The sequence below is a fragment of the Diceros bicornis genome, chromosome 28 (genome assembly GCF_020826845.1).
Source record: "Diceros bicornis minor isolate mBicDic1 chromosome 28, mDicBic1.mat.cur, whole genome shotgun sequence".
NCBI lineage: Eukaryota > Metazoa > Chordata > Mammalia > Perissodactyla > Rhinocerotidae > Diceros > Diceros bicornis.
The window spans coordinates 23,016,899-23,161,077 of record NC_080767.1 but is presented as its reverse complement, the minus strand read 5'-3'; the positions used below and the strand labels follow the sequence as shown (position 1 = coordinate 23,161,077).

The window sequence follows — 144,179 nt, the reverse complement described above, 5'->3', positions numbered from 1 at the left end:
CTCAAATTCTAGTCCCTTTACTCTCCCTCCAATACTCTTTCCACTGGACCATAAGGCCATTTGCAATTCATTTACAAATCTCCTCTTGCCATCTATCCACTCACACCCATTCAGATACACTCTCCTCCAACCACAAGAGAAAGCTAAATCCCTACAAACACGTCATGTTCTCTGCTATCTTGTGCTTTTACAGGTGCCATTCCTTCTACCTTAGGGACACTTTTATTCTTTGCCCATCTTGAAAACTCCTATTCATCCTTTGAGACTCGTCTTCTTTTTAACATGAGAAGTCCACCCTCTGTCCTGGTTCCCAAGCTGTGTTAGGGCAGCCCTCTTCTTTTCTTTTGTAATTCCTTAAAAAGTTTACCCTAGCATTTATTACTCAGAGTTGGAATGTATTTTTTAGTTGTAGACATTATTCTAAGTACTTCACAAATATTGATACATTTAATCCTCATAAGAACCCCTGTGAGGCTGTTAAAATTAATTTGTCTCATCTGTTTTCCAGGCCATTTGTTTGTTCCAAAAATAATTTTTGAGCACCCACTATGGCCATGCTTCAGACACATATTTGTGAACAAGGTGACTTTTCCCCTGTCCTCAAGAAGCTTGTGGTCTAGTAGGAGAGGCAGGCAAGAAAGCAGCTGATTATAACACAATATAGGAAGTTTTTAATAGGAAGGGGCCCTGAGAGCACATGGAAGGGGCACCAACCCAGCTTGGGAGGTGGTGTCAAAGACAGTTTCCTGGGGGATGTGGCATCTAGGCTTGGACTTGAAGAATAAGTTAGTTGGATGGAGAGAAGGCAGAAAATGTTCTAGGGTGGAGAGAAGTGCATGATCAAAAGACAGAAGGAGAAGAACACAGGTAGGAAAAGTTGGGGAAGTGGGATTCAGAGATTAGTGTCAGAAGAGCTGTCAAAGACAGACTGGAGAAGTAGGGGCGATCAGCAATGCAATGCTCTTCAGGCCATGTTACTCAGTTGGCTAGTATCGTAGACCAAGAACTCTTTGAGGAAAGGATTCCATCTGATTTGCTACTATGTTCTTCATACCCAATGCAATGTCTCACACAGAGTAAATACAGTACTTAACGAGTATTTGTCAAATGTTTGCATGAATGAACAAACAAGGAATAAAGAGCAGAATGCTTTGGAGAAATGCCTTTGCATTTATTATTTTCTAGGATTTCTGTTATTTCAGAGGGACAATTTCATTTCATCCCCAAGTACAGTAAGTACAACCTATTTGAGGTGTACAATTTATAGGACTTTTTTTCTGAAGAGTTCCCCAAATATTTTTAGTTTCATGGAGCCAGACTGGGGCCATGTGTTTGGCATTTTATAGATGGGAGGGAAAAAAAGGCAGATTCCAGAGAAGCATCGAGCTGAGCCCAAGTGATAAGAGAAATGACTAGAGAAGGAACAACATTAAAAGAAACTTTTGAAAATACTCACAAGTACATAAATCATCCTGCAGCCATGCTGTCCTGATTAGAAACCCAAAACAGAGAAAACTTATTTTCCTCTGTGCTAATATTTCATCATAACTGAAAACCCCTGGGAGCCTGGAGTTTGTGGATCTTTGAATTGGGAGCTGGAAGGACTGATCTCAGAGCATTACCTTACAGCCAGTTCTCAGGGAAAACCATAGCACGGACTGTGGGCTTCCAGACCCTTGTGGAGATCTCTCATTCCAACACAGGGTTTCTAGGAGGACATAGGGCTCCCTTAGGGGGTTAGCAGACAAAAGAAAGAAATAGTTAAAGGATAAAGTCATACCAGGCATGATGCCAGACCCCAAGTAGCCCTGGGGGTCGCTGGCTTAGGACCAAGCTGTCAGAGGTCCATCAATCAGTCATTTATACAGGACCCGCTGTGCCTATGACAGTACTTAGTCAACTGAGACCACAGTCCCTGCTCAACACTTGTTGGCATGGTGGGTAGAAAGAGAGGCTCTATAGATACATAGGTGTAGATTCCAGTGCTCGTCTTACCACTATTCATTGCTTACCAAGCTAAACCTCCAAATTCTTACCGGGAAGAAAACAAACAAACAAAAAAAAAAACAGAAAAATGTTGTTGTAAGAACTAAATGAAACCATTTATTTAGAGCCTGGTTCCTGGCACACAACATAACTTTGTTAAATGTTAGTGGCTTTCCTTACAGTCACTCACTGTCAACATAAGGGTCCTTTAGAATCCCCTTATTACTCAATTCAGAGGACCCAAAATCTTTGCAAATGCATATAAATTAGCCCTACTACTTGTCACCAATTGAACAAGGATTTAATAAACACTTGACATTTGGGAATTGCTCACCTTTGTGAGGGCAAGGAGGAATATCTGCTCCTGTTGAACGCATCATACTCACCTGGAAACGTCTTTGATGACCACATCCCTCACTGCTTGCAAAAGCTTTTAGTATTTTTGAGTTTAAACTTTGAAAACTCAGAATCCTAGTGTCTAGAAGATAGGTTTGGGGTCAGTCAGGCCTGAATAAAAATCTCAGTTCTGCCAATGACCAGTTATTTGGTTCTGGAAGTGTTATTTAATCTCTGAGATTCAATTTCCTTAGCCATAAATGAGAATAATATCTATACTTTATAAAGTTTAAATATTAAATGGCATCATATACATGAAATTGTCCAACACAGGAGGTGCTCATTGACTTCATCCACTCATTCATTCAACAAATATGTATCAAGCACCTACCATGTGCCAGGAGGTCCTCTAGGGACTGAGGGTGCAGTGGTGAACTAAGCAATGCTCCTATCCTCATGGAGCCTTTACTTGGGTAGAGAAGGCAGGCAATAAAAAAATCAACAAATAGATTTCTCTCAGCTGGAACAAGTGCTATGAAGAGAAAGAAGCAGAGTAATAGTGATAAGAGTGGTGGTGCTAGAAATATACACTAGATTATTTTCTCCTTTGCTCACACAGTTCTTTTTTTGTATCCCAAACTCTCCCACCCTCGACTAGGGGCCCCCAGGAAGGATGACTAACAGGTTATAGTCCACTGAACTTAGTCATCTGGCATCCTTTAAATAAAGTTGTGGACATCAATAGAAGAGTCCCTGGTCAACAGGATGGACAGTTTGGGTGTCGCTTTGGAGACCCTTGGAGACTCACAGCTATGCTGTCTCTGAGCTTGTCGTAGTTGACACTACAGAAGCAATCCTTGGGGGATAAGACTCCCCCCAAAGGAGGCAATCCTTAATAATGCCATCTTTGTTGCTGCAGAACATCGGTGACCTTGTTCTGAGCTGGGTCCAAGTCGAGGGGAAAGAAGAGAATGGCCAGCTGTGAAAAGATCAATTTGTTTCCAATCCACTCCTTCTTACCGTCAGAGAGGCTGGCACCCCATACTGGCCGGGTCTGTCAGGGACAGACGCCAAGTAGGGCACAGACTGAAGAAACACCCCCTGTTCCCACTGAAGCAGGAGCATTCAGCCTTCTGAGCAGAGTCTGCGGCGTTAGCCATCACCCAGCTGTATTGCTTCGGGCAGACACAGGTTGGGGTAGCTGAGAGGGATGCCTCAAGTCTAACTCGAAACTATAACTATTCAAATCCTCCTCTTATTTACATTTGAAAATACCCAGTGTTAGCTGGACCCGGAAGAGCCTGTGCTCCCATATACCATAGGTGGGAATGTAAATTGGTGTGACCTCTTCAGAGACCCATTTGGCAATAGCTAAGGAAATTGAAAGCTTTGTTGCAGTCAGTCCACTTCTAGGAATTTATCCCTCAAATAAATTCTCAAAAATGCCCCAAGATGAATGTGCGAGGATGTTTACTGCAGCATTGTTTGTACCAGGAAAAGTCTGGAATCCACTGAATATTATGTTGTAGCTAAAAAGAATGAGGCACATGTAGATTTATGTGGAAAGAGGTCCAAAAGAAAAAGGAGTAAAGCAATATGCAATATTGTATGTATGGTAAAATCTATTTGTTATATGTAAAGTTAATCTTCCCAACAATGTATACGTCCTGTTGTACCTCTGCTTACACTTCCGTCTAGTCCCACCCCAATTGCAAAATTTGATAACAGTGACATTGCAAAAGGACTCATGTAGGGCACTATGGCTGTGCAAGATGCTAGGAATGAACGGATACCATAGCTAGATGTAAGTGTAAGAGGCCTTGCAATCCTCTATTAACTCTACTCTGGAGATCTGTTTTCCTGGGCCAGGGTGAGGTAGCATCAATAGCCAGATGAGTTGTGAGTTGCTTATATGGTTTATGATTTTTCCTGAGCTCCCTTTAAATGGGCAACTAAGACCATATTCTTAGTATTTTCAGTTTCTTCATAATGGATGACCCATTTCCTTCTTCCAGAAAATAGCACAAAGAACAAATGTGAAGGAATCTAGAAGCTCTCTAAGAGAAGAAACAGTTCATATTTGCACAATGAGACTTTGCTCCCTTCCAGCTCTAAAATTTTCCAGTTGCAAATATTACCAAATTCACAATGAGCACCAAATGTTGAAGAAAAAATTAGTAATTCTGTCTATCCTGCCACTAATTAGCTGTGGAATTTTGATAGAGATTCCTGTTCTCACTGGGCCTCAGCTCTCCCCATGGTCCTTGTGATATGGACTATACATACTTGGACCAGCTCAGGGATGGCAAATACAGAGCAACAATGTCACTTCTCTCCCTGCTTCCCCCAATAGGCATGACTAATCAATCGCAGCATTCTTTCCTATAGATCCCGGATGAGTCCTCTGAATCCTTCTTGATAAAGAACTCTAAGTAATCACTAACAATTAATCCAAGTTTGATACAAAGGATAACACTTAATTCCCTTCTCCAGACTAGATGATCTCTGCAGTTTATTCCAGATTTAATATTCTGTTTCCATAATTCAAGGATTCATTTGAATCTTGGCTAGTTCATGAAATCAACCTAGATTGCTGAAACACAAGTTAGTTTTTTCAGCTTCTGAGTCGTAGAATCTGGTCCATACACCTTCATATAAACTTGACTTGTGGCCACTTTGTGTTGTTATCTCATTATCATTGCCTGTACAACAATGCTGCCTTTCTGGGGAGACTTAATTTAATTATAGAAAAGATATCTCATATAGCAATTTTCAAACTGCACTATACTGTGCACCCAGAGGTACCTAAGGGTTTTCTAAGGGCTCCAGTTGGCAGATAATTTTAAAGCAATTTTCAGATTTTCAAGTTCCACTTGCACTCTTTCTCAAGAATCCTAGGATCAGGAGTCTCCCTTTCATAAATGCCTTTCTCCCACTTTACAAAAGGAAGCCATCCCTCTCATTCATCTTGAGTTGCCTTGAGGTGTAAAAATATCTGGAGACCAAACAAAGATACAATTCAAAATTCTGTTGTAACTATTGAGAAAGTGAATGACTAATGATCTAGAAACAAATCATTTTGCAAGTCATATGACTTCCAGTGCTTTGGTTAAAACAAAACTGAAGGGGAACTTAACTAAAATGTCAGTTGAGAAATCATTAAAAATACTTTTTTGATGAATATCTCTATGTGATTTTTGGCATACCACCTGTAGGAGGTTATAACACTGTTATAACAAAAGTTTCTCTTTTCTTATCTATTTGTTTCTGTGAATAGGTTTCTCAGTGCTTACAACCAAAAAATGAAAACTAGGAATAGAATTTATATAGTGCCATCTCCTGCTAGCAATATTGAATATTCCTCAGCAGACATATGATCTAATTGAAAAAAATTTCTTCTCATTCAGAAAAGCATTTCTAATAGAACTTTATGTTTCATATCATAAATATTTATCAAAATTTTAATACATGTATAGTGGATTGATCAATTGAGTACTTCTGACAATTATGATAATTCAATCCAGAAGAAATGTTTTTGCTAGAACCTTATACTTACAGAACATTAGAATAATTTTAATATCAATTTTTATACCTGTTTTATACATGTTTTGTTTCAGAGGAATATGATAACATGATCAATGACAGACTTTCAAGTATGAAAATATACTACTAAGAATAAACTGTGGAGGAAGTGGAAGGAGAATACACACGTAAGGAGAAAAAAAGAACTACGTAAGTTTTCAACTGTTAAGAAAGATCTTGTTTATATGTTTCTTATATATATATATATATATAAGACATTTCTTTATACATATATACTTAATGGGTAGATGGTAGTATCAAATTAATATGGAATTTAGATTTCATTAAATCTATTTAAAATAGTGATAAGATAGTTTTATTTTTAAATGAATATATTTTCAATATACTTGAAGTTATATCCCTGGCAACTATTTAAATGTACAATAAACACATTTTTCAACTTAAAAATGTATATAGCTTTCTGAGATGATTTCAGAGGGTACAAAAGCAAACTCTTGAAGACTACCATATTTACCACAGTAAATTCTCTTTGATAATTATAATAGGGCAGATCAAAAGGTAGGTGTTCAAGGGGATCTGATTTCTGATGAACTAACCTGTGCAAAGGTGAGAATGACACATCTGCTAAGTGTAAATGTTCCCCGTCAAGTTGGACTGAGATTGGACAAGATCTGGGCCTCTTTGTCAACCCCAGTCCAGTGTTCCTACCCCTAGACCCATGCTACCCTTTGTAACTGGATGTCCTAACTTTCATTAGGAAATCGAAAGATTTTTAAATTCTGAGTCTTCGTTGAGAGGTTAAAAATATATCTATCTAATTACAGTATATAATGCTGGTGCCTTGGAGTCAATGCCTTATCTGGTGAACATGAGCAAAGCAATAAATATTTGTGTAATGTCTTAGGATGTCCTTTCCTTCTTTGGTTGATTCTGGATGCTCTCCTTTCTGGGCAGATTGCTGAGCTGGGGTGAAGGCAAGACAAGCTGGTGGTAGGAGGAAAAATCATGTCATCTACCTACAATCGCTTCAACTTTAAGTGGGGTTTACTTACTCACTGACTCATTCAGTAAGCTTTACCTAAACACCCACTCTGTGCCAAGTTCTGGGTTAAGATCTGGGACTTCCAAGGCCAAGAAGACACAGGTTCTGCCCTTGAAGAGCCCACAGTTTACTAAGGGAAAGATAAACTCATGAACAAATAATTAATATACTCTGCAGTAAGTGTTATATTTGAAGAACTATCAAGGTGCTAGGGATCAGAGAAGATGGGGTGATCAATTTTGCAAGAGGTGGTGATATTTGAGTGGGGTCTTAATTAAGAAGTGAGAAGTAAGGGCAGTCCTAGCAGAAGGCACAGCGCACACTTTGACATGGAAGCCTATATGACCATGGCATTTGAAGAATGGAAAGTATATTGTGGCTAAAGCAGAGGGTAGAATCATCATTTAGGAGGTGGGGACAGGAGATAAATCTCAAGAAGCAAGTTGGAGATAGGTCCCAAAGGGTCTTGAAAGCCTTGCTGAGGCATTGGGAGTTTCAACTTGATCTTTTGAGAAATGGAAAGGAGCATGACTAGATCAGAATTTTAGGGTGATAATTCTGGATGGCCACGGTTTAGAAGACGTGAAAAATGTCTAGCCCAGCCTTAGATACAAAGAGATTCTCCAAAAAACCTTGGTTGACCTCTCAACTCCCTTTTCTCCCTTGAATCTGGGACGTGCCAGCAGGGCTCTGAATCCATGCAGCCAGGAAATGTTTTACACTGAGAAGAAGAGGAAATGAACCAAGAATAGTGTAAGACCTATTCATTTGTTTTATCAATATTTATCAGATTCCTATTCCCTTACATTTTCTTCTACACACTTTTTTCTCTGCAACAAAATTTTCAAGTAGGAACCATGACCCCTACTTACTAATGTGGACACTGAGTCACAGATGGGTTAAGTAACTTGTCTGGGGTCACATAGCGGTAAAAATTAGACTATTTACAAACCCAGGCAGTCTGGCTTACATGCATTTAACCACTGTATCATCTCTCTGTATAGTATCATGATTACTATGTCACCGTTATGGACTGTGAGAATAAAAACGCACCCAACCACTGGGAAGGGTGTCTCTAGAGATGAAATTGGCCTACTCTTTGCTCCATTTCAAGTGAGGGGAGTTATACATAGATGTGCTCACAGGCCAAGTCTGGAGATGGATGGAGCATGGGCACTGTGTCCTGCTGAGGCCAGGCTCACAAAGGAGTCCTCTTACCACCACTGCCTCTATTCCTGAGCTGGAACTACTAGGTCCAAACAGTGGTCATCCTCACTCTTCCTTTAATCCCATTTCAGTGAATGGCACTACCATCCTTTGAGTCCCTCATCCAGGATGCTTCTTCTCTCTACTTCAATCCCCACATCTGACCAATCGCCAAACCCTGGCAAGATTGTCTTTAGTATCACTAAAATCTTCCCACTTCCCTCCATCCCCTCAGCTCCCACCCTGATCCAAACACCATCCTCTCTTGCTTAAATGACTATAACAGACCCTCCCTAGTCTTCCTGACTCCAATTTGTCGTCTTCTTCATTTTGCTTCACACTGCAGCCAGAATGATATTTCTAAAGCATGACTCTATCCTTGCCCCTGCCTTGTTGACACCTTGGAATGGCCTCCCATCACATACCTATAGGAGAAGAGTTTGAAATCCTTCATATGGCTCTCACCAGCCCTACCCTCAGCACTTCTTCTGTCCCCCTACTCTCACTCCACTAACATTCCTAGAACGCGGTATGTTGTTTCTCATCTTCACCTGCTGGTAGGGGCAGATCCCTCTGCCTATCTCCTACTTCCTGCCTTCCTACCCTCTCCTCCATAACTCTAACTCATATTCAAGATTCTGTTCGGGTGTAACCTTCTCTTGCAAGCCTTTCCCCCACTCCTACTCACCTCGATCCTCTCCTTGCTCTGTGATGGCACTTATCACTTAGGATTACAATCATCACTTTACTTGTCTGTCTCCTCTTCTGGGCTATAAGCCTCTTAATGGCAAGCCCCCTGGCTCATCTAAATTCTTCACTGCCCAGAACAATACAAAACACACAGCAAGCGAACAGTAAATACATACTAAATAAATGAATAAATATCCTCATTATTGTCTTCACCTCATATTGGACGCTATACGTTCTCACAATAGATGCTGTGCGTTTGCAAACAGGGTGATTATAAAAGTTAAATGAACTTGAACATTGTCATTAACTCATTAGGGCCACCCCCAGCCTCCCTCTCCTTCATCATCACGGCTTCATCATCTCCATCGGACCACATTCCCTTCAGCAGGGGAACCAACTCATCCAGCTCATTGGAAACAGGGGCTAACAAACAATCCCTCTGCAGCTTTAAAGTTCTGAACGGCCTTTCTGATGGTGGAGGAGAACATGATGGATTTTTCACTCCTGTTTTTCCAAAAACAGAAATGAATCCACTTCCAGCTCTTCTAACATTTCCTTTTGGGGGGAAATTTTCTAAGACGGTGGGCCCCAGACTACTGAGTGGAAACCACTTCCTCACTCCCGTCTCCTTCTCCCTAACACACACACACACACACACACACACACACACACACACACACACTATTAGCAGCTGATGTTTGAAGACTTTCCGAAATTAGGGATTGACCCAAGGAAGGATTGTGTTTCTTAAACTGTTTCATCAAGGGAAAGAGACATTGGGCTTGCTAAAGGTCAAGAAAGAAGATGAAGAGGGGAAGAACACAGGGTGGTCCAGATGCCCAAGCCCTTCCGACCCTGTGACACACAGCTGTTTGGAAGAAGTTTTGCAAATCTTATCCTAAAATATATCATGACGTCACCGAACATTCTTTCTATCATGATGAAGCACAGAACAATACACGTCCCATGGGAAATGCCTATGGCAGAAGCCCAAGGTATTTAATGCTCTGACTCCTTGGTTACACCACCACTGAGCTTTCCTAGTATTTTTTTTTTTTAATATAAAAGGAGCCTTGGATGGAGATTGCATTACTTGGGTAGGGAAAAGAAGAATTTGAAGGATTTCAATAAAACTTATTTTGCTTCTACCATTTTCAGAAATTGTTATGCCATGCTTGTGGAACATGCAGAGCTAGATAAAGACATAAATTGTTAAGCCCTCCAGGAGATTAACATCTAGGAACCTCCATTTACTCCTTTTTAATATGGAATTAGTAACATCTGCCAACAGTCAATTGGAGAAGATTGCATGAAGTAGAATTTATAAAACGATTATCTCAGTGCCTGGCACATGTAGGCTCATAATAAATTTTACTCACCTTATTTTATAATCTCATGAGAGATGCACATATGGGAGCAATTATTTAGAATCCAAGCAAAGTGAAGAATCAAGGAATAGAGATATAAGTAAAATATAGAGAGGCATTCCGAGCTAAATATTGAGGAATGATTTACAGAGCAGGTGGCATTTGGTTTGAGCATTAGAAGATGAAATGGCGTTTTAGAGGAGAAGGATGTTTTCCCAGAAGTCTTTGTAACTGAAGCACATCATTTGAGTATGTAAAGAAACATTTCTTGGCTCAGCTAGTTACTATTGTGTCATTTGTTAACATTATCGAATCTTTTCCATGTGGCCCTGCTTCCTATCCAAAAATAGATTACTAACAAGAAACTGAGGTTCTAGTTCCCAGAACATCCTTCTAATTTGTCTCTTCCATGAATGCTAATGGCTAGAGCGTGTTAAGTCTCTGTATAGTGACGATACAGTGACTCAATCTTCTTCTCTAGAGAATGGAAATAGCCATCAGTTCCCCAGGGATGGAGGGAGAAAGGATATCATTTTATTGGGGAGTCCTTGGGAAAATAGAGAGTGGTACTCAAGTGGGTAGAGAATCAGTGACCTCTCTGGCACTCATCATTGCTATGAGAGACTAGAATGAGTACCAGAAATTGTTTGTGGGCTACAGCTACAGGGCCATGACTAGAGGAAGTACCTAGCTCGGTGATATGCACATGGATGTGCTGGTAGTGCCTAAATCACTATAGACGATCAGCAAGTTTTCATCGGGGCCAGCTACGGCAGTTCCATTGTGTGCCATGAAACTTCCTATTCCCAAGTGGACTGTCATCTCTGGAAGGTCAGAAAGTTGAATAAATGCACACTCCTTAGGTGAACACACAGCATTCATCATGTTCTAGTCCAGCCATATCTCCCTTTCATGGATCCTGTGTCCATCCCTCCTGAACTGCTCACTCTTCCTGAATGCTCTTCAATGACTTCTTGCCTTTGCACATGCTGTGTCTTCTACCAGAACATCATTCCCCAACTGCTTTGCTTTGAGGATGTTTCAAAACTTTTGGTGTACAGATCAATCAGCTAATCCTCCCTCCAACCTGGGTTAGATGCTCCTTTCTAGCATATCCCTGCCAGTCAAAGGACTCATGCTCCTGGATTGTAACAGTCCTGTTCCTTGTTTCTTTCACACCTGACTCTGAGCTCCTCAAGCGCGGAGACTGGATGTTTGGGCCCCTGCTGCCTAGCATTGTATGTAGTATGCTCAAATGAATTCTTGTGTAATAAATGCACCAATGAACTAATTACAATATGGGTAGATTCAAATGGAACAGACATAATAGGGCCCTGACTGATCTTTCTTCCCAAAGAGTTCTATTTTCACCCTTTCATCAAGAGTTCATTTGATCTATTTCAACAAATTGGTTGACCTGCTCCAACCCCCAGGGGAGTATTGCTCACCATCATGTCCCTGGCCCATCATTGTTACCAGGAGAGAGGTCCATATGTAGAAAGAATGAGTCATCAACTGAAAAGTGAGATCTGAGGGGCACAGCCAAATCTGTTACCTACCAAAATTTCTCCCATATCCCTGACCATTGTTTCCAGATTTAAGACCAAGTTCAGAGATCTCCACTGTCCCAGGGACTGTCTACCTATTCATAAAACTCCTTCCCTCACCTTCCCAAGATACCTAGATAAACTATATTTCCTAGCTTTCCTTGCAGTTAAGTGTGGTCATGTGATTAGATTCTAGCCAGTGGAATGTCACTAGTGTTTCTGATCCCCAGTCCTACCCATGAAATCCCCCTTGCTCTTTCTGCTTCTGCTGGCTTACTGCAGGTAAGCACAGTCTCCATGGAAGCCAAGATGGTAAAACCATAAGATGGAAAGATTCTGGTATCACTACTTGAAGGAGAGCCAAACCCCAGCAGGGCTTTACGTGAGCTAGATGTAAACTTACATTTTGTTAAGCCACTGAAGTTGTGAAGGGTTACATCAACTGATGTTACTCCAATAAATATACTCTCTATCTGCACATATGTCACCCCTGAGCCTGTGACACTGTTCATTAGATAAATGTAAGAGCAAGGATTCTGAGAGGATGGGCCATAGGGATAGCAGGTAACACCTGAAGCTTGGGACGGAAGCAGCAGCAGCATGGTCAGGTGAGAAATGCATGCCCAGGTGAGAGACGGGAGGCACTAGGAACTAACTTCTCTTGTTTCACCTGGTTGCTAAAGAGTAATGCCAAGAGGAGTTCTAGATACTTCCATCACTCCCCAGTGACTGGGAGGTCTTGGATTAGCCATACTTTCTGCCAAAGATTAGCTCTCTTCTCATTAGTGAGAGGCATCTAGCTTAGTGGTTAAGACCCAAGCCTTGAAGGAAGTGAGACGTGGCACGGAATCCTGGCTTTGCCACTTAGTAGCTCTTTCCCTTAGGGGAGCCAGCTTCATTCACCCTCTATTACAGTCATGTGTCACTCAACGATGGGGATACATTCTGAGAAATATGTTGTGAGGTGATTTCGTCGTTGTGCGAACATCATAGAGTGTACTTACACAAACATAGATGGTATAGCCTACTAGACACCTAGGCTATATGGTACTAATCTTATGGGACCACCATCATATATGTGGTCCATCATTGTCCAAAATGCGGTTATGCATCGCATGACTGTATATCTGCTCTCGAGTAGAGATGCTAATCTACACATCACTGTTTCAGAATTACATGAGATAATACTTGTTAAACATATAACACAGTACTTGGAATATTATAACCACTCAATTAAAACCACTCAATAATAGTAAGTACCCATTCTTACTCTTTCATATGAAATACAAACACCTTCAAGATTTCTATCATTTATACCTTTCTTTTAAAAAAGTCACTAAATACTTACCACGTGTCATGATAAGCACAGGAAATACACAGGCAGAAATATCCAGTCCCTGCCCTCAAAAGTGGATACCAATATCCTTTTGGCTTTTTTCCATTTATCAGCTTTCTTTCTTTTGATAGATAGAACTGCAAAGGAACCCCTCTCTCTGCCTGTCTTGGGATGAGTTTGGGTCCTGGAAGGTGAAAGGCGAGCCCAGGGAGCACCAGGCAACTGTGGGTCTCTCAGAGCCAGAGCTGCTGTCGATGTAATCCAATCTGGCCACAGAGAATGTGACTAATGGAAATCCCATCTGCTGAGAGGTTTCCCTGTGTTCCCAGGAGGGACCAGAGCAGGATATGAGGCGGCCGCGATGGCGAGGTGAGGGGTCTGCACGGAAATGGTGAGATCCCCCACATGTAATGTGTCTCACCGCAGGCAGGCCGGCGTGGGTCTCCCCCAGCATGACATCATCCTGGAGCTCACTCAGACTCTCACACATTGCTCCCTCCATGCAGCAAGGGGAGTTGGAGTGTGCTGGTGTGTGTGAGCACGTATGTGTGGGGTGTGCATTGCGTGTGTGTGCATGCATGTGTGTGTGGTACTGGAGGGTATAAACCAGGATTTCCCAATCTCAGCACTGTTAACATATTTGTGCTGGATAATTCCTTGCTATGGGTTGCTATCCTGTGCATTGTAGGTTATTCAACAGCATCCCTGGCCTCTATCCACTAATTGCCGGTAGCACTCCGTCCCAAGCTGTGATAGCAAAAAACGTCTTCAGTCTTTTCTAAATGCCGCCTGGGGGGCAAAATCACCGCTAGTTGAGAACCACTGGCATAAACCAAAGGGTGAAACAAATCAGACCCCTTCTTATTAAAGGCAGGGAAAAGTAGTCAGGGCGAAAATAAAATATAGTAAATCTCCAACTCCTTATCTACTCTTAAAAGTAAAAGCTGGGGAGGTTGCTTTGTTTGATAGTTCAGATGATGTTTGTTCAAAAAGAGAAAAATCTAGAAGTAATGATAATTATCAAGTATTTAGCACTTTCTATGTCCTTAACGTGGTGCTACGCACTTTATCTCACTGACTCCTTGCAACAGTGCTGGATGTAGGTGTTCTTATTTCCATTTCATAGATGAAGACACTGAGGTTCAGGGAGGTGAACAGTCTTGCCCAGGAGTGTGCAGCTCGTGCATAACTGAGCTGGGATTTGAACCTAGGTCTGCGTGATTTAAAGTCCAAACTCAGAGACATTGGGTTATCTTCGTCCATTATTTTGGAGACGGTATGCAACATCATAAAAATGTCAAAGTCTATGATTTAAGCCAGTGAGTATTTAACAAAAACTTCTACATTCAGCATGAGGCTAGACAGAAGGTAGGTAGATTTCAGTGAAAGATTCAGAATTTCCATTTCCTTACTTACATGAGACTAACCCATATTTATAAATTAACATGAGACAGTACATAATTAACCCTTAAATTGGCGGTACATGTTAAAGGCATATAAAGTAAATAGGGTGCTGAAGAGAAAGAATACATTTTAACGACTGGGTTTCTAATCTGTCTCTGAATGGGATGGTCCATATACCATGAGGCTCCTCAGTGACGAATTGGAGTTGAAAGTGTGTACTTGGCATTGGATGGATCTGGGTTCTAATTCCAGCTCTGACACCTACCAGCTGTGTGGCTTTGGCCAAAGCACTTTACAACTGGGAGCCTTGGCTAACTCGTCATCAAAATGGGGATTAGAATACTCACCTTTCAGGACTGAACTAAAACTACGTAGTGGGAACCAATGTAGAGCATCTCACACTCACTTGGCTATTCTTTCATCACTCTCATCACTCTTGGTAATTATATGCTTATTTGTGTATTTATGTTTTTAACGGTTGTCTCATCCACGAGTCTGAAAGCTCTGTGACAGCGAGGACTGTGCCTCTTTTACTCAGTGCCTCTCCAGCACCTGACCTGGTACTTGGTACATAGTAGATAATCATTTAAAATACGCTGAGTGAGTAGAAAATGTTAATGTGCTCTTTCTCCTTGCATTTTCTTTTAAGATAATGAGTTTCCTGACACTGGAAGTATTCAAGCAATGGAAAAATTAGCCTCTCTATCCCTCCATGTCCTTAGAACCTCTTATGGTGACTCTCAGTACAACACATATCACACCATTTCGCAATTACCTGTTTCTGCACCTGTCTCCTCCATTGGCTACAAACTCCTTCAGAGATGGATGGATCACCTTTTAATCCCTGTGACATGGTCCCATTACCTGTGCCCAAGGTGTGATACATGTCCGTGTCCAATAAATAAAATTTGTAAAATAAAGACGGATGCCTTAAAGGGTATCCATTGACCAAATTAGTACTCAAACAACATTCCCACTCTGATATCTTCCAACTCATCAATTCTAGGCTTCAGCAACTCCAAATGCTGCCAACTTTGCTCACATAACATCCAACAATCAGGAACAAAAGATGGGGGCTGTTATTTTTTTGTTCCAGACATACATAGACAATCCATAATCCTGTATTGAATTAAATCGGCCATTTTTGTGAGGAAAAATTGTGAGCCAATTTTCATATCCAAGTTTGTGCTTCAAAGATGATTCAATTCAACAATTCATCAAACAAATACCTATAGAGTGCTTACAGTATGCCAGCCACTATTCAAGGTGCTGCTTAAATCCTGTGGGGTCGTTTAAGACCTAGAGAATGATTTTGACGCTGGGTATTCTTCTCAATTACCCCAAGGAAACCAGATGTTCCTACTGGATTGTTTGGGTTAGACAGAAAAAAGGGGCTCAGGAGTCTTGGAGACAAACTCTTCATCTTCTAGTCTCAGCACCTTTGGAGAAGGGACCATCTGATACACAAAGGAAATAGTTAATTAAGCCACAGATGCTTCCTAGCTAGACAATAGCCTCCAGAGCAGAATGCTTAGGCATTAGAAAATTTGGCACACCTGTAGGTCTCATCTCTCCAATCATCATGAAACTTCCATGAAAACAGGAAAAGCTATCACTTCATTTGTGATTGTTCTGCATGGGAAGAAAGAAGGAAACTAGCATTTCCTGTGGCTGGCCATAGCTGCTAGTTTTATGTCTGTAGCCCGGTAGTAGATACAATACTCTACAATATTGGAGGATGAGAAACATCTCATTTCTTTATTTCTCTTCAGTTCTCTCAACCATGCCATTCTGCTCTAAGTCTTCACCCAAGTAACTGGTAACTCATAAAATTAAATAAATAAATAAAAATAACTACCTAACTGGTAAAATTCAATCTGAACTGTGGTGGAGAGTTGTTCCTCTTGCCTACTGATTTATTCAGTGGTCCAGGAGTCTTACATGGCCCAGAACATCTGGGAATCAGTTACAGGCCCCATTTCTCTCAGGCCACGGCAGATATCCTCATTGTTCAAGCCTGCACCCCTAGAAGTGAATGGCTCTGTGCTTTCCGTACCCAATTATGGTGCTGGGATCTTAGCAAGGCCTAAGTTCATAGTTGAACTAATATGTAAGTGTTATTTGCGTAGGTCAAAAGTATTCAAATAGCAGCAAACTCATATAAATCACCTATCAGATTAACTGTGCAAACAAGATTACAACTTGCTAAAGAGCCAAAGTACTTCTACCTCCTTTAAAAGCATTCATATATTACTAGTTTCTGCTCATTAGACCAGGCTCCCAGAAGATATCTCATTGGCAGTACTATACTAGCTTAGACGAGCTACTGGAGGAATATACTTCCAAGTGAGCTCCCCTCAGCTGCTCTTCTACAAAACAGCTGTCTCACTGATTCATCCTAGCCCCCATCCCCTCCTGTCCGTGGGGATTATCAAGGCTTCATCATAATTTCCTTATAAAGTATTTCCACGGGGGAAATCTTCTATCATCTGCCTCAAACGATGAGTCATGTATCTATAGTCACTGAAGAGCACTCCTCACATACCATTCATCTGCAAGTCGAGTCTAATCCTGGGCTGGGTAGGTGTTCCAGAGAATTTAGAGAGCCTTTGAACGTCTCCTACAGAGGCTGTTCTCTGAAACAGTGTCTGAAATATTTGCTTGGCATCTCACGAAGGGGCTCCTTCGGTCCCCAGATACCACAGCTCCCTCCAATGAGATCACTGAGCGAAATGGAAACCAGAGCCAAGCTGAAGAGAACACAGGGCTTGCGATTTGTGCACAGGAGCACGAGGGAGTAGGGAGTCTGGCATGTGTCCGTATGTCCGTTTGCTCATCTTAGTCACCTTTTTATGTCTTTTCTATCTAAATAGGAGCAGCTCGATTTGTGTGAAGCATTTTTTAAGCAATAAACTCCTCTGGGTTTTGTGGGTCTTACAGAAATCTAGGTACGTTGCTTCCTCCGTGTGAAACATTGCTCCAAGAATAAGCAGAGCTGGATTTTAGTCCTAGCTGATGATAATTCACAGTGTGTGGGCAAAGAAGGTAACTGCTCTAGGCCTCCTTTTCTTATCTCTCACTTGAGCATGAGAATCTCTTAGCTCTGTCAATTTGACAAAGTGTGCTGCAGACGAATCTTCTGAGTTATGGATGAGCAGCTACGCAGATAAGCCTGACACTTATGAGGGTCAGGCTGACTCTGGAATGATAAGGATGTAAAGTTTAAGTCCAGTTTAACTCCTCTCTCTGGGTGAAATCACTCAACACTGCAAAGCTCCCACATCAAGAGGCCACTTCAAAACTGTCAGGCTGATGGTGGAGGTTGGAGCTCCCTCCAACTCCTCTTTCCTTCCCTGTCTTCCAGCCAATGCCTAAAAAGTCATATTAAAGGAGCTACAACAAGAAGATATTAGAAAATCTAATGAGATGGAATTACCATTTTTAAGGCCACGTTATGCACAAGGCAGAGACATTATCCCATTTAGTCCTTGTATTAGTTTCCTATGGCTGCTGTAACAAATTATCACAAATTTAGTGGCTTTAAACAACAGAAATTTGGGGCGGGCCTGGTGGCGTAGTGGTTGAGTTCACGATCTCCTCTTCGGCAGCCTAGGGTTAGCAGGTTTGGATTCCAGGCGCGGACCTACACACAGCTCATCAAGCCATGCTGTGGCAGCATCCCACATACAAAATAAAAGAAGATTGGCATGGATTTTAGCTCAGGGACAATCTCCCTCAAGAAAAAAGAGGAAGATTGACAATGGATGTTAGCTCAGAGCCAATATTCCTCATCAACAAAAAAAAGAAAAAGAAAAAGAAAAAGCAACAACAGAAATTTATTCTCTTACAGTTCTAGAGGGCAGAGTCTGAAATGAGTTTTCTTGGGCTAAAATCAAGTTGTCCAAAGGGCTAGTTCCTTCTGGAGGCTCCAGGGGAGAATCTGTTCCTCGCCTCTTTCAACTTCTGGTGGCTGCCAGCATTCCTTGGCTTGTGGCCACATCAGTTTGGTCTCTTTTCCCTGGTCACACTGCCTTCTCCTCTCCTGTACTCAAATCTCCCTCTACCTGCCTTTTATAAGATCACTAGTGATTGCATCCAGGAGGATCTTCTCACGTCACAATCCTTAATCACATCTGCTATGTCCCTTCTGCCATATAAGATAATAATCACAGGTTCTGGGGAATTAGGACATGGCTGTCTTGGGGTGCCATTATTCAGCCTACTGCAGTCCTGTCAACTGTATGAAATGAGGTCTCTCACTCTCATTTTACAAAGATACAGGTGCGGCTCACAGGAGTGAAGGAATTTTAAACACTTCACACACTAATAAATGGCAGAGCTGGGATTAAACTCAAGTCTGTCTAGTTTGAAAACATGGGCTTCTTCTGTTGTACGATTGTACTCCATAAGACTGATAAAATCATATTCTTTATAGATGGTTTCCACAGTGGAAGCAAAGAGCCCAAGATTTTCACCTTCCATCAAACCATGCATTGGCTATGTGACTTTAAGCAATTCTCTTGAGCTTTCTTCACCTCAGTTTCTCCAACTGTAATATGGGGATAGTCTAGGTGTGAGAAATGAAATAATGTCACTGCTTTGTAATGTTATAAGCAAATATAAGTGGGCCTATTTGCCACCACTCCTCCTATTGGAAGGCCGTAGGGTAGGGAAGGGGGAGAGATAAGACTGCCAGGTCAGGACAAGGGCCAGCCCAGGAGGAAAGCAATTCCCATACCTCTGTGATACCAGCCCATCAACCTCTAGGCCCTGATGAGGGAACTTCCAGCTCTGAGGCAAGTGATACCCTCCAGCTGACTCCAAATAGCGGAGAAGCCTGCTATTGAATGGATAAGCAAATGCAGTTCTACTTTTAAAAGGAAGTTAATACTATTTCTCCCAGCTAAATAATCTCTCAGACCAACAGTAAATATCCCTTCAGGAACATACTCATCTGAATGAGCTCATTCATGTACGTGCATGTGTGTGTGTGTGTGTGTATGTGTGTGTGTGTGTGTTGCATGTACATAGCAAGATGGAGGGGAAATCTATGAAGAATGTTTGACGTTTGAATAAACAGAGTAACCAGTACACTCAGTTTGGTCAATGTGGGAATCTCAAGGCCTGTCACAAAAGGAACTATATACTTTTATATGCTTATACATTTTTTAATTAACCCTTTTTATTTTAGTGAGCACATTTCTGGAACATAGCTCTGTGGTTATATTTTTTATCATTTAAAGATAAGAAAATAAAGGTCCAGAGTAGAATAAGTGACTTGCCTATAATAGCCAATCCCCAATGGCCACCACTTTGAGATTACTTAGAATGTGGCAAGCATAAACATTTGACTAAGTGCATTTCCTTCAATCCTGAGAATAACTCCAAGAAGTATTGGTTGTTCTTGCACCCATTTTACAAATGAGGGACATATAACAGAGAATTTAAGTAATCTTCCCAAGGTCCTACTCCTTGTTATTAGTACTTAGTGGTTGAATTAGGATGGGAACCAAATCCATGCCAGATACTTCCACAATTCCAGCATTAGCACAGACACACGTGGACTTTTCACTGTCCCCTGCTGCCATAGTCCCCAAAGAAACACAACCAAAGCCCTTCTTGCCTCATTAGATCTTTATTCACACAACCCCATCATCACTCACAGCAGTCCATCTGAGTCCAAGAATGTCATCTTTGCCTTTGGGTAATTGTTAAGTTAAATACATAGGGTAGCACCCCTGATTATAGGAAGTTGGGCTGGAGTCTACAACCTGGATTTGGATCCTCTTGCTGCCATTTGTGACTCACGTGTCTTAGACAATTTACTTAGTCTCTCTGTACCTCACAATCCCCATCTGAAAATTGCAAATAATGATAGTATCTACCCAACGGGCTCGTTGTAAAGATCACAGAACTTAATACATGCAAACTACTCAAATAGTGTCTACATCACAGGAACTACTCAATAAATGTAAGCCGCTGTTATTAGTCATTGCCCACAAAATAAATCTAAGAAAAACCAAGGAGAGAAATCAGGAAAAGGGACAAATCACACTTTCTCACATGTATCTAACTCCGCTGTGGCAAATCAGTGAAAGAAATTCAATCTGCATTGGCTTCAAAGCTGTGTATTCCCTCTGTGACCTGCATTAAGCCCAAGATGGTTTGACTCACTTGTATTCATCGCTGCAGCCTGGGCTCAGACCAGTAAACGTGACCAAAACCACCTCCCAGCCCTCTGTAGGGAATACACAACTCCAGACCTTCTAACTTAGCGCTGGCTAATGCTGGTCTTGTGAACTCTCTCTCTTCCCGCTTTGGCCTCCAGCTAACAAGCAATCTTTAGAAAGTGCTAGCAGACAAGACAGTGCCAGGTGGCTTAAACTCCATTCTCTCCCCTGCTAAGTCCTGCAGAGCCCAGAAATACTTTAGATAGAAGCTAGGACTCCTGCTTTCATAAGCAGAATACAGCTATGCAAAGTGTGACCTTTCTACTGGAATTCTGGGGAAAAGAAATCATCATTCATCATCAAAAAAAAAATCTGCATAGACCATCAAGTTTACTGAGCACTTTCCCTTCCCCTCTCTTACTTGGTCTTCTCACCAACTCTGGTTGTAGTACTTGAGGTAGGGATTTTTATCCATCTCACTAAAGAAAAATCTGAGTTTCAGAGAAAGGGTATGCTTTTCTCAAGGTAATTCACCTTGTCAATGGTCAAGCTGATTAAACCCAAAACTACTTGTGCCCATCTTATGCCTTTTCCACATTTTCCATCATTCAGGCAATCAATTGGTCAATGTGTCATTTCATGGAAACATTAATTGACTTCCTAGTGCTTTGGGATGGAAAGCACAGTTCTTGTCCTCAAGGAGCTCTCACAGTCCCACTGGGGAAATGGATGAGTAAACCTATGATAACAATAAAGTCTCTATCTAATAAATCATTTCAAGAAAGTTTTATTGTTTACCTCTAAAATCTACCATAGATTATATGCCATTTTAAAAACCATGATATACAGGAATGATATTCAAAATAATTAACAAGTGGCATGTTCATAGGCATAGGCACCAACCATAAATAGATGCTGGCTATAAACAGATCTGTTAACAAGAAGATGAAAAGCTACGATGCCTACTCTTAAAGTGTTCATGGTCTAATGGGGCAAGTCTGAAACGTGCTAAAAATGAAAAATGGAAGTCTAGACGAGCGCAGAGGAGGGGCCCCTGTCTCTGAATGTAAGGTCATGGAAACTTTCTTAGAAGTATTAGGAAGAAAATTTTGAAAAATAATTTAGGAATTTGCCTCATGGATAAAGTGGGAGGAGGGTTATTCTAGGGACAGGGAATTGAATGTGCAAAGGCTCAGAGGACTTTAAATTATATCTTTGAATTTTTTACTTGAAATTTTTAAGTTGATAGGATCCTTAGGGATTGCTCATTTGGTAACCAGGACACTGAGAGCCAGAGAAGGGAAAGATTTGCCCAAAGTCACACAGTAAGTTGATACAGCTTCAGAATTGGAACCCACTCTGACCCAAAGCTCTTTCCACTCAGCCATGCTGACCAGACCATCTATATATTGGTTAATTATGCAGCTCATCTGCCCTATTCCATCAAGCAGTGAAGCTCTCCTCTATCTTGCCACTCATTCAATGATCAATGACATCTTTGAGCTGTTTGTCCTTTGTTGTCTAAGGAAAAATGAGAAGAGATGGAGAAGAAGAACACTGAACAAAGACTTGCAGACAGCAAGTTGGGGAACCTTGACTCTAAACAAATGCGTCTAATTGAATGACTAGCTGATTGTGTTGAAGAGATTTCTGGCAAATATAGAGTCACATGGGACTTGTGGATGAGAGTTAGCATACTACATGAATCCCAAGAAGAAGGGAGGAGGTTGGGAGCAGTGAAGGAGTGCTTAAGCACCGCTGGGAAGCAAGGGGTCCTGTGGGAAGTGGATGCCAGACTTCTCAAAGAAATGGACACTTAGCTTCCTCAGATAGTGCCAGTTCTGGCCAATATTCCACTCATTGGATGACTATCTGGGAAAAACAATGTATTACTTTTAACAGACCTTCAAGGAAATGAGAATGATCTCACCTGAAGCAAACCCCCATGCTCCTTCTGGCCTCCAAACCACAGCCTCTACCAGCAGCCTGTGAATGAAGATTGCAAGCAAGCAACAACAGCAACAGCCTTTGGCCGAGAACTCTGTGCAGAGGTGATGTTTACAAGCATTTACTCTGCCATCTCACGTAGAAAAAAGTGCTTACAGTACTGAGAAGAACACAACCATAAGAGATCAGATGCCAAGAGGTGCAGCCTCTGCCAAACAGGAAGATGCATGGCTGTTAATTCCATAAGCATCTTCTGCTGTAATGTCTAGTGTGGTTTGGTTGCTCGGTTCCGACTGTGATAACCCTCTGTATGGAAGGCAGCCATAGTGGCCTTGGGTAAGTCGTTTTTCCTCTCTGGGCCCCCTTTCCTCATCTGTGCGATGGATGTGTTAGACACAACAATCTAGTTTCCCTTTGACAATCTATGGGTAAAAAAGGAAGAATTCAGTTATAAAGCACAGCATGTCAAATATCCACTTGTCCCTCTGTTACTTCATTCATTCAATCAACATTTACTGAGCTTCTACAATACTCAAGGCTCCGAGCTGGGCACAGAAAAAGCAGGTGTGGTCACTGTCTTCTGGATCCTAGAGTGTAGGAGGGAAAAACAGACATACATATACATCGTTACATCACGTGGAGACAATGAATGCCCTAACAGAGTTACGAAATGCTGTGGTGCATGGAAGCATTTCTTGTAGAAGAATTCGAGGAAACTCCATGGTGAAGTTAGATCAGAATTGGATGATACATGGACATGAGGAGGCAGAGGTGAGGATTCTAGATAGAGTACAGCATTAGCAAAGGTTCAGGTATTGGAGAGCACAGCGTCCAGAAGGTCCAGGGATGGATAGAAATAAGTCCCTGTCTGGGCCCCCCACACACAAAAGCCAAGGTGTGGCTTAAGATGCCACATAGGTTTTGGAGAAAACTCTTTACAAGTGGCTGCTTCTAAAGATATATAAATAAAGCTAGTCATCTCTTCTCTATTATCAGAATATACTTCTATGACAGTTAATGCTTAGTAATATTCTTGTTTATTTGTTCCACTGGCCTGTTTCCTGCCTTGAGGGCCAACCTGGTCCTATTTGGCTTTGTTTCCCTGTGACTGGCTAAGCCATTTGTAGTAGGCCCTAATCAATAATTGTGAAATACTACCAGGGTAGCAGGGGTGAGTTTGGGACATTCCCAAAAGAAACTACATTAATCACCCAGTTTTCCAGCATGCTGTCTTGTCTCATTTAAATACACCCATAATTACAAATATATATATATTATATGCAAATGTAGTCTATATGCCATATGACATGTATTCTATTCTATTCTAATATTTTATTCCCTAACCCAGGAGATAAACTCAGTAGACTTTGCAAAGCCAAGAGGCATGGAAGCATTTACTACCGATTGAAAGACACAGCTCGTGCTACTGCAATATACTTTGGCTAAAACACAGAATTTAAAACTTCCAAAACAACCGACACTTGAATCAGCCAAAATGGTTCAAAAGTTCAAATGAGCTGTTTTATGACACGACGATTTATGGGCTTTCTTGCTGTCTAGGAGGGTCACTTAAGCAGAGAATCCTAGAATTCTGGAGCCAGAGGGACCCTAGAGATGAACTTATCTTGTCCCACTTGTCTTCAGATGAGGAAACTGAGGCCCAGAGCAATAATAATAAGTGTGGGGATGATATTATTCAATATTGAAAATAGGTGGATAATTGAAACCTCCATTATTAGTCGTTAATAAAAAAAAAAATCAAGGGTCTCTGAATTAGCTTGATGGAACAAAGAAACATATCTTCCACATACAAATATGGCAGTGATTTTTATACAAGCGGGGTTATAATCTAACAGGGCATAAAACATCATTTAAATATCATCTTACAATGTTCGTGGGCAGTAATGTGTAACAGAAAGAATTATGGAGCCCAGTGTAGTAATCTAAATACTTCCATGGGGTATTCCCTTAGAGGAGTTACAATGCTTCTCTGAACCTCAGTCTCTTCGTCCATAAAAAGAGAACACTGGCAGGCCAGCCCCGTGGCTTAGCGGTTAAGTGCGTGAACTCCGCTACTGGCAGCCCGGGTTCGGATCCCGGGCGCGCACCGACGCACAGCTTCTCTGGCCATGCTGAGGCCATGTCCCACATACAGCAACTAGAAGGATGTGCAACTATGACATACAACTATCTACTGGGGCTTTGGGGAAAAAAAAAAAAAGAAGGAGGAGGATTGGCAATAGATGTTAGCTCAGAGCCGTCTTCCTCAGCAAAAAAAAAAAAAAGAGGAGGATTAGCATGGATGTTAGCTCAGGGCTGATCTTCCTCACAAAAAAAAAAAAAGAGAGAACACTAGATCCACGGCATATGGTGGTTGGGAGGATGTAATGAAATCATGTCCATAAAGTACTTCATACAGCACCTAATATAGACTCAACAAAGGGGGGTCCAACAGCAGCTACAGATTACATGATACTCATTTCCCTCCACTATGACAAAACTATGTGCTGCCACAAGTTCAACTGTGGGTACATGCCCCCGCTTCTTCCCCACTCCCTGAAATGCTTGTGTGTGCCCTGAGGGTACTCAATGCATGCTAACCACCAAACGAATGGATGACTCAGAGCTTGGAAAGAATCCACAGCAGGCTGGAGAGCAAAGACACAGTTTATGTCTCAAAGATTAAGTTGTTACCTTTTTTTGTCTTGTGATGGACACCTTCCAGCACTGAGAAGAAACCTCAGAGACCTTTTCCCAGGAGATGCAGCTTAGAAGACAGGACCATGCACAGGGCATGAACAATATCAAGAAGCTGCTCCCCGCAGGGCACTGGGGCTGGGGACAATGCCGCCTCCAGGCAGCTGGGCATGGCTGGCTCCCACAGAAGAGAGGCTGGACTGATCTGTGCTCCCAGGGCAGCCCCCACCTGCTGAGAACTAATCCTGGGTTATCTCTCTGCTAGCCCAGAGAAATCCAAAACGCCCCAGGCTTTTGCAGGGCTTCATCTCCTCTTTCCAGGAACTCTTTGCTTTCTCCGAGGTGCCACTGAGCTGCCTAGAGCCCAGGCGAGCCCCGGTGGCATTTCCAGCCTGCCTGCCGGAGTAGCAGAGCCAGACCTGCCGATCCTGCTCCGTCTAGCTCCTTGGGCTTCTGTTTCACAATTAGAAAATCCGTTTGGGGAGCAAAGCAAAAATCGCACTTCACTAACAGCTGCTCTGTGTCGGGGGCGGGAGGCGAGGGAAGCGGGAATTCCTCCTTTTGCCATAAATTGTATGCAAATTGGCTCCTTTCTTGGCAGCGAGCGGGGACTGAGTGCGTCTTTCATGAGCTAACCCTGTTCCGCTGGGCGGGCTGTTCCTTTAACTCGCCAACTGAAAAAGTGGGAAAGGATGTCTGGAGGCGAGGCGTCCCATTACAGAGGAAGGAGCTCTCTATATAAGCCAGCCAAAGCTGGCTGCACTGGCCACAGACTGCCTACTGTCACACGCTCTCCCGCGCGCAGACACACACACCCGCTGCTCCTCCGCACAAAGACGGCGCGGGCTCCGGGTGACACGGGGGCGGAGCACGTGGGGGCCCCGCTGCTGCTCACATCCAGGTACTTATTCCATGGAGCTGGTTCACTCAAGGATCTAGGTCTTTCCCAACTCCGGAAAGGTAAGTCTGTTTCCTTCCCTGGTCACCAAAGATCGTTATAATATACCGTTTGCATTCCTGGTACCAAATGGATTGTGATTTCGTTATAATACAACTTTTGCTTTGTCCTGGCCGCGGGCAAAATGGGATATTTGTTATGATCGGATGCACCTTGACTGTTTTCTACTTGCCCCCCTTCCAGTCTGGTAGATTTTTGTCTGTTTGTTTTAGTTCAATGAATAGTCACACATGGAAGGAACTTTTGGTAAAGTTTTGATCTCTGCCGCTCTTCAGAGGAAAAGTAAGAATTTTCTCTTAACTCCCTGCCTGGCTATTTCACCTGTGATGATTTTTGTTTGAGGATTAGGGAAGTAGAGTTTGAAAGTGGAGTTTATTCATGGTCTTACTCTGGGATGGGTTAGGAGGAGACTGATAGAGGATTGTAGAGAGAACAATAAAATTTTCTATCTAAACAGCCTGTACCTTACAGTTTACAAAGAGTTTTGTATCTATCCCCTCATTCCACAGCATTCACCCCGTGGTCAGATGTGGAAAGGGAGGCGGGCTGGGGCACAGCAGAGAGAAGGTGACTCCTAGGGACAGATGAAAGACTAGAGACTACAAGATGGGAGTAGTGGACACCAGCTTCCCTTCTGAAAGGCAGGGCACTCCCTGTGAATACCTCTTGATTCACTGATCCTTGGGCTGGGTACATGTGCATGTTTGAGGTGCTTAGAGCCGGTGGCATCCCATGTCTTTCTAGAATCACCTCTCCCCCTCACCTCTCATTGCAGAAAACCCTGAGACACAATTTCCCCCAGGGGTGGGAAGCTCTACCTGGCACGCTGTGGAAAGAGCACAGGCGTTCCTCCGTCCCATCAGTGTTGTAGGGGGATTAAGAACTGATGTTTTGAAGCCGGGGGTCACTTTGGTATCCCCTCCACCATGACCAAAGATGTAACCCTGATGAAAGTATGTAAGCTCTTTGAGCTTCAGTTTCCACTTCTCTAAAATGGGGACAATGACTTCTGTTGTCATTATGAGGAGGAAATGAGGTATGAAGTATTTGGAAGAGCCAGTGCTCAGTAACTGAAAGTTTGGATAATCAATGCCGTTGCCAAAAACTGCCATCACCTTGAAAGTTAAAAGACACATTTAGCCAATCTTGGATTGTTTCTTGCGTGCTCCCCACCCTCTAACATCCTCCCCTTCTTTTTATCTCACCTCACCCCATCTAAGGGTGTCTCACTAGGCTGGCAGGTCAGAGACCTAGCTGTATTTTGCAATCAGGAGGTTGTGTTGGCACAAGTTGGTAAAAAAGGGAGCAGCCTGGGGCTGGATAGAAATGTTGGTTCTGATTCCAGAATGTGCAAGGGTATGAGTTTGGGTATTTACAGACGGCCATAAAGTACGATGCTGCAGGGGACTCTTTGGAAATGCTTTCCGTCCAGAGGGAGAGCGGGACAGGGAGCCCCACTTGAAGAATGAATGCCTCTTTTTCATGTTTTGGTGGACCTTTTTTCCCTTTTTTATGGAGGTTTCCCATATGTGCTTTAGAAATAAAAACCTGCTGCCCACCTCAGCCAGCTTCCTGCCTTGTCCTACGATATGGCAAGCCCAACTCAGGACTAGGGTGAGGTTTGTTCACGGCTAAAGAAATCCGTGGAAAGTTTGTGGCATCATGTGCATTTAGCCCACCGCAGTTGATGTGAGTGAGTGTGCTCTGACCCTGTGCGTTTCAAGGAAGTGGTTGGTGTTTAGGGAAAGGAAAATGTGCTCAAGATAATACTCTCTGGTTTGCTGGAGCAGTGTGAATTGGATAAGGATTGAAAGAGGTGTTACCAAGCTCTACCTTCCTTAAAGTTTTTTTTTCTATGCTTTGTTTGAAAAACTTATCTTCCCTATCTTATCTTCCACTAACTGCCCCCTCCCCGCCCCAAAAGTTACTGACCTTCCAGCCCTCAGCCTTGTCGTCCATATAGAGAGGATGACCATCTTTATCTCACAGGGCTCTTGTGACATTTAAATGAGATCATAGATGGCAAACTCATGGCACAGTACCAAGCACATAGTAACGGCTCACTAAATGGAGGCTGTTCTTGGTTTTCCTGCTTATCAATTCACAAGGACTTGGTCAAGATGAATGTTCTAAGACAATGGTTTTCAAACTTATTATTAGCAGTGGAAATATCCATTAAATGAAATTGAAGGCAAAGCCCCAACATACGACAGGTAAATGGGAGCTGCTTTGGTTAAAGTGGGAGTGGAGGATCCAACACTCACCCCATTGCCCTCAGCCTCTGGGACATTAACACAGAATCCTGAATGACACGAAACACAGTGAAGAATCGTGAAGCCAGGTGCTGTGTGTTCAGGCTATGATTTTGCACTTCAACAGGGAATTTTGTCCCTCTGAGTCCCCATTTGTAACAGGACTCAGAGCAATTCCTCAATTAGCACAGTAGACAAGAATATATGCGGGAAGCTTAAAATGCTTAACAAAGGCTGATTGCTTTAGTTAATTTTAATGATAACAATAACCAAAACACATGGGGAGCCCACTCTAATCTATAGGCCCTTTGTGTACATCATCAAACTAAATATCCACAACATATCTCTCAGAAACAGATGGTACCTACTGGACAAAGAGATGGCTAGAAGAGCAGAGAGTGTGAGTAACTTTTGCGGAGTCCGAGAACTCAGAGTGATGGAACGTGTTGTCAGATGCAGGTCCCCATGATCCCCAAGTAAGACGCAAGTCCCGCCACGTTTCTTCTGAATGCTGCTGCTTCTTGCACAGCCTTCAGAAAGAAAACACTTCTTTCTGACTAAATCTGCCCTTCCAGCCAGACTGTGGCCACCCATAAATACAGCGGTAGCCTGATCATATAACCAGAATGGAATTTGGAAAGGGAATTCAAGCTGACAGAATGAAAAACATGTCCCCCTTAATCCTACCCTTTCTAACGCTCACAATGAACTAAGAACACCTATTCTCTCCTCCCCCTAGATTTCTATAGACAGCCAGCCGTGTTTTCTTATAGGGAAAAATATCCAGCTGGCCCAAGCATAAGTCCCTCCATACTGAAGTCACTTCACTTGGAAAAGTAGAAAGTAGGTAACAAATATTTAGTTGACTCTAAATATACAATCCCTTTGTGATGAGAAAACACTCAAAATAGTTCATGTTGAGGGATAACTACGTATCACATATAGGATAGGAGGGTTTGCCTATGGTTTCTCATCTAAATCTCACTTTACCACTGCAAGTTATGAATTACTAGCTCCGTTTTATGGACAGCGAAATCAAAGCCAAAGGAAGTGAAGTGACTCATCTGAGGGCTTTCCATAAGTGAGGAGCAGATTGGTTTTGAACCCAAACTTTCTGACTAAACCCTACTATTCTTTACACTATGCTGCATTGCCTCCTGAAGTCAGGCTGGGCAGACCTCATAGAGAACCTTGAACGAGGACTTTCAGTGATTGGCCAAGATGGTAGAGAAGCCCCAGACTGGCATTGGCATCTATTGATTTTACAGAATAGCCCTGCATACATCATTTTTCATGGTGTTCAGAAAAGGTCAGCTCATGGTAGTGCAACTCTCTGCCTGGAAATAGGAAAGTTCAAATTTCAGCCCCGAGAGAGAAGGATGACACTAGAGGTAGCAGTCAGGTCGTTACTGCTGATGTTCATCCCAGAAAAGTAGGCACACATTTCACTGTGCTCTCCAGGTGGGAGCTCTGACTGGGAAGGCAGGGCTGTACCTGGACTTGCACCCTCTCTGAGAGCCAGGTGAACTAAGCACCTGGTTTTAAAAGGTCTGATTGGGAGATAAAGTCAAATTGGTGTGCCCAGCCTCAGAGCAGTGAATCCCAGGACGATCAGGAAATGGTTGGAGGCTCTGAGTCACAAATTCCCCTGAAGCCTTAGAGATGAGGGTTATAATTTAATCACCTCTCACTTTGAGTAGATCACAGGGAATCCCCTTGAATCTAATCCCAGGCCAGTCTGAACACCTTCAACATGTGGGAAACACTAGATGAAGGTTCCCTTCCAAGGAGGAAAACCCTCTCAAACTCCTGCAAACTCCGGGCAATAATTCCATCCAGCACAGAAGACAATGGTGGCCTTACCTACCATAAAGGGACTGTACACACCATGTGACTTCTTGGTAGAGGAGAAAAGTCTATGGGCCTACCTGATTCTAACCCCAGGACCAGACTTTTTTTTCAGTTATGCCCTTATGAGTAGAAATCCTTTCTCTCTTTCTTTCTTCCTTGTCTCATGTTTCTGGCCTCTGTTTAAGTTTAGCAACAACCTAGTTCAATACTATCATTGCTCCCTTTGAACCTCCATCATGGAATAAAAGCAAAATGGCCCCACTGAAAGCAGATCATGCATGAAAATTTCCTTCCTTGTGTATTTTTAGTCTATTCGTGAGTGGAAATGAAAAAAATCATTTCATGCAAGTATTATTCCCATTTTTCAGGTAAGAAAAGAGGTTAGAGACAGCAGGCCACTTGCTAGAGGAATATTTACTTTTTTTTTTTTTTTTGAGGAAGATTATCCCTGAGCTAACATCTGTTGCCAATCCTCCCCTTTTTTGCTGAGGAAGACTGGCCCTGGGCTAACATCTGTACCCATCTTCCTCTACATTATATGGGATGCCACCACAGCATGGCTTGATAAGCGGTGCATGGGTCTGCGTCCAGGATCCGAACCTGCGAACCCCAGGCCACCGAATCAGAGTGCGCAAACTTAACCGCTACACCACCAAGTTGGCCCCAGAATATTTACATTTTTAAAGGGTAGAGAGGGCAATGCTTAACACAGAGAATTAGCATTGGTGGACGTTAGACAAAGGGATACTTCAGAGGAGTAGGAGGGTTCAAATTTAATCACCCAAGAATGTGTTCAGGCGTAAAACCATACTTGGTAGGCAGAAAAAAAGATGGCAGAGACCGAATATTGAGTGCAAGTCAGTATATTTTTGTTCAAAACTCTAAGCCTACAGCTTCAGCATAGGGAAGCTCTGGCTAATAGCAGTGGACCAGGAAACCTTGCTAGGCATGCAGTGCAACATGAACACATGTCACATCACTGCAGAAGTGACACACCACAGCCAGAACAAGAGAGCCCATAGCAACACTGGACTCCCTGCCAGCCAGAGACCCTCAGGAACATTGCATCCAGGGAGGCAAGTTATAAAAGTTACAAGCTACAAAACAATAACAACAACAATCATAATAATGACGACGATGATGATAATAATACAGCATGTGAATATATCCAGACAAGGAAGCCGTGATTTTCCACCTAGGGAAGAGACAGTCTGGGAGAGGCAAATATCTAAGGAGAATTGATGCCACAGAGGGATCCCAATTGAGGGAAGTTCAGGAAGTCAAACCAGCTCATGTTGGGCAGATGCACTTGTAGAGCTGCCCCAAGGGAAGCAGCCTGCTCTCTGAGGTACTTATGCCCCGGGTCCTGGGATGGCCACAGAGGTAGTTCAATGCAGGGATGTCACAGAAGAGTGCTCTAACTTATAGGTAGGTTGTTAAAAAAAAAAAAAAAACTCCCTACACCCCATAGAATGTTGAAACCAAAAGGGCTCATGGGTAAGTGCTAAGCCAGGGGCTTCGAGACTGAATTTAAAAGGCTCCTCTGAGGTGATTTGGAGGATGCCATGGAGAGATGGGGAGGCCAAGCAGGGGCTCCACTCCACATTATTTCACCCAAAGCCCCTCCACTTTTATCTGTTTTGTACATTGAGCTTCCTCACAAAATGCCATTTGATGAAAGAGTTCTGTGGCGAAAAAAAAAATGTTTTTGTATATTGCTGGCCTAGTTTAACTCCCCTCATTTGAAAGATGGTGAAACTGAGACACAGAGAAGGGAAAAGTCTTCCTAAGATCTCATGCCAGTTGGCAGCGGGGTCAGGACTGAGTCCTAGGTCTTCAGACTCTTGCTCTTGGAAGCCAGGGACAATATAAAAAGCATCAGAGTTAATACATTCTTTAAAAAGGAAAAATTAGCAGTCTTATTCTCTGGACAGCTGTAGCTCACATAGACTGAGCCAAGGAGTCCTCTGTATTAGTTGTCTATTGCTGCCTAACAAATTACCACAAAACTTAGTAGCTTAAAACAACACACATTTATTATCTTACAGTTTCTGTAAGTCAGGAATCCAAGCACAGTTTAGCTGGATGTTCCACCTCATGGTTTCTCATGAGGCTACAATCAGAGGGTTGGCCAGGACTGGGGTCTCATCTGAAGGCTCAAGTGGGGAATGATTAGCTTCCAAGATCACTTGTGTGGTTGCTGGGTGGATTCAGTTCCTGCTGGCTGTTGGCTCGAGGACATCCTCTGTTCCTAGCCACAAGAGTTTCTCCAACATAGCCATTTGCTTCATCAGAACCAGCAAGAGAGGGAGAGGGAGCCAGCAAGCAAGATAGACATCACAATCTTGGGTAGCCTAATTGTGGAAGTGACATTCTATCACCTTAGCCATATTCTATTGATTAGAAGCAAGCCACTAGGCCATCCCACACTCAAGGAGATGGAATTATACAAGGATCTGAAGAGCAAGAGGCAGCGTCCTTGGGGCCCATCTTAGAATTGGCCTTCCACTGCCTCCAACACTCCAATGTCACTAATTTCTGACTACTTCTTATCAATGATAAGTTCACCCAACCCACTTGCACTTCTGTTGATAAGCAATCAATAATTATGGCAACCACTGGGGTGTACTGTGTCTTATTTAATATTCCCATTCATCTACAAGGTGGAGCCATGTGTTTTGCATTAGATGTCATAGTTCATTGGGGAGCCATGGTTCCTCTTGAATATCACCCCAGGGCAAAATCTTTCAACGACTTCGAATGTATTTCATTCAAAGGCAAGATATTCAAAGTGACCACAACTGAAACTCATCCATTGTCTCCCTCCCCTACCTATTTCTTTATCAGCAGATATAATGAAGACTAAAACCTAGGATTAATTCCTTCACTGTTTCCACCTCTTCCCTTACTACCTCGCCATATACTAAATCTTGTGGACTCTACTGTCTTGACAAGTAAGTCAGTTCACTGCCTTCTCACCTTTTCCATCATCACCCTACTTCAGGCCATTGCATCTCACAGATGGACCACTGCAACAGTTTTTTTCCCCATTGGCTCCCATCTCACCAGCCTTCGCTTTCAATCTATTCCTCAACCCTGGCTTGTGTAACATTTCAAGCCCTAAAGATTTCCAAATGGTTTTCTTCTGACCACAGAAACAATTCAAATCCCCAGCCTGGCATTCAGTTTTTTCTATGATCCAGCTCTTGGTCTCCAAACAGACCTTGTACTTCAGTAGTAATTCATGCTCTTCATGTCAAACATTTCATGCTTTTAATGCCCTGGAAAATGCCATTCCCTCTTTCCTCAAATGTCCTTCTTTATGTTTTTCACTTACTCATTCTCCTTTCAAAATTCAGTTCAGGAACTATCTCCTCCGGGTAGACAAGATGCCCCTTTATTGTCATCCCATTTCACCCCATCTTTTTCTCTATCATCACTGTATCATTCTGGAATTGCCTGTCTGCTCAGAGGTCAACTCCACCTACCAATGAAGTTCTTGAAAGGAGAATATGTATCTGGTTTATCTGTAATCAAGCACAACTGGAATAAAATTAACCTTCAACAACAGACAGGAGTCCTTGCTGTATCCCAGATTTGGACTCCCCTTTCCTCACCAGAGTTTATTCAGAAAGCCCAGAAGTTGAAGTTGTTTTCATGCTTTGCCCTTTAGGCTCTCAATTGTGCAGAGTGATGTCATAACATAGGACAGGAGGAAGCCAGCCCAGCCCTGGGATGGGAAACTGTCTCAGGACACAGACCTCGAGGAATGTCTTTACTTTCAGAGGTGGCCCCCCAGGATCAAAGCACTCACTGCCTGGGATTTTGAAAAACCAGTACCAAGGACAGAGGATGCCTGTCTGGGGATTTAAGGCTGAGTCACAAGAGATAGCGGAAAATCTGGAGGTTATAACCAGGATCAGTCTACAACTAGTGGGAGGAAGGAAAGGGCTCATGGAAGGAACGGAGACAAAGAGCTCTCTATCTTAGAACATTGAGAAATTCACAGCCTAGGGGAAGGATTGGAAAGTAGTTAAGAGTATGACTTCAGTATCAGAAAGCTCTTGGTTCAAGTGCTTGCTATGTGATTTTGGCCAAGTTACTTAATTTCTCTAAGCCTCATTTTCCTCATCTGTATTAAAGGCAAAATAGCATATACTTCATAAGGTTCTTGTGATGATTAAATGACATAGTTCAATTGCATTGCTTGGCACACTAGACACTGACACTCAATATCAATGTTGTATTGTCATTATTGTTGTTACTTGTGGTTAAAATACTTCTTAGTAATAAGACTCCACTAGAGAAGCAGCTCCCAAAAGTGTGTCCTGTGGAACAGCATTCTCATAAGATGCACCTAAAAAAGCATTCTGTGGCCAAATGAGCTTGGGGAACACTTGACATTGCATGCTGTTCTTAGAAAATCATAGCTCGCATGGTCATTCAGTACATAGTTCTAAGGGCTGGAGATACAGTAGAAGGCAAAACATGCAAAGTCCTTTTATTCATGGAGCTTACATTAGGATGGAAGAAGGCAGACAATAAAAAGGAATCAAATAAACTTCTAGTACAATTTCAGGTAGATATTTGCTAAGAAGAAATATAAAACACAATAAAGGAAGAGACCATGACTGGTGGTGCGAGGGGTCCTGTTTTAGATAGAGTGGGACATGGAGATGATGTTTGAGCAGAGATCTGAAAGAAATGAGGAAATGAGCCTGTAGACAGTGGCTAGGAGTTAGGATTTTATTCTGAGTGTGAAGCCAATGGGAGATTTGGGGTAGAAGAGTGCATGATCTGAGATATCTTGTAGCACAGGATTTATCAAATCTATTCAGTTTTTTTAACCCAGGATCCCCAAACTTATTTGACCACAAAATACCCTTTTCCACAGGTCATCTACCTAAAAACATCTTAGATTATAGTCTGGTAAATTCTGCACTGGAGCACAAGGCTTTGTAGATTTTAAAAGCACTGTAAATTTGCTCTCACTCATCCAGACCTAGGGTAAAAAGCCAAACAAGCCACTTGGGCTGAAAAAGGCAAGCCCACAGTGGGCAAACCTAGCTCTAGAAGTAGAGACGGGCAGGATGTCACCCTGATTAGCAACTCTTTTTGGCTAAAATGATCAATGAGCACAGCCAAGCTTTAACAGACTCTGGAACCCCATCTCAGGCCAAAGGAAACTTGCCAGCATCTGCCCAGAAGCTAATAAGCATTTGCAAAGAGTGCACCTTGGCTTAAGCATTCTCCAAAGGGGAAGTGTATAAAACTTGAAGTCCAGCCAGAGACTCTGGGAGAAAGACAGAGGTCAAATATTTCAGTGCTTACACGTGGATAGCCACCAGACTGCTGCTGAAGATCTAGGAAATGGAAGGTGAAGGTGTCTGCCTGGGCTCTGATCTCTCTCTTTATCAAGCAGTGCTAATTTAAGTTTTCACCTTATATGAAAGGCAAGAGGTTGCCCGATGAGTCACCCCAGTGTAGTAGCTGAGAGCACACATTTTAGAGTAACAAGTTAGGGTCCAAAAGCTGACTCTCCCTCTTAAGCCAGCCACTGAAACTCCCTGGGTCTCAATGTAACTTCCAAATAAGCATAATAATACCTATCTCACCAGGGTGTCATGACAAATGACAAGATAAATGATAGCATGTATGAGAAAAGCATCTATCATTTAAGACTTGGCATAAATCAGGTATATGGTAGGCTCTCAACAAAATGTTGGTTTCCTTCCTGTCCAGTTCAATCTGCGTGTGGTTTTATAATAGTAGTTGTCATTTATTTACTAACTACTATATTCCAGCAAGGGTCAGCAAACTCCCAGGTGGCAGCCTATGTTTGTAAATAAATTTTTATTGGAACACAGCCATGCTCATTCATTTATGTTACGTCTATGGCTACTTTCTCTACAATAGAAGAATCGAGTAGTTGCAACAGAGACCATCTGACTGCAAAGCCTAAAATATATACTATCTGGTCACTTAAGAAAAAGTTTAAGGACTCCTGCCAGTCAGTGTGCTAAATTTATATATATAAATATATATAAATAATATATAATAAATAATATATATATATATAAATATATAATTTCCAATCACCACAACCTAGCAAGGTAGATATACTTATATGTATAAAGAGATTGAAGCAGAAATAAAGGTTCATCTAGGAAGTTCTCCTCCAAAAACATAATGCCAAACTCTATATCCGAAGGAAGCTTGGAAGAATGATAGAAGATTTTTATGATTCATCTTGATTTGAGGAATGACTAACTACCTCTGACTTTTAACTTTCTCGGGCTAAATTTCTTGACTTTCCTGACATATGCTGAATTAAATTATCCTGTCCAGAAGGGATTTTCCCCTTTTCTTTCTTTGTTTTTTTTTTTTTGTTTTTTCATATAAGTCCATTATTTCAAAAATAAAAGTTTTAATTTCTAGACTCTCTGAAAAGCTATCATGCTTTGACTAATTTCTTGGAAGGCATACTTTTTTTTTTTTTTTTTAGTCAGTACCTAGCTTGAGGTCCAATTTTCCATAAAGGAGAGATTTTTAAGCTCCCCTGTCTGCTACTTCTCACTTTATCTTCCTCTCACCTACTCACTTTCTCTCCAGGCCAGACTCAAGGAGAGTAAGCTATTTCAAGGGGCTTTAAAGATTTGCCCAAGACATAGATATTAGAGCGCATTTGGCTTTGTGCCTCCCCTCAAGTTCAAAACTGTAAATAAAATCATCATGTGCATCCCAATTCCCCAACACCATCCTTCCAAAAGGTTCCATTTTGGAAATCCAATAACTCTGTGTACATCAATGATATTGGAGTCCCCTCTAATATTTATTGCATAAACATTCTTTAAACTGAACAATGAGCCTTGCCTCAAGAGATAATTTGGTATAGCAGAAAGAGCATAGGGTTTGGAATTATAAGACTGGGTTTTTAATTCTGAGTTAAATAATTACTGACTGGGAAACTTGTTTAAGTTCTCAAGCCTTCAGTTCTCTTAACAGTAAATACAAACAATGCTTCCTAACTCATGAGGTTGGTGTCACAATTAAATGGCATCTGTAAAGCGCCAGGCACAGGATAAATGTTAAACTCTTAGTCTAAACTGCTAGAGAGCCTTCATCCTGGAGCTTCATACTTATCACAGATAAGTCATAGGTATATCATTACTCCCATCTAAGGGAAATGAAAAGAGAAAAAGTCTAGGATTTGTTCCAAATTTGCACTTCCCCCATTGTGTGCCATCAAACCCAACCCTGTGACATACTTCAAACACAAAATAATCAAGTGAGTTTGGGAAACACTCTATACACTCTGCCCTTCTTGGAGATTTCCAATGAACGCGAGGGCATTAAAGGCCCCGGAAAATCTTGAGGTAAAGAAAGCTGTGTCATTGGCTCAGTTTAAAATAGCATTCTCCGAACACGTTAAATTAGAGATTCTTTTTCCCTTGCATTAATATCTGTCCACATGTTGTAGATTACACTTTAGAAAACACCGCTTAAAGTGACACAGCCAAATTAAACCCGAGTCGAGGTTAGAAGTATCTCTGTGTTTCGGGCTCACGTGCAACTTCCCCTGCTCTCTCTGTAAGTCATTAAGGTCTTTCGTTGCCAATAGCTATTCTGGACTCTGACCACTGGGTCCTTTTGAAGTTAGTCCTTTTAACTTAGTCATGCAAAAACCACCCTTTGACATCATTAAAGGATGGCAGCAATGCTGATGGTTAGGAACGGGATCTCTGACTCATGAGCCAGTTTACCTGAATTAAGTTCCTCCCCCCCTTTCTAGTTGAGTGGTCTTGAGCTGTGTGAGCCTCAGTTTTCTCATCCATAAACTGAGGAAAATACAGGTAGCTATCTCAGGGATATTGGAGAGGATTTAATAAGATAATCCACATGAGACACACAAAGCAGTTCCTGGCACAGACGTATTCAATCCATGTTAGTTATTATTGTAGCGTTTAAATGGCCCCATTTTGAGAAGGACAAAGTAAGCAATGAAAGTATATTTGCCTTGCCTGGGATCACACCAATTAATCACTGGAGTAGTCTTCGTTTGCCCTGAGAGTCTGGTTTCCTTCTTCCAGTCTTAGAGGCATATTTTCATTTCAGGAGTCAACTTCTATCAAAGCGTATCAAACTTTATTGAACTTGATTACTACAGGCTTTTATAATCGTCAGTGACTCCCTCTGACACAAGCCTCGGTCAAGCAGCATTCCATTCATTTGAGTATCAGCACACCGGGCTGGAAAAGATTGCCAAAGCTATCCAGTCTCGCTATGCCAAATATTTGGCACACATATCAACACTCTCCCACTTCTGTACCCATGGAAGACATTGCTAATCCATCACAGCACCTTTTCCCCTTGAGTCCAAACATGGCCACATAATCTTTTTCAAAGCAGCTCCAGGCAGCCCTATCAGCTAATTGAAGTTGACACGTAAACTGAAACTTAACTGCCATCCCAAACCCATTCAACCTCTTAGCCAATACTTGCATGACCTCTACAATATTATTGTCTTTTTTTTTTTTTAAATATGTTCAGTGTCATGTCTCCCTAATAGGGGAGAACATGAGGGAAGAGGAGAGACAGGACAATAGATACTGACATTTGTTATAGGCAAGTTAGTAGCATTTATTATTAATATGCCAGGCATTTATAACTCTATTGTCCCACTCGCTGTCTCCAACAACCCTGGAAAGATCTCCATTTAACAGTTAAAGAAGCCACAGTTCATAAAAGTTATAGGACTTCGTCCAAGGCTCCCCAGTAGGTAAGCAGAATTTGATCTCAGGTCTACCTGACTCTAGAGTCTATGTTCTCTTTTCTCCCATCACAGTGCCTCCCTAAGAGTTTTCAAAGTCTTTCAAGGCTATGTCTCTGGCATTGAGGGGCTGACAGTTTCACAATGGCCACCATGTCACAGAGCCTTTTCAGAAAATCTCTTATTTAGGGTTGAGTTATGAGTCCATCTATAACCTGTCCTTCCTAGATAAATCTCTTTAATTTTTTAACCTGGGCTCAAGAGCTCAAGAACCCACTTTCCAATACTTGTGAAAGAGTCAACTAGATTTCTTAAAATTCTGGATGAAGGCCAAAATAGAGGAGGTCGTGGTTCCATTGGGAAATGAGTTCAAATCTATTTTTGAAACAATTTTCCAGAACCTTACAGGAATCTATATTGTTGCCACTTGGTCAGACCCACTTTTTATTTTCTTTTCAGTCCAGGCAAGAAATAGAAGCGAGAAAGCAAGTGCTCTGCAGAATTTTTATTTCAAAAATTGAAACCAGACCACACCAGGGCAGTTTGTGGTCTGAATGCATCAGTGGATCTAGTCATACTTCATCTGAGCTTTTCTTAGGTATACTAAACCACACATATGAATCTCATTATTGTGTCTGGATGGAAATATTTTGTAGATTAAGGTTTGTGGGCTTAATTTGGTTGGTAATGAAACTTCTGTTTGGGGGAGGGGAGAGAGGAAGCCATGAAGAGTCACCAATGCTTAAGCCAATCAACTAAAAAAAGAAACACTCAGTATTTGGAGGTTTTTGTGCTTAATATTGGCCATTTGACTTGGGTCTAAAATGAAATCCAAAATTAAGTTTGGCAGAAATATTGACAAATCAGCAATGGACCGTATATAACCAGAACCAGAGAAACTCTAGAATTGGAGCCACACACTCTTGCTTATTTTACAGGAGAGTGGATGTGACTTGCCCAGGGTCACACAACAAGTGGCTGAAAGAACTGTAACACAGAGCTCATATTCTAGCTCTTCAATCTATTGCATTTTCTACTATGTGGCCCCATGAGAGCCTCAAATCTTAAGAAGCTTAAAAATAAGTAATAAAAAGTCGAAATACAAAAAGAGAGAGTGACCTAACTTTAAAAAACAACAAATACTGCAATGAAATTGGAAGTATTGCTGACTAATAACCCAAGATACTCTTTAACACCTAAACCAGAGTTTCACATTAAGTATATCCCAGGCCTGGTCAAGTCAACCTCATGCCAAAGGTCCAGTTGAGTTTACTTTGGTCATACAGAAAGCTTTTCTCAAAGCAGACGTACTGGGCTCTCAAGAACCATTGGGTTGTTGACTAGAATCTCATGGGAAGAGGCACGGTCTATATTGGCCACTTTTATAACCCCTGTGCTTAGTGTGGTGTCTGGCACATAGTACATACTCACTGAATAGCTAAATGAATAAAAACTAAATCCAGGAGTGCAGCTATGGTGGATTCCTTGATACATCTTACCTTAGAAAAGATCACCAGAGAACTAATTATATTAGGGTCATCAGGAAAATATCAGTATTTGTTCATTCATTAATTTCACAAATACGAGCACCTGCTGTATGTAAGTTCAAATCAAGAAATATAGTCAGCTTTATTTTATTCAAATATAAATATATTGTGCATTTACTGTGTTCTAGACACAGTGCTTGGTGTTGGGTATTAAGAGATGAATAACTCAAATATAGTTCCTGCCCTTATGGAGCATACAGTTTACATATAGTCTAACTGTATGCTTTCTAACTATGTAAGGACTAACCGTATGCACACTGTTTACAGTCTAACATAAATACAAGATACAATTTGCTTATTGCTCTAAAAGAAGAAGATATACATACATAATAAAGCCACTCAGAATCATTTTTAGAATAACATATCATAGGAATAATATCAGATCAAGTACTCAGAGAATTCAGAAGAGGGAAAAGTTACTTGAGAAAACTTCTAATAATAGATTATTTTGGGGGGCTTTATCTTGAAGGACAGATAGATTTGTCCACTCAGAGATGGCAAGAGGGCTTTCAAGGAGCCTTCAAGTCATCTGGAATCCTCTCCCAATGACTGTGATATGACAACTCCAGGGTCTCTGTCAGCATGCTTCATGTGTACAGCACCCACAACATGTCTGGCACCTTAGGGCCCTCATTCCAGGACATTAATAGTGTTCTCTTTTGAGCCAGGTGTTTGAAAGTCATACAGATAGAGCTTAGGTCTGGTCTTGAACCATAACTCCCTTCCTTGGCCCTCTAGCACAAAGGGCTGTACAAAATGGTGGTTCAGAGCACCTACTTTGGACTCAGATGGACCTGTATTCAAATCCTGACCCCACTACTTAGTAGATATCTGAACTTGCACAAGCTACTTAATTAATCTATGCTTCCGTTTCCTCATCTGCAAAACAAGAATAAAGATATTACCTCATATCATTTTATGAGAATTTGAAATTGGAGATTTAAACTACTTAGCAGAGGCTCTAGCAAAATAAGCACTCAATGAATGATAGTTAATGATATTTTTATTACTTTTATTATCACTGTTATGATTTCAACCTCTTCTTGATCTTCCAGTGCCTCTTCAATTAATATTTGGTGATTCTAAGCCTTCCTCCTCCAGGAAGCCCTCCATGAACTTTCAAGCTCAGAATGACACTTCTTTCCTCAATTCCTTCATTCAGACCAGCACTGCTACTGAATTTTCCTTGTGTGTGTTCTTCTAGCTTATAAGATTTCTGGAAACAGAGAATAGGTCCTAACTCTGCCTAGTCTCCCCAGCACCCGGCATACGTGCAGCACATAGTAAGTAGATGGCAAGTAGCTCTTAAAAGAATCTTAACATTTCTACTCTTGCTATTGGCTTAGGAGTGCGCACCATGTTCTCAATCTGCAGTGACACTTAAGAGTATCACAAATATTAAATCTGGAATACATAGGTTTAAAATTGATTGCATCTTGTCATCTTTTGGGAGGAAATTGTAAGCTTTATGATTATAGAGAACATGCTTATCTTCTTCATTGTTGTATCCCTCATGCCTAACTCAGGGCTTGGCACATGGTAGGTATTTAATAAATATGTACTGAAAAGATGGATAGTTGGATAGATGAGTGGACGGATGGATGGGTGAATGGATGGATGGATGGATGGATGGATGGATGGATGGATGGATGGATGGGTGGATGGATGGATGGACGGAAAATTGAAGAAACCAGACAGGACCAATAAATCTGGAAATCTCTTAACACAAATGCTCTCCAAGATCCCATTGCTGATATTTCACCCTGGGGAATATTACAATGACCTCAGATGAAGAATTACTAGAATCCTTTCATATACATTTATTTTTGAAGGCCTCCAGTGGCCTGGGGGAGAAATGAACCTCAATCAAATTCATTGACCGCAAGGTCGGAATCTCTGGGTTTTAATATTAGCCGATGACCCTCTCTGGGTGTTTCAGTTCAGTAATTCTCTTTTATGTCATGTACTACCTCTGCTTAATCGGATGTGGCTGCCTGGAGTGACGTACTCAAAACAATTCTGAAGTGGGTCTCCACAGACTTGTGTAGGCATTGATTAGCAATGTCTGCCACGTACACCAGAAGGAAGTGTGTGGGTGCCAGAGATTTGCCACCCCTGGACTCAATGATCTTCTAAAGTTGCTTCTAAGCCCTGCTCAAGTCTGATTTTGATTTTAAAATCCGATGTTTGTCTGTGTCTATGGAAAGTGCTGAAAAACTGAGCCAAACGTTTCCCATCAGGAGCAATGTCTTGAAAACTAAGCCACAGGCAGCCTGTTCTGGAGAAAGCCCTGGCTGAGCAACATGCACAGCCATCCCAGTAGCAGCGCTGTCTCTTGGCCAGGGGACTGATCTCCCAGAAAAGGACTCCACCCTAGGCTCATGAACTTGCTTTTCCTGCTACTGAATTAGGATAGATAGGCTAGGAGGAAAACCAGGGCTGGAGCCACAGCGTCCTCACTCGCCTAAGGATTTCAGAGAATCACTGACTCCTGACACACTGAAACACTAAGAATTATACACTTCCATTGCAAAAGCAACAGGGGGCAAGAGGGAGCTCCCCCAGATTCCCTTATGAATCCCTCATCCTTCAGAGACTAGCATTCCACTAACTGTCTTTTTCAAACAAAAGTCACAAATCATCACAAAATAACAATGCACACCAGTTACTAAGATCTCTCTCCTGTTCAGCCCTGTCCTAAGTGTTGTGCATGCATTATCTCATTTAATCTTGTTTTTTCTCATTTGCAGTTGAAGGAACTTTGTTGTGGGGTTGATAACAGTGTTGTCATTTTACAAACAAGAAAGTTGAGGTGCAGAGAGGCAGTGTTGCATATCTGAGGTCATGGCTACCAGATGGAGCCATATGAAGTTGCCACTATTGAACTCTTTTTGACCTACGGAAATGGCAATTCCATGTGATTCAAACTAATAGCAAGTGGCAGAGCCAGGATCCATAGTATCTGATTCTAGAGCAGATATCTCCAACACTGCACAGACTCTTCTGGGAGATTTGTCAGTTTTAGCATTTACCACTCTTCCCTGTAAGTCTCTCTTTACATGTCTGTGTCCTTTACTAGACTGTGAACTCATGGAGAGAAAGAACTATCTGTGATTGGTATCTGAAACACCTCACGACCTCTTGGGTTCTCCCGTAGCCTGGTCTTAGCACTCTAGCACTCACTCAACTCATCTCTGTTGAATGCAAGAACGAATGATTTTAAAAATGAATTAATTCTCAAGACTCTAGGATGATTGCTGGCTCCACTAGCATCCTAACTGGGCACCAGTTAAGCCACTGTGCTACCTAAATGGATAAGTGCTTTTCAGTGCTGGAATCTAAACACCTAGGTCTTGGAGGGGCTTTGGTCTGGCAGTCAGAGTTTTCTCAATTCTTTTAAGATACAGGTTGTGCTGGACTCACTCAAGTGTAAGGATCAGATGTCCTCAGAAAAAATCCACACTTAGGGCTGTTTCCTGGCTCCTCTCTCCTCCTGACACATTCCAAAAAGGAATTTATGGATGTTGGGAAGAACAAGGGGTGAGGAATTTCTAGAACCTTTAAGAACACCCATGTAAGCAACTCCATGCTTAACTGGCTGTGTACAATAAAATTCTCTTGCCTGTAAGCAAGAAGAAAAAATTTGGTGTGAGCTGCCTCATGTGTTGCCAAAATGATGTGGAAAGAAATTCATCTGCATTTCTAAACAGTAGGAATCCTCCTTGTTCCCCAAACCTATGATATTTCATGTACATGCCTAAATCAACAAGATAAATATATTCTCTGAGATACTAAAAATGAAGTCATAGTAACTAATTCTGAAATATATTCTAGCCAGTTGGAAGTATCATCTTTATCTAAAAATGAAATTGTTTATTCTCCAGCTGTGACCAAGGAAAAAATCCAAAGATTGTTGATTTCTTCAACTAGCAATGGTCTTTGTCCTGGGGTGAGGTGCCTAAAAATAACCGTTAGTTTATTCCATGCTGCTTCCAAAAGATTAGCTACCAAACAACTCTACTGGGGGAAAAAAAAGGAAGATTTGATGACAAGAGGCAGCTTAAAGTATAAAATTATTAACCAAAAAGCCCTTGGGACGTGGTTGCCATGATACTGACTGTGGTTTCCCCACCTATCAAGTGAAGTGTTACCTCAGAGTCATGTTCTGAATAAAAATCCATAATGCCAAATCTGGAGAATCATCCTACACTGGCAACATCTAATACCAAAGAAATAGAAACCAGAGATAATTTTTATCCTTCATCGATAATGAAGTTCTAACATTTTAACACCCTCCCCTGCCAAAAAAATTAAAAAAGCATTCAAAGTCATTGTTTTTTTATCTTTTTTTATTTTTTATAGGGGATAGTCACCATAAATGTGCCAGGTATTTGGAGACCAATGGACTAAATACAGAAGCCTTTGTTCTGCCTACTCATCTTAACAGATGACACTGTGAGCGATTAGGCACCTAGACTTAGGGAAATACAGCATTGCATCCTGGGCTCAGTAGTACCAGCTCTTCACGTTGATTTTCAACGCTCTCCTTAGCATGGTTCGATGAACTCTGCGTGGTCTCTCCTTTTCACTCCCCTGCATACAAGTCTTTACATCCCAGTAGAACTAGACCTTCAGTATTCCCTACATGTTACCTACCTTTGTCGATGTCAGGCAGCCACAAAGGGAAGCTGCTATTATTCACTTTATTCTTTTATTCTCCTCATCACCAATGCGTTCCAACTCCATTGCCTTTTCTCATGTTGTTCTCTCTTTCTAGACTTCTGTAGGCTTCAAATTCCACCCACCTTCTCAGTTGGATCCATCCACTTTTTAGAATCCCACCCATCCCTCAGGTCCATTTCAGATTGCCACCTCTTTTGTGGTGTCTTTCTTGAGCACCTCAATAGAATGTCACCTCCCTCCACTTTGAATATTAATAGACCTAGTTTGACCAATTTCTTTTGTTACCTATTACATCATTAATATAGTCATAATGTATTTCCCTGATGATCCCATCCCTTCTGGATACAAAGTTTCCTCTCTGATCTACTGTCTATTTGATCGGTGTTATTTTTATTGCTTCTATTATCATTAGCTACCATATGTTAAGCTCCTACTATGTGTCAGGCACTGTGCTGGTAGCTTAATATACATTTTTTCGCTTCATCCCATCCTCCCACAACACTATGAAATGGACATATGTATAGTCATGTAGGAGATGAGGCAAGAGAGTCTCAGAGGGGGAAAGTGAATGGCTACAGGCAGCAGCTACCAAGCGGAAGAGGTGGATTCTAGCACAGGTCTATTTCTCTCCAAAGAATAGGCTATTTCTGCCACGCCCAGCTGCTTCATCAACACAATTGTTTAGACTGCTGAGGGAAATGGACTGAGTCCCTCAAAAACTCAGAAGCAAACTAGTGCAGGGTCAACAGAAGATGGAAAGTCATGAGTTATCTTTGACAAGCTCTACCAGCTCCCAAGAGAAGGGTGAAGCAGAGAAGTCAAGATGTTGGGCGTGGCCAGAGTGGTTCCTGGAGCAACCTATCTTTGGTTTTATTTGAGGAGAAGAAACTCATGGAGATCTTGGGACTCTAAAGTATTCAGAGAGAGGAAGAAGAAAAAGAATGGGGGGAAAGGATGCTGACCCGGGGCACGGTGGATGTCCCTTCAGATTTGAGGAGGACAATAACCACAAAAACCGTTCTTCATTTGTATATGTTTGTTGTTGTATATGTATGTTGTATATGTTCATTTGGATATGTTTGAACATGTCAGGCATGGAAATTACAGTGCACCTATCTATTTGCTTATGTTCAGGTGAGTTATTGAAAAATATCATCTTATCTTTCTAGTCTCCTGGCACCTGCATCTGAGATACACACCCATTTTCATTAGACGGGAGACTGAACAGTATCTAACTTTCTTATAGACTCTTCTTGACCTCTCTGAGCCTCAGTTTCCTCATTTGTACCATAGGTTTAATGTCATCAAGCAGCCCTTTAAACCAGTCCTGCTTGATAGAACTTCCTGCAATGATGGAAATGTTCTTTATCCACATTGTCTGAGATTATAGCCACTATTAAGTGCATGAAATATGGGTAGTACAATGAGGGATGGAATTTTTTATTGTACTTAATTTTAATTCATTTTAATTTTAATAACTTCTCGTGGCTAGTGGCTGCCATATTGGACAGCACAGCTCCAGACTAACAAATTCAAAGTTTGCTGCCTTTCTTAAGTTTAAGTTTTCTGCCTTCTCTCTCATGGGGAAATCTTCACGATAGATATTTTACCCCAGATTAATTATGTTTTAAGAATTTAACAGGAAAGAAGTCACCTAAAGAGTCTCAAAAAAACAATTCACGGCAGTTCATTTGGCTCTTGATAAAGTTAGAAAGCAAAGTCTGCTCCACACGTGTATTTTTCTGCATTCAGCATATGTGCTGAGCCAGGGTACAGAGCCAGGCAATATGCATTACTTAGAAATAGCCGCTTTGTCCTGGACATATGACCCCAACGATCTGTGTATTGAGCCAGTGCAAAGGCTATGTCTCTTCCTGCTGCCCTCCTTTGCAAACATTGACTCACCAGATTCTTTAATCTCACCATAAAAGATCAGTCGATTGATTGATAGATAGATAGATATTGATATGAGTATAGATATAGATATAGATTTGTTGTTAGTGCTGTTGAGTCGATTCCAACTCCTAGTGACCCTCTGCACAGAGGAGTGGAACCCTGCTCAGGGTTTTGCGCCATCCTCTCAGCTTCCAGCACTATATCAGACAATGCTCTGCTGCTATTCATAGGGTTTTCATGGCCGGTTTTCAGAAGTGGGTGGCCATGTCCTTCTTCCTAGTCTGTCTTAGTCTGGAAGCTCCGCTAAAACCTCTCAACCATGGGTGACCCTGCTGTTACTTGAAATACTGGTGGCATAGCTTTCAGCATCACAGCAGCACACAGCTGTCACGGTGTGACACCCCACGGACAGATGGTGTGATTCCCTGATGGGGAAACGAACCCAGGCCACAGCAGTAAGAGCGCCCAATCTTAACTACTATACCACTAGGGCTGGCTATAGATAGTTATAGATATGGAGATGATGGAGATGGAGATGGAGATGGAGATGGAGATGGAGATGGAGATGGAGATAATCTCCCAGAGCATATTTGCCTGGGATCTCCGAGAGACAAGTCTCCACTTCACTGCAGAACTCTTATCCTTGCTTAAAAAAACAGACCTGCATATGTCAAGGTAGGAGTTTTAAGAGTTGGGAGAAAGAAAATCCTGGAAAAAATACAAGTTGAAGTCTATATTTTTCACTACAAAAGCTTCCCTTTATTGAGCTCTTGCTGTTGCCAAAGACTGTACCTTTCCCATTATACACATCATCGCGTGCACTTTTCACAACAGTCCTACGAGGACACTCGTGTCACATTTTATTGATGACATGACTCTGGCTTACAGTAGTAGATAACACCTTGCTCAAGGAAAGGGAAGTATTTGAACCATGACTCAAGCCAAAGACAGTTTGTCTATAAAACCTGTGCTCATCAACAGTATTCTATTTACATTCCAGCACCTTGGAACCTGCTATAGTCTCAAAGAATTATTATCCTTTCTATTGGATGATTCTAACTAGAAAAATATTTCTCCTCTTCTGCTGAAATTTGCCTTCTCATAACCAACCCTACCCTCACTCCCAACATATACATACATCAGCGCTCGCTCTGTCTTTTGGGGCCGCAAGAAACAAGCCAGCTCCTGCTTCCCCAGGATTTATACATAGTAATCATGTCCCTCTCAACCTTGGCTTTTTCAATTACAGAATAAACAGGCAGAGGTCTGCCTTCCTTCCTCCTACAAGATATTTTCCAGACCTTCCATTGCCTGATCACTTCCTATAAAGATAAGAATCTACTTGTGCATTTTTAAGAGTCTCTATAGAATAAGTTGTTCATTCTGAAACTTTACAAGCCCTACTGTCAGAACATGATTCTTCATGTCTAACTTAAATATCTCAAACTGCAATCTAAAGTAGTTTTCCCTAGCTCTATCCTCAAAGGAGACATTAACCAGTCAGTTGTCTGCATGACAATATTTTACATTCTTAAAGGTTATTATTTGCTCCCTATATTTTTTTCTCTCTAGTGTAAATATTTCCAGTTCTAGTAAATGTATCTTTGTAAGGTTTGTCTCCTTACCCATCAGTGACTTCTGCAGCTCCTCTTTGATCTAGATCCAAGTTGCTGCTGAGTTTAGGACTGGATTCAATGAAGAAGTCAAACTCAAACTGAAGCTAAGGGAGGCTATTGGCCTGGACTCAAGCTAGCTTTTATTCCTAGGAATGCAACAAAATAGCAGCTACTTTTTAATCTGTGCCTACTATAGCCTGGACATTGTGATAGGTGTTTTAAGTAAAGATCTCTAATCCATAATTTCTTCTGGAAGGGTTTTGACCCTCATTTTACAAATGAAGTCATTTGAGGTCAAATGAGGTTTAGAGAGGATAAATAGCTTGCCAAACTCACAGAGCTAGTGAGTGGCATTTGAACCCAGGTGCCTGTAATTCCAAAGCCTAGGCCTTTTCCACCACACTGAAGATATAGTGGATCTTTCCCAAAGTACAAAAACATCCACCTGCCCTCAGACCACCAGGAGCCAATGGGAAATACACAACCCTCAAGAATTACATTTCCTTTCTCCAAACAACGCAGCGTTTGGCTGTGCCAGTGGACGTCTCTTACACACACAGTGAAAAATCCTCACTCAACCCATACTCTGGTCATTATTACTCTAGACTCATTGCCTTGGAGTCTCAACCAGCAACTCTCACAGCTTTTTAGATGGAAATTTAAGTCCTTTAGCAACACACACAAAAGTGTTGGGTAAAAGTCCAAAAGCATTTCAAACTTGGCCCATGGCTCTTTCTCATAAAAAAAAAAAAAAAAGAGCTAAGAAATGAGGGGAAGAGGGTGGGAAGGAAGGACTTTGTGCAGGCAAAGAGAGTCTATTGCAATTGCAATAGAGTATGCGATCAGTAAATATTTGTCCAGTAAACAAATAAGATGAGCTATGCTCATTTGAGAGAAGAGAAGTTGCCAATTTATCCTCTTCATAATAATTTTCATTCAGTGGGCTTGCCTACATCACAGATCCCCAAATGCTTATTTAGGAAACTAATTTGAATAAGAAAGCATACTCAGAAGAAGCTTTTTGTTTCTTTTTTTTCCCCCCCTAACCAGGGAGTAGGTGCCCTAAGTAGATGTTACATGGATAGTTGGTAAAATATCAAATATGACTATAATTAGGGTGTGGTATGGATAGGAAGTTCTTGATTAAATGCACAGCCGGTGCTTTCTAGGTTCCCAGAGCCCTGGTCAGTCCTACAGAATGTTTCTGGGTTCAATTTTCTCTGCCACAAGCCCTCTCCAGATTTTGCAAAGACTTTCTGTCGTCAGGAAAGAGGTGATCACTTGGAATCATGTTGAGACATTCTGTCATCGGGATAAGATCTTCCTGGAAGAAAAAAAACTGGGAAACCTCTTATAGGATAAACAATCTAAATACCACATCTAATTAACATAAACAGCTAACTTAGAATGTGCAAGTGTGAGAACAGCATGGGCATAGGAAACTATCAATTTGTGAAATGACTAATTAAAAAACAAGTAGTTCTCAATTGTTTTCTTGAACTACATTCAGATGTATTTCCTAATTCAAAAAGACTATAAATGACTTCATACTGTGTATAGATTGTTCTCACATGAATCCAAGGCATATTTTCATCAATATTATAACCACCTAAAGTTTAACCATGTGTTTCTATCTTTACTCAATGATTTCTCAACTGCCTTTGACAACTCTCTGTGCTGTAAACCTTGACAGTCCTGTTTTTTTTCTTCTAATGCAAGTGGCTGACTTAAACTTGGATTGCAGAGGCATCTGCTTTCAAAGATGGCTCTCTGGAATAAACACATTGCCAGCCACAAACTAGATAAAGAGCCAGGCTACCTCCCCACACTGAGGCTTGTTTGTTTTAGAGATCTTGATTAATTTCAATAACCGACCCTTTGGGCTACTTGTTTTTTTCTCTTCCCACTTTTTAAATTCCAGCTCTTATGTTTTAAATTCCCCGATAAAGAGTGTGCCTGTGAAACCCTAGGCCACCACCCTCAACCCCAATAAAAGCAGAACCCCAGGCCCATGCTCTCTCTCTCTCTACCCATGACCTTGCTCTTTGGCCCCAGGTGTGCCTTGCAATATCCACATCCTGTAAGTAATAAATCTTTTTTGTTTTTTCCAAAGTTTCCTGATGGTTATTGCTGAAGGGCGTCTTGCAATCATAATAAGAACCACAAGGGCTGGTCCAGCCACAACATTGGTTATTGATAAGCTGAGACCAGCTCATAACACTCCCCTTTCCTCTGCTACTTAATTGTGCACTCAGGTGAATAGCCATAAGACAACTTAACAATGTTAAGAACTGCTTCGCAGTAGCATATTCTCCTCCATACTCTGTCTCTAATCTTTTTCATTCTTTAACGATCACTTTAAATTCCATTCTTTGCAACACGCCGTGTCCTATGACTCTTTTGACAATTCCTTTTATATCTTTCAAACTCTGTAAGCACTTATATTTTAAACCACAAAATAAATAATTTGCATTCTTTCTTGCTTTGTTCCTCAAATATTGAATGGATGATTCCATTTTCTTCTTAATTCTATTGTTAAGCTCTCTGAGGGTAGGCACTTGGTCTTATAATTATTTCTACCATCCAAAGTGGAAAACTTAATGTGTTAGTCTGCTTGGGCTGCCATAACAAAATACCACAGACTGGGTGGCTTAAACAACAGAAATTTATTTTCTCATAATTTTAGAGGCTGGAAGGCCTGGATCAAAGTGCTGAGAATTCAGTTCTGGTAAGGTGTCTCTCTTCTTGGCTTGCAGATGGCCACCTTCTCACTGTGTCCTCACGTGGCCTTTCCTCTGGGCAAAAGCAGAGAAAGAGAGAAAAAGAGAGATCTCTGGTGTCTTTTCCTCTTCTTACAAGGACACCAATACTATCAGATTAGGACCCCGCCCTTATGACCTCATTTTACTGTAATTATCTCCCTAAAGTCCCTGTCTCCAAATACAGTCACAGTGGGAGTTAGGGCTTCAACATATGAATTTGGGGGAAGGAGAGGACATGATTGAGTTCATAACACTCAGTAAGAATAAGATAAGTACTTGTTGATTGGAGAAGACATCAAAGGCTCACGGACATCCTTTCTGAGCTGTCTCTTGCCCTGAATCATAGTTTGGACAACTGGGTCAGGAACACTCTGTCAGGCTCTTCTAAAAACTTGACCTTTTAAGGTTTTGGAAATAAATCAAGGAGAAAAGAATTTGAGGTTCAGAGAGTCAGAATACTATTTCAACAGCCACATAACTAGTAGGAAGCTCAGCTGGAATTAAAACTCAGTTTGCCTTCTGGAGTCCTTCATTTTAACCCTGCCTCCCACAGCAGAGAAGAACTGGCACATGGTGTTAAACTTGAATTGGAGGGTCGATAATAAGAGGTAGGAGTTATTGAACATCTACTGGGACTATGGCCTTCATGTCGCTATGATGGCTCACTCAGTGCTAGTGAATATTGAAGAGATTCATGAATATATGGTTTCTACTTTTTTTTTTTTTTTTTTTTGTGAGGAGATCAGCCCTGAGCTAACATCCGCCAATCCTCCTCCTTTTTTTGCTGAGGAAGACGGCCCTGGGCTAACATCGGTGCCTATCTTCCTCCACTTTATATGGGACGCCGCCACAGCATGGCTTACCAAGCAGTGCGTCGGTGCGCGCCCGGGATCCGAACCAGCGAACCCCGGGCCGCCGCAGCGGAGCGCGCGCACTTAACCGCTTGCGCCACTGGGCCGGCCCCTATGGTTTCTACTTAATGTTTTCGTTTACATCATTATTTTAACCCTGACATTAGCCATTATGATCTTCACTGTATGGAAGTGAAATAAGACCAATAAAAGTTATATATCTTATCTAAAGGCTAGAGCTGAGATCTAAACTCATGTCTGTTCTGTCTTATTCCAAAGTTGTGACCTTTCCTCTGTACCCTGTTGTCTCGCCAAATTTCCAGAAGTTGAATAGAGAGTGGAAGCTTTCCTTTAAGATTGGAAAATTATTTTAGAGACCATTTTATATCAATACTACAGTGAATATTGAAGGAATATCAGAAGAGCTTCAAACACAGGAAATATAAAGTCAAAATTCACTTGGGGGCTGGCCTGGTGGCGTAGTGGTTAGATGCGCACGCTCTGCTGCGGCAGCCCGGGGTTCGCAGGTTCTGATCCCGGGCATGCACCAATGCACTGCTTGTCAAGCCATGCTGTGGCAGTGTCCCATATAAAGTAGAGGAAGATGGGCACGAATGTTAGCCCAGGGCCAATCTTCCTCAGCAAAAAGAGGAGAATTGGCAACAGATGTTAGCTCAGGGCTGGTCTTCCTCACACACAAAAAAATTTACTTGGAATTGCAGATATTCAATAGATTCAATTAGCAGTAAATACTAACAAGCTTGTTATTTTCTTTGTTTATTTGTAGAAGAGAATTCCTTTAAGAAGATCAGAAACGACTGATTTGGATTCTACTCTGTGCTTCGAAATACCCAATTCTACCTGAGAGTGAGACACCCAAGGACCATAGAATCCCAGAAACATCCAGCCAAACCCACCTCCACCATGGGGGCCATGACTCGGCTGTTGGCAGGTGTCTTCCTAGCTTTACTTGCTGTCTCTACTGAAGGCGGGGTCCTCAAGAAAGTCATCCGGCACAAGCGACAGAGTGTGGTGAACATCACCCAGCCAGAGGAAAACCAGCCAATGGTGTTTAACCATGTCTACAACATCAAGCTGCCCGTAGGGTCCCAGTGCTCGGTGGATCTGGAATCAGCCAATGGGGAGAAAGACCTGGCCCCACTGTCGGAGCCCAGCGAAAGCTTCCAGGAGCAAACAGTGGATGGGAACAACCAGATCGTCTTCACACACCGCATCAACATCCCCCGCCGGGCCTGCGGTTGCGCGGCTGCTCCAGACGTCAAGGAGCTCCTGAGCAGATTGGAGGAGCTGGAGAACCTGGTGTCGTCCCTGCGGGAGCAGTGTACCACGGGAGCAGGCTGCTGTCTCCAGCCGGCCGAAGGTACAAGCTGGTGACTGGCCCAGCCCCTCATTCGACAAATGGGAGAAATGATGAGCATGGCAGGATCCATCAGTGGTTCCCAAAGTGGATTCCCTGGGGAACTAGCCTCACAAAGTCTTCATTAAAGAGATTTTATGGTCAAATAAATGTGGAGAATACAATCATCTCTGTTCTGCTCTTGGTGATAAATGTTTCTCAGAGGAACTTTCAGGCCTCTGAGAAGTTTTGCTTCGAAAAAGCCTATTTCACTTAAATTACTGGTTTCTAAGACTCATTTGACCATGAAATCTACCCATTGTCTACCCCAAAACCTGTTAATATATTATGAAATTCTTGACCCAAAGATCGCTCTCTGAAAGGTACTGATATGGCCCCCTCACCTCCTTGTACTGATAGGGAAACGAAGGCCCAGAAAGAGGATGGGATCCCTCAAGGTCTTGCAATAAGTGGCCAAGTTAGGACTTAAACCACAGTATTCCACACCCCGGGGTTCTTACAAATGTACAGTGCTGCCCATGGTGGTGCACATTCTGTGGGAATTGGAAAAAAATGTTTCAGTTTGATGGCAACAACAATGATGATCATAACTATAAATTGAGCCAACTTTATGTACCAGGCACTGTTTTCATTATCTCATTTAATCCTCCCAATAACCTTTGAGATAAGGTTGAATGCTCCCATTCTATAGATCTCAGAACTGAGACTCACAGAGGTTAACCAAATGGCACAAGATGACATAACGAGTAATAAGAGATAGAAGCTTTGAATGCGCCTGTGTGTCTCCAGAACTCACACTCTCCCAGTTATACCTATTCACGTCCTTTTCTAAGGAATTTTGCCACTTTGAAATTATGTCTTCATCTCCACTCCCTAAAGTTGATAAAACTACAGAAGTTTCAACAGCTGCAAGTCAGAGATGAAAATCTCTATTTCTGCCACTCAAAAAAAATTACTGGGAAGTACTTGGACAATTTATTTCAAGAGTAGACCTAATCACGGTTAAGTGAAAAGTACTATAGGGTACGCTCTAGGGTTCTAAGGCAAAATAAAAAAGTTTTCTTTATGCATAAATTAGTTTGTCTTCCACCCTGTCAACTTCCTGGCAAAGTGCAGGTGGGAGTCACACAATAGAATTAGCACTAAATAGTGAGTGGAAAGAATTGCTTACGGCAGTGCTATCCAATAGAAATATAATGTGAGCCATATATGTAATCTTAGATTTTCCAGTAGTCACATTAAAGAAATGAAAAAGAAACAGGTAACAATAATTTTAATCATCTCTTTTATTTAACTCAATATAGCCAAATTATCCATTTTTCAGCCTGGGATCAATATAAAAATTATTAATGGATATTTTACATTCTTTTCTTTTACACTAAGTCTTTGAAATCTGCTGTGAATTTTACACTCACAGCACGTCTTAATTCAGATGAGCCACAATTCAATTGTTTGATAGCTACATGTGTCCAGTGGTCACCATACTACACAGCACAGGTTTAGAGTCTCACTTTTCAAACTTTTATTCTTAATTGCCTTCCTTCCTGCTGTCAGGAAGGAAATAAAATACATTAATGCAACTGGGTCTAGGTGCAGAAAAATGGAAGTGAGTTTCGTTTCTTCTCCTTGGGCTCCATGGAGATCACTCCAGTTACACCTGCAAGTTAAGTGACGACACGATATAGACCTCAAAGAATGAAATTATGCCAGCTCTGACCACGTATTCCTCAGATTCACTCACCACTATAGCCTTCGGGAAAGAGAGGGGAGAAAGATAGAGGCACAGGAGTTTTGTGGAGGCAGAGCCAAAAGTGGTCCTGACAGAATAAGAAAGCTGCCTCATTTCTGTGGTGGAAAATTAGAAAGTTTGGTCACGTAAACCCGTCTACCAACTTGAGTCAACCCAAAAAACTCTGGAAGAGAAAATAAGAATAAACACAGCAGCAGGTTCTTAGTGTCCTCATTTAACCCTGATATACCCCAGGGAAGTGGGCTCTTAGTCCCACTTGATCAATGAAGAAACTGAGCTCCAGAGGGTCTAAATCCCTTCTCAAATCCAGCACAGCTTTGAGTCAAAGAGTCAGAATTGAGTTCAGTTCAACGATGATTTCTTGTGTGAAACAATTGTTCTCTAATGTGTCCGACCTTGGCTAGTTACAGGAGAAGTAGTAACATAGCCCAGCACACTGCATTCCACAAGGCAGTGAATCAGAATCGCTGGCATCATGAGACTACTTGAAAATTTGATAAAAACTGTAGATCCTCTCCCCATGGGTGGAAACACACACACACACACACACACACACAGAACTGCACACATAAACACACTATGTTTGCATATGAGTCTACAATTTCAGAGATCACAGGTTAAGAATTCCTATCTAGTGTGATTGGATGGGGGGTCCCATCTGATTTCACACACTAAGCAACTAGTTTTCAAGCCAGATGGGATCTGAGGGTGCAACCATGCTCTGGCTGAATTTGAATCTGGGTTTCGCGGGTAGAAATTGAAAATTGAGCTGAGCGCATCTGTTCTCTTCCTTGCAGGCCGCCTGGACACAAGGCCCTTCTGCAGCGGCCGGGGGAACTTCAGCACTGAAGGATGTGGTTGTGTTTGTGAACCTGGCTGGAAAGGCCCCAACTGCTCTGAGCCCGACTGTCCAGGCAACTGTCACCTGCGAGGGCAGTGCCTCGATGGGCAGTGCATCTGCAATGAGGGCTTCACAGGGGAGGACTGCAGCCAGCTGGCTTGTCCCAGTGACTGCAATGACCAGGGCAAGTGCGTGAACGGGGTCTGCGTCTGTTTCGAAGGCTATGCCGGGGCCGACTGCAGCCAGGAGGTCTGCCTGGTGCCCTGCAGCGAGGAGCACGGCAGGTGTGTGGAGGGCCGCTGTGTGTGCCGAGATGGCTTTGCCGGCGATGACTGCAACGAGCCCCTGTGCCTCAATAACTGCAACAACCACGGGCGGTGCGTGGACAACGAGTGTGTGTGTGACGAGGGCTTCACGGGAGAAGACTGCGGCGAGCTTGTCTGCCCCAACGACTGTTTCGACCGGGGCCGCTGTGTCAACGGCACGTGCTTCTGCGAAGAAGGCTTCACGGGGGAGGACTGCAGTCAACCCACCTGCCCCAACGCCTGCCACGGTCAGGGCCGGTGCGAGGAGGGCCAGTGCGTGTGCGACGAAGGCTTCGCCGGCGTGGACTGCAGCGAGAAGAGGTGTCCTGCTGATTGTCACAACCACGGCCGCTGCGTTGATGGGCAGTGTGAGTGTGACGATGGCTACACGGGAGCTGACTGTGGAGAACTCAAGTGTCCCAATGGCTGTAGTGGCCACGGCCGCTGTGTCAACGGGCAGTGCGTGTGCGACGAGGGCTACACTGGGGAGGACTGCGGCCAGCTGCGGTGTCCCAATGACTGCAACAGCCGCGGCCGCTGCGTCCAGGGGAAGTGTGTGTGCGAACAAGGCTTCCAGGGCTACGACTGCAGTGAAATGACCTGTCCCCATGACTGCCACCAGCACGGCCGCTGCGTGAATGGCATGTGTGTCTGTGATGATGGCTACACAGGCGAGGACTGCCGGGAGCTGCGATGCCCTAGGGATTGCAGCAACCGGGGCCGCTGTGTGGAGGGGCAGTGCGTGTGCGAGGATGGCTTCACCGGTCCCGACTGTGCAGAACTCTCCTGCCCCAGTGACTGCCATGGCCAGGGCCGCTGTGTGAACGGGCAGTGCGTGTGCCACGAAGGCTTCATGGGCAAAGACTGCAAGGAGCGGAGCTGTCCTGACGACTGTCATGGCCGGGGCCGCTGCGTGGACGGCCAGTGCGTCTGCCAAGAGGGCTTCACGGGTCCAGACTGCGGGCAGCGCTCCTGCCCCAATGACTGTAGTAACTGGGGGCAGTGCGTCGCCGGCCGCTGCATCTGCAGTGAGGGCTACACCGGGGAAGACTGCTCGGAGGGTGAGTAAAGTGCAAACACTAGCCTGATCATGGCCACGATAGAGTGGACACCCAGTGTGTGTTGGAGAACTCTGCATTAAATTAAACACATGCGCGTGCACACACACACACACACACACACACACACACACACTGACTCTTTAAGGGGCCCTGGGCATTCACCTGTTACAGGGCTACCTATTTGAGGGCTCAGAGGCTCAGAGAGCTTATGGAATTGTCCCAAGGACACACAGCTAATACATCACAAAGCTAGTATTTGAGTCTGCCTAACTCGTCTACACTGAGTTGAACACCCAGTGCCCAAGATGAGGTAGATGATGTAATAACCTCCTTTTTGCTAGATGTCAACCTTCTTTCCTATTCCCCATTGACTTCAAACCAATAATAAGCTAAATCCCTCTACTTGGATAGAAGTAAAATTTCCGCTAAATTGAATGGACAGTGAGATTACATAAAAACACACTGTTTTAAATGCACATTCAGCAAAAGACTAAATATGGATCACCTCTGAGGGAGACCCATCTCTTAAATCATCTTTTCGTTACTGTCTTTGACCCCAAGGATTGTGAGCTCCTTGAAGGGGCATTATCCCGACAGTTAGCACAGGGCGTTGTATAAAGTCTAAGTGCTCATTAAACGTTGGATGAATGAAAACACAACAAAGATCCATGATGCTCATGCTCAATAAGGGTCTTCTTTGTCCTTCTTCTCTTATCCATCCATGTTATACTTGTCGTGATGGGGAATTCCTGCCTTGATTAAAGGTACTGAAAGATAAGAATGAATAAATGGCTCTATGTTTAATGTGGCCAAGGCAGAGAAGCCCTGGAAAGGACCCCAGGCTGGCAGGGAGGACAGGCAAGTCCCAAATTTGATGAGATGAAGTTGGGCAAGTCCCTCTGCTGCACCCACATTTGGAAAATGAAAGAGTTGGACCAGATGAGCCCCAAATACCCCTCCAGCGCTAGGGACGTGTGACTTGAACTCAGAGCATGGAGCCACGCTCAGGCTGCACTTTCTCATGCAAACGGCCTGCATCTGAACTGAGGTCCAAGGAGTGGAGAAGTTGCAGGGGCCAGGTCACAAAGAACCCTGAAGGCCACACTGCAGACCTGGAACTTTAGCCTGAAGGCAGTGGCCAGCCACCAAAGGTTTCCAAGATGGGTCACAGCTGGGGCTCCTTGATGATATCTGCATTTTAGAAAATGGAAGCTGGATTTCAGGCCTCAGTGACTGGCAGTCACTGGAAGAGACAGGTTAAGGGAAACAAACCTAGAGAGAATGTGTGGGGAACATAATTGACCTGTCCTTTCTTATTCCTGCCAGTGTCCCCTCCCAAAGACCTCATCGTGACAGAAGTGACAGAAGAGACCGTAAACCTGGCCTGGGACAACGAGATGCGGGTCACGGAGTACCTCGTCCTGTACACACCCACCCATGAGGGTGGCCTGGAAATGCAGTTCCGTGTCCCCGGAAACCAGACGTCCACCATCATCCGGGAGTTGGAGCCTGGCGTGGAGTATTTTATCCGCGTGTTCGCCATCCTGGAGAACAAGAAGAGCATCCCCGTCAGCGCCAGGGTGGCCACTTGTGAGTGAGCAGAACCCCCTCGGCAGCCTCAATTGCCCTCTGTTCGCCCAGGGCATAACCCGCCCCCATGAGTTACTGCCTCACCCATGCCCCCATAGCTCTACAGCTGTCCTTTTATAGTTACGCTAAATAGGAGCCTGGAATCCAGTTAAGCCCACTGAATACTTTTTTAAAGAAACTTCGTTTTCTACAAAATCTCCCTCCTGGCTCTCTTATCTCCTTCCTGCCACAGAGAATCATTACAGCCAACACTTAAGTGTTTACTATGCACCAGACTTTGTTTGAAGCACTCTGTGTATCATAACCCATGTCACTCGCAATAATCCTTTGAGATAGGAGCTATTGTTAACCCATTTTACAGTTAAGAAAACTGAGACTCTGAATGGCTAAGCATCTCATCTCAAAACACACAGTTAATAAGGGGTAGAGATGAGATTTGAACCCTGGTGGTCTGGGTGCAGATTTATGCTCCTAACTCTACTCCTACCTTTCTATGGAGCTCACTGACTATATATAGATATTATTTTTTTGAAGTAGAAACATTAGGGATAAAGTCATTCCTTTGAGAGTCCAATATCAGTACCATTACTCCCACACCTGAAAAGCAAGTTGTGGCTAGCAATTGGTCCTTTTTTGCTTAGTAACAGTAACATTGGCTGCCATTTATTAAACTTGTGCTTGATGCCAAGAAACATGGCGAGCAGTCTATATGGGCTGTATTACTCAGTCCTCAAAACATTCTCAAGGGGCAGACATACTTACCTTCTTCTCCCATGTGAAGAAACTGAGGCTCAGAGCAATTTGTACAACTTGCCCAAGCACAAAAAAGTTGTGATGGTGCTTAGATTCTAGCCCATGTCTGTCTGATTCTAAAGACTGTGCTCATATTAGGTTTAACTGTATGAAATTGCCAATATTTAATCCCATGGTTGGTCCTAATATTAATTTTCATACTGCCTCGCAGTAGACAGCATCCCAGAAGAACCCTTAAACAGACTCCAGCTCTGATGACCAACCCCTGACGGTGGCAGGCTTCTGCCCCTGGGGTTTAGTGGAATCGTGGCTGTGTCGCCCCGCCACACATGTGGCCATCTTTACCTCCTCTCTGTGCTCTTCCTGACAGACTTGCCTGCACCTGAAGGCCTCAAGTTCAAGTCCATCAAGGAGACATCTGTGGAGGTGGAGTGGGATCCTCTGGACATCGCTTTCGAAACGTGGGAAATCATCTTCCGGAATATGGTAAGGAGCACAGAGGAGCCGGCATATTTGACTGCGAGGATGCGAAAGATGGTCAAAGGGCTCTGTAGACTTATATCAACTTTATTTCCTTAGCTTTTGGTGGGGGATAAGGCTTTAATTAGCACCCTGTGTGTGTGCATATATATTTTAAGTGATTTTAATAAGTCAATAAGCATAGCACTTAAGGCTGGGACCTAGACAAATAGATGTTAACTCATCTCTAGGTTCTGACTGCCCCTCATAGTCTTGCAAATCTCCACTCAGAGGCAAAGAAGAGAAAAAATTGTCTCCGTGTCAGAATGCGTGCAGGCATATCTGAGATTGAGTATCCCTTCTCTCTGGGCCTAAAAGCACATGTGAGGCAGGGAAGTGGGCTCCTGAGCTCAAACCAAGGCTCTGCCACTAACTGTGTGTCTGTGGGACAATCACCCGACTTCTGGCTTCTTAGTCTATCAGAGAAGGGACTGAGCCTGTGGCTCCAGGATTGCTTTGGCTCTCACCTTCTGTCACTTGACTTGAGTGTCAAAGGAGTGAGTAGAGAGGGTTACGAGAACTTGAGAGATGTCTTTATCATCTCTGTATCCTCAGCACCTACCATACTGACCAGATGCCCGGTAGATGCCTGGTGAATAGATGAAAGAGAAAGAGGAATGAATGAATGTGGAATGAATGAGTCACACAAATGAAGAGGCTTTCATCTCCTTTAGGTCTTACCAAGGTGCTCTTATCTTTCAGAATAAAGAAGATGAGGGAGAGATCACCAAAAGCCTGAGGAGACCAGAGACCACCTACCGGCAAACTGGCCTAGCTCCTGGGCAAGAGTATGAGATCTCTCTGCACATTGTGAAGAACAATACCCGGGGCCCAGGCCTGAAGAGGGTGACAACCACCCGTGAGTATCACTATTAATGCCACTGATACAATGGTAAAGCCGAGTGTCCCTCATAGCACCTCTTGTTGATAACATGCCCTCTCATATAGCATCTGGATCAATTAGCCTTTGCTACATAAAAAAACAAGCCCCAAACTTAGTGGCTTAAAACAATAATTCTGCACAGTGATGATTTGGGGTAAGGGTCAGGGGGTCAATTTTTCTGTTGTTGACTGGGGTCACTTAGGCATCTGTGTGGCCTGCGGGCCAGTTGACCTAGGATGGCCTCAACCAGGATGGTACCTTTCTGCTCCATGTGGTCTCTCAGCCTCCAAGATGCTAGCCTGGACCTGCTCACGTGGCAGGTGAGCAGGTTCAAAACTAGCACTATATTACTTTTGTTGAAGCAGATCTCAAGGCCGGTCCAGATTGAAGTGGTGGGTAAACACTCCTTAAACACCTCCATCTCTTGATGAGAGGAACTTCCAAGTGACATTTCAAAGGGGCACAGATACAGCAAGATAAATAATTGAGACCATTGTAAGCAATCTACAACATCCGCTAATCTGATATTAACACTCAGTCCTGTGAAAAACGTAGGGCAAATATTAAAGTTATTATTTTCCAAAAGTAGAAACTGAGGCTTAGAGAAGCTACATCAATTTAAGAAACACCACCTGATTAATACCATCAGGGCCACAATTTTAAGGCGGGGAACGGTTTTATAACTTGAACACCATTACCACCAGCAATGACTAGGCTCTGGTTTATGTAGGATGTTGATTCCATGTCTTCAAAAGGAACCTAAATAAAAGGTCACTCAATACTAAAGATGTCAGAATTTCTTGGGGGCACTGCTAGATCATTTGGGATCATTTGCATTGCCGTTTGGGAAAACCTCTGTATCTTCTTCAAGATAGCATATGCTCCAGCTGCTTAAGGAATTGACTCTTCTGGGTGGAGGGTTGTTGGAAAAGTTAAATCTGTTGACCAACGACAAGAAAGAACATCTTGCATGTAAATATTTGCACATTTTGCCTGGCTCAGAGCCAATTCATAGGATTGTCTCCTTTATGAGTGAGTGTTTTCCACCATCCTGACAACACCCCTCTGTGGTAGGTAGAAGGCAGGTACCAACAGGAAAAAAATCGTTAGATCACCAGAAAGTCATAGAAAACATGAAGCAGGTGCTTATCTGCTACAGAGGAGGCTCACTGAGAAAACAAAAGACGTTTCTTTCACCTGCCCTTTTCATTTTCATCTAAATGTAGGGATCGGCTCCTTTCTTTCTTCTTATTGCAGGACAGACATCCCAACATTTGAAGTTCCATAATCACAATAATATCAACACCGAGAGGCAGATATTTACCTGTTCATTTGGCTGATACCTGAACTCTTTCCAGATTTAAAGGACTTTAAAGCTCTGGTGCCAAAACGTTCTGGCTCCTTCCCTTTGGTCTCTGTATAGAGGTTGCATTCCAACCATTTTTGGCGCGTGACTGCTTTTGAGAGGCATCCTCATTTAAAGGACGAAGAGCATGGGCTTGGGACCTAAACAGTCCTGAGTTTGAATTCCAGCTTCATCCCTTACCATCACCTGGAGCAGGTCTACTTCTCTAAGCCTCAGACCTACCACCCGAAAAATGGGTTGATAGTATCCACCTTGTGGGCTCTCATGGGAGTTAAAACAAAAATGACAAGGCGCCATGCTTGGCACGTGGTGAGCACAAGGCAATGTTAGTCTCCTCTATTCAAGGGTCCCGAATCTAGAGGGGAGATCCGTGTCCTTGACTGACTCCCGACTTCTTTAATGAAACAGCTGCTGAGGACGGGAGTAGGTATAGTTTGGGTGCTTTCTAGCACCTAGAGGAACACAGGACAGGTGGCTTCACTGTTGACTTGTAGCATCATTTTCATTGTGCATTTTGTGGGTTCATCATTTGTGAGCTGAAACTCATATATGAACACCTAGAATTAAAAAAATAGGCTCTGCAGGTTTCTCACAATCAGCTGTAAATTATTCCTCCTCCTCATTTTCTGTACAAAACCAAGTTCCTTTCATTTGATAGTGTTTCCTCAAGCAATGCTGAAAACACACACTTAACTATTTTTAAAAATGAAAAGCAAAACATTGACTGAACGTCTAGTAAGTCTTCATTTTAGGCATTTACTGAATGCCTGGCTTGTTTTAATGTTTGCATTAAAATTGTTTGCATAATTAAAAAAAAATAGAGTTGAGACATAAATGACAAAGCCTGACTCTATGCTGAGGATTAAGAAAGGTCAGAGACCCCCTCTCTGAATGAATGAGTGACCCCATCTAAATTGAATAATACAGTTTGAATAAACAGTAGAGAAATCTGTTGAAGAACAGTAGAAAAGTACAACATTAGGATACTCTTATTTTTAATTGTGGTAAGAACACTTAGCATGAGATCTGCCCTCTTAATGAGCTTTTAAGTGTACAATGCAATATTGTTAACTATAGGCACAATGTCGTACAGCAGATCTCTAGAACTTAATCATCTCGTATAACTGAAACTTTATACTGATCGGAGAGAGAGTATGTTTACCTGATTGCAACAGGGTCAAAAAGTCTTCTTGTTAGGAAGTGACATATAAATGAGATTTTTAAGGATGAGTAGGAGATTTTTAGAGGGGACAGGGGCATCCTCTGGAAGAAGAAACAAAGGGACAGCAAGTGCAGAGGCCAGGAGGTGAGAAGCAGCGTGATGTGGTCTCAGAGCCCTGAGGACCCTGCTGTCAGAGCACAAAATAAAAGGGGGGATGGGCAGGAGGTGAGTAATGGGGCAAAAGGAAGGTCGAGATGAGGATACAAAGATAGGCAAGGCTGGAGACAGCCATGACTTTCTTGCCTAGATTCTTTTCATCAAAACTAACTTTCCATACACTGCAAAACAGTCCTTGCCTCACTTTTCGGCTCCATAATTCTGATGGAGAAGTTACCAACCATCCAGGGAGTTTTGCCTAATTAAAAAACCAGAGAAGGGCTGGCCTAGTGGCGTAGTGGTTAAGTTTGCGTGCTCTGCTTCGGAGGCCCGGGGTTCTCTGGTTCGGATCCCAGGCACGGACCTGCGTGCCACTTATCAGGCCATGCTGTGGCAGGCGTCCCACATATAAAGTAGAGCAAGATGGGCATGGATGTTAGCCCAGGGCCAGCCATCCTCAATAAAAAGAGGAGGATTGGCAACAGATGGTAGTTCAGGGCTAATCTTCCTCATCAAAAAAAAAAAAGAGAGACTAAGTCAATGTTTTTTAAATAAAGTAGCCCCTAAGCGTGTTTCTTCAACTTATGAGAACAGTAATGATGATAATAACAGAGTAACGACCGTTTATCACGTAACTGCCATGTTCTAGGCTCTATGATAGATGCTTTATAAGCATCGTCTCCTTTAATTTTTGAAAAAAACAACAAACCTTACAAGGTAGCTGTCATCACCCCAACTTATAGCTTATCAAACAGGAAATTGAGGCTCAGAAAGATAAGTATGGTCAAGTGGTCAGTATGAACCTAAAGGTACACGAATGGATCTGGACAGTTGCAAGCCCTCTCTCTGCTCGGCCCCTGGCATGGCCCCAGTCTCTGAAACCACTCTGTCTTCTGCCCATCACAGGCTTGGACGCCCCCAGCCAGATCGAGGTGAAAGATGTCACGGACACCACTGCTCTGATCACCTGGTTCAAGCCCCTGGCCGAAATAGATGGCATCGAGCTCACCTACGGGACCAAAGACGTGCCAGGCGACCGCACCACCATCGATCTCACACAGGACGAGAACCAGTACTCCATCGGGAACCTGAAGCCAGACACAGAGTACGAGGTGTCCCTCATTTCCCGCAGAGGCGACATGTCCAGCAACCCAGCCAAGGAGACCTTCACAACAGGTAATGGGCCTTCCCCTGTTAACTTGACAGGAAAGGAAGGATTGTGAGACTTCCATCCCACTCTACGTTGGGGTGCCTTCCAGGCTCATTTTGCAGCAAGAAATATAGAAAGGGGATTTTCATTCCTTTAAATTTTATTTTAAAATATTGTTGCAATTGATTGATTAATTTTTCAAAGAAAAAATACCCAAAATAATCTTCTAAATCAAAACATATATCTATTTTTGCATACATAGAAGATGCTGGTCTGACATTCTCAGGCAAAAATTCTGGTTACAATAAAATTCAAATAAATATTTTAATAATAAAATACAGTATATGGAAAACACGAATGAGAAAGATGCCGCCTAACCTCTTAGCCTATGGCATTTCTTTTAGAAGTACCAAAGTGTCAATCACTCATTTAATAAATACATATATATATATATATACATTTCTTTTTTTTTTTTTTTTTTGGTGAGGAAGATGGTCCCTGAGCTAATATCTGTGCCAATCTTCCTCTATTTTGTATATGGGATGCCACCACAGCATGGCTTGACGAGCGATGTGTATGTCCATGCCTGGGATCCGAACCCACGAACCCCAGACTACTGAAGCAGAGCATGCAAACCTAACCACTAGGCCACTGGGCCGACCTCCTCAATAAATATTTTTTCAGGGCTCAGTAAGCACCATATGAATTAGTAGAAATACAGTGATAAACACAACAGCCTAGTTCTTATACTCATGGAGATTATTTGTAAGTGTCTATACAGTTTTTCTAAGCACAAAATTGGAAGAAAATATGAATGGCTCAAGTATCACACATTAATAATAGAAAAGTGCCAAATATGTAGTATTTGTTTAGATTTGTGCATCAGCTATTGACACAGATGGGTGTGTGGGCGATTTTGTCATTTCTGTCCAATGGCAGGCACATTTCATATCTCAGTTTGAACTGTCGAAGACTCCCATTCTCTTGGTTCCTGGTGTTTTCAATATAAATGTCCCTTCCTCTCCCAAACAGGCCTGGATGCTCCCAGGAACCTCCGCCGTGTCTCCCAGACAGACAACAGCATCACCCTGGAATGGAGGAACGGCAAGGCAGCCATTGACAATTACAGAATTAAGTACGCACCCATCTCTGGAGGGGACCACGCTGAGGTCGAAGTCCCGAGGAGCCAACAAGCCACAACGAAAACCATACTCACAGGTGAGCTCCACATCCTCGATCCTCCAGAGAGAGAAAAAAGTGCAATTCCCAGCAATCCCTCTCAGTTTGACTTCAGTGAGTCAGTCTGTAGAACATTCCAGACATGGAGAAATTGTAGCCTCCAGGGACCAGCTCAGGGCCATTTTTATAGTCCTCTATAAGTCTTACCAGTTTTAGGCTGAATCTCGACCTGCACGTTCTCTCCTAGGTCTGAGACCAGGGACTGAATATGGCATTGGAGTGTCTGCTGTGAAGGGAGACAAGGAGAGTGATCCGGCCACCATCAACGCAGCCACAGGTGAGGCGCGCCTGGGGTCCCAACCCCTCTCGGCTGGCACTGGCAGACACAACAGGGCCCAGGAGGCAGAAAACCTACTTAAAAAGAAACAGTAGGCACCCAGAGGAGAAAGGGGCCACTAGGATCTGCTAGCCCAAATGTCTACATTTAAAATACCCTAAGCACACTGCATCTAAATGATGCCAACACTACTCTCTCTATGCAGGAAGGGGAATTTTTAGGAAAAAAACAGACTTTATGAGAAATCTACACACTTTTTAAAGTTGGTAACCCATTCCATTTTTTTTTTTTTTTGATGAACCATTGACTAATCAAAACACAGCTGAGGGGTTTTCTCTTAGAAAACACCTAACTTTTCTTGTATACCTTCATCATAGAGATTATAAGTGGCAGGAGCACAGTTTAAGGCAGACGTTAACTTTTATCCATTGATCCTGCGGCCCCAGCCTCCAGGTGAGGATGGTGAGGGGCTGTATGATTAGAAGCCATTGACTCTTTCCTCAAGTTTTTTTTTCTGGAAAATTTGTACAGAAGAAAGCTCTTCCCTCTACCTCTCCGCCAGCCTCCTCCGTCCCTCTCCCAGGTACTGTGAAAAAAGGAGAGGCTGGTGTGCCAAGAGGGCAAAAGTCATGCTTCATCAGGCTTCCCCATTATGCAGGATCCAGTGCTGAGCGCTTATGTACATTTTCTTTTTTATTTTTTTATTTTGAGGTCATTGTAGATTCACATGCTGTTGTGAGCAATAATACAAAGAGATCCCATAAGCCCTTCCCCCAGTTTCCCCCAGTGGTAACCACTGTGTAACTATAGAACAATATTACAATCAGGATGTTGATACAATCTATCAACTTCATTCAGATTTTACCAGTTTTACACGCACTCATTTTTGTATGTGTGTGAGTGTATTTAGTTCAATGCAATTTTATCACCGGTAGATTTTTTGTGTGTGTGTGAGAAAGATCTGCCCCGAGCTAACATCTGCCAATCCTCCTCTTTTTGCTGAGGAAGACTGGCCCTGGGCTAACATCCATGCCCATCTTCCTCCACTTTATATGGGATGCCGCCACAGCATAGCCTGACAAGCGGTGCATCAGTGCGCGCCCGGGATCTGAACCGGCGAACCCCGCAGCAGGGCGCTCGCATCTAACCGCTTGCGCCACCAGGCCAGCCCCTAACGTGTAGATTTTTTTAATCCACCACTACAGTCAAGGCACAGAATAGTTCCATCACTAGGGTCCTTCTTGCTACCCATTTTTTGTAGCCAGAGGCGCCTCCCTTCCCCTTTCCCTAGCTCTTGGCAATCACTAATCTGTTCTTCATCTCTATAACGTGTTATTTTGAGAAGTCTATGTAAAAGGAATCATACAGTATACAACCTTCAGAGATTGGCTTTTTTGCTCGGCATAGTTCTCTTGAGATCCATCCAAATTGTCTCTTGTATCAATAGTTACTTCCTCTTAAATGCTTTGAATTGAGTAGCATTTCACGGTATGGATATACCACTATATATATATATTTTTTTTTTTTGGTGAGGGAGATCAGCCCTGAGCTAACATCTGTGCTAATCCTCCTCTTTTTGCTGAGGAAGACTGGCTCTGAGCTAACATCTATTGCCAATCCTCCTCCTTTTTATTTCCTTCCCCAAAGCCCCAGTAGATAGTGGTATGTCATGGTTGCACATCCTTCTAGTTGCTGTATGTGGGACGCGGCCTCAGCATGGCCGGAGAAGCAGTGCGCGCCGGGGATCCAAACCAGGGCCGCCAGTAGCCGAGCGCACACACTTAACCGCTAAGCCAGGGGGCCAGCCCCCACTATATTATTTTTAATCTTTCAAAAGTCCAACGAGGTCATGTACAACAACAGCATTTCACAGAGGTGAAAATGGAGAATCGGATAGGTGAATCGCATGAAGCCACACCTCCCCTGTACAGCAGACCTAGGATCGTAGCCCAGAGCCAGCTTTCAGCTCCAGAGGCAGTCCTGCCTCACAGCCTAAAGAGGAAAATTCACCTCTCTGTTTTCCTCACAGACCTGGACCCGCCCAGGGATCTTCGGGTTTCTGAAACTACGGACACCAGCCTGACCCTGCTCTGGAGGACACCGTCGGCCAAGTTTGACCATTACCGCCTCAACTACAGCCTTCCCTTGGGCCAGCCAGTGGAGATGCGGCTTCCCAAAGGCACTACCTCCTATGTCCTGAGAGGCCTGGAACCTGGGCAAGAATATCCCATCCTCCTCACCACAGAGAAGGGCAGGTACAAGAGCAAGCCCGCACGTGTCAAGGCATCCACAGGTGAGGTCAGCCTCTGAGCTCCCTGCAGACCCTCTGCTGACTGAGGTTTGTGGACCCATCAGCCAGGTCTTCTTCAAATGAGAAAATGGCTGGGAAGACTTTCTGTGACTTTCTCTACTCATGAATCCTCTCAATGCTACTTTGAAAGAGCCACTTGCTTTTCCTTTCCTCTTGTCAACTGATTCAGCAAATTTCCCTTGCGGGGCAATCAATAGTGGTTTTTAAATATTTCTTTCTAGGAGAACTGAAAGCATCAGAGTTCGTATTTGTCTTTAGCTCTTTTTTTTTTTTTTTAATTTTGTGCATTTCACAGTCTTTTAAATTGTGTCTTGTTTTCTTCCCCTCTCTTTAGCCTAACAATTAATTTACTTTTCATTTTATTTCTTTTCAAGATGACCAAGAAGTTGGTAATAATGCTTTGGTTATTTCCCATTAAATGTTTTTATTACAGGTCTTTTCTTTCCTCTAAGGTTACCAGAAAAGTTGCATACGGTCTTTTGAGCTTCCACAGGGACCTTCTCATCTTCTCTTTTCTCTTAGTCATTGAGGGGCGAACTTCGTTTTTCCATGACAGCTTAATCCTGACCTCAGGTGTCCTTTCTAGCCCCGTGATTCTGTTCTTTATACCTGCTGCCATGTTTCCTCAGTAGCTAAATTGAAAAAAGCAATCTGAAAAAAATCAGTTCTTCCTATAAGAAAAATATGCACATTTCACTTTGGCCCCCAAATATTCGAGAGGTATAGGTGGAAAATGTTAATTCTTCATGGTTTGATAAGTAATAGTTTTTAGTTTCAATTTAATTAGTAAGTGTTTGTTGAGAACCCACTGTAGTATACTGATATTTCAGGGGAAAGTGGGTCATGTACTTAGTGTTGTTATTTTGACTCGTGTGCTCCTGCTCACAGTCCCTGGAGAAGACTAGATATTCAGCATATTAGATGGAACTTAATCAAGGAAAGGGAATGATTGGAGGAATCAGGTGCAGCCAGAGAAGGTATCACAGCAGAGATGTTACCTCCGGCTGAATCTCAATAAGTGGAAATGGAGTCTGTTCCACTATTCTTAATCCTTGACTTCCTCCATTCTCAAAGTCACCCCCGTGTCACAATATGGCTGCTGCAGTACAGCCTTCACATCTGTGTTCTAGGCAGCATGAAGGAGGAAGAACTGAAACCAAAAAGGAGTACCTCCTAGATGAGTCTCTCTGGAAACCTCACCAAGGACTTCTACTCACATTTCATTGGCCGCTCCTAGCTATAAGTCTAGGAAAGGTAGTCTTCTGGCTGAGCATGTTGCTGCCCACATAAAATTGTGGTTGTTTGAAAGGAAAAGAGCGAGAAGGGATATTTGGTAGACAAAGAGCAGCCTCTTCAGAGTCTAAAGTGAGCTTGGGTGGTCAACTCTATTGACTGTGCATGGACTGCTTCCCACCAGCAATCAGATGATCATCAAGGATGCTCTGGAGGGGTAGCTCAATCAGAGATAGGGGAGGGGCAGAAGAGAATCAGGAAGAAATAAAGCTATGGTAGAGATTTCAATGTTTCAGCTTTGTAAACATGAGCTTGTTATAAGGTGTCAAGGGACAACAAATGAATCAGAAAAACAAAAGAGAGGGAATTTCTCCTCCTCTTCCTCTGTCTTCTCCTCCTTTTCCTCCTCCTCCTCTTCCTTCTTTCTTTCTCTTTCTCTGTCCTTCTCTCTCTCTCTTCGCTTTTCCTTGAGTTTGACAAATGCCGTATCAAAGAAAGTTTCCCATCTCCACTCAATCATTTTACCCTCTGGCTGTAGCCTCATTATTTCCTGTCTCCAGTAGGGAAGCCCCAGGCCTCAGCAGCCTGGGACAACAGGCTGGAATTACTTTTCCTCTGACTGAGAGCCCAGTTTTTGCATCTCAAGGGTTCGGTGGTTTCAATTTCCCAGCCAGGCCTCCTTAACACTGTTTCAAAGAAATCACATTGTATATTTAAAGCCATTCTTCATTGCAGGAAAAATGTGCAAAGCCCCTTTTATTGGCTCTTCCCCATTGTCTCCAGAACATTTCTCTCTCTGTCTTTCTCCGTAGAACTATTTTATTTTATTAAAAGTGAGGTGGGTGTTTTTTTCCTTCTCCTGAATTCCATCTTCCCAAGTCTCCTACATTTACGCAGTCAGTAATATATGCAACCATATTTCATGCTAAGTTCTGGGGTTACTAGATCAGTTAGGACAGATCTGTGCTTCCAAGGAACTCGCTTTCTAGTAAACAAACTGGCAGACACCAACACAACACCACACTCGCTATAATTGGGGGTGCAGAGAGTGCAGTGGGAGCACAGGATGACTCTGGGCATCAGGAAAGCCTTAAAATGGAAGGGAGTTTTTGGACAGACACATAGGAGGCAAACAGGGCTGTGTTGTGGAATATATAAAGAAATAGAGGTGCGGGCACCTGGCCTTGGTAAACATATGGGAAGAAAAAAGAAACAGGCAAGTGAGAGCTCTTGGGTGAATGTACCATGCGGCCTGAAATGTGAAAGGGCTGTAGGTTCCAACCTCAGAAGAAAGGGACTCCTGGTTCTGCATCACTAGATTCTTAAGAGCAGAAGTCTGCAAAGTGCCACTCATTGTCTGTGGGTTTTATGCAGAAGATGTGGAACTGGCTACCCCAAAGAATTTTTCCCAGGGAATTCCAGGGCTCTAGACACGGAATTGAGCCAAAGTGCATCAGGCTTTTCCCTGATGCAGGAGTAAATTAAAAGTATGCATAACCTAGCTGCCCATCACACCTGAAATAAAATCCAGAGACCCTACACAGGCTACACGGCCCTACAGAATCTGGCCCTTCCCATCTCTCTGACCGTGCTCCCACCACTGGTCCCCTTGCTCATTTCATCATGGTCTTCCTGGCCTTTTCGCTGTTACTCAAGTATGCCAAGCCTGCTCCTACCTTAGGGCCTTTGCACATGCTATTCCTGCTGCCTAGATACCACTCGTCTCCCAGTTCTTCACATGGCATCTCCCTCATTTCATTCAGCCCAAGTGTTATCTCAAAAGACTTCTCTGGCCACCAATCTAAAATGGCGTCCCCATCCCGATTTACCACTTCATGCTGCTCCAGAGTTCCTCATGACACTTCTCTGGCCTGTTATTATTCAGTAGCTGGTTTATTTATCTACGGCCTTCCTCCCACTATCGAACAAAATGTAAGGACTCTGTCTCCTTTATCCAGGCTGGATCCACAGTGCCTTGAACACAGCCAAGTATATGGCATGTGCTTCGTGAGCATTTGAGGACCCCAGCTACTCCAGAGGCGGTATTTCCATTGAATCCTCTGGTTTTCTCCTTCTACCTCTGCATTAACAGCCCAAATTCTCTCTCTTAAGGATTCAGGGAAGGGAAATCATTCTCCTGGAGTCTTCAATTAAACTTTCTCTGGATAGAAAAAGAAGGAAAGAAAGAAGGGAAGGAGGGTGGGAGGGAGGGAGAAAGGGTAGGAAGGATAAACGAAGGAAAGAGAGAAAGGAAGGAAAGAAGAAAGGAAGGAAGAAAGGAAGGAAGGAGAAAGGAAGGAAGGAAGGAAGGAAGGAAGGAAGGAAGGAAGGAAGGAAGGAAAGAAGGAAGGAAGGAAGGAATTATCTCTGTTAGCATTGAAGAAAATGAGCATGTGCCAGGCAGATGCCCCCCGCCCCTCTCTCTCTGCATTTGTATTCTGATAAACTCAACGAAACCGTGCTTAAAGTGGAGGCCATGAATTTGCTGTGAGTGGGAAGGGACATAAAGCAGGGAAGATATGTAGAAACACAAGGCCAGTGCAGCATCTTTCCATACCAGCATGAAACTCAACAGTGATACCCTAGTAATTCTGATGGGTTTGGGAAGCAGAAAGGTGGAATTTTGTTTCTAGACACAGCTGCAAGTAATAAGGACGTTCTGCTCTGATTACCATTTTGATTTCCTCATAGAGCAAACTGAAATTTATTCAGGTATTTATCCATCCAACAAATATTTATTCCTTACCTGCTATGGGTCAGGCAATGCTGGTATATAGAATAGAAAGACATAGCCCTCCTCTCAAGAAATGATGCACATTGCAATGAGAAAGAGAGAACCAACACCCAAATTATAAGAATGCAACTAGCTTGCTTTAGAGGGAAGGGTGGGGAGCTATAGGCGCACAGGGGCAAGTACCCATTCCAGACCAGAGCAAAGGGAATGAAGGGTGTCAGAGAAGGCTTCTGGGAAGAAGTGATGCTTGGCTGAGTCCTGAAACAGGAAAAGGAGTTGGGCGAGTGGAGAGGGGAGTAATGACATTTCCAGCAGGAGGAATAGCATGTGAGAAGCTCAAAGGCAGGAGAAACTTTATATTAGTGAAACACGAGCTATAGGGTCCTGCTGTATGATGGGGCGGGAGAATAGCAGGGTACGAGGTTAGAGACATCATCAGGGACCATCTACAGAGGGCAGTGATTATCATTCTAAGGGTCTTGGGCTTCATACTTGACAGTGTTAAGAGTCATTGAAAAGTTTTAAGGCAGGCAAGCCTTTGCATTTCAATTATCTTAAACTTTACAAGATGAGCTAAAGCAATTTAAGCTACCCTTTGGGGACCTCACGCTTGAATTTGGCCATCCCCCTGCTGTGAGAAAATCACTCTCTCTCCCATGAGTGAGCATTGAAAGTGGATTCCTCATCAGCCAGCACTTGGTAATTACCATCTACAAGATGGTGGAAATCTAAAGATTTAAAGTTGGCACAGCCAGAAATTCCTCCAGGCCAGCTGGTCAACCCACCATGAGCACAGAAATGGGATTTTGAAATTCTGATTTCCCAGGCCCACTGACACTGTTCAGGGGTAGATGCCAGTGCACAGCTGTAAGAAAAAGACAATAGGCTTTTCATACAAAAATGCCAAGAAATTCAGTGTGGAACTAGACAAGGGAAAGACTGGGCTTCTGGGGCAGGAAGCCCATACGGGTGCCCTTTGCTATTGAAATGTAAAGTCTGCGTTTATGTGAAGCCTCTTGCTTCTCACCTCGACTATTATCTGCTGTATTTTTATTCATACTGTTCCCTCTCTTTTCATAATTCTTATCCCTCTCCTTTTAATTTGTCTACTGATTTTCTTCATTGAAGTTACACCTTTTATGTAGCTGACTAGCATTTAGGTGAAAAGATTTGGTGGAGCATCAATAGTACCCACTACTACTAGAAACAGTCACAGTACTGCTCGCTAAGTATAAACTGATGATCTGTCTTGATTTGCCTACCAAATAAAAAAAGTGGAAGAATAGCCAAAATTTTTGGTGGAAGCATCAACACCGTGATTATGACTATTTACTGAGCAACATGACATTATGTGAAAATTACTGTATCAACTATTTGAACAGATGGTGCAGGGTGTGAGGGGCATTGTTGAGTATCAGTGGCATATAAAAAAGCTGATTCAAAGAGAAAAGATGGTTCTCATCAGGAAGAGACATTTTCCATTGTGCATCCCCTCCCCTCCTCTCTCCATCTTAACTGCAACAGCTTAATAGACAATCCGTAATCACCTCCTCCCCACCACAGTTAGGTAACTCTCCTCACATGTTTCGCAACATGGTACCTGAAATTTCTTTCATGGACAAAAATATGTTTTAAGACAGAATTAGAGAGACAGCTTAAAAGGCAGTTACATGGAAGGAAATGACAGTGACTTAATTCACATAAAAGGGAAAATTGTCAAGGTCAGCTAAGTTCTTAACAAGCAGTTTTGACAACAAGAGGAGAAAAACGGGATGAGACGGGAGTTTATGGGCCATGGCTCAATTTCTTTAACTTTACGGATTTGCTTAGATTGGTTTTTGTCCTGCATCTCTTGATGCATGAGGACTGTAGAATATTGGATAAGGACGCGCTCTGAGTTTAGCTGTGCTCAAATCCCAAAGTCAAGGAGACAATCGTTATGTTTGGAGCACTGTTCCCGGCCTCACAAGGGCCAGGGGTTTAAGAAAGCCTGATTCTCCCTTTCTTTCCCCGGAACTAGATACATCACTTTGAGTGTTGGGCCCTCTCTTTCTCATCAAGACCATGTTTGTGTGGTTAAGAACTGCTATGGGGCTTTGAGTGTGAACTTTAGGATATGAATTTGGGTTAAATGAACTACATAGAGTATAGTTCAAGATCAGCTATCTCAAACAATTTTTGTACAGGGTCAGATAGTAGATATTTTCAGGTCATCCGGTTTCTGTCACAACTACTCGACTGTGCCTTAGCAGCACAAAAGCAGCCATCAACAATAGGTAAATGAACAAGCATGGCTGTGTTCCAATAAAACTTTATTTATGACACCAGAATTTGAATTTCAGGTATTTTCATATGTCATGAATTATATTTTTGTTTGGATTTTTTTTTCCCCAACCATTTAAAAATTTAAAAACTGTTGTTAGCCCAGCTAAGCTGATTACCAAAATAGGCAGCGGGCCAGATGTGACCCTCAGATCATATTTTTCTGACCCCTGTTCTAGAAAAAACAGGATTTGAAGGAGTGTAAGCTTTGCCAATATGAAACAATTAGGAAGGAATGTTCCCCAGGACTTGGAAAAGTTTGAATTAAATAAATTCTTGAAAAGAAACATTTTCCCCTCTGAAAAGATATCTTCAATCCAATTGTAGGCTAAGATTTTCAAGTCAGAATCCGGCTTTAATGGACACATCAGGGTCATTTAAAATATGCAGCCAACGTGAGGCATAAATAGAAAACCAATTTGTTATTTTAAGTAAACTCAGGGCAATTCTTACTCTGTTGTTTACAAGATCCGTTTCCAGAGAAAAATCCTTTCTCCCCAGCTCATGCAATGTCCATTTAACCTGAGCCCTGGGCAAAAGATCACCTTGTGAAGGCATATTCAGGCAAATGTTTTGACTGTACTTTGCGTGTTCAAGAGATGAATGAAGACGGTGCATTCAATTTTAATTGAGCTTAATAAGCTCTGTCTCTCCCGGGGCCTTAGTCTTCCTTTCTGTCCAGTAATGGACAGTTTTGCAAAGACTCATCGCCATCCTTCATTCAGCCTTACTTGGATGGTGTAATTTATCTCTGATTTTTCTGAAGTGGTTTATGTAAAGCTATTTGAGCCCCGGAAACCGACAAAAATCCCGACATAAAGAGACTGTAAAACAGACCTTCCAGAGGAGATTGAGGAAGGCTGAAAAGGAAAGGAATCTAAGAGGAGCCAGTTTTCTCAAAAATACGGAAGGCTGGACAGCTCAGACCAAGAATCCGGAGAATAGCCGAAGGCTGTTCCTCATGATCTCATCCTCATGATGACAGACACTTTCCAAAGTGGAAACCGAAGCCCAGAGCATTACTAACATAGACGTGTGGAGTTTTCTAAATCCACAGGACGCTGGTCAATAGGAAAATAGCATTTCCAAAAGACAAATCCAAATATGCAATAAGGCAAAAGAGGTATTATATTGATTTTTTGGTTGGTGTGTTCTGGTGAGCACTGCTAGGGGGATGTGGTGAGCGAAACACGGCACTCAGGCCCCCATGGCCTTTTATCATTGGCAGCAGATTTGCCATTTCTGGGTTCCCAGAAGGAAGGCGTTTTGAGGAATGGTTTAACTGACCCCATCTCTGTCATTATTCAGACCACGCCCCTGAACTGGAAAACCTCACCGTGACCAAGGTTGGCTGGGATGGCCTCAAACTCAACTGGACCGCAGCTGACCAGGCCTATGAGCACTTTGTCATTCAGGTGCAGGAGGCCAACAGGGTGGAGGCGGCCCAGAACCTCACGGTGCCCGGCAGCCTGCGGGCTGTGGACATCCCGGGCCTCAAGGCCGCCACCCCTTATACAGTTACCATCTACGGGGTGATCCGGGGCTATAGAACACCAGTGCTCTCTGCTGAGGCTGCCACAGGTACCTCTTACCTTTTTATTTAGCTTCTGTTTTTCTTCCAACAGGAAACTGCCCAAAGATAATCAGATGCAACTCGCTTTGGAATGGACTAGTTCTGCCCCTAGTTATAGGGCTATGGTGTGTAAGGATGGGAAGCCAACAGACTGTACAATTCCAGAGGCAGCTTTCACCCTGCACCCCATGTAAACAACACCCTTTGGAGTTGTGCAGAGCTGAGCCTGGGGACTATACGCACAGCCCCAATGGTGGTGACCTTTAGCTTCACAAACAGGCTCCCTCCTGGTAAGGTGTGTTAAGGCATATATTTAAAAGGAAAAAAATTCATCCCCAAATTAATCTCCTTCTCTGCTGGAGGTTAAGGCAGTTCTTTAATAAAAATAAGATAAATGTTTTCCTATCCTCATCCTCTTTGCTCTATTTCTCAAATTTAGGAAGCTGCATGCTGCATGTTTATCTAAAGAAAGTCATATTTTTTAAGTAATAGAAAGTCTGTTCTTGTGTTAAAGATTCCCTGGACCTTGGTGTGTGAATTGATCATTAAACTAGTTCTTTGTCCTTCTCCAGGAGAAGCTCCCAATTTGGGAGAGGTCACGGTGTCCGAGGTGGGCTGGGACGCCCTCAAGCTCAGCTGGACTGCTCCGGAAGGAGCCTATGAACAGTTTTTCATTCAGGTGCAGGAGACTGACACGGTAGAGGCAGCCCAGAACCTCACAGTCCCAGGAGGACTGAGGTCTGTGGACTTGCCTGGGCTCAAAGCATCCACTCGTTATAGCATCACCATCCGCGGGGTCACTCGAGACTTCAGCACAGCCCCTCTGTCTGTTGAAGTCTTGACAGGTATTCTAGACTAGTTCATTAATTTTCTTCTCCCCATTGTCTCTGCTCAGGAGGGATCAAAGCTCTTCCCTGCTCTAAACTGGGTTCAGCACACTGGGGGAATACCGGTGAATCATCCCTGTGTCCAACCAAATGTCATATCCCCTATTTGGCCAAGTCCTTGTTGTAGCATGGTTGCCAATTCCATGGAAAATTCCATCTACTCTTCCTTGACAAAAGTGAGAGGTGACTTTCTTTCAAAGCAAGTTTCAGTCATAATATCTAAGAAGTTGGAAAGCACAATTTGCAAGTGGAAAAAAGAATTGGTCTGAGCTCATTTTAAGAATATACCAAAGGACTCCCCAAAGCCCCATTCCTGTGTCAAGAATGGAGGTTATGAACAGTTCCTAGGGCTATCTTTCATTCCCAAAGGCTGAATGGAAAAGCCGTGGCTTTAGTGCCAACAATGAGAGCGTGCTCGATACCTGCCATAAATCAGGCGTCTGTAATCAACACTGACCAGACAACTCATCCCAACTTAGCCAAAGCGCCATCTCACCTGAGTCCCAGCATGCATGCAATCGTCTTTTTTAGTAACTCAGCAACTCTGTGTCCTTATGCAGAGGAGGTTCCAGATCTGGGAAACCTCACAGTGGCCGAGGTTAGCTGGGATGCCCTCAGACTGGACTGGATCACCCCAGATGGGATCTATGAGCAGTTTGTCATTGAGGTCCAGGAGGCTGACCAGGCCAAAGAAGCTCACAGTCTCACAGTTCCTGGCAGCCTGCGCTCCGTGGAAATCCCAGGCCTCAGGGCTGGTACCCCGTACACAGTCACCCTGCACGGCGAGGTCAGGGGCCGCCGCACTCGACCCCTTGCTGTGGAGGTCATCACAGGTATATGACCCTCTTCCCAGACCAGGGACATGATTGAGCCAGCCTGTCTTTGGAATGGAGAAAATTCTCTACATGGCAGGGCTCTAGCTCAATGTTGTTGACAAGCAGCATGAACACTGGCTCTAACTGAGGAATGTCTGGGTTGGAATTCCATCTAATTGGCTGAATATTCTTGGGTATGTCATTTAGTATCTCTCAGCTTTCTTTTCTCATCTTCAAATCAGAGATCATACGCCTACCTCAGAACACTCTCATGAGCAGTAAATGAGATGATGAATGAAAGTGGTTAGCAAAGCGCCCATCCTGTAGTAAATATTAAACCACAAATAGCTAAATTGATCAGATAGCAACATATCATAATAAAAATAACATAAACAGTAGGGCTGTGGCACAAGCATAAGGTCAGAACTTTGCAGAGAAATCTTATCATGAGTCGCCTCAGAGTCACTAGCTGCCATCCAACTTGCAGTCAAATTTCCACAGAATAACCTTTGAAATGAATTTGTCATCTGCTGAAATCATCCAAGTCTCTCTCTCCTCAACAGACACTCAAGGCAGGGATGCTTCCAAGAAAAGATAGACACATTCAACTTCAATGTTTTTCATTCAATTGGGGAGGAAAAACAATTCGTCTCAATTTGTCCCCCAAAAATATGCTGCTCCATCCGTTGTAGAAAACGCTGTGCTGTCCATGAGGTTTCTGGAAAGATCTTTAAAGGAGGCTATGGGCAAATGGGCCAGAATTTTGGTAATAGGGTTTTTATGCTGGGACCTAAGCCCATACCCTTCTCTAGCTGTCCTGTATTTTGATAATGCCTCGCACATAACCAAATTCAAATAAATTCTTTTTCTTGGTCATATACACCAAATAAATTTGGTCCTTGCTAGAAACTACACACAATTCCAAAAATAAGAAAGGTGATGTTGCAATTCACCTAAACTGGCCAGATTATCATTGTCCTGTGTTTCCTGGAATATCTTCAAGAGAAAAAGGGGCCTTTGAGACATGTGTGATCTGGGGGCAAGATGCCAGAAGTCTGCATCTGTAGTTTGTGAACTTTTATGTTTAGCAGCAGAACTCCTTTTGCACATGAAATCTTACAAGGAATCCCACTAAACAACAGATAAATGAACAGTTCTTCGTGGTGAGCTGGGAAGGAGGAGGGGGCTGCCTGCACCCATGTCCTCAACCCAGTTCTTCCACAAAAGCACCAGGTCTATGTGGAACACAGTCTGAATACAGCTCCTCTGAAAGGCTGGGTTTGCTCAGACTCTCACAGTGCGCTGAATCCTGGGATACCTGAGAAGAAGTACCTCCCACTTTTTCTGGCTAACATCTCTGCAGATATTTTCTTCTCTAATTTCCAATCCATGGCCACTTCAGCCTTAAAAAGAGAGTCTGAACAGCTGCATTTAACCCTGAGCAGCGTTCCACTAAGCAGTGGGTTTTTCCATATCCAGAATCCAAACTTTCTAAATCAACAATAATAACTACATTAAATTTCCTTCCTACATTGTAGAGAAATAAATAGTGGGCCCTGCTCTGCACCATTTACTGAGCAAAACATAATCACTTTTAATTAAAAGTGGGCACTCGTCTCCCACAAATGGCCTTGCTTCGTGATGCGGCCATTCTTCATTCAGACACAAAGTACTGGCAGAAGAAGGTGGGAGGGAAAGAATCAAGCCAAGAATCCAGTACAGAACCTTTGATCCCTGAAAGGCAAGAAAAGTCCAGAGATAAAACGTCAGACTTGTCCAAATCTGAGACAGCATATGCTTTATAAATGCAGTCAGAGAGCATGTAGACGACAATGAGATGACCTCTCTCATGCCACGTAACAAAATGGAGCAGGTACTTCTCTCCAATATCACCCAGAACTTCCAAGGGGAAACATCTCAACAAGGATATATTTGTTAGGCTGCCACTTATTGGGCGCTCACTATGTGTCAGGGATGATACTCAGAGGTTTATAAATAGTGTAATTTAATCATCACACAATCCAATGAAATGGTACTGCCAGCTCCTTTTAAAGGTGAGGAGAGTGAGGCTCAGAGATGAGCTGGGTGACATGCCCAAGATTACGCAGCTAGCAAATATCAATGTTGGAATTCTAACCAAGACCCGGCTGCCTCCGAAGCCTGCCCTTTGGACCATTCCTTCTTCCCTTACCCTGACCCACAATCCCAACTTTTCTGGTTGCCCTTTACGTTCTGGCTCAGAGACCTCCCGGTGGGTTGTGCAGTGGTCCTCATGGGACTGCCATCTCCAGGATGAACGATGCAGATGTTCCCTTTCTGATCACTTTCAACTCCTGAAGGAAGCTGTGGCCAAGTTACCACAGTTCAAATTGGAAATGTCCAGAGACCAAGAATGACCACACACACACACACACAAAATTCTCTTGCCCCTTTCTTTCTTCCCTAGAGCTGGGCTGTGGGACATTTGGTTTCCTCATTTTTGGTTTGCAGAACTGACAAATACCTCTCTGTCCTTCTTCAGAGGAGCTCCCCCAGCTGGGAGACTTAATCGTGACCGAGGCTGGCTCGGATGGCCTCAAACTCAACTGGACCGCAGCTGACCAGGCCTATGAGCACTTTGTCATTCAGGTGCAGGAGGCCAACAGGGTGGAGGCGGCCCAGAACCTCACGGTGCCCGGCAGCCTGCGGGCTGTGGACATCCCGGGCCTCAAGGCCGCCACCCCTTATACAGTTACCATCTACGGGGTGATCCGGGGCTATAGAACACCAGTGCTCTCTGCTGAGGCCTCCACAGGTACCTTCCTCTCCCTGTCGATGCTCTCCCACAAGGCTCCTTGCTTTATCTGCAAGAGATTGCAAGGGGAGTCAGCGTCTTTCCATGTCTGAATCCTTTCCACGCTCCCCTTAGCTGCTGGCTGTGCATGCTCACACACCTCCCTGTGGGCTGTGCCTTAGTCCAGACGCCTTTGCCATCTTGAGAATGAAGGATGAAGATGTTGCCTTTTCTGACCTCCAGCCTCCAGCGTCTCCCAGACTTTACCTGTCCCATCCTACAACTTTATCCCTTGTGAATGATGGCTTTCTATTTCAGGAGATGCAGCCTGATGGTTTTAATTCTCTTCTCCAGGGCTTAGATATAACTAAAAGCTGACCCTTCCATGTGTGCCTTCTGGTGGAGCACAGATTATTTACTTTAGAGAGTCTTTTTTGCTAGTTGGAAATGGTGCTTCACTATCCCAAATTCCCTCAAGGATATGGGCACTGTGGTTCTTGCATTTAAAAGAAACATTTTAATTTAAATGTTTCTTTAAAATGCACTGAGTATAATAAGAGAATTGAATTACCCTCCTCCGGGCAATTCTCTCAGATACTGAGTCATTGTTAGAACATCAAATTAGCAAACAGCTAGACCAAAAAGGAAAAAAAAATCACACAATTATGACTGCAGACAGTACCAAAGAAAAAGCCATTCATTAGCAGAAGTACACACAGCAGCATTTGGAGCAAGAATGTCCCAGGCTATGAATGTCAAAGATCTGATGCCCTTTTCTTTCTTTTCATCGACTTGCACCCTGGAGTGTTGGCCTTTGGATGGCACACTCCTAGCCCAGACCCAGGAGGGTGCATTACACTTTACTCATCATTCTGCCCCAGAGACAGGGTGTTCAGTGTTTCCCCAAGTGCCTGCTAAGTGAACAGCCTTCCCCAGCATTGTTTTCCATTGCTCATCTTCCTACATGCCTCCATTGGTTGGAAGGTCAGTAGAGGCTGTGTTGTTTGGTTTTGTATATGCCTGCCCCATTTTTGGATAGTTATGGCAACTAAAGTTTTATGCAAACCTATATATCCTAGTTGGTTCTAGCAAAAGCATAGCTTCGCATTTTAGCCTCAATAATTTTCAGTAACTCCTGCTGAGATAAACATTCAGCACAGGCTACTGCTTCATCAGCAGTGACCCTGAATTGCCTAAAAATTGCAGCTGAGGCTGCCCTGGATGTACCCAGGGATTTTTTATCCGACATCCAAAAACCATCCCTTCCCAGCAGGCAGAGAAATCATTCGCCACTTCTGATCTTTTCTGCAGATCTTGTGGTTTGGGTGTTTTTAGTATTTTTATGTGTTTTTTTTTTTTTTCTTTTTGATGATAGCAACATTCTTGCTTCTGATGAGTTGGTCTGTGGGAAGGAAGGTCTACAATTCCGTCTGATCTGTGTTTCACCAAATCTCTTGGGATGGGAAGACCTTTTCCTTCCTTGCTAGAGAGACAGCACTAGCTTTCTACACCTTGCTTCTGCCTGCCCTCTGCATGTTTTATTCCTGTTGCTTGGAAAAGCACTGTAGGACCATCTCCCAGATAAAATGTTATTTCTTGGCTGAATAGGGTTGCCTGACTGCCTTGTCTTGGCTCAGCTCTCTTCGTTGGCAACACAATACTAGCCTTCTTGGCCCACGTAGAAGCAGTTAAGAGAGCACAAGCTATTTTAGCAGAATATGAGAATGACTGGCCTTTGTCAGAAATATGAAGAAAATACCAAGAATTACACTAAGTTGCCAATTCCCTGTAAGTCACAAAATCAGAAGCCTCACGGTACCACGTTGGGAGGATAATGGCGTCAGAATTGTTCAGTCTTCATTTGAATAGATGGGAGCTCCCTCAAAGCAAAGGATGCCTGTAGGAGAGAGCCAAGTAATCTTGGTCTCCTGAGCGCAATTCAAGAGACTGGAAGCTGCCAGCACTGATATCTTTTGACTGATGGCCAGCATCCCTGAGGCGGTGCTCCTGGAAGCATCTGGGCTTAGGCACAGTTCCTGCTGCCATCATTCAGCGTGGCTTCTGACACGCAGAATCTCAACTAGCCTGATCGTGTGTGGCAGCTCCAGAGCAGGGAAATCTAATTACCATGGCTTCCTTTTTCTATTCTTCTTTTAACAAACCCTCTTTTTCTCTCCGATTGGCACCAGTTGGTAATGCTGCTTCATTTCACCATAACCCTGAACTATCAGATCTTTCTGTCCAGCTCTGGTTCTATTAATAACCTCAATCTTAAAACACAGGCCAAATGATTAACTCCGATTTCTTTGTTTCTTCTCTCTTACCCCTCCTTTTTCAGCCGGAGAACCTGAAATTGGAAACTTAAATGTTTCCGACATAACTCCTGAGAGCTTCAATCTCTCCTGGACAGCTACCGATGGGGCCTTCGAGACCTTTACCATTGAAATTATTGATTCCGATAGGTTCCTGGAGACGCTGGAATACAATGTCTCTGGTGCTGAACGAACTGCCCACATCTCAGGGCTACGCCCTAGTAATGATTTTATTATCTACCTCTCCGGACTTGCTCCCAGCATCCGGACCAAAACCATCAGTGCCACGGCCACCACAGGTACATGTGCGTTCTCCCACTTCTAACACCCTCTCTCCAGAGTCTTCTTTGCAGGATGAAGCCACTCCTCGCCCACTGAAGCATAAGCCACAATGCATTAACTCTTCCTTGATGCTAGGCTGGAGCCTATGTAACATAACTCTCTTCCAGGAGCAGCTCAGCTGGTGGATTTCCATGAAGCCCCTTGCCTGATTTATCACTGACCAGGACATTTGCAGCATAAAATGTAGTTTGGTCGAGATTGTCATATAGAATCTGGAGAAAAGAATTCTCCCCCTCAGTAACTAAAAAGCCATAATAAGCATTCTCCTTGACTTGAAAAGACATCTATATCATTCAAAGAGGTCTTAAAAGTTATATTTTGTGTTTTCCTAGTGTCTTTGTCTTCCTAGTGCCTTTGACTTCCTAATACCCAAATAGCCCAACGATTTAATGAAATTGTGTTGGTGCTATTATTTTTTTTCAACTGAGAAAGTGATAAGAAAGAGCAGGGATTACTCATCACATGAGTGCGGGAAGAAGCCATCCCATCTGGATCACCCCAATTCCAACGCCACCTCTAGGAGAAAGGACCAGAACATGCTGTCTTGCTCCCAGAACAGCGAATGGTACATGGCAAAAATAAAAGCAAAATAGTCATGTTTAAACAAGGAGCTTGGTTAGCAAAAGCATAAATTGCTCTCACTTTAAATTCATGGTATCTGTGACATACATACTATGGGAGATGCTCTCTGGCATGCCTCAAAAAAGAACTCTATGTGACAATAGAAAGGAGAGCCTTTGCCATTCAAAACAGCATTCTTAGTGCATTTTGGACAATGCCTTCTCTTGACAGATAAAATAAGACATCACAAACTGAAAAAAATGTTATTTGTAGGATAAACACAGGAGAATTTCCTCTTATAGTGCCCAATCTCGTATTCTAGGGAATTCAAGAAAATGGTTGACATCGTAGTATCAAAATTATCCATCATTTACGTCACGCATGGTTGAGACAGGGTGTGTCCTCATTCTACATGAGACTACAAATTGTCATCAGGGTGGTCCACAGAAAAGGCAGAGAGCCAGCATTATCTCCTTCTCATCTCAGCCAGATTAAAGTGTACCAACACCTAGGGAAAAAAATCAGTCGCCCATATATATTTGTTTCTCATGGCTCAAATTGGTTTTCAACAAAGGACAGGTTCCTTTACCGGAGGGTAAAGTCTAAAACTTTATGGATTTAGTCTTAGGTGTTTTGATTGTGACTCTGTTAATAGCGTTTTAAACTGACACGCTTTCATATTTTTTTCTTCTTGCTTTAGTAGCCGAACCTCTCCTTAGCCACCTCACTGTGTCAAATGTGACCTGGGGCAGTGTGTCCATCTCGTGGAAAGCTCAGGACTCTGCCTTTGATAGCTTTCTTATAGAAGTTAGGAATTCTGACCACCTCCAGGAGACAGTGGTGCATTCCGTGCCTGCGGCGTCTCGCAGCTCTGTCATCACCAACCTCAAAGCTTCTTCTAATTACACTGCCCACCTTCATGGGCTGCTTGATGGGCAGTGTGCTCAGATGCTGATGGTCCAAGCAACCACAAGTATTTCCCGTGATGGGTTCTTCACTCTCCATTGAACTTCCTCTGAGGAGCATTCCAAAAGATCACCCGCTACTCATTTTTCATCCTCCTAGTTCCTCTGGATCCTTCTCAAATTTGATAGGGCCACCCCAATCAGAGCTTTAAAGCTTAAAAAAAAAATACTCTCACCCCAAATTAAGGAACTTCAATGTCAACTTCTTTTTCCGAAGTATCCACTCACATCTGGAATTGCTCTTTTTGTTTGTATAGAGTTAACCTGACTTGCTTTGGTTGAACTTCTAAACCATCCTTTCATCTGATCTTGAATAATCGTTTCCAGTTCCATCCAGTATCATCTGCCTGTGGTCTTTCTAATCAAAGTCTGCCTGTGTCATATTCAAAGAGGTGTATGCATGCATTTTTAGTTCCTTGGTCAGAATGTTCTACGTTCTCTTTGTCTCCACCGAGATTTTGAAAGCAGTGCCACTAGCATGCAGAGAAGAGACCCTAAAACACAGCCAAAAAACCATCTGAGAGGACCCAGGTCTCATCTTGTTCTGGAGACTTTTATTTGCCTGCATCCCCTACAAACAGACTGCTCTTTTTGACATTGACTTTACCAAGCATGTTTTGTCATCCACTGATAGCTGTCACAACATGTCCGAGTATTCCTTTCATCTATCATCTTGTGCAAATCTTGGTGCATGTGGTAAACATTCAGAGCATTAAATTTTTGAAAATGTCTGTCTTTCCTAGAAGCATGTCAAGGAATTGTTTCCAAGGGTTAGCAGTGATGAGAGAAAAATGTCCCTAGCTTGCATGGAACACTGACCACCCCTAACTACCATTCTCTTTCTGAGTTTTGTCTTGCATCTCACTTTTCAGCTTGGTGGCACCTTTTGGGAGAGAGCTGGAGGTAAAGCTGACCTTGAGAACCCAGGTCTTATTCTGCATGGTGAATGTGTTAGCATTGCCCGTCTCTGTCTGGTAGCATGAGAAGAAACCTAACATGCATCCTTAATTCGGGAAATTGCTTCCACGACAAAATATAGGGCAAACAGAGTCGCATTTGGAGGATCTTACCTTTGGTGTGGTTAAGGTAACTTGTCAATGCTGTGGCTGAAAATTATAGCATCATTACCTTCTCAAACCAGTTGCTAAGTAGGAAATCCCACACCATTATCTACAGCTATATTCTGCTTCTGAGCCAGATCCTTTTTGTCCTTAGAGACTTAATGACATCGAGTTATGCCATGCAACTGTACAGTTGAAGTTTATCCAAATGAGCCCCTTCTTTCCTCCAAATACTGGAGCTGCAGCAAAACGACTCCCAAGTCCTTGGAAGAAATAATCTGCTTCCTTCCAACCCTAAATCCTGATGCTAGTACCTCAATCCTCCAGTACTGTTGCCTCTCTCTAAAATACAGTCTGGGTTGAACTTATTTTAATGTTAGTCTTATTTGATAAATGTCCATTGAGGAGGCCAGACAATATACATGCCAGTTGAAACTAGCAGTACAGGCCCCTCACATTAAAAATGAATTGTTCTCATCACTAATTGTCTAGACTTTAAGGGTCAAGAGACTCTTAACCCCAGTGGAACTATTCACCTTTCCAAATTATCCAATGAGTGAATTTCCTAATCAGAAAATGCAAGGCCTAACTTCAGGTTTTCCTTTAACTTTTGCATACACCAGAAAATTTTTAATGAAAGCCATTTTCACCTTTACACTATTTAGGGTGAGATGTAGATTTTCCTGTGGCGTATACATTCAGGTTTCTAAATACTGTGGAGAATTTCTCTTATACGGATATTAGCCTCTAATGTGCACAATCCAAACAGATCAAAAGAAGACTAAATAAGGAAACTGCAAAGTAGCATTTTCTAAGGCATGCTCAGTGGAACACCAGCCCCTCGAGATGTTCAAAGGATATTCCTCAAAAAGTGCATCTGTTGATCAGTACATTTATGAAATGCTGGGCTAAACAAAATTAAGTAGGTTTCTTTAGAGAACGAGCATTTCAGAGCCTGCTAGCATGTTTTGTGAATCTCTAGAGTGAGATATAATATTCAGTGTTTACCGTACATACTTCACCTGGAAGCTTTCTTTCCTCGAAACATCTTACAGAGCTAGCACTCCATTACAAACCTTAGAAAATGTAGCCTTAATTCTCTTTAATTTAATCCTATCTACCACTCTAATGGCTTATTCCCTTTTCTTTATACATGACAAGCAAATCATCACGTCTATGCTTAAAAAGAAAACAAATCCGCACCTGCAGATAAAGCAATATATTCTCTAGCATTGTAACCAATGCAGGTGTAGACATGGCCTAATATACTGCCTTTCTGCAAATATTTGGAGGCATTGATGCTTTCATATTCTATGGCTACATTCTGAAGAAATCCACTGCTTCCTCTAATAATGTCTCTCTCTCTCTGCCCATGTTCCTTCCCATTCAGAGCCAGAGCCACAATTGGGCATGCTAATCCTTAGCAATATTACTCCTGACAGCTTCAACGTGTCATGGACCACTCGAGCTGGGCCTTTTGCAGAGATTATTATCAGTGTTAGCGATTTTCAGTTGCTGCATGAGTCCCAGCAATTCACAGTCTCAGGAGACATACAGCACGCTCATGTCACCGGCTTGGTGGAGAACACTGGCTATGATGTTAGTGTGGCAGGGACCACCTGGGCTGGGGACCCCACCAGACCCCTCACTGCCTTTGTCATGACAGGTACTCATTCAAAGCTTCCCACTTGTCTGTTGAGAATTCGAGACGGAGTAAAGCAGGAAAGGTGATAGGCATCCTAAGGGGAAATTCGATCCAAAATGCAATCTTCACTCTGTGTATAAAGGTCTAAGAGAAGAGAGAACAGATACTATTGCAAGAGGGGTCTTTCACAGCCACACTTAGGAAATGGAGACAGTGTACTCAACAGTTGTATAAAGCTTCCCGGGATTTTCATGCCCAGTTTTATAGGCTGTCTATCCAGAGTTTGGAGATTCAGGCTAAAGAGTGAGTTCCAAGTTAACAATGGCCTAGGGCAGGAATTTTGACCATAAATCATGCTAGGTAAGGCAGTCCATAAACTACCTGCCCCACAAATACAATAATTTGTGTTTTTCTTCTAAAAAATACATCTTCTGAAAATTGACATCTACAACAGATTAATGAAGGTTCAACCTAGGATAGCAGATAAATCCTAAGTTTAATTAAACTGTACCCATTCATTAAACTTGACTTCTAACTTCTCCTTGAATTACATAAAGAAATGGTTTTGTATTTTCTTTCCTGAGATTATCCTAAATCAATGGCAAAGGCTGCAAATGGTGTTGATTTACTAAATCTCTAGCCTGAAAAACCTCAGAGAATATTTAGAAGTCTCTTGCCTTCCACTAATGATAACTTTCAGGAGACTGACTTTGCCATCCAATTCTCACATTAAACCAGGCCTCTCCCAGGGTCTAAATTGCTGTAAATAAGATGACTTAATAAGTTCAATCAAGTTTTTAATTGGAGGCAGCATGGAGTCTTAGAAGAGTGAAGATCTTGAGATCAAGCTTGAGTGGTTTCTAATCCTCTCGCACATCTTTTTTGCTATATAACTTTGTCCTGTTCTTAACTGCTCTGAACCCCAATTTGCTTATGTATAAAGAGAGGATACCCACAGGTATCTCTGGCAATCTTGTCGCAGGGATTAAATGGATATGATGAAATTTAACTGTGCGGCATCCAGTAGGCATTTTATAGATCCTGGGTCCTTTCTTCTGTCTTCCAACAGTATGCGGAAAGTGGTGTTCTTAAAAATAAGCAACAAGCCTAGATAGAAACAATAGACCTATGCAATCGTGACTTTCCTATTATTTTTAAGAGAATACTGGGCATGTTTTAATGTGAGATCAAAAGTGGGTATATTTCCTGTCCAGTTATCTAATGTGAATTCAATCATTCAGGCAGTCTTCAAATGCAGAACAAGGTAATTACTTAGTGGAGCATAGGGAGAAGGGCGGAGGTAGCCGTGACATGAGAATCTCACTGCCCAGGAGGGGAGGAATGGCTGGCCACAGATCCCATCAGGCCTTTACTTGTAGCCTCTTGCAGGACCTCCCACAGAACAGAGAGAAGAAAGGGAGGTTGGGAGAGCTGGTCTTGGGAATCCTAGATCCAGTTACAGCATTGTCTCTGCTAATCCTTGAAGTGAAAAGACTCTGCGTTTTAAAAGAAGCATATTAAAAAAAGAGAAAAAAAAAAACCTGAACATGAAGGACTATAAATAACAAGCCCTTGATTGACTAATTAGCCTGAATGCCTTGTTTTTCATCGGAATTTGCTGCTTTGATGGTGTGGAGGTACAAAGAGACCACCTATCAAAGAGAGACTCCACTTCTCTAAACAAAACTCTGCAACAGGATTTGAGACCCCTGTCTTGCAGACAAGGAAGCCTGTTTGCACAGTATATGTGATTTCATCTTTGCCTTTGATAGAGTTATGATTTGGGGAATATCTTTACATGGTAAAAAAAATGCCTCAAAATAAACACGAAGTGTTTCAAAATAAGTACAGGAAGTCCAAGACACAGCAAAATTTAAATCTCTGCTCAGGGGATGAGAGCATTCATTCACTTGTTCATTCAGTCACCAAACATTTCTTTTTAAAATATTTTTCTTTACATCCTGTGGATTAAACTCAGGGCATTAGTGTAAGGTCATTTATCTCTTTGAAAGTTTCCATTTAGCTGCAATGGAAAAGAAAGCTTTAAACCAGATGCAGAGAAAGCAGCCTTGGCCATGGAATTCCCATCCCCATGCCCCTCTGATAAAAAGTAAATACTTTCGCCATTAGTGTGTTTTGTTTTACTGGAGGGGAGACGCTGGACGTTCTCCACTAATCCTGCTTATGTCTCAGAACTTGCCAGCACTGATGGGGTTGACTAATTAGACGTTGGCATAGGGTATGGAAAAAACATTGGACTTGGAGTCAGATGGCCCGGGTTGGATCCCACCTTAGCCATCTAGTAGCCATGTGATCTTGGTTAAGTCATTGACCTCTCTGTTTCCTTAGATGTCATGAGGGTAAGGAAGCAAGTAGCTAAATCTACTTTATAGTGTCATTGTGGAGATTCAATAGGATAATGGACATGAAGCCTTGTCAATTGGGAAGTATTGACAGAAATTTAGCTAATAGAAGCTCATTTTTTTGGGGAATCCCAATATGTGAAAAGACTTCTTGGCACCTAAGAAATAAGAGTGCCTGAGACACAGATGTTTGGTGAATGAATGAACGAATGATGATGACAGAACTTACTAAAGATCTAGACATGTCCTTATCTCCTAACTTTATCCAGGAAAATAAACAGCAAAAGAATTAGCAAATCTTGGTATGCCTAACTGGGCCATAACCTTAATTTGTCCATTTGAATGCATGAAAAATCTTCCCTCTTCCCTTTATCTCAGCTTATGAAAATGTATGTCATTAATTGGCCTATCAACTTGATACAAAATGTGAGTTAGAGGTGAAATAGAAACATATGAAGTATACCGAAAGGAAGTATATTTGCAAAAAAAAAAAAGGAAAAAGGATGATTTCTTTCAAGACCAGAAGACAGTGGGAAGTAGAGAAGGAGGTCCAAACTCAACACAAGATATCCAACCTTATAGGGAAAAATTCACTGCCTTTGCAGTGAGACCCAGCTAAAAACCTTGCTCTATCGCATTCTGCCTCTGTAACTTTGGCCAAGGCCATTCAAACTCTTTGAAACTCAGTTTTCTTACCTGTATAATGGGAATAATATCTATCTCATAGGCTTGTTAAGAGATTTATACAAGATAACATCATCTGGCACCCAATAAGCTCTTACTAAATATTCATTTCTGAGCATATAACGCATTTAGTGATTGATTGGGTATCTATCAGTGTTCGTGGAGACTTGTGCTATCCCAGCAGAGTCAGTGCTGCTAACCTGAGTTATTTTCACCCTTCCCTTCTTTCAGAGGCCCTGCCCCTTCTGGAAAACCTAACCATTTCCGACATTAATCCCTACGGGTTCACAGTTTCCTGGATGGCATCGGAGAATGCCTTTGACAGCTTCCTAGTAACGGTGGTGGATTCTGGGAAGCTGCTGGACCCCCAGGAATTCACACTTTCAGGAACCCAGAGGAAGCTGGAGCTCAGAGGCCTCATAACTGGCATTGGTTATGAGGTTATGGTCTCTGGCTTCACCCAAGGGCACCAAACCAAGCCCTTGAGGGCTGAGATTGTTACAGGTATTTTGATTCAAGTGAGCCATTTTTTCCTCTTCCCGGTTCCCTTCCGTGTAATCCATCTACCAGATCACCATGGTTTTAACATCCTTGTTCATGTTCTCTACTTAATCCATAGATGTGGCCTGTTCTTTTGTGTTCCCCCCAACACTCTCCCTCGTCTTATGTCTCTAATGAGCATGCCCCTTCTCCCACTCCAGAAATGAGAAGGTCAAAATGTTTCCACTTGGTGTCCCAAATCTTTTAGACCATGTCTTGTCCGTAGCTCTTATGTGCTTACTCCATGTCTCCCTCCTCTGTGTTCATCCTGGCTGGTCCTCAGCTACATTTCAGCCTTCTCAGAAGAAATATACCAGAGAGTATATTTCAAAAACTTATTTACAACATTTGCCGTCTCAAAATTTCAAGTGTGATCTTGATAAACTTACTAAGTGGGCTTGTCATTGGAAAGCCAACTGTGAACTTATTATATTGGTAAACACTAATATCATAGAGATTCTTCAACACAGACTAAATCCATAATTTTCTCAACTAATAATTCCTGGAGAAATATGGCATTAACAACTTTAACAGTCAAAAATCTGTGTTTCCCAAAGTCTTTCTAGAGATTGCTAGCTCCATAGAATATTCAAAGGGCTTACTTGGTGAAGAAGTTCCATGTTCAAATAAGTTTTGGAAACACTGAGTTAAACATCGTTTAATAGGACCCTTGACCACAAGCTTTACAGAACATCCTAACGTGTATGTGCCTCTTCAAGAGGGACTTACCCCAGCAATATTTCCCAAACTTATTTGACAATGGATACCTTTTAAGGAAGAGGATCAAACAGGAGTAGTTTGCTCTAAGTACACTTTGGGAAACTCAGGTCTAAATTTACCTTGACACTGAGTTTTGTCTAGTTAAGGCAATCCAAGATAATACCTTGAGTCCAAAGTATGTCACACAGGAGGTTCCAAGCCTCAGTTCTACCATCTGAACACTCATCTAATCGTTAAAAAAGGCAAGCAAGAAAGTCAAGAGTAGGAGCCTCTTTTAGTAAAACAGCTCCAAGAAAATAGCAAAAAGACTATAACATTTATAACAGTTTAAAAGCCATTTGCTCAGGATCAAGGGAAATATAATCAGCAGTATCATCATGGGCAGCTCTACAGATCTTTAATGCTGGTTTATTTCTCTTTTCAAAAAGAAAAGAAAAAGGTCTCGCAGAGGATGGGCACTTGGCCACTGGAAGACAGAGAGCAAATGTAAACAAGTTACTGGCTTTGAACTTGTTTAATAATGCATGGGAGGGGCCAATGCTGAGTCCAGATGTGGATTTATAGAATTGCTTTTAGACAAAACTCACATATGCAAGCATCCACTTGGCTCGTATTGAATGTGTCAACTCCATCTGTCCCCTCTCCTAAACCTACTAGACTTGTTTGTGTTGAATAATTTTATTTTCGGTATCTCAGGACACTTCTATCTCTGAGAGCTGGGGCATCACCACATATTGATAACCCCACTGGAGAGAAGATTGCACGGGCTGGTAAATAATGTTCTCTCTCCTCCTTCCACCATTTTCTTCCCCTCTAGAAGCCGAGCCAGAAGTTGACAACCTTCTGGTTTCAGATGCCACCCCAGACGGTTTCCGTCTGTCCTGGACAGCTGATGAAGGGGTCTTCGATAATTTTGTTCTCAAAATCAGAGATACCAAAAAGCAGTCTGAGCCACTGGAAATAACCCTACTTGCCCCCGAACGTACCAGGGACATAACAGGTCTCAGAGAGGCCACTGAATATGAAATTGAACTCTATGGAATAAGGAATGGAAGGCGATCCCAGCCAGTCAGTGCTATAGCAACAACAGGTACCGTACATAACCAGGACAGAACAGAGAAAAGTCATGACTTGGGGATCTTCTTCTCACAGGGATGGGAAATACAAGAGATTTGGATACAGGCAAGCTTGCCTTCAGATCCTGGCTCTTTTGATTATAGACTGAGTGACTGTGGACAATTTGGCTAAGTCTTTGTGTAAAAAATTATGATGCCATTTACTTAATAGCATTGTGAGGATTAAATGACATAATTCATTGAAAGCCCATAGCAGGGGGTCTGGCACATAGCAAGGACTCAGCAAATGAAAGCTATTAACAGTTTCATTATTGTCATTAATCATCATCATCGTTACAATTATTGCATCTTTAAAATTCCGAACACCCTTCCTTATACCTATTATCTCATCATCTTTTATCCAAAGATACACTTCCTTGTTCTTTGGTCAAAGTTTCAAACTATACTAGGCAGGGATAATGGAGAAGTGGTACTTCCACCTATAAAAATCAACATTTATAAGATGCTATGTGTGAATAATCAGTACCGTGATCGGGAAGGGAAAAAAGAGGAAGCTGGCAAGGTTAACAGGCTGCGCTTCATGAAACTCACTAATTTTATTCAATACTCATAGCAACTCGAAAAGGCACTAGAGGGAGAAATGAAAACCCTGTTCCACAATGAGTTATTTCAAGGAGGAAAAAGAAAGATAATGAATAACGTGACTCTTGAGAATAATAATACTAACACTGACATGACTCTTTAGAGGGAAAAGGAAAGACTTACAACAGGTGGGGTGAATTCTTTCATGAAACTAAGGGAGGTGGAGAAATAGCATTCGCTAGAGATGGCTGCTTCAAAAGGAACCAGAGGAAAGAACCGCAAAATCCCAGGGAGAGGTAGAAGCAACCTGAGAAATGATGTAGCCCAGCCTTTTCTGTTTGTGCATGAAGAATCTGAGGCCCAGAAAGGTTAAGTGACTTGCCTAAGGTCACACAGCCAGATTTGGAGTAGAACCCAAATGCCGACTTATTTTAACACTATTAAATATTAGCAGGCTGGATGACGGATAACCAATGAACATATATACCTGCCATCTCTGATGGGCATAGAACGTAACACTAGCCAAAACATTCTCCTCTTTGTCCAGAGATGGATATTTTACCATGTAAATTTCAGGACATAATGAGCTCCTAGAAGACACTTATAGAAATCATAATCAGTATCTGTAGACGGGGAGGGAATGCTGAGTCCAGGCAGCAATTCAGGCAGGGGAAAAACCCTGTTTCTCATTAACTCAGATACCTTATCCCTGGGATGTGGGTCCTGTCTCCTCCTCCCTGTGGCTTCCCATAAAACAACTGGAGATCAGAGGCAGAGCCTGATTCTGACCTTGGTATATAAACACTGGTTTTCAAAGTTAACTTCTGATCACTGATTTTGTTTTGCTGATCTTTTTTTCTAGAGGCTCTGCAGTTCTAAAGCAAAAAAGAGAATGAATAATCACGAGTTTTTTTTTTTTTTTTACATGAACAAAAGAAAAGAAACAGCAGACCCTGCTGTTTCGGAAAGCCCCTTCTTAGATTTCTTTCTCTGAGGCTTTGTAGTTCACAGCAAAGAAGTGTGTGTGTGAGTTTGCACGCATGCATGCATGCACATGTGTGTACCCATGTGTGCCTGCCTGCCTGTGCTCCGGGCAAGACAAGGGAGGAGACTCTTGAACACAGCAGACAGTTGCCTAATTTCCACCTTCCCCTCATCAGCTTTATAAAGTCTCCCTTTGCCTTCCTCCTCCTCTCTTCTCTCTTTCCTCCCTTGCACAGTTGTCAACTCTTCCCCGTGATGCTCTGTTCCTCTTATTCTTTATAAAAGCTTCTGCAGCTCCTCCTCTCACTCCAAGTGCCTCTCCCTGTGCACAAGCTTCCAGCCCCAAGGGCCCCAGGTGACAGAGAGTGTGGGTAGAGGCAGCGGAGCCTAGTGGTTATGCCTGCAGCCTCTGGGTGGATTCCTTGGAGTCGAATATTGACCACACCTCTTACCAGCTGTGTGATCTTGGGCAAGTCTCCTTTCCTCTCTGAGCCTCAGTCCCTTCATCCGGCAAATAGAATTGACCTCAAAGGCCAGCCATGAAGTTTAAATAGGATCATGAGTGCCAACTACTTAGCAGAGTTTCCTTACCCATTGCAACAATGTTAGCTATGATTATATTTGGGGGATTTAATGTAAATTTTATTTTTAATGAGCTCCTTGGTTCAAAATTCAAAGTCAAAAAAGGACATACAGTGAAGTCTCTATTCTACTGTGTCCCTGCCACCCAGGTGCTCTGTCTAGAGACAGCCAATGTCACCACTTTCTTCTGGATCTTCCAGAAATATTCTATACAAATAGATAAGGGTGGTCGACATGCTTTAACTCACTGAATCACTGTGACTCAGCCAGACCAATTGACTGCCACATTTAGCCCTATGTCACAGATGTGGAAACTGAGACCTAAGGGGCTGAGGTGTTTTTAGCTAGTAAGGCCAGAATGGAATTCAAATCCAGGTCAGTCTTACTCCAAGATCCTTGCTCTTAAACCACACTGGCTACAAGAGCTGTCCTCTTTGTTTAGCATAGGACGTGACACATATTAAGTGTTCAGTAAAAATATGTTGAAGGGAAAATAATTTTTAAAAAATGGTTGCCAACAGCCACATAATTAAAGACATTTGCTCCAAAGTTGGGGAGGCAACTTTTTATGCAGAGAATGGATAGAAGCCCTGTTGAGAGTTTCGAACAATTCTGGATGTTTCCCTAATGGAGTTTTTATTGAAAACCAAGAGTCTACCTGGAAAGAGAGACAGAGATATTGCCGTGCCTTGGTCTCCCCAACTTTTCAATGGGGGTGATTTAGTTGCTCTGTGAGGCTCGGTCTCCGAGTTCCCATTGGCCACCTCCTCTGCTGTGGTGCTGGAGACTGGGGGACCCTATTTATGGCAGAAGGAGACATGCTAAAACAACAAATAGTCTTCCACACCTAGGAAGGTCTGCTGTCCCAAAGTATCACACCCGTTGACCCTGGATTCCACCACCACTGTGCCATTCCTTCAGGTTACACGGGGCTATCTTCCTGCTGCCACCTTATCAAGCACATCCTCTGGAGTGCGTGATGGATGAGGCTACTCATTCTTAAGGTTTTTAAGACAGGGCTTAAATATTGCCATTTGCAGAAGAGGAAACTGAGATCTAGAGGGGAAAGCTGTGGCCACAAGATATACCTTTCACTGTGCCGAGACCTGCACCAGTGGCATTTTCAGTCAGAGTGAAAGTCAGAGTGGACCAGCTGGCAGCAGGAGAGACTCACTGCCTGAGTTTACACGCCTCACTGGGTTTTTTTTTCTCAGCTGGCCTCTTCTAGATCTTTCCTGGGGGCTACTTTAAAATCCGGGATGGCCCATAGTAGAAAGAGTCACATGGGAAAGAAAATATAGACAAGGCATTTGTGTTTACTGAATTCTTACTGCGTACCAGATTCTGTGCTAGGGGTTTTACATCCATGATCTCTGCTAATCCTCCAAACATTCCTGAAGATGGGCACCACTTTTCCCAACAGATGAGGCTCGCGGAAGTGAAGGAACCTGCCCCGGGTTGCCCAGCCTCTCCGTGGTATTTGGACAAACAAGATCTTTCAGGCTCCAGATCCTTGTGGTTTCCAAAGCTTTCCAAGGGGAGGGCAAAACCCCGGCAGGCACCAAGTCTGAGGGTGGCTACCAGGTCGCAGGAGAAAGAGAAAAAGACAGAGATGGAGAGAAAAAAATCCTCCCCCAAGTGGGCTGTGGGTTTCAGAACTTAATGATCAACGTGGGTTGGAGAGGGGAAAAGATGAGGAATTGAGCTCCCTGGAGACCTGAAAATTGTTTCCTGAGTTCTCTGGTTAAGTGTGGTCAGCTGAAGAGGGCAAAAAGCTAAGCCAAAAAATACACAGAGAAAAGCCAAAGGAAACTGGGTTCCAGGGGAGGTGTTTACGTAGCAGAAACTGCCTCTGGGGCCTGGCTTCCCTGAAGGTAGACCCAACGTCCACCGGGTGTGGGCTTTGGTGATGGGTCTGAGGTTGCTCTCCTAGCTCTGGATCTCTATCCAGTTCTGGGAATGGGTTTGTTGAGGTTAGTTTCCATATGAACGTTATTTCCAGGATCCTGGGGCTGTGTCAGCTCTGCTGCCCAGTCCTGGGACCCAGAAAAGTTGCATCACGAGAATGTTCATTGGATATCCGAGCCTCAGTGTACTCCTCTATATAATGGCTACAACCAAACCTTCTTCTCTGGGGTTTCCAAATGAGGATTAATTCTTAAAAATTGCAAAGAACTGTACAATTGTCAAGTCTTGGTCATTTAAAAAAGGAACTAGAAAGCAAAGATTTGAAAAAATGCTAAATTTAAAAATAAAAGGAGGATGTATTGCAAGGCGTGAAACCATTCACCCTCACTACCTTAGAAGCCAGCAGTGGTGTTAACATTCTCCTTGAATGAAACCAAATGGCTGTTCTACAGCCCTGAGCCCTGTACCAGAACGAAAGAATGATTGTTTCTATCAAGTCACAGCTTGACCACAGATCACCACACTCTCCATCTCAAAGGCTTGGCTTGGACACAAACTCTAGGGGCTGAGTTTTCCTGGATAAAGAATCCAGGAAGAATCATTGATGAGCAAAAGAGTTGACTGTTTCTGGGTTTCTCCTGCGCTTTCTCCCTAACAGCCATGGGCTCCCCGAAGGAAATCATTTTCTCAGACATCACTGAAAACTCCGCCACTGTCAGCTGGATGGCACCCACTGCCCAGGTGGAGAGCTTCCGGATTACCTACGTGCCCATTGCAGGAGGTAGGGAGCTCAGAGAGGGGAGGGGGCAGGAACCTGGAAGGTTTGGGTGGAGTAGCGAAAGAGACTCTGATAATTCTGTCCTCCCAAACATCATGGCCAAAGAAAACTACTTCCTTATATTTGAGACGATCTGGATAGACTTCATTTGTAAACTATTATGAGACCCTTGGAAGAAACTGCTTTGTGAAGGGTCATTATATGAAGAACTTTTCCAGCCTTGGAATTCTAAACTTCTATGAGAACTAGATCTCCAACATTGTTTTCACACAATGACATAAGACTAAAAACATTGGCCTGTTTCTCTTTGGGCTTACTCATCTGAAAGCTGGTCTTGACCTGCATGTGTGTGAGGCTTTGCATTTGGATCCCAAAAATCTGTCTGTGTCAGTATAGGATGGGGAGTTGTGACTTAGTAGAGTTGGGAGTTCTATTTCAGAGTGCATGGGCTATAATAGAGACCATGAGGAAAATCTGTCTAAAAACATTTCAGCAGGTAGTAAGCTCCCAGTTAGAGGAAGCATATACAGAAAGGATGGTTCATAACCTCTTCAGAGGAATGCCGTAGCATCTCTATGGGGAGTTTGACCAACTGATGTACAAGCTCCTCACCAGCCCTGAAATTCTAAGAAATATAAATTTTGGTCTTTTTAATAAATATAAGAGTACAAATTTGACTATGACCATCTTCTTTTCTTAAATAGTAGAATCTCTGCTGCTAAGGGAGTCTGTATTTCCCTAAGCTAAGACAATGGGTTAAATATATCAGATATATATATTACATAGTAAGCTTCCCATATTCTATGTGGGAAAATTAAATAAAATTCGCATAACAAGCTAGCTCTCAACGGAACGGAAACTTGTCATTTTTAGCACATTGTGACTTCATGTTTTTTCCTCTCCTGGCCTAGTTTTTGGCATCTGCTCAGATGGAAAAAACATTATGCAAAAAGTAAGACCTTTTCTCTCATGCCAGAGGGTAGCAGCAAAGGAGAAGGAAGTCAATAAAATGGTACTGGATAAAGATATAGTTTCGTTTCCAAATCGGAGACACCCATTCTCGGGGCAACAGTAAGTTTCAATGGGGTTCGCCATTCCTGATTTTGATTTTCCTGTGTTCCAGGTACACCCTCAGAGGTAACTGTGGATGGGAGTAAGACTCAGACCAGGCTGGTGAAGCTCTTACCTGGGGCCGAGTACCTTGTCAGTGTCATCGCCATGAAGGGCTTTGAGGAAAGCGAACCTGTCTCCGGATCATTCGCCACAGGTGTTTATCCCACCGTCAGCATTATTGCGCATGATTCAGCAAGTGGAACAAAGTTTCCATGTAGTAATATTCTAGTAGAAAGTGGACTGGATTTGGAGCACCAGAAGCCTCATTTCCAGCCCATCCCGGCCTCCTGTGAGCTGGGTAACCTTGACTCCATCCTTAACCTCCCTGGGCCTCTGTTTCCTTGGGTAGTATGGAGGAAGGAGGCCAAGTCTGGGAGTCACACTGAACTGGGTTGAAATTCCAAGTCTATCACTTCTAGAGACATGAGCTGTCAGTTAATTTCTCTAGAGTGTAGTTTCCTTCTCTATAAAATGGGTGCAATTCTGCTTGCTGTGCAGGGGGCTGTAAGAATCACATGAAACTATGTGTGTAAAACATCTGTAAATGTAAATGGCTCTACACGTTAATCCACCTCCTTTCCTTCCCTGCCTAGTGCTGGGACCATGGTGAGGCTCCTTCCAGGGAGGGGCTGCCCGCAGACAAGGAATGGTGACAAGCAATAAGGAACGACTCTCTACTGGGCAGCTACTGTGTTCCAGGCACTGCTACTAAACTCTCCCCCTGTCATCCCCATAGCTGTTGTCATTCCCATTTTACAGAGGAAACAACTGAGACCCGGGTAAATTAAACACCTCGGTTAAGACCACATAACTAGTAAACGCAGGGAGCCAGTGTGAGCTTCAGTCAGTCTAACTCCAAACTCTGTGTTCTTCTAAAATAAGGGATTATCTTCCTGTTATAACCTGATTTGTACAGCACACTGTAAAGAGGGGAAAATAATGAATTGCATTGAAGGAGAATGAAGTGGAAAATTTCTCTTTAGACAGCCATGTCTCTAAACAATTTATCCTTTGATATATGAGCAATTATCCAGCCTAATCCATTAAGGGATCCAAAGAATGGGCCTCACAAGAAATTTTAAAAATATCCTAATAGTCTCAAAGAGTTGATAACATGCAATTAAAACATCCCATCTGAACCCAGAGTCCTGTGCACCCTACCACACAGGCTGTTTTCCTCCAAAGAAATCTTTCATTTATGGATTCTCCACGGCAACAGATTGCAAAAGCTGGATGCATTTCCTCTGGAGGCCCCCCATTGCCCTCCTCCGTTAAAGGAGATTCTGGACAGACATGATGAAGCAGGAAGGAACTCAGAGTGGGTGGACGATGTGGGCTCCCAAAATTACTCGGCCACCTCCTGACTCGCAAGCCAGTCGTTTCGTCTCTTGAGGTCAGGAGCCTCATCTGCAAAATGAGCTGATGACAGCTGCCCTCCATCCTCCCAGGGCTGTCGTCCTGGAGTAATTGAGTCATAAATGTGAACGTAAGAGGGAAATAATCATATTTAGGTTAGTTTCTAGGAAAGAGATGCTGAGTAGCTGCAGTGGTTGGTTAAAAGAACCAGGACCTTGTAAACATCCATCCTTTCTCAGTACATTTGGAACTCAGATCTAAGACTCCAAATAACTTTAATAGTCATATTAATAACAACTGCAATTATTGAGCACCACCCCTAGCACATTTCACACACATCGTCTAGTGCATCTTTACAGCAGCCACACTTTGACAAGTGAAGAAGTGAGGTTTGGAGAAGGGAAATGACACAAGGGCACAGACACTAGACAGAGAAGCCAGTGTAGAACCCAGGACCACCGACCTCCGGAGCCTGGCTCCATGTTATCTCCAGGCCACCTAACAGAGCTATTGCTCAAAGCCCAGAAAAGCTTAGGGCAGCCTTCACTCTGCAAACCTCCTCTGTTTTTGTAAGTTCTTTCCCTGGGGAAAGTGACAGGAACTGTAATGATAATCCTTGTTATGTGTTCAGCCCTTTCCAGTTTATACAGCACTTTTCCATCTACAATATCATGTGAAAATCAAAATAACACTGAGGATAAAGCCAGACAGAATTATTATCCCCATTTTACAGGTGGGGCAATAGAGACCCAAGGTAACCTAGCCAGCAAGGGAAGGAGTCATGCCTCAAACCCAGGCCCATCCTGGCTCCAAGCTCAGGACCCTGCACCGTCCATGCAGCGGACACAGTGTCCCAACACCGGGAGTCCAGGAGCAGTGTACACAGCAGAGCAGCTGTGGTCTGAGGTACTACCCCATGATCGCCTATCTCTCCAACACATCTCCATCTTTCTTTGCAGCTCTGGATGGCCCATCTGGCCTTGTGACAGCCAACGTCACCGACTCAGAAGCCTTGGCCATGTGGCAGCCAGCCATTGCCCCTGTGGACAGTTACATCATCTCCTACACGGGGGAGAGAGGTAAGGTCATGTCCAAGATCCTGCCCACCTGAGGAGTGTCTGTCCTGCTGTAAACTCTTCCCATTGTCCCTTCTCCGTGCCACATTTGGTACAAAAATGCATGAGTAGGTTGTAAGGCCAGCAATATCCTTGTGGCTCTCGATTGCAACCTCAGAATAGACTAATGGGCTGCGGCTGGGGCTGGGTGGGTGGTTGTGGAGGGGCCTAGTCAGGGGCTACAAGAGAGGCCTCATCCGTACTCCTCTGCTTATTGTCAAGTGAAAGAGCGTAAACATTGTGGTTCTACCGAGGGCGTCCAGTAGGCCATTTAAAGAAAGAACAGAGGGTCCATCTCCAGCCTCTACATGTTTCCCTCACCTGTTCCTCATTCCTCCTCTCCTGCTAGTCTCTCTGCCTGTTGCTGTGAGTCACCCTCTCTAGGCAGCAGCTCCTATCTCTTACAAAGAAAATTCCAGAATCCAAAATCTTAAACAGTCTACATCAGGTGGCTCTGAGGAGTCTGGACTTCTCAGATGCCGCAGAGGAGGCCAGTTGTAGCAAATTTGATTGAGAAATCAAAAATTATTTCTCCTGGTCTTTTTAACTTTCTGTGCTAATTTACTCAGTTGGCAGATTAAACACTTGTTTGAGGCACCAGCAAACCACGGCTACCAGAACATAAAATCAAATACAAATGAGGGAGTGGAGAAAGAGAGATTCCTTTTCAATAAATAAATCCATACATTTGTAATGAACTACTCTAGAAAACATTAGACTGTTTTAATCCCCAAGCATATATAAGTTTCATATTTTAGGGTTCAGTATTGTTTTACTTTGAGTGACAATATGAGAGGGCACCATAATCTGTGCCTGGGGCCTCTGAAATATCTTCATTCAGCTCTGACAACTGCCTAAGAGAGTCCTTTGTGAGGATGGAGCACGCTGGGGGTGGAGGTAGGAGAGAGGTTTGGGTTTATTCCTTTTACTCTTCCATTCTTCAAGTTTGCTCCCTAGAAGAGCAAACTCTTCCCAGTCAGGGAAGATGGTGTTGTCTCACCTAAAAGAAATTAGAATATAGTTCACAGGGATCATGGAAATTGTGGATGCAGGCCTCGCAAAGATCCTGGTCCAGAAGAGGAGGGAGTTCATGGATGATGAGTAGGGGACAAATTTGTCCCAGTTTGCCCAGGACTTTCCCAGTTTTAGCCATATATGTCCCACACCCCGGGAAACCCCTCAGTCCCTGGCAAGCCAGGATGGTTGGTCACCTATGATTAGGAAATAAACACATACCCTTGGACACCATGGTTTGCTGTCGACCATTGGATCTGACCCAGTGGGGCTGAGAGGCTACTAGTAACCAGGCTCTGCTGTGTCTGCTGCCACCAGATCTTTGTAACCTCCCAGCCTCATGATTTGACAACATTTGGCAATTTTTAAAAGGATGTGTAAGTGAAAAAGAGGAGAGAGAAAGCAATGGGACAAATTAAGTTTGGGTGGCCCGAGGCTTGGAGATGTTACCTGCAACTCTTCTCTAGCTGGTTCCTGTGCCCCAGCTGCAAAGCTGTCCCAGCTGGCACCATGTGGAAAAACCTGACCCCCAGTTCCCCTTCCCTCTGATTTGTGCCTGGAAAAATCCAGTCTCCATATGATAAATCCTTTGTATATGAGGTGAGTGCTCAAGGGAGAGAAAGGGGTGTGAGTCATTTCAGAAATCAAATTGCTTTTCTCAGGGTCACTGCAAGTTTCTATGTTAGAAGTAGGTGTGTGCGCTGTGTGCCAAGTCTGCTGACGGCTCAGACAGGGAAAGGTAATGGCCTCGGTGTGTGTGTTTCATGTCCAGTGCCAGAAATTACACGCACGGTGTCCGGGAACACGGTGGAGTATGCTCTGACCAACCTGGAGCCCGCCACGGAATACACGCTGAGGATCTTTGCAGAGAAAGGGCCCCAGAAGAGCTCAACCATCACGACCAAGTTCACAACAGGTACAGGACACCCAGAGCTGGAAGATGCCCACTCACAGCCTCTGTCTTAAACAGGATCCCTCTCCAACTCTTCCTTCTCAAGTCAGGTCCTTGCAACTTGATGACATCAGCATCAGCTAAATTCACCAGTTCCCACTCAATTAAGACCTCAAGAAACACGCCATTTCCTTTCGAACTGAAATGACCTTGTTCTCCCCAAGGACTAGGAAATGATTTTAAAAGAGGGCTTTTTAAGTGGAAAACCAGTCCCCACTGGCCCTAATGCCAGTATTTAATGATCCATGTTCTAGGCAGGAAATATTTTTAAGAGAAAGATTTTTCAGGCAAGTTTTCCTAGATGTCCATTGGGTTTTTATACATTGAGATCTTTTTACAAACTGCAGCAAACAGGAAAATGAAGGAAATGCCCTCTGAGTAGGGGTGAGTGCCAATACCAGCATCCATCTGTCCTCTTATTTAGAAACAGGGTGAGGGGGGGCGTGTAATTATGTTCACAGCTGTGTCTTTCTCCCCAAATCCAACCAAGGCCCAACAAGACTATGTTGGGCTCAGGGAATTGTTGCCTGTAGGATGAGATGAATCACAGAGAATTTATGTCTTTGGAGGTCGCATGGCTCAAACTCCTCATTCACAGATGGGGAAACGCTCTGCCCAAGGTCATATAGGTCAATGGTAGGGAAAGGACCTGAACTCAGGCCTCCTGATACCCAGCTGGGATTTTTGTCTACACTCGCTGACTTATTTGATATTAAATGTCTTATCTTCTCCAGACCTCGATTCTCCAAGAGACTTGACTGCTACTGAGGTTCAGTCGGAAACTGCCCTCCTCACCTGGCGACCTCCCCGGGCGTCTGTCACCGGTTACCTATTGGTGTATGAATCCGTGGATGGTACAGTCAAGGTATCTAGAAGTATATAAACAACTCGCCAGTGCTACTCGAAACATTTACACGATCCTCCAAGTAGGGAAGAATTATCTGGGTGTGTTTCTCTACCCAGTGCATCTGGGGAGCTGAAGAAAAATTAACATGGACTGGACGCCATGCCAGACCTTCTGAATCATATGCTCCAGCCTCTCTCATTTTAACCAGACTCCAGTTTTGATAACCAGCCAAGGTCGAGAACACTGCTCACAAGACTTGAGGACATTTTAGGAGCTGGACTCTTTGTCCTTTAATGTTTTATTGTACAAAGGCCAACAGCTTTTCTGCATCTTTGCCATATATATTATCTCACAGTTGGCATCATTCCATTATATATTGAAATATATATCACCACGTTCTTATGACATCAACTGTTAGTACTGTTTATAGAAATTGTTAATGCTATTTATATTCCCTACCCATGAACTTTTCTTCTTTTACTTTTTAATTTGAAATAACTTTAACCTTTCACACAAGTGAAAGAGATTTTCTAAACTTTACCTTTTAAAGTTGTTATTGAATTTTTAATTTCAGGCATCATACTTTATATTTCCAAGATCTTTTACTTATTCTCTGCACATCTACCTTTTTCTAGCATCTTGTTTGTATCTTGTGTGTCATCTTTTCTTTATCTCTAAGAATATATGTTATTGGTATTTTTTTCTACAACCTGCATAGTGGTTTTTTTTTTTTTCAAGTTTTTCTTTTGTGTTTCACTACTGCTGTTTGGTTTGATTTGGGTCTTCATCTTTCATGTTGGAGACTTCTGCCCAATGCCCAATAGTCCTTTTGTACCTGAGCCAAGAATGAAATAGCTGACAAGGAGTTCCTATTGCATAGACAGAGCCTGTCAACTAGGGGGTCATCGTAGGGTGATTGGGCAAGTAAGCAGCAGTTTTACTGGGGGACTTCCAAGTATCAGTACTGTAAGCCTTTTCTTGAGCTAACCAGTCTCCCTGGAGGATCTTCCAACCCCTTCAAACCAGGCTGCCAGGAACCCAGCTGGAGAAGGAGCCCGGGCTCCCACTGGGTACAACCTTCACTTCTTCACTTCTTTCCAGTGTAGCACCTCAGCCTCTCCCACAGCTGGACCTGGTGGATTTGAATCCAGAGTCTCCTCTCTGGCTCAGCCTCTCCAGAGAGTGAACCTCAGCCTTCCCTCTGGACTGGGAAGGACAGTCCATCGGATTGTTGAGGGATGGGGAGAGCTGGGGATCTGTTTCTTATACAAAGCTTTTAAACAAATCTTAGTTCATCCCTGCCCCACACTGGCCTTCAAAGGCATCTTTGCTTTTGTACACATTCCATTCCTGAACTTGCCGGGCTCTGTGGCATTCATCAACCAGCCTCTGGCTCTGCTCACTTAGTTAGTTAGCAACCAGCTTTCTCCACTCTGCCCCCTCTGTTGTCACTCCACCATACACTTTCCATCTATCAAGATTCAGTTGAGATTGCATGCCTGTTTCTGTCTCCTCTGCCATTTCTCCCACCTTTGTGGGCTTATACTTTATATCCCATTACTCTCATTTTAGTGGGTATCAAAAGCAAATAGACATAAACTGCACGTCCAATCCACTATGCTTAACCAAAAGTGGACACGCATTGCTAGTTACTGTCATGGCCATTCCTGGAGTTGGTATAACAATGAATTAACTCAGTGTGTGAATGGAGGCAAGTCCTTTTCACATCTGTAAAATGAGTGCATTGGACTCACCAATCTCTGAGGTCCCTTCCAGGTCAGGCATTCTAGGATTCAGTGTTTACCTGAAGTCATCAGTCTCATTTCGAGTTGCCTTAATTGTCTAGAAAACAACTTTGTACAGCAGCCTAGAGTGCTGCTACGTAATTGTATCCTCAAGTAATTTAATAAGCCCAGCTTTGTACCTGATCCTTCCTCACAAACCAGAGCTGGGGGCCACACAAAGCTTACTGGGTCACTGGTATCAAATAGGAGCTCACCTTGGTTTACTTTATCCTGTCCAATCCCCAGCTTTCTATGTTTCACTCAAGAAAATCAACCTGGTGTAGGAGGAAAGAGTCCTGGACAGGGTGTTGGGTGACAAGATGCAAGACCACCTTCTGCCACCAACAAATTATGGAGTGAATGCAAGTCTTTTAGCTTCCCTGAAACTCAACCCCCAGCCCCCTACTGGAAAAATCAGGATAACATCACCTGCCCAGTTCTGAGGATGGGAGAGAACCTGCCAGGGGCCTCCACACTGACTCATTACTGCCTAAACCCAGTCGGCTGTGTTTGCTGGCTGTAGAGAGCACTGCTGTGTTTGGTTTACTAGGAATGCAGGCTGAATTCCAATCCCAGAAACCAAGGTCATCTGCTAAAAAGAGATCCCACAGGCATTGGAATCTAGAAAGAGGATTTGAAAAGAAAGAGGATCTCCTGCAAACTGGAACTGACCCCCTCCGGGCAGCAGCACAGTGACCAGCCACAAACTACAAGCGTGGGGAGTTAGACAGGTCTCCCAGCAGCTGCACACAGCTGCCTCCCCTGGACGTCTCTGTTCTAGAAAAGAGACATGCTGGGCAGCTCAAGCCTTCATCATGCCTTGCCTACTGAGCTGTTATAATAGTCTTCTGTGCATCACAGTCATCTGGGGAGATTCTGAAATATACACCTGTCCAGGCCCCACTTCTGGCTCTTACAATCCAGTCAGCCTGGGATGGGCTGAGGCATTGTATTATTTAAAGCTTCCCTGAGAGCTGTGCAGAGGAGCTTTATTTAGGGACCACTGACTTGACTGGTCTCAAAGTCTAAACTTTTTGTCCTTTGCGTGATTCATCTTGCCACCAGATTAAGCTGGGGTCATGCCATTCACTTTCTCAAAAATCTTTCAGGAATCTCCATTCCTTATAATGAAAAACTTCAAATCTTATAGTCTGGCATTAAAGACCCTTTGTAATGTGGTCTTTGCCAACCTCCTCCACTGCTCCCCCAACTGAAGTATCGTTGAGATAGGTCATTGCCTCCTCGTATTACTTCAACTTGCTCTGCCCTTTCTGGCCCCAGGACCTTTGCTCATGTTGTCCTCTCGCCATCTCTGACATCCCAGAAATGACCATGGAGGCAGACACAGAGTGAGACTCAGTGGATTCTTGTTGAATGACTGAATGAATGGATGGCTGAATGAATGAATTCATCATCTATACCCTGAGGATTTATGTGACCAAAGGCTATTATATTCTTTCTTCTACCCTTAGGAAGTCATTTTGGGTCCAGACACAACCTCCTACAGCCTGGCAGAGCTGAGCCCATCCACCCACTACACAGTCAAGATCCAGGCCATGAACGGTCCCCTGAGGAGCAAGCTGGTGCAGACCTTCTTTACCACGGGTAAGGGGCTTTGGGAACAACCAGGCCTTGAGATTAAATTCTACGAGACTGAATCAACACTGCACTTCTCCTCTGACTGGTACTTTACATTTTTCCATCAAATCTCTGAAAAGGATCAATTCCCTGCCACCACCTGAAACCCCAAAGAATGTGGGGCAGGAGGTCACAGGCCTTGTGGTGAAAAGGAAAGAGGGCCAGTGGTGAGAACACCTGGATTCAATCCCCATCTCCACCACTGGCTCTGTGTAATTTAGGAAAGTTACTTCCATTCTACAAGCCTCAGTTTCTTCATCTATACAATGGGATTAAAAACCATCCCTTCCTCACAAGGACCTTGGGAGGGTCCTTGTGTTGTGTTTGAACTACTGGCCCAGTGTGTGGCCCATTGTCGGGACTTCATATAAGCTCCGTGTCCCTCCTTCAGCATGTCAGTATTTACAAAGACTGTCCATACTCAAAATCACAAGGAGTCCTCCCACCAAGCTGGTGTGGCAGGCCAGGATTATCATGCCCTGTTTTCTGGTGGGGGGAACAGAGACTCCCAGAGACTAAATGATCTGCTCAAGGCTACATCTTGAGTTAGAGCCAGAGCTGGGCTCAGGGGTTCCAGGACCAGAGAGCCTCTCCCTGCATCCTGCTACTGGGTGTCCTCTGCAGATGGCAAATGTGCAAGTTGTTCCACTGGTGAATAAGAGGAAGCATCTGTGTATCCCAGAGTGCTGAGAGTGTAACAGGTTTATCCCAGCGCTGCCTCCTGCCCCTCACACATCACTTAGTCACTCCGCACACACCTGCTGAGGGAGGTACAGAGACAAAGGAACCTCTTAGCCGGATCTCATGCTGGGTGCTGGGAGCACAAAAATACGAGCGTGCCCAAGATGCTCTCAGGCTAGGGCCATGAAATAAACAAGGAAACAGCTAATGATACAACCTCAGGTGAAGATAAAGTGTAGTGAGGAGATCAGATCAGAAAAAGGAACTGCTATGACCATGAGTTCTCCGACCCACCTGCTAAGCACAGCTCCGTGATCGTCCATTTCTACCAAGTTTTCAATATTTTGCATCACATTATTGCACTTGGAAATTCCCAAGCATTCTTGTTTTCCCCCATTAAGATTCCCAGACTCAGAGCAGTTAAATGACTTCTCCAGGGTCCTAAGGCAAGGAAGTGGCAAGTGCAGGACTGGCACCCTTGTCTTTGGCCTCAGAATCCTCTGAAGAGACTGAGATGCACCCAGCCTGATACAGCGCCCTTGTCCACAGCGAGCCACCCACTAGGAGCTAGAGACCCAGCCATCCTGGCCAGTACCTGGTGTTCATCAGGTGTTGCCTGGCTGCTCCAGGTATATCAAGGTCAACCTGATACTCGCCCCTCCAGCAGCTCAGCTCTCCTCCACTGATGCCATTGGCAGCTTCCATCAATAGAAGAGACTGAGATGGGCCCCTTATATCCATCACTTCTAAGCCTCGTTGCACCTCCACAAAATAGGATTATCCCCATCTTGCACATGAAGGAACAGAGCCTTAGCAAGTTTAAGTTGCTTGCCCATAGGCATCTAGCCAATAAACAATTGAGCTGCAATTTGAAAGCTCTGACACCAGACCTCCTGCTCTGAGAGAGTTACTCTTTCTCCTTATCCCACAGTTGGACTCCTCTACCCATTCCCCAGGGACTGCTCCCAAGCCATGCTGAATGGAGACACGACCTCTGGCCTCTACACCATTTATCTGAATGGTGATAAGGCCCAGCCGCTGGAAGTCTTCTGTGACATGACCTCTGATGGGGGTGGATGGATAGTGAGTATCACGGAAATGGAATCCAGAGCTCTCAGGCCTGGGGGAGGGGGGCTGAGGGTGCAAGGCGGAGCGGGGAGGGGTGGAGGTCCCTCCCATGCACTGTGACCCCAATGTGCATGAGGTGTCGCAAGATAGGGCCTGACACACGGAGACGCTCAGGAACTTTGTTATCTCTTAAACAAAGGAATGGGAGAGAAGCTGGAGATAAAAAACAGGCAAAAATAATGTTCTTGTAATTTATCTCCTCAAACAAGTCTGTGATGTATAAAATTGACAGTGGTCAGCAAATCTATTACGTATATTAATTAGCACTTACTATCTACCAGGCACTGCGCTAAGAATTTTACATGAATTATTTCAATCCTGTTATCATACAAGCTGGGTAGTATTTTTTTTTAACTCATAGACTTTATTTTTTAGAGCAGTTTTAGGTTCACAACAATATTGAGCAGAAAGTACAGCCTTCTCATATACCCCCTGACCCCACAGGCACAGCCCTCCCCACTGTCAACATCCCGCACCAGAGTGGTGCATTTGTTACAAGTGATGAACCTACATTGACACATCATCATCACCCAAAGCTGGGTATTTTTAATCCCTATTTTTCAGGGGAGAACACCAAGGCTCAGAGAGAGGAGGTGACCTGCCCAGAGTCACATGGCAAATTAGTGACAGAGAGAGCTGGGGACTGGTGTTTTTCCCATGGTCTGATGTTTCTTCCTCCCAGAAAGATGCCTTCTCTTTCCTTCTTAAGTGCACTCAGATTCATGATTATGTTTATAGGTGTTCCTGAGACGCAAAAATGGGCGTGAGGAGTTCTACCGTGACTGGAGGGCCTATGCTACTGGGTTTGGGGACCGCAGAGAAGAATTCTGGCTTGGTAATGCAGCCCTGTGTGTTTGTGTCCAAAATGCCCATTTCTGCCCTCCTTGTCATTTGTCCTAACCCTCAGCGACCTGTGAAAGAGAAATGGATCAGGAGGAAACAATAGCTCTGGTGGTAGACCCAGAATTCCAACTTCTCAATAGAAAGACTTTAAATTCTCTGGGTCAATGAAAATAAAAATCTGATCAAGGGAGAGCCAAGAGCCAGACCTTAAGAACTAACCTAGCCTTAAGTCATTCACTGAACCATTTATAGAATCATCCTCACTGATACCGTTAACTGCTTCCATCCTGGGCTGACATAGGTCCCTTGCAGCCATAACCTCTAAGCCTCCTAGCATCCCCACGAGATACAAATCCCCATCTTGACATGGGAAAACAGAGCCTCAAAGAGGTTATGTTGTGTGCCCATTGGCATCTAGCCTATAAGCAGCTGAGCTGCAATTTGAAATCTCCCAAGCCAACCCCACAATGCCATCATCCATCCATCCATGCAAGGCACACTTTCCAACCACCTACCTGCAAAGGGCACTGTCCTGTGCACCAGTGCCTGGGCCTGTGTCTGTCCCATGATCATCCATCATCTTTCACTTGTAAGGACGTTTATTGTTTAAAAAGTGCTTTCTCCACCTTATCTCCTTTGATCTTCACAATACACTAAGAGGTGGGCGGGCAACCTGATTTTACCTGAGGCTCAGAAACATCGTATATTTTGCCTGGTGTTGCACCAGCAAGGAGGAGTCCAAGCTGCAAGCCCGGGTCTGCGCCACGCAGACCTCTCTAGAGTACACCCAGCCGCTGCTCTTACAGGGTGGAGTAGAAATGATGGCCCCAGTCACTTGTGCCTCTTCAGCAACCTTGCCTGTCATCCACAGGGCTGGACAACCTGAACAAAATCACATCCCAAGGGCAGTACGAGCTCCGGGTAGACCTGCGGGACCACGGGAAGTCAGCCTATGCCGTCTACGACAGGTTCAGCGTGGGCGATGCCAAGACGCGCTACAAGCTGAAGGTGGAAGGGTACAGCGGGACGGCAGGTACAGCACAGCCGCACTGCCAGCCTCTGAACCCAAAAACCCTTCTTGTTCCTCGACCCATCATTCCTTCCTTCCTGAATCCATCCATTTATGGGATCAGCAGATACCTGAGTTCCTACTGGGTGCTAATCCAGAGGATCTGCCATTGAACAGAATCGGGCAGACATCTGGGTCATGGAAACAGAGCAGGTTGGGAATCAGGACAATCAGGACCTACATGTAGCTACTCTTGCTCAAAAAAATATGTCTTTTTCTTATCCATTTTTAGATATCTGTTTTAGACTGAGAGAAAAACGGTCTCTCAGGGGCCTTAATACTCATCTGACCCAGTGCCTCTCAATGTATTACGTGCGTGTGACCCACTGGGGATCCTGCGAATGCGCAGGTGCTGACACAGCACGTCTAGGGTGGAGTCAAGATTATGCATTTCTTATAAGCTCCCTGGTGGAGCTTATAAGTGGTCACTGTGGGTGGTGTCGCTGGTCTGTGGGTCGCACTTTGACTAGCAGACAATCCGCTCCATCACTCAGCTGCTTGAATCTCTTCTTAGATATCTCTGCCCCATGCCCATCCAGCCTCAGCCTGCATGGCCCCGTGACCAGAAGCTCACTAGCTCTCAATGGTCCTATCATTCCTTGTCTGGCACATAACCTAGCTTAGGTCTTCAAGATTTCTTTGACTTGTAATGGCCTTTGTGTGGTATTCTGGCACCAGCTTAGAGGAGAAATAAATAAGGAAATGATATGCATTCAGACCGACTAGGAAGCATCCTCTTTTGCAAATATTTCAAATGCATCACCCCCATTTAGCTCTCACAAAAATCATTCCAGGAAGATATTGCTGTTATTCAGATGAGGAAACTGAGGCTCTGAAAAGTTTGGTAATTTGCCCAAGGTGAAACAACTCATGGAAGGCAGGCCCAGGGTGCAGGCCTGGCTGAGACAGACAGTCTTGGTAACAAGGCAGGATCAAGCCTGAGAGTGTGACCACCCGTGCCACCCATGCCCACTTTGGGGTGCCTTTCAGTTATGTTTCCCAAAACAGAAGAGACAGATGCTATGGTACATTTTTAACCTCTCTGAGCCCTGAAAGAAAACGTTCATAAAAGTGAAAGTCTCCAGTCTTCCAAAAGCCAGGCTCGTCTAAGGAGGGACCGAGCTCTTTCGAGATCAGTCTGGTGGTAATGAAAAGACAGACCCAGGGGCAAAAATTGTTTTCGTTCTTGCATCCCTCAAAGAATTCTGACATTTTGTTACCTGCCAGTAAATACCTCTTTTGTTGAGATGGCTTCAGGCAGGAAGGATGTTGTTACACAGCAAGCAAAGCCAGGAGCAGCAGGAATGTGGCCTCGACCCATCTCTGTCTGTAATTCCGAGGAGAGAATGAGCCATAATATGTCTCTTCACTAAGATAAGCCTTGTAAGGCTGTGTTCTCCTGTGTGCATTGGTGGCGGCCAGCCTTCCACAGCAGAGCATCTCATTCCATCAATATCTACTTGCCATCCTCAGTCAACAAGGCACCTGAGTCCCTTTGACAACTGTTCGAAATATCAGGGTAGAAGGCCTCAGCAACTTGAAATTTTTATGCATAACATTGGCCAGGATTGGGAGTGAGGGGGACACAGAAAGAAATGGCACTTAAATGCTCCTAGAATTCAATATATTAAATTACAAACTAAACACTCAAATAGCACTATATATAAATGGGCTTCTTGTCTTAGAATCAGAGAACACTGGTCCCATAGACACTTTGGCAAATAACTACACGATACACAGGCTATCTGGTGACATCTAATATCTGAAGAGTTTGATTATAAGTATGGCTCTGAATACTTGAATTTTGGGGAAAAGCACGCCATTATTAAATGCAGATTTCTTACCTTACTCTGTGAGCTCCTTTGTGGAAAGGAAATGCAAAAAAAAAATCATAAAAATAACGACAATCATAACTATTTGCACACGACTCTACCTTCATATCCATTGTCCCAGCAGCACTCTGAGGTGGGGAGAACCAACGTGCTAGTTCCATTTTGCAGATGAAGAAACTGAGGCTCAGAAAGAGGCTTGACTTGTTCAAGGTCACAGCTAGGGATTGAAAGAGGTGGGACTTGAAGCTGGACCCTCCAAAGCCACCTGCAACCTTCTTTCTACCACATTATGCTGGGTCTATCAGAAATGAGTCCTTGGGGTGACACTCATGTCCCATCCAGGCCTGTGTCTGATCCTAATTCTGGGTCCAATATTCAAAGCCGGCCCACCCCAGGATCTTCTCTGTTGTCACCCCTGGTTCTCTGCCCTTCATGGCCCACAGGAAACTCCAGGTGGGATTTCTCAGTCCATACTTTCTCTCTCTCCCAGGTGACTCTATGGCTTATCACAACGGAAGGCCCTTCTCCACCTACGACAAGGACATGGACTCAGCCATCACCAACTGTGCCCTCTCCTACAAGGGGGCTTTCTGGTACAAGAACTGTCACCGTGTCAACTTGATGGGGAGATATGGGGACAATAACCACAGTCAGGTGAGCAGTCTGTGAGGGCCCAGGACAGGGCTAGGGAAGCTGGTTGGGGGTGATGGGCAGGCAAGTCGACCCCTCTTTCCTGGCTGAGAGTAGGAGGCAGGAACCACAGATAGATGACAACACATTTTTTCCCAGTACAACAAGGAGAAATCTCAGTGACATTGCAGGTCAGGCAATTCATAGAAACAGCACGTGTTAACCCATGAAGGCCTGGGGGAACCACTGGTCAAGTGAATTCCAAACATAGATAGCTTTTCTCAGATAAAATCTTTGTCCAAACCCCAAAAGGAAAGCAGATAAAAGTGAAGGCCTTCACCTGGGTGATGCAGGCCCGGAGCGCTGCCTCCTCACCCCGGCCTGGAGGCACCTCCAGAGCCCCAAGGACACCTTGGAACGAAGACCACAGCTTTAAGTCTCTTCTTTTTATGAATCATGAGACTGAGGCCCAGAGAAAGGTGACTTCCTTGAGGTCATAGAGTGCAGTTGGGGGGCAGAGCCGTATCTCCCCACATCCGGCCCTCGGCGTTTCTCTATGCCGCACAGGATGCTGTAACACAATTTGTGCAATCACAGAAACAGATTTTTGAGATCCTCGTTAGAAATAGGTGAGCAAGAACAAGTCCAGTAATCTACCTTAAGCTGAGCCCTGCTGCACTAGCACATGCCAGAACAGTGAACAAAGTCAGGTGGGCCCGGCTGCTTAATCATGATGGAGCCCCTGCTGGTCCCTTCTCAGAGGCTGCCCCCACCTCAGAGAAGAGGGATGGGTATTCACACACAGCCACCCAGACCGATCCCCGGAACTCAGGGATTCCTACTGGGTCCGCTCCCTGGGATCCCAGGGGCTTTGTCAAAAGGCAAAGGCCCAAATCCCACCCTACGGCCCAGGGATTCGGATTCAGGTGGGATGCCGCATCTTGTCATTTTCCTTATTTGTACTTTATTTATTGCTGAGGTATTTTATCGTTGTCAGATTTTTTTTGACCTGCTGTTCTTCCCTATTAGTAATTTTCATACAGATGTTTATGCCTGAGTTAACTGCTAGCAAATGATCATTGTCACTTTAAAGGTAGCCCTCATGTCGACATAATTGCTAACACTCTCCAGGGCACTCTCAGCTTCTCTACCCCATGTGCTTGTCACCTGTACCCTGCGAGGGGACCAGGACATGGCTTGTCATGCCTGTTTTACAGAGGAGGCAGGAGTTGGAGGAAACCTCTTGACACTGGTCCTGTGTTTTTCCGTCTTATTGTGTTGCCTCAATTACACCTCCCCTCTGAGTGTTATTGGATTGCCTTTATTGCCTTGTCCCCTAATACCGGTGTAGTACAAAGTCCTTCTGAAAAAACAAAGCTGCACGTCAAAAGGAAACTTCTTTTTCCATCCTTCTATCCAATTTTGGAAGAAGAAAGAGGTGACGTAAAAGGTCACAAAGCAGTTATGGGAGTTTGGTCCCAACTCTGGCTCTGCTCTGGCGCTGTGTGGCCTCTGTGAAGTGACTTTCCCTCTCTGGTTTCAGTCTCCACCATAGTACAAGGAGGGCTTTCTCTCAGCTCTATCAGAAGAAAACAAGGGCAGAGGAAAGCAACACAGGACCAGGCTGTCAGGCTGCACTGCCTCATCATAAATGTGTAATTACACGTTTGCCCATGAAATGAGCCAGCCATTCTCAAATCCCACCTCCCTGTCCCTCAGAGATTGCCTGATATCAGTGAATGGCAAAAAATTAGAATTGGATAAAGTATCTCTATTTTTTCCCTCATTTCACCAGTCATTACCTTCTCCACAGACATGTCCCCTCACAGCCCAATGCAGCTTAAAGAGAAGAGGGGTCAGTGCGCAGGGCGGTGGCTCCTAGGAGCAGTCTCTGAAGCTGACGACCCCACCAGTGGGATAAGGGTCCATGTGGCACTCGATAGGCAGACTACCGCCTGTAGACTCTGCTAAAGAGTCGACATGGGACTAGGAAGCCCAGAAACAAATATAATCTTTTCTTGAGGAAAATCTTTGGCCAAAATTCCAAGAATATTTCTCCCTACTTGAGATTAGGGAAGTAATATTTACCGAGCACCTATGGTATGCCAAGCACTGTAATGGTTCCTTTACGAGCTCATTTAATCTTCATAGCATACTTTCAAGGTTGGCATTATCAGACCTTAAGGAAAAAAAAGAAAAAAGATAGTGAAACTGAGGCCCAGGAAGGCTTGATAACTTGTTCAAAACCATTTATCTCTCAAGTAAGAACGCTAATATTTGACCCTGTATGTCAGGTTGCAAAACTTGTGTCCCACCTATGTTCTGTCTGCCATTCCATACAAACCTCTGTTAAAACACTCCATAAGAATCCTGTAAATTATAGACTTCCCTGCATGTAGCTACACAATTCTGTAACCTCCAATCATGACCTGAATTCCTTTGGCACCTATTCCCAATGATGTCAAGTTTCACCAGCCGCCATTTTGTTTCAAGATGGCAGATCAAAGCTCAATGCAAACTCAGGTGACTTCTGACTAAAGTAAAAAAATCAAGTTACATTCAGCCAGCCCCTTTCAAAGTTTTCACTACACAGTTCAATAAACAGATAGGCAAGAGACAGCTGTGAACTACCAAATGGTCAATTTGAAACAGAACTCATTTTTTTCCATCAACTAAACAGCAATGGTCAGTGAACACCTCGTCAAATAGAAACCAAGCTGAAGGTCTTCTCTTTTTTACAGGGCGTTAACTGGTTCCACTGGAAAGGCCACGAATATTCAATCCAGTTTGCTGAGATGAAGCTGAGACCCAGCAACTTCCGAAATCTCGAAGGCAGGCGCAAACGGGGGTAAATTCCAGGGATAACTGGGTGAGAGAGAAGTAGGGCCCAGAGAAAGAAAAGAGTTTTACCAAAGCATCGATACAATCAATCCAACCATGAAGCCACCACCTGGGCATTTGGCAGGAGTTAAAGTTGACCATGGATCATCGGGGCCAAAGGCAGCAACACCAGCCTCGCCCATCTGCGATTACTTCCTTCGCACCAAAGACAACAGTCTCCAACCTGTTTCCGTTTTGTTGTTTGAATCAGCAAAAAAATCTTCCAGTGACAGCATCACAATGGTTTTCCTTCTCTTGGGTGGCTCTGGGAATGGGAGAGGGGTAGGCTGTACAGTGGTAGTTTTAGAACCAGCTGTATTTTACACAAAGCTGTATAATTAATTATCGTTATTTTTGTTAGCAGTGTTTCAATGTGTGTCATTGGAAGCCATCCCTTTTTTTACATTTCATACAACAGAAACCAGAAAAGCAATACTGTTTTGACTTTAAGGATATGATTAATATTATTAATATAATAATAATGATGATGATGAAAACTAAGGATTTTTAAAGAGATCTTCCTTTCCCAAACACATCTGGACAGTACCTGATTGTATTTGTTTTTTTAATAAAAGCACAAGTACTTTTAAATTTGGCTGTTTTTTGTCTTGCATTGTTCAACCTGAATTCCACCAAGGCCACTGTATCTGAACAGAGGGAAGAACGTCAGAAGAGAAAGGTTAAGGAGGGATGGCGGTCCAGTGGAAGGGGAGGAAAGGCAGACTAAAGGCTGGGAGGGAGGAACTCCTCTTTTGAACAAAGTTGAACAAGGTTGGAAAAAGCTTACAACTTAAGATTCAGCTTCTTGATTGACATTTCCAAGACTAATCGTTTATGGTTTAAAAGATGTTTTTACACCCATTTTTTAGTGTAATCTCCTAACAATTCTATGACTTAGATGAGGTGACAATTGTTATCGTGAACAGGTTAAAATCCCCAGAGGCAGACCTCCTGAGTTCAGATCTCAGCTCCACCATTCCCAAGTTCCCCAAGCTCTCTGTGCCTCAGTTTCCTCATCAGTAAAGTGGGGTTATTTGCAGTTCTTAATTTCATAGCATTTCCGGGACAAATAAATAATATCATCCATATGAGGCCCTTAGCATGGTGCCTGGCATATATTAAGTGCTAATAAGCATCACTACTGTCACTTTATAAGCGAATAAGCTATATATAGCTCACTATAATAAGCTAATAAGCTGTCACTACTGTCGCTTTATATATGACGGACTGGGGCTCATAGAAGTGCAATGACTTGCTACTCGCCCGATTAATAACAGAACTAGGATTTAAACCCTGGCCTTCTGGCCCCAATGTTCCTGCTCTCCCTCAAGCCGCTGATAAAAATCTCTCCTTCTCTCAGGAAATGTGTGCCTTGGTGACAGAGAACAGGTTGCAGAATGAGAGGTGGGGGATGTTCAACTGGATCCTTCATCAGGCTCCTACAATCCCGAGGTCTTAGACCTAGAAAGAATGTCTGTTAGGAATATCTTCTTCTCCTCCACTCAAAGCCCCCGTAAGGAAGAGAGCCCAGTGTCCCCCAGTCTCAGCCTGAATACACCAAGTGTTGGGGGAACTCACTGCCCAGCATGGCAGATTTGTCTGTAGTCAGTGAATACGAGTCCAAACCACACACTACACGCTACACACTCCTCTTTTAAAACAAGGGTGGTAGGCGGTGGAGGGGGAGAAATTCCCAGTTCATTCTCTTAGGGGTATTCAGCAAATTGACTTATTTCACGAAAATGTTGGGGCTGATAGGCCTCATTCAAATGGAATGTGATGGCTGAGAAGCGAGGATCAGAGGAATTTATGGCTCCAGCCAGATCCTTTGCTGCTGAGTTTATCTTGCTTTAATAAATGCTGTCATGTTATATACACAATTTGCTGTTCCAGATCATAAGACTTGTTGCCTGCAATTCAGCCATAGCAACACTCGCCTTGCTGTGTAAACCCAAACAAACTGGCTCCTTGTAACAACCAAGCCTGAAATGGGAGGCTTAACCCTCTGCTGGCTGCCGACTTGGGATTCTCTGAGCCCCAGTCCCATCCCCTCCCCAGAAATATAGATATAACTGAGCTGGTAAGGTATTCCCCAGAAGCCACACAAGAATCAAATTCTGATTGGGGAAGAAACCACGGCAAACAGGAGTCCTGAATCTTGGCTTTGAGAAGGTGGCAGATGCCCCCAAATAGGGGCAGGTAGGTGGAAGGAAGCCATGACGTTCAAAGCTTCACAGTGGGTTTCAAATGCCTACCCGCCATGAGCTTTGGTCGAAAGTGTGAGTTCACCATTTCTCAAACACATCTTTCAGTGGCTGACTCATTGGCTTTGTTCACGCAACCTCCTCCATCTTGCAAGTTCATCTGAAATTCTACTCCACCCTCAAAGTCCAAGCCCACTTCTACCCACCATGAAGCGCTCAGTAGCTCTCCACTGAGAATTAATTTCCAGAGTGTTTGGTCTTCCCTTTGCCCCTCCCCATCTGCTCTCTTCCCTGCTCCCTGCTCTGTATCCTTCAAGGCCACTCTATATGAAGTACATCAATGGACTCCCATGCCCTCAGGATTCTGGTTGGGTATCAAAATGGGCAGCACATGGACATTGAAAAGAGGACACTGGTGGGGATGGGGAGATAGCAAGTCAAGGTACTTTTTTTTTTAAAGGATTTTATCATGAATTTCTTTTTTTGTGTGTGAGGAAGATCGGCCCTGAGCTAACATCTGCCAATCCTCCTCTTTTTTTTTTTTTTTTTTTTGCTGAGGAAGACTGGCCCTGTGCCCATCTTCCTCTACTTTATAAGGGACACCGCCACAGCATGGCTTGACAAGCAGTGCATCGGTGTGCCTCCGGGATCCGACCCGGCGAACCCCGGGCCGCAGCAGCAGAGCGTGCCCACTTTAACTGCTTGCGCCACCAAGGTACTTATTTTCTAGCTCCGTCTTTCCAATACCATGGTGGGCTGACAGTTTCTCTCATGAAAGAGTCACGGCGCCTGCAAATGACTGTCCCCACATAAGTTTCTCTTCGGGTTTCACACACCTGCCCCTTCAAGCCTAGGGTTCATCTCTGCACCTCAGCTGCTGCTAGACCCGGAAGCCGTGCTAGCCCTTGTGGTTCTCCTCTACCCACCCACACCTTTGGAAATAGTCCCTCTACTTAATCTCGTCTCAGAGTCCCTGACATGCATGTCTACTTGCAGGGGTATCTGGACACCATCGTTATAGCTGCTTGCTTGCCTCACTGCATTTTTCTGCTCATGCCTCTCTCCATGAAGTGGACATTGGTCATTTAGTGGTTTGTCAGCATCCAAACTCCTTTCTAGTTTGAAGAATTTCCCATTATGTGAGGACGCTGCATCTCTCCTTGGAAGTCACGCTAGAAAATAATCTTTTATCCTCCCCAGGGTAGCCAGGACCTGGGCACATAACTTGGGCTTTGCCCATTGGACACCCTCAGAGGGACCTTTACCCTTGAGCAAGGAATGCAAACCAAAGAGCCCAGGAGGCTGGCTTCTCTGCCACCACCATCACAGTACCTACCCCCACAGCCCCGTCCTTCGGGACTACGATCGAGCCCACTTTCTCCCCTTCTGGGTTGCCCCTCTCAAGCCATTCTCCTTCCCACCAAGCCTTGCCAGCTCCAAAGTATTTGAGGGCCTCCTTGTGCTTGGGTTGTGCTTGTCGATTCTCTTCTCCCAAGATTCTCATTTCCCGTTCCATTTAAAAGTCAGTGCTGAGCACCCCCCGTACGCCCAGCACTAAACGAACAAAATAACTACAGGCACCGCGCTCGTGTAGCCTCCACCCCCGGGAGAAGCTGGCAACAGACAAGCCAATGTATAATTGCAAACTGAGAGCACGCTTTGGAAGCAAATATAAGACACTATGAGAACATCTAACAGGGACCTGACTGGGAAGGGCATTTGAATAGCCATATAAACAAGTAGGACTTAACCAGTGAAGGAGGCAGAGGCAGAGGGTGAGCATCTCTACAGGCCCTGAGGGGGCCAGGCTGTGCAGAAAGACAGCCAGAGGCATGGAGCAAGCAAGGCAGCAGTGGCAGCAGGAACCAGGTCCTGCAGGTTCTTTTGGTCCAGAATGAGGATTTTGATCTTTTTCCTAAATGCAGTGGGAAGTTGCTAAGGAATTTTAAGCAGGGGAGTAGTATGATCACATCTTCTTTTTTTACTCCTCTTTTTGATGCAATTTGACTCGCGGCCTGGAGGTGCAGTCTGGGAGAGTTCTTGAGGAGGCCACTGCGGGAGTCCAGGTGACAGGTGATGGGGTTCGCATAAGAGTGGTGTCGTGGAGATGGAGCATATGGTTCTGAGAGATGTTTAGAAGATAAAACCTATGGGGCTTGGGGTCCCAGAGAACTTTTCCATGTCCCCACCCCTGTTCCTGAGCTGCCCTGAATTCCTACAGGAGATTTTCCCTAGACATGGGTGTCATTTCAATTAGGAAACCTCATTAGGGATGTGTCATTAAGGCCCCATTAACTCCAGGGATGGGGAGGGCTGCAGGGTCCTGGAGCACCAGGGCACTGGGTGGGTTGGGCAGGGCGTCAGGGAGGCTCCCTGGAGGTTGCTGAGGTTAGATTGAGGGCTGTGGTGATGCCGAGGGGAGGCTGTGGCCGGATGCGAAGGGCGAAGGTGGTGCAAGGCCTTGCCTCGAAGGCTTCGTGTCCTCTGCGCACAGCTGAGATCTCCTGAAGGTATTTAGGGCAGGAGTGACATAATCAGCATTGCTCTTTAGAAAGCACACTCCAGCCCTAGAAAGGCCTTCGCCCCCATCAACCCGTGTCCTCTGGCCTCAATGGGGAGCTGGGAATCCTCACGTGGCACCCTGCCCGGATTTGTGCCGGTGTGGTATATTAGTGGCCAGCAGAGGGCTCTCTCCCCCGGGCCTCCTCCCTCCCCAGAGAGGCTCACCAATGAATTTAGAGCTCGGAAACCAAGCGGGAAAATCTCTCCTCTTGAGAATTGCTCTAGTTTCGCCCAGACTGGAAAATAGATCTCAACGTGTTACAGAAAAACACACACACAGTCAACATAAATAGCTCCCTCAATAGCCCAGTACATTTGCACTTACAGGTTAAGAAATGTGTTTCAGAGCAGTGCAATGACTTCCCCGAAGTACACCCGGCCTTGAAGTGCCAGAGCTGGGACTAAAACCCAGGTCTTCTGACCCCTTAGGCCCCAGGGCCTTGAGGAGCATCTATCTGCATACTTACTCCTTTATCCATTCGTCTATTCAGTACAGTGGAACCCCTGCCATTTGCCGGTTCCCTCATAACACTTTACAGGTTGCAAAGCCAGTGTGATCATCACAGCTTCTTTCAAGTAATCATCTTTGTAGTCAGAGCTGACTGTGAATCCCACATTTTCCAATTACTGAATGATCTTGGTTTCGTCACTTAACTTTTCTGAGTACGCCTAAAAATGAGAATGAAGAGGGCCTACCCTGATGCGAATTTGTGAGGATTTTAAAGAAAAAGTGGACAGTGCCCGGCCTGGAGACAACGCCAACACCCGTTTCTCTCTCAAGTTGAAAGATGTTGGTCCAAAGCTGAGCATCTGGGTAAAATACCTAAGTCAACCAGCAGATGGCAGCCTCCCCCGGCTTTAGGACGACAATGAAAGCGAGGCTCCTCCTGGATGTGTTGATGTGGGCAGGAGACGCTACCTGGGCTTCCAGGCTCGTAGAAACTTTCAGGAAAAGACCTTCTCCACCTTCTAATCCCCCTCTCCATAAGGGGCTCAAACCTGCCCAGGGGCAGCAGGGCATGGCAGGCTGCCTCTTCTGTTCTTGTCTTCCCCTCTGCTGCATAAACCCTCCTGTCGACAACCACAAACCCTCTTGCTTAGCACCTCTTGCAACTGTATACTGGGGTGGGGGAATAAGAAGGTAGGGGGCAGGGAGAGAGGGTTTCTGAGCCAGGTGTACTGTCTCACTCAGATTCTGCAAGGACCGCCCGGACGGGACCACCACCCTACTCTGGCGTGGTTAACGGCTTCATCATATTGACGTCCCATCACTAATTTACTTTCGCTTACTAATCCCTTGTCGTTGGTAGTAAAGGGCAAGCTGACACATTTTCTACCACCCTATGCTTGTTCCTTTGGCTTGTCCCTGGCCCCTCAGCAACAAGACTTCTGTTCCCCTTCCCTATGGCTGAACTTTCCAGCACAGAGGGGGTGCACCTAGAAATGTGGGCCAGTTCCTGCTGCTGTTGCTACTGTTTTACTTTCTCTTCACCTTGAAAGCTTAGCTTAGATGGCGATCCCTCCGATTATCCTAAGCAGCTTGGGCAACATTGAAAATGAAGCCAAAGACACTGGGTCCCCGGCACTTGCCTCCTAGAGCCAGTCTATACCCCAGAGAGTAGAGAATGATCCTCTTGAAATGCTGAGTCGTGTCATCTCATTCTGTTACTCGAAACCCTCCAAAGCGGCCTTCTGGCTTAGGGCAAAGCCCAAGATGTTAGAGTGGCCTTCGAAGCCCTGAATGCTCTGTCCCTTGAAACTTCTCTGACCTCAACCCCTGTCTCATGACGCTCGGGGCACACTGGCCTCCCAGCTGTTCGTGACACCAAGCAAGCGCTCTCCCATGGCTGACCCTCCGCCTGGAACGCTCTTTCCCATCCAACGCACGCGTGGCTCACTTTCTCACTTCCTTCAGGTGTCCTCCCAATGTCACCTTCTCAATGAGACTTTCCCTCACCATCCTACATAAACACACACACGCAAAAACGCACACACATGCACATACTCACACAAGCCCTCCCATCCCCAGCATTCTTCTTTAATTTTCTCCATTTTCCCCATGGTACCTATTTCCACTGAGCATACTACTGGTTTACTCACCTATGTGTATGTTTCCTAGAAATCAAATCAAGCTCCGTGACAAAAGGGACCCCCCAGGCGTTCCCCCTGCTGTATCTCCAGCAGCTCAGCACCTCGAATAGAGCCTGTTCTATTGTTTCTCAGTCATTACATGTTAACTGAATACACGACCAGACCTAGGAGAGAGGCAAGCCATCCTTATTAGCTTCTCCTGATTTTCTGTTTAATTCATTGAGTGTCAACTCTATTCTCAGATCATCATTTTAAGCAGAAACAAACTCAGAGTAGAAGTGATTTTCCCAAAGCTGCCGTGCAACCAATATGGATTCAAACTCAGTTCCTGCTCGCCCAGTTCATGACCACAATAGATCAGAGCCTAAAAGTGTGATTTAAAGAAACAGCAAAGGAAGTGCTCTATCGAGAACCCCAGGCACACCCTCACCCAAAGAGGGACAGGCTGTGGGCTGAGACTGTCTTACAGCCAAGAAGGGAGAAATCCAGCCAGACATTTATAGGAAAAAAAAAACCAAGATTCCGTACATATCAGTCATTTCAAAGATGGGGCATGGTATATATCCAACTGAAATCACTTCTCCAGGGACTTTCCACACACGTGGTCTCTCAGAGAGCATCTCCCAATTTTGGACAGAGGCCCTACCCCCCACCACACTGAGAATCGTTATTTCTCAAGGACTGATGGGAAGTGAGCAAAATTAATAACCTCTCAAGCCTTTTATTTACAAGCATTAACTGAAAAAGATTATTAAAATGATAGGAAGAAAGACAGAGAGAGAATTTTCCAGGTATGGTAGGAACATCACTGAACTGGATTCCACTAGTTGTGGGTTGAAAAGCTTCTCTAAAAAGTGCCTTCGTTTTCCAATGCAAAATAAGGCCTGGATCGTCCCCAGAGGTATTTGGCTTCCCTGAGTATATACTTCTCCACAATCAAGGCCTTGTAAGCAGTCAGCAGAGGAGTGAGTGGAGCAGGCCCCGACTGTGTGAAAGAGGTTTGGGAGAGAGAGATCCAGTAGACTCAGCTCAGTAAGGCTGAGGACCATACTCCACCTGGACACCCTTCAGATGAGCATCAGGGTCAGGTTTGAAAAAGCATCTGTCTCCATCCAAAAGCCCAGTCCCAAGGCAGCAAAGAGCTTTCAGCTCAGTGCAACACAGAGTTAGCTCCAGAGCAGGCTGCAGATTCCCTGAGGGCACAGATTGTTCTGCCGTGTTTGCACTGTGTCTCCAGGGCTGTATCCACGGTGCACAGCACTTGAACACAGTAGTTGCACAATTAAGATTTCTTTATTAAGAAATCAATTTATAGGGGCCGGCCCCATGGTGTAGCGGTGAAGTGCATGCGCTCCGCTGCTGGTGGCCCGGGTTCGGATCCTGGGTGCGCACCAATGCACCGCTTATTCAGGCCATGCTGTGGTGGCGTCCCATATAAAGTGGAGGAAGAAGGGCACAGATGTTAGCCCAGGGCCAGTCTTCCTTGGCAAAAAGAGGAGGATTGGCATGGATGTCAGCTCAGGGCTGATCTTCCTCACAAAAAAAAAAGAAAAAAAAGAGAAAAAAATCAATTTATAGGGGCTGGCCCCATGGCATAGTGGTTAAGTTCGTGTGCTCTGCTTCAGCAGCCTGGGGTTCACGGGTTCGGATCCCAGGCACGGATCTACACACCACTTATCAAGTCATGCTGTGGCAGGCATCCCACATATAAAGTAGAGGAAGTTGGGCACAGATGTTAGCCCAGGACCAATCTTCCTCAGCAAAAAGAGGAGGATTGGCAACAGATGCTAGCTCAGGGCTAATCATCCTCACAAAAAAATAAAAATAAATAAATAAATTTATTTATAATAACCGCCTGGAAGTTATTGGAAAGGATTCTGAGGTCACAACCAGGCCCATTTGAAAAGAAGTTTGCACTCAATTAATAGATATCTTAATATATTTGTCATCTTTAGAATGGAGCATATTTAGACAATCAGGAAGTGAGAAGACTAAAAACCCCGCCTCTTTAGAGAGAGAAAAATGGAATAATCTCTGTCCAAAAGGGATGTAATTTCTGTCTCACAATCTCTGAACGTCTGCCCTGGAAAGGAGAGAGCTGACGTATTCTGCTGGGTGACAGAGAGAAGAAGTAGGAATTGATGGTGAAATCTACACAGGGACATATTGCGCTCCAATAAGAAAAGAACTTCTAATGACCAAAGCCATCGGAAGGACAAACAGGCTTTCATAGAAGCAGTGAGAACCTGATGTGGAGGGATCCTAGGTCTTGGTGGTGATTCAGATATTAAATAAAGTGGCGTGTAATGTCCTTTCCAATCCTAAAATGGACTTACTCTGCCCCTCTGGTTCAGTTGTTTCATACAAGGTGTCCAAAATGTTTCGGCTCCAAATTAACAGTCTCTGGCCTGAATATCAAATGCAACAAGAGGGCAATCATGAAAGAGTTAAGACACCACCAAACACAGATGTTATCCTTAAGAAGAAGGTGGCCCCTTGGGAGACAGGGGAGGGAATAAAAATAGACTACGGACTGTTCCACTGCACAGACAGAGCCTTCACCCAGGCAGCGTGCTGAGGAGTCATACTTGCCAGTTGGCAAACCCTAAGCCCCCTAAAAATTCTAGGTTTAATTTGTTTCTCCGAAGCAAGTTCCTTACAGAAAAAGAAATCTGCCTCCCCAAATATGACCAAGTGCCAGAGAATCTCAGTGCCTCCTGGGCCAGGATATTTGCTGTAAGAGATTGCTCGGGACCGAAGTTCACTTTCTAAACTTCACTTGGGAAGTTACAGGAGGCTTGCGCAAAGACGCAGTCTCTATGAAGGAGACCGGAAGTGTAGAAAGAGATATAATGTTATCATGTGGCTCCCAATCTTGGTCGCCACTTAATCCTTTTTTCCCGCTTAATGTAAATACCAAGAGCATTCAAGTGGAATTTCAATGGCTTCATATAATACATCTTTTTAATACTAAGACTTGAGATTGATTATAACAAGACCACTAGACACGGAGTCAGGAGACTGGCTTCCAGACCGACTGCGTGTGTGTTGAAGGCAGGAATCATTTCTTAGCAAGCTCTATATCACCTGGCAAGGAAGACAGCAATAAGCCACATCAATAAAGGAATCAATCGATCGATGGTTTCGAGCTCTGGCTCTGCTATAGAACTAGCAGTGTGACCTTAGTTAAGTGATATAACTTCTCTGCGCTTCAAATTTTTTCATCTATAAATCAGAAATAATAATAGCTACCTGGTATGATTGCAATAAATACAAGAATAAAGTGTCCCAGAACGTGTCTGGCATACGGTAGGTACTCAGTTAATGCTATGCCCTTTCTACCCCCTAGAACCATACTTCACACAAAGTAAATGATCAGTAAACATTTGCCTGGCTGATCAATAGTTGAAACTAACATGAATGCTCTCAGTTTATTTAGGAGGAAGCACAGACAGGTGAGCTCACATGCCTCTGGCCAGGTAGTTGCTCCATGGAGGAGTCTGGAGCAGAGGGAGGGAAGGAAATCTGAAATGCAAGTCTATCTCTGCTAACTGTGAAAGGCAGCAAACACTCGTATTTGTCTTTTGCTTACACCAGGATTTCTGCTTTGGCATTTCAGTTCTAAAAAGCAAAATCCCGGATCTTCTAGAGCATTCACAGAAGATTCACACTTTTAACAGCTTTCATTAGTAAAGTTGGACACAATAAACTGTACTCAAAGTCACGTATACCTAAAGGAACTATAAAATAAATTCCTATTGCATCTAGTCCCCAAACCCCGTCCCCAAAGAGTTTATTTCTGCAAAAGAATATCTGTTTGATGCTGTGATCAGGAAGTGAAATATATGTCATCCAGTGTGTTTCCTCACTGCCTTAACTTCAAGGAAAGTAAGGACAAATTTATCGCCCACTTATTCCAATCACTACTGCTCGGGTGTGTGGCATAATCTATTCCTTTAGTTCCTTCCACTGGTCTCTGTTCTCTTCTTCATCTCGATGGTCCTATTTTGCTTTCTGTTTAATCCATTAACCATTGTAAATCTTTCTTCCAAAAGGTAAGATAGAAGAACATTGAAAATATGAAATTGCACGCAGATTCCCAGTTTGGACTCCTCCAGTTTGAAAATAATACCTGATTTCTCTCCCTCAGATTCACCATCACTAAATGAGTGATGATGCTAAAAAATAACAACATCAAACACTTGTAACAGCTCCGAATATATGCCAGGCACTGTTATAAGTGCTTCCCATGTAGGAAACTCATTTAATCTTCACAAAAATCCTATGAGGTAAGTAGTAACACTATGTCCATTATACAGAGCAGGAAACTGAGGCACAGAAATGTTCGCTGACTTCAAAACCACACTATTGAGGAGGAGCTTTATTTAATGCAATTAGAATTAAAATGGAATGCTTTAATTTAGAGCCTCATCATCTGGGAACCATGAAGACTGCTATGAATATAATTAATACACCGTAAATGCCAGCAATGGGGCCAGCCCACACAGTACAGACATTGATTGTCCTCGTAAGGTGTAAATTTGATCTTCCCTCCTCCATTCAAATTCCGCTATCAGGAACTGCAGAGCCTGACCGTAGAAACAATGAAAGCCAAAGGGTTTTTTATTGTAACTGGGTTGGGAGGAGAAAAGATCCATAAGGGAAAAGGGCAGGCACCCTAATGTTTTCTCTGCCTTCAAGGCAGACACATCACTCGGCACGCTCTTTCTGACCTAACGCCTCTCTCGAATTGTGGAGAATTGAGACAGGATCATGAGATCATTGTGAAGGGAAAACCTGCAGGCCCAGCTCCCAACCACAGTCTGGGTGACTCACACTGCATTCAGGCCAGCCGGTCCTGCTGAGCTGTTCTGATGGACAAGTGTCTGCTCTCACCTCTCATAGACTCGGAAAACTAGGACCAATGGAAGGTACTGCCCTGCTCCTCTGCATTCCAGACTCTCCAGAATTCCAGGGGCCACTGTACGCTGCTTTGCCTTTGGGCCAAAACTCAAAAAGAGCCTCTTTCCAAGTCCTAGAACCTCATCTCCTTCAGGGTTTTGGAATGAAAGGAGCCGTTCGGAAATGCATCTTCATCGAGGTGTACCCAGAAGTCATCACTTCTCCCAACTTTTAATGACGTCGTCAGTGTGGCCACACTGAGGGTGTAGAACCCAGATACAGGAAGTGCCCTTAAAATGGCGAAGCAAGACTAGGAGGTACGTCTTGTCCATTCCCAAGAGAGTCTCCTGCCAGCCTGACATTGTCTGCAGAAATAGCGCTGGACCTTCTGGTAGCCTCCTAAATGCCCATTTCCTGCTGCCTGGTTAATTTCTGCTGATTGCTTTCCTTGCCTGCTGTGTCTGACTCCAACATCTTCTACCCCAACACCTGGGCACTCCTTTGGTGCCTGCTAGGAAGGACTCATGTTGGCATTTGAGCCTCTTCTTCTGTAATGACCCCAGCCCAAGTCTGGTGCAGGTCTTATGTGAACAGATCCCAACACCCAGACACGCATGGGCTGGTAGATTTTAAGCTGCCCTGGCCAGGGTACCAAAGAGAAAAATATCATGGGATGGAGGAACCACAGGTAGGCTCCTTCAGATAGGATGCTGGGAAAGCCACTTCTGAGAAGGTGACATTTGAACCTAGACCTTTAGTAGGATCCAGTGCCCGGTTAGTGGAAAAGGCCCAGAGTGGGAAACAGCTTGCTGAGTAAAACAGCTCTAGCAGACACTTCTAGGGTCCTGTATCATCTCTGACATCAATGCAGCAGGAGACAGGTTCTCCTTCAAGCACATGCCTCTACGTCTCTTGACTGCTCTGCCTCAGGCCTTTCTTCAGAGCCGGGGAAGCCCACTGAGATCTAACCCAGGAACGTTTCCAAAGTGGGAAGGGGGACATCCCTGGGGACCCTCAACCAATGAAGGATGGGAGCACTGGGTGAATGTCCCAGTCTCCTCTCCTCCTGCAGGACAGCTCCGAGGCACGTTCAGAATGCCTTCTCACAGGGGCCCCAGTCGGACTGTGGATCTCACTCCTACATCCTAAGATCACCTCGTCTTAGGCCCTGCTTTAGGCCTGATAAAGGGAAACTCACTGTGGTTACAGCAAGAATCAAGTCAGTGAGGTCAATACGATCCAGATGGTGAATGGGCTATGGAAAAGATTTAGACTTCAGACTTCACAGCCTGGGTGGTCAAGATGGTGGAGCCAAGATGGGGAATCCAGCCAACAGGACTTCAGGTGGCCGTGGCGGCTGGGGATCTGGCCTCACTGGGGCTGGATGGAGTCTTTGGGCCTCTGCTAAGCCAGCTAAGATTCAGGACAGAATTGGGACGGGCAAGGAAGGGCCACTGAGGCAAAAGGCCGCTCATCGAAATGGGGCCACCGGGGAAGCCACAAGGTGAAGTTCTGACTCAACCCTTATGCAAGTGCCCAGAACTCGCCTCTAGCACGTTGGATATGGCATGAAAATAACCACAGCTTTCCTGAGTGCAGCCAATTTTCAATCTGCTAAGCAGTTTTCACAATGAGCTCATTTCGTCCTCAAAATAACCATATAAGTCATTTTCCCCATTTTATAGATGAGGAAAGTGAGACCATCTAAGCACTAGAACCAAAACTTGAATACAGAGCTATTGGGTTCCAGATTCCATGCTCTAGTCAACCAACTACTCTGTCAGGGTCCAACGGTGCTGCAGCCCAGTTTCAAAGTCAACAACTGACCCTAGAGATGTAAGGTTGGTGGCTTATTCTTGGTGTCAAAATGCGCACACAGCATGGGTTCATCAGCATCATCTGGGGAAAGATGCTCCCCGTGCCTTAAACTCACAGCAGCAGTGACCATGTCCTATGTGGTCACATTGCAGCCATCCTTCCATTCGTGAAGAAGGTTTCTCATATCTGTCATCTACGTTCAGGGCCTGAAGGTAAAGGACTCCAGGTCAGGGTGGGCAGGATGCTTAACTCCTTATCATTTAGAAAAGAAACCACAGCCATGCTTATATCTGCAGAGCAAGCTCCCATTTACAAAATATATTCTAGTGCTTGAAATGACGATGCTGAGGATGGGTGGGGCAGGCCATATGATTCCCATTTCAGAGAGGAGCAAAAAGGATCAGAGATGTGGTAGAAATACCAACCACTGGAACCAGGAATGCCTGCTCTAGTCCGAGCTCTACCACTCACAGGCCTTGACTCACCATGAGGTCCCTATTCACCTTGGTTGCTGACTTTGCAGGTTGGGTGTTGGAGAAGGAAGAGTCAAAGACGGGAGAAGCCTGACTCCCTGAACAACCCCACAGAGCTGAGATCAAACCCACCAGTAACACTGGACCATGATGTGAGCAAGCAATAAATTTTTATAGCCTTCTGTCCCAGAGTATATGGAGTTGTTTCTTACAGCAGTTAGGCAACCCTGGCTAATACAGTCCCTCTGCAGTCAAGGCGGCTTTCTCCTGCAACCTCAGTCCAGTGGATTCAGCATCACTTGGAGCTTCCATCTGGTGCTTGCCAAGCTGGACTTGACTGACTGCACGTTCCTTGGTTTCTATGATGTCCATTCCTGCCACCAATCCTTGCCCAGTACCCTTCTTCATTGCTCCTTAAATCAGTGAGACAGCAAAGCCATATACTACCCCCTCTCCTACCTGTCAGAGGAGATCCAGCCCCATCAGATAATCCTAAACCAGACCAAAGGACACCAGACCAGGTCACAGGAGACTGAGTACTGACCTTAGCTTGGCTTCTAATGTTTCTTCAGCTCCTTGGTCTAGCTTTCTCATCTCTAGAATCATGGGGTTGGCCTCCCTGATACCAAAGCATCCTGCTAACACTTTAGGATACTAACATGTAGGCTCCAGGCCCAAGAGAGAAGGATGTGGGTTAATTAGTCAAATCTGTGGGATAATTAATGAAGGTGATTTCCCCAGACTCAGAGGGAAAAACGATTTCATTGAAGGGGAGAGAATGGTTGAAGCTGATGTCACGTATACTAAGGCAAAAGATCAGACAGTTTCCATATTAGCAAATCCCACCGTTTGAGAGGTAGTGGAAGAGAACAGAGAGGCCATAGCCTCTGGATTTGGATAGACCTGGATTCAAATCCTGCCTTTACCCCTAATTGACTGTGTGATACCAAGAATTCACTTCACCTTTCTAAGTCACCTTTTTATCACTTGTAAAATGGTATATCTCAGAAAGTTATGGTAATTAAATGAAATAATGTGAGTAACACACACTGTAAGTTGCGGCAGGGAATTCCCTTTACTCTTATCTGGCTAGAGGGGGAGGGATGGAGGCATTCTATTCATTCATGCACCTATTCATTTATCTCAAAATTATGTAGCAGGCTTTGGCAATACAGAAATGAATAAAACATAGCCCCTGACCTCAAGGAATTCAGCGTCTAGGTGGAAAGGCAGACACATATACAGGTTATTGATCCCCTGGTGTGAGAACTACCTCATACAAGTACAAGAAAGTCATCACTTCCACTTCTAGAAACATGCCATAGAGAGAGAGACATGGGTGCCCATGGAAACATGTACAGAGATGTCCACTGAAATTCTCGCTATAAATTTAAACATTTAGGAAAAAACAGTCCATCAGTAGGAGAGAAAATAAAGTGTAGCAGATGAATAACTAGAATCAGTAACATGTAATCTCACTAAGATTGAGTAAAAAATTCAGTTACCAAATTATATATATAGTTGGGTGTCATTTGATTAGATTTTTAAATATTTTGTATTTTTCATAGTTGTGTGCATTCACATGTATAAAAGTATTTTTTAAAAGGACTAGAAGAATCCATATTAAACTCATGAACCTGCTTGCTTCTAGGGAAGGTAGGAAGAAAACAGGCCTAAGGATAATGATCAAAGGGGACAGTAATTTCATCTGTAATGTTTTGCTCATGTTTAAAAGACTAGACACAAATATGACAAAATCTTAGCATTTCTTAATTTGGGTAGTGGTAATGCGTGTGACATTATTCTTTATACCTGTCTGTATATTTTAAATTTCTCAAAATTCTACCAAGAAGAAGAATGGAAGTGTCTTTCCCTCAGTTAACCTAAGCTGACCTTTGATTCAACATTGAGAGGCCACGGCCAAATGGCAAGATCAAGGCTGGTAGGAGTCAGCCAGTGGTAGTGGAGGATCATGGAGCGTGTCAGTTAATCGTGTTGATGCTGTCTGGGAGTTAGCATGAAAGTGGTTTGGAGAAACGAAGACCTGTTTTTTACTTCTGGATTCAGCACTCACTAATATAACAACATCACAAATGTAATTGCACAACAACTCTGAAATGTATTGCTTTGTCTAATGAATCTAGTTCTTCATGCTTAGCAGATACAATGTGGACTTTAAATTCTATATAACTTATACTTAGTTTGAACCAACAATTTAAATAGACCCCTTAGGAACTTCTCAGTTTCTCTAGGAGAAAAAAGTCCAATCTCTAAAATGATGGTTTTCTGCCTGCCATTCCCAACTCCTCTCCAAGATGGCGCCTGGGTGTGGTTTATGCTACCTCATGATGGATGTTGGTGTCAGAAGTAACACCCTTGATCTACCTAATTGCAGACTGCTCTGCTAGTGCTTGCAACTGATGTCTGAAACTGGTGAAGCTTGAAGTATGCTGTGTTTCTCTTTCTCTCTCTCTTTCTCTCCTTAGGCAAAGTTCAGATGCTCCCTGGCTAACTCAGCCCCACCACTTCTAGACCTTTGTGAGGTCTGGCTGAGAATCCCATTTGGCCTCAGCTCACAGGATTTGTTATCTCTGTAGCCTTCTCTACAGAACTGCCTTGGTCCTGCTGTGATGAGACCTTCTAAACAGCACCCAACCCCAGCACCCAGCTGTCCACAGCACACAGGAACCCAGGGCAGCTTGAGATGGCTAAAGCTCTAAGCCTTCCTCAGCCTTGCAGACACTACACTACCATGTTCATTTTGAGGTGGCTGCCCTGACATTAGTACGGCATCCTGTGAGGTGGCTCTACCTGGCAGCTCCCCAAGCAGAGAGTGGAAGAAAGAACATGCTCTGTTCTGGATGTTTCTTTCATTTATATAAAGCACTTTTCTTGGTAAAATGCCTCCACAGGATAGTTCAATCCCCTCTTCTTCTTCCCTCTTAGACTTCTCCTTTCCATAAAACCCTAGGCTGGCGTGATGTTTAATTTTATGTGTCAACTTGGCTAGACCATGGCACCCAGATATTTGATCAAGCATGTCTGGATGTTGCTGTGAAGATATTTTTTAGATGAGACTGACATTTAAATCAGTAGGCTTTGAGTAAAGCAGATTGCCCTCCATAACGTGGGTGGGCCTAATTCAATCAATTGAAGGCCTCAGGGAAAAGACTGTGTTCCCTCAAGGAAGAGGGAATTCTGCCAACAGATTGCCTTCAGACTCAAGTTGCAACGTCAAATCTTCCTTGAGTCTCCAGCCTGCTGGTCCAACCTGCAGATTTGGGATTTGGGCTTGCCAGCATCCACAATTGCGTGAGCCAATTTTTAAAATAAATCTCTCTCTCTTTCCCTCTCTCTCTCTCTCTCTCTCTCTAATCTCTGGTGTGGATGGGACTCTCCATCCTATTGGTTCTATTTTTCTCTGGAGAACTCTGACTACAGCTGGTAAAGGGAGGGGAAGGCTTTCCCTTGCATTATGTCTTCTTTCTTCCCAAAGTCAACTCATACCTGAACCTTAATGGTGTACAAGAGTGTACGCTGAGTCCTCTAAGCTTAATCTTCAATATAATAAATGGGAGATAAGGAATTTAGCAAATCCTTTTCTTTTCTATAAGGCCCAGTTTGCTTGCAAGGCTATGGTCTTACTAAGGAGATCAAGTACCTGTCCACTGGGATAATGAACTTAAAGGAGGTAGAAGGCTGGAAGGAAACCATAACTAAAGGGGAGAAATTTAAATTTGTTATTACAAATTTTTATTGCCATTACACTATGTGATCTTGGACAAGTCTTTTCACATCTCTGAGCTTCTATTTGTCTCACCAAGTTGTTCAACTATCAAGATATTATCATTATCATTAGTAGTAGTTCTCATCTTTGGAGATTCTACCATGCACCAGTCACAATGCAAAATTTAACTGGGATTATAAGTGTTGGAGTTGGATGTTTTGCACAGATGGGGGTTGGATGAATGAAGTCAGAGTTCAGGGGCCACGTTTGGGGTCAGATGGGGTGGAGGTGCAGAACATAAGTTTTAAATGGCCCAATGCTGGCTGGGTTATAAGATGCAGGTGGAGGGTGGAGTTGGGCCTAGCATGTGGTCAGCTATGACAGGACAAGTGATTAGAGGGCAGTGGGATCACACTTGAGGGACAGAGAGTCATGACTCCTTCTTCCCATATCTCTTGTCCCAAACGATGTGATCCTAGTAAGTTTGTCTTTGATCCAAAAACACGTCTGTATCGGAACCAACTTTACCTTCTGCCCTGCCAGGTAAGGAGGGAACGTTCTAGCAGTTTCACCCATGGAGTCCGAGGAGGACGGGAAATTCCCCTGGAAGCCCTGAATGAACCGAGGTCAAACTCTGGGCTTTTTCTGAGCAAACATTTTGAGAGAAACCAAAGTGATGATGATGTGGAAGCGCGACCGGGGCTGTCCCCTTGCACAGAAGCAAGGCTGTTGAAAACGCAGGGATTAGTACAGATGAATCATTGCCAGGCCTCTCCCTGAGAGCACTTGCTAGCTGCAACCCAATAAATACCGGATCTCCGAAAACGCTGACAAGTCACCCACCGGGCCTGGGAGTTAGAGAAATCGCTTCCGAAATTGGTGGGAGGAGAAAGCGGGGAGTGGAGACACGGGGGCGTATCCCCCCCTCCAGAATTCATGTTCCTCCTTTTGGTAAGATAATTTCCCACTCTTTCAAAAGTGTAGGTGATTCTAGAATCTAGATGAATGGGGCCCGAAATCCCAACCTTCCGTCCCTCCAATGTGGGTGGGAATTTGTGTCCCTCTTTGACTTCTGCCCTTTGACCCCAAGGTGGAGTTTGCTTGGAGGTAAGAGGGGCAGCTGCCGTGCTTTTGGTTATTAACAGTGAGGACAAATTAAAAGTCCTTGGAGTGCTGCTTTAGACAGAATCTAGGGTGAACAGAGCTTTGAAAGAGGCAATATTCCACTCAGTGTCTTGACTATGGTGGTGGATACACAAATGTACACAAGTGATACAATGTATAGAACTAAATACACACACACATACACACACAGAGAAATGAGTGCAAGTAAAATTGGGGAAATCTAAATAGCATCTGCGGTTTGTATCAAACTCAACATCCTGCACTCGGTATTCTATCATACTACAGTTTTGGAAAATATTACCATAGGGGGAAACTGGATAAAGGGTACACAGATTCTCTCTGTATTTAAAAAAAAAAAAAAAGGTTTATTGACATATGATTCATGTACCATACAACACACTCGTGTAAAGTGTACAATTCAACGGCTTTTAGTATTTCACAGAATTGTGCATCCATCACCACAATTTTAGAACATTTTAATTATCCCCAAAAAGAAACTCTGCATCTTTTACCCATCACTCCCCAATCCCCCCATAACCCAACCCCTAGACAACCACTGATCTACTTCCTGTCTCTGTAGATTTGCCTGTTTTAGATACTTCATAAAATTGTAATTATACAATAGGTGGTCCTTTGTGACTGGATTCTTTCACTTAGCATTTATGGTAGCATGTATCAATATTTCAATTATTTTTATTGACGAACAATATTCCGTTGTATTGATATACTACATTTTATTTACCTATTCATCAGTTGATGAACATTTAGAGTGTTCGCACTTTTGGGCTGTTAAGGATAATCCTACTATGAACATTCACACACAAGTTTTTGTGTGGGCATATGTTTTTAATTGTCTTAAGTGTATACCTAGGAATGGAATTGCTGAATCATATGGTAACTCTATGTTTTACCTTTTGACAAACTGCCAGGCTGTTTGCCAAAACAGCCGCACCGTTTTACATTCCCACCAATTTCTCCATATCCTCACCAACACTTGTTACTTTCTTTTTTTATTATAACCATCCTAGTGGGTGTGAAGTAGTATCTCATTATGGTTTTGATTTGCATTTCTCTAATGATTAATGATGTTGAGCATCTTTTCATGTGCTTATTAGCCATTTGTATATTTTCTTTAGAGAAATGTCTATTCAAATCCCTTGCCCAGTTTTTGAGTTATTCATCTTTTTATTACTGCTCTGTATTACTTCTTACAGTTGTATGTGAATCTACAATTATCTCAATACAAATCTTAATTTTTTTAAAGAAAGTATATTGGGGAAAAAATGGAAGGGAATTAAGGGAAAAAAAAAAAAAGAAGCAGAATTTCACCAAAGAGGATATACCCATGGCAACCAAGCACATAAAAGATGTTCAACATAATTAGCCGCTAGGGGAAAGTAAATTAAAACTGCAATGAGATATAACTACACTCCTATCGAAATGGTCAAAGTAAAAATTAATGACAAGATCACATGTTAGTGAGGCTGCAGAGAAACGGGGTCACTCATACATTGCTGGTGAGGGATGTAAAATAGTATAGCCACTCTGGCAGTTTCTTATATAAAATAAACACGTGACTGCCATACACTCCAGCAATTGCACTCCTGGGCATTTATTCCAGAGAACTGAAGACTATGTTCACACAAAAACCCATGCAAGGTTGTTCATAGAAGCTTTATTTGTAATAGCCCAAAACTGGAAACAACCCAGGTATCCTTCAATAGGTGAGTGATTAAACACACTGTGGTCCATCTATATCACGGAACACTACTCAAACTATTAATACACTGAACAAAACTATTGGTACACTGAACAACTTGCATGAATCTCCAGAGAATTAAAGTGAGTTAAAAAAACAGTCCTAAGAGCTTACATACTGTATGATTCCATTTAGGTGAAATTTTGAAATGACAAAATTATAGAAATGGAGAACAGATTCATGGTTGGCCAGAGTCAGGGATGGGATAGGATGCAGGACAGGGAGGTGGGTGTGACTCTAAAAGGGAAGCACCAAGGAATAGGTCTATGGAAATATTCTGTATCTTGATTATATCAATGTCAGCATCCTGGTTGTGATATGGTACTATGTGATACAGCAAGATGTTACCAATGGGAGAAAGTGGTACATCCAGTAATACACCAGATCTCATGGATCTCTCTATATTATCTCTTACCATAGTGAATCTACAATTATCTCAAAATTAAAGTTGGTAAAAAAAGACAAAGGCAGTGCCTTCATGGATCTACTTACCATTCTACCAATTATAAATTGTGTTATTTGGGGCAAATTAACATTGTCAGTCTTTCCACCTGTAAAATGGGGAGAATATCTACTCATGATTGTGGTAAGGGTCAAATGAAAATAAAAGTGAAAGAATTTGTAACTAACAAAGCAATTACTACTACTACAACTATTCCTAGAGTATTCTCTCTCCTCAATATACATCCTTAGTGAATGCCTCAATGTCAGAAATATCCACTCATCATCCTTTGACTTCTCCAGTGATAATGGAGTCACTGTGAGAAAGGGACTAGAATATACTCATTCTTACAGAGGCAGGAGTGATAGGTGGTAGTTAACACGAAAGCATTCAGGTGCTTGGAAGGACTCAAGATTGGAATATTGGCCAAGATCTGGGCCCTCTTCAAGGCCTCTCAAAGAAGATGGACAGGAGAGAGGCCATACTGAACCAGGTCACATGTTTCATGGACTTTTGGTACCTGGAAGTGGGGACTTTTGACCTACCTGCCTGAGAATAAATTTACTCTTAACCTTGTGGCCCTGGGAAGGTCACTTCTCCTCCCTGCCTGCTAACCAGGAATAACTACATCTCCCTTACAAAACTGACATGAGGACCACCCACATGAGATAATCCAGTGATTCCCAAACTCCAGTCATTCCTATACCAGCATCCTCATTTCTACCAAGTTCACTTAACGCCAGATTTGTCATTTATTTGCTATTTTTTTTGCATAAATCAGCTCTCTTCTTTACTTAAATAACATTATTTGTTAAAGGAAACAAAAGCAGATGCACATTTGTTCATGTTTTAACCTCTTTGAAAGCAGCGTGTTTCTAACACTCAATGATGTAGGATGGTTTAATTGGTAGAATTATTTTTCTTTCTTAATGGAATATGTAATAATGGTGTGTTTATAATCAGCAATGTTTTAGATTCTATTAAGTATGGAATGTCGCATGTTTAAGCAGAAAACCAGAGTTGCTTAATAAAAATAGAAGGAACCATTTAAATAAATACATTTTATTAAATTACATTTTAATTAAATTTTCAACATAATTAAATTTCACCTAGAGTGTGCTGCCTTCAAATAGGTTAGCCTGAGGCCTGCTTCTGATCTATCGAAAAAGGGAAATTAAGTGAGCAAAGAGGGTCAGCAATGATTTGCTAGCACTAAACTGATATGATCTTCATGATGCAATATAATATATAATTTCATGTTACTAACAGTCACACTGTGAAGCACCTAAAACTCCCTCCATTAGCAGCAAGTGTCTGCCTTTCAAAAACACCGGCAAAAAAAGCAGCGAGTACCCTAGCAGACAAGACCTGTGTCAGTCACTGCTTCTGGGAACCGGGGGTGATACACTTGCCATCCCTAGAAGAATGGAAGAGTCCAGCTGTAGTGGTTCTGCACTGAGACATTATGTGGCAGTTAGAAATGTCAACTAGAAGTAGATCTATTGATGTGGATGGAGTCTTAAAATAAAATGCAGAGTGAAGTGAAAAGAAACTGAATGAGATGTATATCACAGCATCACATATGTAAACGAAAAGCTTACACATTCACCATAAACGCTACACGTTTTCAAAAATATATACATATCCTTATGATGGGGTGACAGGAGGGTGGGAGAGGGGACAAAAGTGAAGGGAAGAAAAATAATATTAATAAAATAAATATAAAACAAGAGAGGCTGTTTGGACCAATGATGATACTGCATCCTGAGGTGAAATATTTGAGCAACTCAACTATCCGCATAAAAAAATATAAACATACACGTAAAGCTCCTATCAGTATCACATAGGTATATAGTAGGTACGCAATGAATATCAATTTCTTGCCTTTAGAGTAATCTATAAAGGCTGTCTGGAGCGTCTTCAAGAATTCCAAGTGGCACTGAATTCCCAGTGACTGTCCCCAGGTAGATGTCACACATCCTCTTAGTGGTCCCCTGGATTGGTCCTGGTCCCCCAACCCTTACCCACACACACATCCTGGACTCCTCTAGTTCAGGATGACCCAACACCAATAATCACCCCTCTCCCAACACCATCAGGCATCTGAAGCCAAGCTGACTCCCCTGAAACAAACTCACAGACCCTAAGGGTTGATTCAGGTGGACGCTGCTTAGGGATTCAGTGCTACCATCCATTGTACAGGTGGGAAACTGAGGCCAGAGAGGGGCAGAGACTTAATGGAATCACACAGTGAGTAAGAGGTGTTCCATAACTAGAACCAGGTTGTTTTCCTTCCACATGCTCATACATCCTCCCCCTCTCCACACACTCTCTATAATGCCCTTTATCTGACCTACCAATATAAACCAGTGGCAAGGCCGTTGAGATAGAATTTCCATCCTTGATGGGGCAGATATTCATGTCTAGGGTGCTGCTCACCAGCCACCTGGGGACCGAGACATCAGGAGGCCAGGAAATTACTACAAGGGCAATGAGTACCCCGGCAGACTAGACAGAAGTAAAAACAGCCAATGGTGTCATTTCTTAATACCACTATCTCTAGAGATGATCTACTCCTTGGAAGATAAATGGTAGAAAGTCAGGCCTGTGGGCTGCCTAGCATCTTTGCCTCAAAGAGAAGGTTGGTGGCAGATATGACAAAAGTGGCGGCCGGGATGGGGGGCAGGGCCATACTCTATTTTATGAGAATTGTCTCATTTTCCCAAAGGAGATCATAGTATATGATCATAGTATATGATCTCCTTTTTACAGATACTAAGAGACTCAGAAAGGCTGAGTAACTTGGCAAAATTCATAAAGCTAGTAAGGGGTAGAAAAAGGATTTCAACACAGTGTGTCTGTTTCCAACGTCTGAGTCCCTCCCCTGCACTGCTTCCTTAGACCCCAAGAAGAAAACAAGAGGTGCCGTGGAGGTTTAGAGAAGAGAGAGAGCCATGGTTTGAAAGGGGACGGGGAACGAATCCAGGAGGGTTTCATGTCCCCCCATCACTTGACGTGGGTCTTAAATGAAGGGTGTGATTCCCACAGGTAGATTGTGGGAGGACGCTTCAGGTGGGCAGAACGTACAGCAAAGACATCAGGCTAGGAAAGCACAGCGTATGCTTGGTGGACCAAGTAGGGGTTTGCGTTAGAACCTCAGGTGAGTAAAGTGAACAGAGACAGGTCAGTGTGAAGGATGGCTCCATGCAGGCAGAGGGAAGGACCGGTCATCAGGTTGAGGCGTCTGTGTGCACCACAGCGGGCACTGCAGAGTTCGTGGAAGGATTATAAGGTGGAACATGGCTAGAGCAGTTCCCCATCTCCTCAGAGGCCCTGTGGTGAGGGAGGGAGGAGTCATGACCACAGGTTTTGGGTCAAACTGACTAATTTGAGTCCTAAACCTGCCATTAATTAGCTGTAATCTTGGGCAAGACGCTTATTCTCTTCGATAACACTTAGAACGGGCCTGGTACACAGTAAATGTTCAATATGAGTTAACGATGATGATGGTGATGATTGATGATGATGATGAAGATATATGATGATGAAGATATATGATGATGATGATGATGATGATGAAGATATGATGATGATGAAGACATGATGACAACAAGAAGGAGGAGGAGAGAGAGAAAGAGGAGGAGGAAGAAGTGAAGGAGAAGAGGACGAGGGAGAGAATTTGTTGAAATATAGAGGGGATGGTGGCTCCAGGAGTGAGGACTTACTGACGAATAAGGAGTCACTAAGTCTGTCCAGCTAGTAGGATTCTGAGAAGAGATCTGGAGACATGGTCAGGAATCTCTCCACGGCCAAGAGTCTTGTCTTCTGCTTTGTCTGTTCTGTAACAGTTCCCAGCACCTTGCTGGCCCAGAAAAAACAACAACAATAAACACGTATTGAGAAATCCCATGTGCTAATCATCATGCTAGGTGCTAGAGACCCTACAATGAATTAGATCCCATCCATGCCCTCAAGGAGTTTACAGTCTAGAGAGTGGGGGCAGGGAAGGGCCCAGACGTATATACAACAAACTAAAGGAGAGAAGCCGACTAACCTGACTGCTAGGTTGAGCTTCAAGTGAAGAGCTGAGTGCTGGAGGGTGGGAGTAGGGAGGAGGTTGGGCAGGGGGGGAGGTAGGAGGTGGGAAAGAGGGCACTTCTGAGTGGAGACATCCAGGAAGAGAGCAGAGGATTTGGCTTACTGGATCTGAGAGAAGGGTAGAAGACTGAGTGTGAAAAGAACAGAAATTAGGCAGTGCCAGGGTTCTAGATAGCAGAAAATAACCAGTAGTTTTGACCATGCCCTGGAGTGAATGTACTCCAACTATTTTTCCATCTTTGTCTTTTTTGCTCAGGATTCAAAGTCCTGAAGGTCCATTCCGTGGTTTCGAGAAGGCAGGACATCAAGAACTTCCATCATGGGAGCAGGTTCATTTCCAAAAAGAAAATCCAGTCAATGTTGCCAAGAGTGAGGAAAAGATATAGATTGCCAAAAAATAATAATAAAATTGACTATAGCTCAGGCAGACACAACCACTTTACTACCCAGTCTCCTCTGATTTGGTTCAAAGAAGCAAAGCGCCCAGTTTAAAATCCTCCTGCCTTTCCCCCAGACAACCTTGCAACTAGGAGTAATTGTAAGATCCAGTTCTGGCCAGTGAGATGTGGAGAGAATCCAATGGCAGGAGCTCCTGGGTAACCTCTTTGAAAGCAAATGCCCCCTTTGGCATTTGGTCCTTCCTTTCTTTGCACCTGAAAATAGTTGTGATGACTGGAGGAACAGCAGCCATCCTGCCATCTGAAACTGAAAGCAATCTTCTAGGGCTGCAGATGGGAGGGTAGATGACTCTGTAAAACTACTTACTTTATAGGGGAGACAGATTGAAACCCAGCAGTCTGACTCCAAAACCCACGTGACAATTAGTTTAGTTACAAGTGTTTGTGGTAGGGGGTGGGGGAAGGTGGTCTCCCTTCATTGGAGCTCAGCTCTCAAATGACTCTATGTAGGATAGAGTAGAGTCACCTGACCCCCAGAATAAATCAGGATTCCCCCATTTTGTAGATTTGTGGCTCACCAGTCTTTTCCCTGTGGGCAATTACCACAATTATTTGTGTCACTGTATAATGCCTGTCACCAGTGTTAGACTCTGAGCTTTGCAAGGGCCAAGTCGATATCTCTATCTCTATCCATATCCATATCCATATCTATATCCATATCCATATCCACATATCTATCTGTCTATCTGCCTATCTATCTGTCTATCTATCTATCTATCTATCTAAGTAAAACCATCGTATCCCGGGTTCCCAGCACAGTGCCATGTATAACATAGGTCCTCAAATCTTTGCTAAGTAAGTGGGTCCTCAAATCTTTGCTAAGTAAGTGAATGAATGAATGAGTTGAATGAAAGTCATGAGTTGAAACCACATCTTCAGGCTCCTCCATCACCTTTATTTCTACTAAGAAGAACAAGACATGAATAAGCAAGTGGGGGATTCCTGAGTTCTTTATAAGAGCACAGACATCTCTGAAGATTCAGGGCTGATTCTTCAGTGT

The 144,179-nt window shown here is 43.7% G+C and overlaps 1 protein-coding gene across 2 annotated transcripts; it reads left to right on the top strand.

Moving 5' to 3' along the window:
* The first annotated feature begins 25,984 nt into the window (after positions 1 to 25,984).
* TNC (tenascin C) lies at positions 25,985 to 118,095 on the top strand. Of its 2 annotated transcripts, none has more exons than XM_058523874.1 (27): positions 25,985 to 26,231; positions 53,245 to 53,838; positions 56,383 to 57,792; positions 59,119 to 59,382; positions 60,506 to 60,621; positions 61,357 to 61,513; positions 65,128 to 65,397; positions 66,404 to 66,589; positions 66,798 to 66,887; positions 68,917 to 69,180; positions 76,796 to 77,068; positions 77,633 to 77,905; positions 78,508 to 78,780; positions 81,284 to 81,556; positions 83,874 to 84,146; positions 93,546 to 93,818; positions 98,519 to 98,641; positions 99,762 to 99,905; positions 102,067 to 102,186; positions 104,009 to 104,152; positions 104,923 to 105,053; positions 108,292 to 108,424; positions 110,070 to 110,221; positions 111,005 to 111,101; positions 111,981 to 112,142; positions 114,501 to 114,664; positions 117,382 to 118,095. In XM_058523874.1, the coding sequence occupies exons 2-27, from the start codon at positions 53,382 to 53,384 to the stop codon at positions 117,490 to 117,492; spliced, it is 6,333 nt and encodes a 2,110-aa protein (XP_058379857.1). In that variant the 5' UTR covers positions 25,985 to 26,231; positions 53,245 to 53,381; the 3' UTR covers positions 117,493 to 118,095. The 2 variants fall into 2 exon arrangements, with proteins under 2 accessions (XP_058379857.1, XP_058379858.1); XM_058523875.1 differs by lacking the exon at positions 25,985 to 26,231 and adding an exon at positions 91,700 to 91,972 and having other exon boundaries at positions 53,302 to 53,838.
* The last annotated feature ends 26,084 nt before the right edge of the window (positions 118,096 to 144,179 follow it).

Coding starts and splice junctions, on each gene's coding strand:
- TNC (XM_058523875.1), top strand. CDS start 53,382: ATGGGGGCCATGACTCGGCTGTTGGCAGGTGTCTTCCTAGCTTTACTT. Junction 53,839..56,382: donor CTGTCTCCAGCCGGCCGAAG/GTACAAGCTGGT, acceptor TCTTCCTTGCAG/GCCGCCTGGACACAAGGCCC. Junction 59,383..60,505: donor CAGCGCCAGGGTGGCCACTT/GTGAGTGAGCAG, acceptor TCTTCCTGACAG/ACTTGCCTGCACCTGAAGGC.